At 41.7% G+C, this 144,179-nt stretch overlaps 1 protein-coding gene and 1 long non-coding RNA gene across 3 annotated transcripts; one reads left to right on the top strand and one right to left on the bottom strand.

The window, feature by feature from the left end:
* The first annotated feature begins 3,064 nt into the window (after positions 1-3,064).
* LOC309367557 (cAMP and cAMP-inhibited cGMP 3',5'-cyclic phosphodiesterase 10A-like) lies at positions 3,065-119,740 on the top strand. The gene is made up of 30 exons (XM_081906989.1): positions 3,065-3,263; positions 39,574-39,702; positions 45,179-45,207; positions 50,011-50,131; positions 52,072-52,121; positions 55,261-55,401; positions 55,889-56,044; positions 56,408-56,458; positions 63,099-63,157; positions 64,833-64,884; positions 69,124-69,266; positions 70,528-70,620; positions 71,371-71,557; positions 71,978-72,120; positions 74,269-74,352; positions 77,968-78,118; positions 81,683-81,838; positions 83,615-83,787; positions 84,552-84,663; positions 86,447-86,527; positions 87,434-87,522; positions 99,164-99,860; positions 102,415-102,537; positions 103,356-103,415; positions 104,386-104,510; positions 106,281-106,339; positions 106,628-106,815; positions 108,265-108,318; positions 111,435-111,496; positions 119,588-119,740. Exons 1-30 carry the CDS (start codon positions 3,200-3,202, stop codon positions 119,715-119,717), a joined length of 3,762 nt encoding a protein of 1,253 aa, XP_081763115.1. The 5' UTR covers positions 3,065-3,199; the 3' UTR covers positions 119,718-119,740.
* On the bottom strand, positions 94,699-97,975 carry LOC309367558. Of its 2 annotated transcripts, XR_014167210.1 has the most exons (3): positions 97,961-97,975; positions 96,935-97,091; positions 94,699-94,930 (listed from the first exon to the last, which is right to left on the bottom strand). It is a non-coding gene; the product is annotated as an uncharacterized lncRNA (long non-coding RNA). The 2 variants fall into 2 exon arrangements; XR_014167211.1 differs by lacking the exon at positions 97,961-97,975 and having other exon boundaries at positions 96,935-97,148.
* Positions 119,741-144,179: the final 24,439 nt, after the last annotated feature.

Below are 144,179 nucleotides of genomic sequence, written 5' to 3' on the forward strand. Positions count from 1 at the left end.
TAACCACGTCTGCACTGTTTTACTAATGCCAGCATTAGATTCCAGGAGGCATGTTAAATGAGGCTATTTACCAACATGACAAACGATTATGGAGACAAAAAACTGCCCTCTTGGTAAGTTTGGGTAACCTCCCGTTCTTTATCACAGCTGACTGAATAAGGAAAATAAATGGAAAGGCTTTCCAACGAGACCCTGTGTGTATTTCTACTGAGTGCCAGTGGCCACTGCACAATTTTAAACAGAGCACCAATTACTGATTGAGAAAACAGATGAAATATCTCGTTTTCAAAACGGTTGCAGACATATAACGCAAAGGCAACCTAATGCAATAACAGATCCACCCCCCCACCCGTCAGTAAGGAAAACTTCAGGACTGAAATCAGGTTCATTTGCTTTGAATGTTCCATATCAGATAAAAAAAGAATTCTAACAGTTATCTTCCAGTCATTTATAGAACGCTGTTCTTTTTTCATTTCAAAATGTCTCTTTTGTCCGTATGTACCAGGAAGGATCCAGAAATCAAATAGATGAAACATTACAACTAAGATCGGACCAGTTTTAATGAATACCAAATGGTATTGTTGTTTCCTCTTCTTCTTCACAGAAACTAAGTGATCATTGGGATGTGGAAATGGGGCAACTATTCTCATCAAAGGAATGGGGGATGTAAACCGGTACCATGTGAAGATCGGTGCCTTTTTCCCTTTGGGACAGGCTTTGGCGCCGTTTGTGGGCGAAGTTCTTGCCTTTCAGGAGCCGCCTTAACGCCGGGCACCGTTGACTTCTGCAGACGCGATCGGCTTCGCGATTGGTTTGCTCCCGACGAGCCTCCTTTTAAAGCACCGCTCCGCAAAAGAGTCGGCGAACGTTTTTACGGGGAGCCGTGGGCTCCCTCAGAGAGGAGCCGCCCGCGCAGAGAGGCGGCTTGCCAGGTAATGGCCGTTTGCGTCCCACCCGCGCCCTTCCAGGGTAGCCCTCTCCTAGCGCCCCTCTGGGCGAGAGAGCCGGAGGAGGAAAGAAGGGAGCGGGAGCCAGGCTTTTCAGTCCCCTTTCCTCTCCCGTTGGTGCTGAAACCGGAGCTTGGGCGCGCGAACGAAACATACAGCGCCCCGCGCCCGCCCGGAACTCTTGGCCAGAACTGCGTGGCGAGCCGCTCCCCCTGGACAAGCGCACCTGAGAGACTGCGCCCCGAGAGACTGAGCGCCGAGAGACTGAGCGCTCAGGGGAGGAAGGACTCTGGCTGGGCCTTCGCAGTCACGTTGTGGCCAAGGCGCGTGGCCGCCTCTGGGACCCCCTCAGCCACGAGCAGCGAACCAGACACGTGTTCCCAAGTTGGGAAACGGGAAGGAGAGCAGGTGTCTTCGGCGCGTGGCCTTGTTTCTCGTCGCAGGCGGCAAGTTCGGCGCCAGACTCTCTTCAGGGCAGAGTACCGAAAAGCGCGCCCCTCACCAGTTTGCCTCAGAAGCCAGTTTGGTTCAAGGCGGCTTCCCGCCAAGATAGTGTGCGCACGAAGGCAACCTCGGCCTGAATGCCTTTGGGGACGTGCGGAGTGCTTCCCGCCCCTCACAGCCCGAAGCTGTCGTTGGGAGCTCGCTGGAAGCCCCTTCCCTTCCCAAACTGGACACCGAGCTTATGTCTTTTTAGAAACTGAGCGCTGAAGTCAAAGCGTGACAGAAAGGCGAGCGAGAGAGCGCTCCTGCGCTTACGCTCGGGGGCTTCCCAGGGGGATGTGCCGGGCCTTTGGGTCAGACCCACCCGGGCTCTGCTTAATACGCTCTTCAAGCCCGTGAAGGGGAACTCTGGGTGTTTGTGAACTTGGAAGTGCTGAAAGGGCGCAGAGGCGGCTGAGGGGCAAATCCCTTCGCTTCCCGCGCTTTCTTCAGGCGGCCAGTCCGCTGCTTGCCTTGGCTTCGCTGCGGGGAGGTGAGCAGGGAGGTGGCTCTGAGGCACCAGGCTCCGCCAGTGGGCGGTTTTTCTGGCGGCGAGCCGGGGTTGGAAATTGGAAGCAGCACTGCAGTGAACTATTTTTTTCCACGCTCCTCGCTCTGCCTTTTTTTACAGACGGAAAGAAATGTTTGCATTGGTGAGAAGGAACCAGAGGAAAGGGGTGGGTTGTGTGTGTTTGCGCGCGCGCGCTTTAACGCCAAGGTTTGAGGGGTGGGGGTCGCCAGAAGACTCCTCGTTCTCCTCAAAGGGGAAAAAGCAAGATATGAAGATGATTCTTGACAGGGGATCCTAAAGCCCGAGAAAGGCGGGCGGCCACCCTTCGCGTGCAGGGAAAGGGGCGGAGGAGCAGCAGCAGCAGCAACCGAACCGGCCCCTTCGCTTGCCTCGGCTTCCCTCCCGCCGCCCCGCCGTGTGACTCTCGGCAAAAGTCCTGCCTCAAACTCGCGCGGAAAGGGCAGGAACGGAGCTCGACGGCCAACCCGGAGAAAGCGCGCTTAGCCCGCCCCCAGACCGCCCCCCCCGGCTGCAGGGGCGGGAGGGGAAAACCCGGGCTCCAATCCTAGCCTGCTCCACTCCCTCGGCCAGGAGAGGGGCGGAGGCGGCGGGGGGCTTCCTTCCCCGGGAAGGGACCGGGCTGCCGGCGGCCGCACTCGCATCCTCGCAAGGAGCCGCGGGAGCCGCGGGAACAGGCTCCTGCAGCCTCTTCTCCAACCCAGCAGCAGCAGCAGCAGCAACTCCTCCAGTCCCCTCCGTCCCCTCCCCTTCTCCTTCCTTCCACTCCTTGCCACCACCTCCGTTCCTCCCCTCCTCGCCTCCCTTCCACCTCCCCAGTCCCCGCGGCAGGGAAGGAGAGGGGAAAGCAAGCACGGCGTCGGCAGGAGATGTTGGAGCAGCAGCAGCAGCTGCCTTGATTGCCTTCCCCGGCAGCGGCGGAAGCAGGAGGCGGCGGTGGCGGCGGCTCTGCCTCCCTTTTTCCATCCTGCTCCCAGCTCCCAAGAAGGCGCCGCCGGGCAGCGTCGTCATCGGCAGCAGCGCTCGCCTCCCGGCTCCTCGCTTCTTTTGCCCGGCTTTTTCTCGCTTGTGGTCCTGTAATCGGGTAGCTACAGGAGGAGGAGGAGGAGGAAGAAGAAGAGTGGCCGCCCGCGGCGACGGCCCCAGAGGCAGGAGCCGGGCTTGCAGGCAGCGGCAGCAACAAAGAAGCGCCGTCTCCACTTTCTCCCCGTTCTCCGCCGAGCTCTTGCTAGGGCCAGACATGGAAGATGGATCTTCTTCGGGCAGCTGTTTTAGGCGGTTTACCGAGTGTTTCCTGAGCGCAAGTAGGTGGCTTCGCGTTTTGTTCTCCGGCTGATTGCTTTGAAGGGCGAGGGCGAGGGGGTCTGGATGCGGGAGTGCCCCCCCCCCGTATGTGTGTGTGTGTAAAAGAGACGGGGGGGGGTGCTTCCAGGGAAACTTGGTCTCAGGCGCCGCTCTTTTTAGAAATAAAGCACTGCTGCCCCTGCGATGCGAGGGTGGTACCTATCTATTGATGTGGAATGGGGTAACAAAGGGAGGAGGAACAATTGCTCGTCAGAAGATAGTGCGAGAAATAAATGGGTTTAAATTCCAGGAAGGGAGAGTGAGATCAAACCACCACCAGAAGCAGTGTGCTCACTGTAAATGGATTAGCGAGGGAGGAGGCTTCCTACAGGAAAGTGAAATCTTCCTTCAAGAAAGTGAAATCGTCTTCCTTGGATACTTTCAAGACTCCATAGCCCTCAGCTGAAGATGCTTTAAACATGGGATGTCCTGTTTCAGAGCAAGTTTGCTTATTAACGCTGTGGCAAACAGTGCAGTCTTTACTAGGGCGTGCTGAAAGCAGCACAATAGATTTCAGAATTTTTCTTGTTGGAAACATTACAAGAAGAAGGAAAGCACACCAGAGTACAAATGCCAGAGAATAGTTGGTTATGGGAAGGAATAATGAAAAGAAAAACAATCATTTGTTACTTTCTGTTGCATTCACTTTTCCCCTTTTGTTCTGATTCACATTTCAGTAGAATTGAACACATTTGTGATGTGGTGGTAAATTATTTATTTTTAAAGCTATTTCCACAGTGTCCTTTGCCAAAAATAGCCACAGGTCAGTTTACAAAAAATAACGTACTCTAAAACAATAAGCAAAAACATGATAGTAATTTGCATAATTACATGAATAGCATATTTAAAAACACCATAAGAATTGTTTAACCCATCAGCCACTAAAAAGATGGGTTTTTGCTTGGCACCTGAAAAAAAAAACATCATAGTTGGGGTGAAATGCACCTCAGTGGGGTGGTCATTCCACAGATGTGGAGCCACCACTAAAAAGGCTCTTCTATAGGTCCCATCACTACACTTCTTTTAATGTTTGAATGCCACTTGAATGACATGGAACCCGAAGTAGACAAATGATGTGGAATAGTCTTGTCAAGTGACCAAGATTTACTAGGACTTAGGACAGTCGTAGGTCTTGGAAGTTAGCAAATGAAAAATGGATGAACATGGAATAATATTAACCTGCCACATACTAGCAGAGGCATATATATAAAAAAAATGTGTTCTACCATTTAACACATAATAAATCTTCATTCTTGAGTAATCGGGGTAGTGTATAGTTTCTATTTCTATGGCAACCTGATTTAAAAGTATATTGGTAATTGTGGTGAAAACAGAATTAAGGGGTTGTCATCACTTCACATTAATACAGCACAGGTGCGTGATCTGTTGAATGATCATCTCATTGTGAAGATGTTGATAGTTCATCTTCATTACTGGACCCATAACGTATCCCCCATTTATTTATAGTGACTTGATGGCTATTTAGATAGATCTCCCAACGTTTATATGGAACACAACTTCCCTTACAAACTTCCCATTTTAATGTTTATTTATTTGTAATTGGGAAACCTGTACAAGTGTTCGCTGACCGCTTTAGGGAAAATGTAAATGGGATTATTAGTTTGCTTCTGCCCTCTCAGGCTCTTTGAGTGTGGAACACACTGGAAGGGTTGCAAATAGTTGCATATTTTTTTAAAAAAAGTTTTTTGGGAAAAAGCATGACAGTAGAGCTACCATAAAATGTGATGGGCAGTGGAGTGGGGACTTGTGATTAAAATCATAGGCAGTTTTGAGGGAAGAAGAGCACATGGTGTGACAAAATAGATGAATTAACAAGGTTATGAAGGGTTCCACATGCATTTGGCTGCAAAGCCACGAATGGCCACCACTTCTTGCTTTCCCACCTTCCTTCACCACCTTGGAAATGCTTTGCATGAGGGTTAAAAGGAATGTGTAACTTGAAATGAGTTTCAGGGCCATACTGGACTTTCAGGATTGGGTTATTCCGGATGCAAGTTTATGTGTGAATAACCCTTTCTCCCGTGTTTCCTTCAACTGCTTCTTAAAGCTATTTTCCTCCTACGAGAGGATTGGAAGTTACCCACCACAGGAGAAAAACCTGTTAAAAAGGGGAAGAAGTTGGGAGAAATGTGAGTAAAGGAAAAATTTGGCCTCCCTGCTTCAGTCTCTCATACCCCACAGCTTTGTAGGGATTCAGCACAATAACTTGTGCTGGGTCACAAGGCGTTCTGGCTAATTTGAACCTTTCCTTTTTGCTTCCAAGTATTTGCTTACTTGTGGGGGTTGTGATAACTCGGCAACCATTGGTATATTTTCTACACTGTATCTACACTGTGTCTCTTACTACATTTCTTTTTTCTTTTTTAATGCTTCATGTAATAGCAAACGTTAACATTATAAATACATTCACTGTATTCAAATTAACTTCTTTATATAGAATTATGTTCCTTGAATTCTGTGCTTATAGCTTTATGTTAAATGTGTAATAGAACACTTTAAATAGGTAAAATAATATTTAAACCCTTTTACAAAATCTTTATAAGTAAAATAGATAATTGATTCTAGTCATTTATTAGCAGTGAAAAAGTGTAAAATAATTCCAACTTAAACATTTATTTCACTTTACCAACTGGGGAATCATGTTCGATGTCCATCTTTTAACTTTACCAAATCTGAAAGTTGCTGAATCATTTTCTTTAAGTGAGAATTTTATCAGGTTCCCATTTCATAGCTGACAACATCTTGGTTGCTCTTAATAACTAAAGGAATATGATTTGGTTGAGATATCCCAATAATACTTGGATGGAATTTAATAGTACAGAATAACTTTTCACATTCTACATATCTCATCTCCGGCATACATGCATGTAATCCACACCTTCTTTTACATGTCCAACATCTGTTAACAGGATAGATTTTAGCTATATGCTTCAAGTGTTAGGTATCAGCAACAAAACATCTTGAAATAATCTATTACAGTTTATTTAGTTGCAGTTTGCCTCCCCTTATTCTAATACTAAGTCATTATGTAATATCTACATGCATAAAAATAACAATAATACTTGTCATTCTTTAAATAACAAAATGCTGATTAATGTTGTGAGACTGAGGGATTTGGACAGGAGAAGATACGTGGAACCAGAAATGTAGCTGGAGACTCTTTTAGCAGTTTTGTTAGGGAGATTTCTGGATTATATATGTTGATAATTTGCATTTTCCTTACATTCATATGTTTCCCCTGTGTCCCCATCAGCTAAATATGTCTGTACATATGGGACAGCCTGATGTTTTCAAGTGGTATACAGAGGAAGAGGCAGATATTTGAGGTTTGGGCTCTGTAAGCACGTGGGTGGGTTGTCTGTTGGAGTGTTTAAGGTCTACCTCTACATGTGTCCCTGTTTACTTGCATATAAACTCAAATGTTATAGAACACCACACACCTCAACTGACTTCCTTCCAAAATAGACTAAGTCTGGGTGAGGTCTGGGCCCCTGCAACACACCACCGTCCAGAGAAGCGTGGAGATTGTAGCAATACATTTTAAGTTGGATAACTGTCTTGAATAACTGTTGTTTTTGCATTGTTGGATGTGTTTTTCTGATTGTTTTATTTCATTTTAGATCGGTTGTGAATCCCAGGAGCTCAGCTGTAGGGTGGGCTAGAAATGAAAGAAATGAATGCGTAGACGCAATTTTACCAGTGTACCCCTTTTCACATGCACACATCAAATAATTTGGTGCTTTTCATAAAAACTGAGCAGAATCTTCAGATGCCTCTTTGAGATTATAGTTTTTTGTAATGTTGGAAACATCCCATTTCCTGATTTCTTCTTCTGAAAGACAGTCTGGTTCAAGAGATCCCAACTTTCCCACAATATCCTTTGCTTGTATTTAAATAGATATTTTCCCTTAACCTGACCACTACCATACCTCCCTGCTTTTTTATATTGACTTTAAGGTAAACATATATTCCTTAGACAGCTCTAATTTGTTTCGGTAAAGTGGTGAGGGTTAGTTTAGTGATCAAGATACATTACTTTCAGTGACAGAGCATGTGAAAATGAGTGATGTAGCTATGCTCTTAAAATTACAACATTTTAAGATGTTGTTGCACAGTTTTACTTCTGTTGTGCCATGCTGAGCAAACTATTGATGGTTGTTTTCCCAACAGAGTCACTGTTTTGAAAATTTCTCTGTTTCCTGTGGGCAGTGCATTTGGAACTGCTGATACTAAATGCTCTACAGACAGGGTTCTCACATAATGTTTAACCATAGTTTAATGCTATGTGGACAAGCTGTAGTGAGTCCTATTATTATTATTATTATTATTATTATTATTATTATTATTATTATTATTATTATTTATTAGCTTTATATACTACTCTTCATCATAAGATCTCAGGGTGGTTCACAGAATAAAATACAGGATAAAAAGAAGTAAATAAGTAAATCCAAACTGTAAAACAATAACCCCCCTTTCCACAGATACATTTAAAAGGCCATAGCAGTGGTTTTCAACCACTGTGCCGTGGCACCCTTGGGTGCCTTGAAAGATGGTCAGGGTGCCGCGGGCAACAGTGGCCTCTATCCCTCTTTCCTGTGGTGCTCTGATTCCCTCTCGTGTCTCTGCCTCCCAAAGGCTTGCACAGCTGTTTGTTGCAGCAGCCCTGGCTGCAAGCTCCACAGACAAATGATGCCTCTGGGGCTGGCCAGGGTGTGCTGGTTGCCAGGAGCTTTGGCGGCCTCAGAGTAAGCAAGCAGGCAGTCCACCAGACCTTGCTGTTGGGAATGGATGGACAAGTGGTCAAGGGAGCTGTGGACTCAAAAAAGTTGAAAACCTCTGAGCTATAGAATATTAATAAGCCAGAGGCCTGGTTGAAGAGGAATGTTTTTGCCTGGTGCCTAAAAAAAGAAGATACCAAGCAAACCTCCCTGGGAAGAGCATTCCACAAATGGGGGGGGGCACTAAGGAGAAGGTCCATTATCGTGTTGCCACCCTCTAGAACTCATGTGGAGGTGCACGGAGAAGGGCCTCATATGATGAAGACAGAGTTCAGGATCGGGAGAGGCAGTCCTTCAGGTATTGCGGTCCTAAATTTGGCTTGTTAGCAACTAACCATTGCATATCACACAACTTGCTTCTTGAGTTATTTTGCTGTCCAGGTGGTCTAAGTAAAATGCCCAGTTTCCATTCTTCTGCTGAAAATTAAATCTCTGAGTTAAAACTTGCATAATATAAAGTACTGTTAAGTAAAGTAAAGGTAAAGGGACCCCTGACCATTAGGTCCAGTCGTGGCCGACTCTGGGGTTGCAGCGCTCATCTCGCTTTACTGGCTGAGGGTGCTGGTGTACAGCTTCCAGGTCATGTGGCCAGCATGACTAAGCCGCTTTTGGCAAACCAGAGCAGTGCACAGAAACGCCGTTTACCTTCCCGCTGGAGCGGCAGGAGCAGGGACTGAGCAACGGGAGCTCACCCTGTCACGGGGATTCGAACCACCAACCTTCTGATCAGCAAGCCCTAGGCTCTGTAGTTTAACCCACAGCGCCACCCGCATCCCTAAAGTACTGTTAAATTAAGGCAAATTTGATTGTATTTACAATAACGTTAAAAGATTTCAAGCGAGTTCCATAAACATTTCTGTGTGATTGGCACATGCTCCTTTAAATGTTGTTAAAACAATAGAGTTAAATTTGACACATAGAAGCCATTTCTTTATGAAACATTTATGGGAATCTTAGGAACTGGATTATTGTCAAGCATAACTGCATGGATGTTGAAGCACACAAATTTTCAAAAGATGGCTTCCCCCCCCGGGAATTAAATGCCATTTAACTCTTCCCATATGATTTAATGATGATCTTGCTTTTTAAATAAGGTCGGCATTTACAAAGACAGAAAGAGTGTTTCACTTGTTTTATTCATTTTTAATTTAGGGCGTGTGCAGAAGTCGTCCACCCTGGTATTAACTCCATGCTGTTTCAGTATTTCAAGGTGCTGCTGTTTTCTTATCTAGCAGTGCAAACAGGGCTGTCCCTGGGGACTCTGGGGCCTAAGGCAAATAACACTAGTCCTGCTTAGGTATTTGCCTGAGCACAGGTGGGCTTAAAACTGGTGTCAGGACCGGGGCATATGGAGTGCACCCACTCCAAGGTCTACAGGATTCATTTTAGACCATCATGTGTTTCTAACTGAAACTTTGCCTTATCAGGTTTTTGGTTGCAAATAGATTTCTAAGCCCGTTCAGTTGAATCCACTTAGAAACCATTACTTATAATCCATGCTAAACACAAGGTGGTCTCAAATGGAACCCATATTCCTGGAGACAGGGGTAGGACTTGTGTGCACATCCATGCCCTGTTCACAGTTTTAAGCCCAACCATGCTCAGGACTCCCAAAGGTCAGGTCTGGGGTGGGGGGGTGGAGGCTTCTGATCCGACCCTTCCCAGGGATGACTCCTAATGGCAAACTGTTCACTTGCAGTGCCTGGCAGATTTTACCTTTGTATACTGACATATGAGAAAAACGTGGTGCAGCGTGTTGCTTAGATTCAATCAAGCGTTTGTCTGATTTCTGCTGATTCCTTGTCCTCCTGCCCTGTCCTCAAATGTTGCAACCTTTCAGGGGTCATAGCGAACTGCAACAGGAAGGAGAAGGTTGGATGTCACCATTCCACAAGCCATACTCTGCACACGATGCTTAAGATTCCGAGTAATAAAAAATAAAGACGTATCGGCAAATAACTTGCAAAGTATTTAGAGCAAATAACTGCACACAGACCATTTCATTTATTTATCAAAAATCTTACTTAAAGGGTGTCACTTTTCTGTACATGTTCGGAAAACTGTTTCTGTTTTATTAACAGTGACATAGTGCTTGTAATCTTTATTTGTTTGGGGAAATATTCACTTTGACTTCCAGATACTTCAAAATTGTTCATGCATGTTATAAAACAAAAACAAAGACTGTAGTTCTGTGCACATAAATTTGTTCAAAATCCTATTGAAATGTTGGAATTGTGAATTTCCTTGTGTTTCAATCCTATGCACACTTACATGGGTGTAAGTCCCACTGATTTAAATGTGACTTCTGGAAAATATTGCATTAAACCAAGTTTAATAGGACTTTGAATGTATGCTGGATTATAGATAAGGCATATAATCTGCTAATAGTCCCTGCACGCACACTTTTCCTGGTTCTTCCCCCCCTTCAAAACACCATTTTTTCTTAGAACACTCTCCATACTTTTGTACATTGTGTACAAAACATTCTTATGTTTATTTCAAAATGCCAGTTTAAACAAATAAGTATAATTTAGACTTTTGTACTCCCTCTGCTGGTTGCTGAACTGTAAACAATCCAACCCAATCCTATTCTTATCTCCTACTTCTGATCCGCTTCTGGAATTGCATGATCCTTCCGAATGGTGTAGCTGCTGATGCTATTTGTCATATATCAGAGCAGAAATGTTTTTCCATTTGCACAAGTTGCTTGATGGATCCAATAGCTGGTGTAAAAACAGACCTCACTCACACCCACCCACACCCACCTATTTTGCTGAGAACTAAGCAAATTGTAAATGGGACACAGGTGGCGCTGTGGGTAAAGGCCTCAGCGCCTAGGATTTGCCGATCGAAAGGTTGGCGGTTCGAATCCCCACGGCGGGGTGTGCTCCCGTCGCTCGGTCCCAGCGCCTGCCAACCTAGCAGTTCGAAAGCACCCCCGGGTGCAAGTAGATAAATAGGGACCGCTTACTAGCGGGAAGGTAAACGGCGTTCCGTGTGCTGTGCTGGCTTGCCAGATGCAGCTTGTCACACTGGCCATGTGACCCGGAAGTGTCTGCGGACAGCGCTGGCTCCCAGCCTTTAGAGTGAGATGAGCGCACAACCCTAAAGTCTGTCAAGACTGGCCCGTACGGGCAGGGGTTACCTTTACCTTTACCTTAAGCAAATTGTAGGAAGGAGTGACCACATGCTTTTCTTCTGCCTCTGAGTTAATTCTTTCTCAAATAACTTTTCTTTCAAACTGGTTTTGTAAATCATTTCTGCAGGTGTTTCCTTTAGTATATTTACTCTGTTCTGTGCATTATTTAATGTTGGGTAATCAAATGTGGATTTCTTTAAACCACTAGACTGCTAAGGATTGCTGCTGATAAGGATTTCTTACTCCGTGCCAGATTCTGCCTGGGCCTTGAAACACTGTTTCTAAGTATAGTATCATTAAATCAGAAGAAGAAAAAATGGAGCTAGATTTCTTGTACAGTTCAGCGCCTGCTACACAGTTCTACTCAGAAATAAATCCCTTTGCATAAGGATATATAGGGTTGCAGCTTCAAAGTATTAACAAATTCAATGGTTCTTTAACAATTTGTTAAAAGGGATGTTTTTCCTTGTTTGCTTATTTCCAGGGTATTTTTCCTTTGGTAGGCAGTTTCATTCCTAAAATAAAGCTGCTAGAACTCTACCCATGGATACCAGTGTATTTTCTTCCATGGATGGGAATGCACCTTTTTAGTGGTGAATTTTTACCACAAAAATAGCTTGAGATGAAAGGGGTTATTTTATTTATTCAGAAGTATGGATATTTCACCTTTCCTCCAAGGAGCTTCAGACAGTATATATTGCCTTCCCCCTTTTGTCCTTGTAGCAAACTATGACGTAGGTTTTTCCCCCAATGTCACTATCCCCCAGCCAGAGCAACTCCCCCTGAGTTCACTGTTATGGTCAAATGAGCAGTGCTCCACACTTGCATTCCCTTTAATGAAAACTTACTGGTTTCAAAGGGACTTTGAGGAAGTCAGCTCCAAAGAATTCATTATAGTTCGCCATACTGATTACAGTTGGATTATATTACAAATTACTGAGAAATGTTGGCTGTTTCTGTTCGTTCTTTCATCTAATATTTTCACACTCAGAAAAGGAGGGTAAAACCCACCCTTTACTGTCATTGGCAAAAATCTCTTTTTTTGGGGGGGGGGCGAGGGAAACTTCAAATAAATACAGGTACTTCAGTTCTCCACCAGGAGTTTATACTCACAACTTAACCACTTGTGTTGAGATATTTAGAAGGTACTCTAGGATTGGTGTAATAATACCTTGTTAGCACATGACACTGTTATATCAAAGCACCAGTGTAAAACAAAGATAGAATCATAAATGAAAGGCTGTCCTCTTAAACCAAATACTGTTTTTAAAATGTTAACTTCAATTTCTTTAAAAAAGGCCTTTCCTAATAATACAGTTACAGTTCTGCTATATATTAAGTGTTTATTCAGTGTGCAAAATGGCATACAGAAGCTACTTCCACATCACAGGACTTACATGCAGAAAAAAAATCAAAGTTTTCACATACATGATGCACATGAAAAGATGCCACACAATATTCCAGCGTGCCTGAGTATCAGAAACCCTCATAAAAAATTCAAATAGGAGGAATTGCCTTTGATCTCTAATGCAGAACAGCACTTGTGGAGATGTAATACTATTAGTACTATTAACAAGGAGCTTTGACTGGAAGGTTGAAAAAGGGCCTTTCTAACAACAAGCTATTAGGCTGAACATGCAGTACTACCATAAATAATCATAGTCTGACCTGCCCCACAGGATTGTTGTGAGGATCAAATTAGGAGGGGGAGAACCAGGTATCCCGTGTGTCCTTGAGTTTCAAGGAATAGAAATGTAAATGAATAATACAAATGTTCAATTACATTAATATTGGCACTTGAGGGTTGGATGCAATTATTTGCTCGAACATGCCTTTTCCGTCTGCATATAGTGAAGGACAGGCATTCATTAACAGAAAAATAGAGCATGCAACTGAGTGGGCTGTTACACATATAAGAAAATAGTAGCAAACCACAAAGTATAAAGAATGTACTCCAGGAAAGTTGGAGGCAATTTAACTAACTGAGAACAAAATATTAATTTTAAACCACTGATTTAAACTGAGCTTCCTGTTTTATGATTGTTGCATTTCTTGAGCAAAGAGCGCATACTACTTGGTTGCTGAAACAATTCAAACGTAGAAGGCTGTGCCCACTGCTGTGCAGGTGGAAGCCTGCAACCTTGGCGTACCACACTCTAACCAATTGAGCTATCCATACATACACTGAACTGTAACAGAACTCAGGGACAGTAACTATCTGTCCATATAAAGGTGGTGGTTTGAGGTACCAGTCTTGTCTTAAACGACCTCAGGTTTCCTTTTGTAAGACATGAGTAACATCTTAAGAGTTAAATGTTGTGAAGAAGACAAGGGAGTTTTCAGCTGCTTGGTGAAGGCAGCCGGGGTGGAGATGGGGAAGCAACATCCACCTAGTGGCAGCAAAAAAGTAGAAGGAAGGATAGACAAACACCCACATGGGGGTGGGGTGGGGGGGTGGACCGACTGGCCAACTCTCCCTTCTTCACATGGCCTGAGCTACCACTGGCAAGTTCTGCGAGTAGTGGTCCTCTCTACTGATGTAATTCACTTCCACTTTGGCATTAAACCTTTCCCCCTGGCATGTATTTAAAGACCCCTTAAGAAAATGAGGGTGGACTCCTCATGGTCATCTCTTCCTTATTTAATTGCTGCAGTTCTTTCTATAACCCCATCTCCAAATATAATAAAAATAGTTGGACCTTTTCCATTCTTGCCTGCCCTATTTAGCTGTGACCTGTTTGCCTCTAAAGTGGGTGATGGAGACCTATATTTTATAGCAAAATGAGCATGAGGGCAACTTAATTAATGCTTTCCTCTCCCTTACCCCCCTGTGCTTTGTTGCTGCAGGAATGTCTCCTGGCTTAGTTCTTGAATCATAAATGAAAGTGCTACAGGCAACAGGGTACAAATTTATTTTATTGTATTTATAACACACCTTTTTCTAAAGGAGCTCAAGGTGGCTCCCCCGCATTGAATCTTCACAACAGCCCTGTGAGATAGGCTGAGAGGCAGTGACTGGCCCAAGGTCACCCAGTGAGCATCATGGCTGAATGGGGAGTTGAACCCTAGTCTCCCAGATTCTAGTCTGAGACTCTAACCACTATACCACATTGAGATAAGGAAGGGGAACTCCCTTGCACACACATTTTAATTGTAAAAGTTAAGCCACTCCACTTCGCTTTAGACATGAATGGGTCAGGCATATAAATAAACAAATGTGGCTCCCTTCATCAAGCTCTAGTTGGTTCTTAAATTAAAGCACGATAGGAGGTCTGGTTAAATTGGAACTTTGTTCTTCATAGTGAAATATTTAGTCTTCAAGTTATGAGCACAGTATAAGGGACATAAAAGTTACCTGCAATTTGTATCTAAATTGAGAATTGGTTTCTAACATGCTTTAGTGTCCACTTTTTAGATACTAAAGAAAGCCTGAGAAGAACTTGATAGTTCTTCTTGGCCTGACATTGAGACAATTTTTGGGAAAAGAGAAGAGTATACTACGCTCCACAAATTAACAAAGTATGAAAATAAACAACTATAAAAAGAGGAGATAATGGTGACCAATTTGGCATTCAAGAATGTTATGTTTGTGGTTAAGTGATAATGGCAATAAACACAGTAGAAAAAACCAAAACAAAGGTAATTAACATTCCATAGTACTAAAAGAGCCAATAGCTATAAGTCTGGCTTAATTTGCATTTCTCGCAACAATTATAAGCTTCTGCCAGTTGTAAACAGCCCCCACCCATGCAATTGAAAGATGTAAGGAGCATGCTCAGTTTATTTATTTATTTGTAAATATAAAATAACTGTCCTTGAGCTGGAAACAAGCTATCAATTTGGGTTTCTCAAGCAGTGCTTCCTGCCTAGCTAGGGACAATGCTTATTTTACACTACGTGAGAAAGCAAGTTATTTGCACATTTGAGTTTATGTGTTCAAACAAGTCAAAGCTTACATCTATAGCTGATTGTCAGCATCCATCTATCTCAGTTGACTATGGGAAATTGAGCCTTTGGGGCAAAGTCAAACTGTTGAAGAGTTACAGTGCCTGTTGTGGTTGTAGAGATGGATTATAGGACAGACATGTGCAGGTGAGGCAGATGAAGGTGTCTGGTTTTGCTACTATGGGTGCACCATGGCATTTCTTCTCACTGCACTCCTCCCAGTGGTCATTCCTCCTCTTGTCACTGTTGTGGATACACAACCTGACTGTCTGTCTCCAGGCACTGTGCTCATTTGCAATGGATTTCTATACTGCTGGGTCAATGTTGTCAGACTTCACGTCATGTTTGTAAGCATATTTGCAAAGAGGGTTGGTCTGCCAACAGGTATGGTGCCTGAAGCCAGCTCCCTGTAGAGCATGTCCTTGGGGATCCTGCCATCTTCCATTCTGTGGACATGACCAAGACAGTGTAGATATTGCTGAAATAGGAGTGCGAACATGCTGGGAATGTGGGCTTGGGAGAGCACATCTTTATTTGAGTCTTGGTCCTGCCATGCGAGGCCCAAAATCTTCCTGACACAGCCCACATGGAAGGCATCGAGGGATCACGCCTGGCAGCTATAAGTTGCCCTTGATTCACTTCCATAAAGCAGTGTGCTCAACATGCAAGCCTAGTGGACCTTCATCTTGGTATTGGTCATTAGCATCCCATTCTACCATACACCATATTCTGTATGGCTAATAACATTCAGTAATTGGTTTTGTTGAAAACAAAATTGTAGATCAGTTCAGAGGGCAAAAGATCAGTTCAGAGGGCCGTGAGACTAGAAGCGCTAAAACTCCGAATTGAGAGTGATTCCTTAACCATTTACCCACAGACAGTGTGTTTGCAGCAATATTTATTGTAGAGTCAGACAGGCAATAGACCACAACAGGCTACCTTCTCTGGCTTCCACTATTTTGCAGTCATGCAAAAGTTTTGGGACTTTTGATCATGCTGTCTAACTTGGCAGAGGCTATAGTGAGGGGCCATAACTGTTAGGTTTGAATATTTCTCTATTGGCTGTTTTGTGTGTGTGTACATTTGGAGTCATTTTGTGTGGATGTTTATTTGTATAACTATTATTTTGTGGTAGTGGACTACTTAATGTGGGAATAAGTACAGTGGTACCTCGGGTTACATACGCTTCAGGTTACAGACTCCGCTAACCCAGAAATAGTGCTTGAGGTTAAGAACTTTGCTTCAGGATGAGAACAGAAATCGTGCTCCGGCAGCGCAGCAGTAGCAGGAGGCCCCATTAGCTAAAGTGGTGCTTCAGGTTAAGAACAGTTTCAGGTTAAGTAAGGACCTCCAGAACGAATTAAGTACTTAACCCGAGGTACCGCTGTAGTCTTAAAAACTTTCTGGATTGATTTAGAGTGATATAGTGTTGAGAGAAGATGAGTAATGACTTACTGCATTTAAAGTGATGTCATAGAGATGAAGGGGTGAGAGTTCCACGAGTCACTTTGTCAGTTGAAGGCATCTGCTGATCGTAACTTTATCTGTTATCTGTAATGCAGTGAGATCACAACTTCCTTTAGCCCAAAACTGTTTCTGGGCACTGTTTTGAGGTAGCATGAGAATATTAGATGTCTTGTGCTCTACTAAACTTTTGTAGCCCTGCCAGCATTGTTACTTTTCAGGGTGCTTGTTATGAGAAATATGGATGAATACTTTCAGAACCCAAGTGACGCATCATCTAGAAGAAATTCACCGAAAATACCAGACAACTTAGCAGCAACAGAGAGTAGAGCCAGCCTCAGAGCTAGAATTGAGAACTGTATTTCAGTGGCAGAGAAAAAAATTGGTGAGCATTTTTTAGCTGAAAGCGTGAATGTTCTCTTACAGCAGCAGCAAACTGCTTAGTGAAATAGTAGCTTATTCATTTATTTTAGTTAGTAAATGTATACAACATACCTGATTCTCTCCCAGTTCCATTTTTTGCCTTTCAACAACCCTATAATGTAGGTTATACTGAGAGATGGTGACTTAGCCAAGGTTACCTAATGAGATGGTTGAGTAGGGATTTCAACCTGAGTAGTCCAACACTCTAACTTGTCTTGGTGCTTGTCTTTTAGTAGTTAATCCTTATTTAAGTGGTTGTTATGTAGGTTTTTAGACTTACATTTTAAAATCTTTGTAAATTGCTTTTAGACTTGCTTTGAAAAGGTGTTGACTAAATTTAATAAATCAATACATAATAACTAAGCATAGTTCAGACATTGCACTCTTCTGTGGTATGTGAATTATAAGAAAAGTTGGCTGTGGTGAGTGAAGTCAATGAGATTTATTAAAAGCTGTTCATAGATAAATCCTAGTGCTAGTTTTTCACTTCAGTCCGAGATGGGAGACTGCTGTTAAGGAAAACAAGGACAGAGTGCAGAACTACTTGTCTGTTTATTTGGATTGCAGCCAATACAATGAATATATTTTGAATGCATAAACTTATCAATACAATGTTTATATATTACTATTACTGTTGTTTGTCGTTGTTATTACAGTGGTACCTCGGGTTACATACGCTTCAGGTTACAGACTCCACTAACCCAGAAATATTATCTCGGGTTAAGAACTTTGCTTCAGAATGAGAACAGAAATCGCATGCCGGTGGCACAGCGGCAGCGGGAGGCCCCATTAGCCAAAGTGGTGCTTCAGGTTAAGAACAGTTTCAGGTTAAGAACAGACCTCCAGAACGAATTAAGTTCTTAACCCGAGGTACCACTGTATTGAGTTTATATGCTCCTCATTCAGCCTGTTCTGCACCAATTTCATTGGATACTAATATTTGCTTCTGGGAGCAATTCAAGGTGCTGGTTTAAACCCTTTAAGCTTAAAATGGCCTGGGTTTATCAGTAACAATTTTTCCCTGTATGAGTTCACTTGGCTGTTAAGATCTAGTCAGAGATCAAAGAGTGTGATATTGAAAGTAACCCCCCCCCACCACCTTGCATTTTGTTGGAATAATCCCATTCCATGGACACCGTAAAGACACTCTGCTCACTTGAACCATAGTGAAGTAAGTGGGAGATGTACAATTGTACTGCTGGTAATAGGCAAATGGTAAAAGTAGGTGTAAAGTTTAGGGAGAACATTCTTCATCAACAGCTCTATGCACTTTAGATTTCCAGAGTGGTAATCATGGTAGTCTGTTGCAGGAAAAACAAGAATCCTGTGGCATTTTAAAGCCTTGAAATAAATTATTGCATACTCTTTTATGGACTAGGGCTCACATCATCCATTCATTTAGATTAGAATTAAGTCTAGTAATCCATTCCTTACCTCTTACTTATGTTGAATATTATGTTTTTCTACAACACGCTTGGTGAATTTACTGAATGTGTTGTCATGTAGACATTACAGTTCTATTAAATTAAACAAAATCCTTTGGTATTAAAAGAAGAAGTCAGTATGGTGTTCTGCAATTATGCAATGGTTTTTGGTTCAGAAAATACTTTCCACACCAAACATTTTTTTGCTGTAGAAAATTTGACAAAAATTATTTTGCAATAGGACTTCATTGAATATGGTAACAAAACTTAGAATATGGAAACACAACATAGTCATGATAATTCAAGGACTTGCATAGGCATTTTACCCAGCTCTTCAGTGAAGCTTGAATAAAACAATTCTTTTCATGTGGTATAAATTTGTGGCTAAGTGAACTCTGGTATTCTGATGAGCTGTGCTAAATTTAAAAAGAAATTTCATTTTTAGAGCACAGCCCTGCATCCTCACAATTTCTAACACATACATAGCATATAAAGGAAACTTCTTATTTAGCAGTGTATGGACATTTTCACTAAATTTGCAGTTAGGGTAGCTGCTATACTGGGAATGGATATACTTTTCTTTATTAAACAGAAAAGGCTTTTCTTTGTCATTGTACTTGGTACATATGAAATATAAAGCTGCATTAAAATATTAGTCTGTCTGAGCCAAGTACTACCTATTCTGATCGGCAGCTAAGACCTTGGGAATCACTGGGACTTTGTTGTTGCTGACAAAATAAAACTTCATGAGCGAATGGAATTTTAAGAACCTGCTATTTGAAACGTCATTCTCTATAGCGAAAGATCTGTACTTTACCTTTCTGACAGGCAGTGGCTATTCAAGGTCTTCAAGCCCTCCGACTATAGATCTTTTAAACTGGAGATGCCACTGTTGGATCCAGGAATTTTGTGTTATGCCAGTTCAGTATTTGTGGTCCTCACCAATCCCCTCCCCTGCATTCTCTGGTTTACCTAGAGGGTTTGAGGAGAAGCAGAACCTTTTCTCTCAATTATGTGGTTTATATAGAAGGTAAAAGAGCAGCAGCAACACCAGTGGTAGCCTGCCCTATTTGGAAAGGAATCAAGCTGTTTTGTACCTGCTCAAAAACCACTGTGGAAATGAGACCACTGGGGTAAGAGTGTATATGATGCCTGCGGTTCTGCTTGCCAGGTGTCTGGGGGGTACTCACCTATGGCAAGCAGACTTGTGGATGCCTGATTTACATATGTAAACCTAATGCTCTGTTGCTAAACTATGGCTCCTTGTCACTTTAGGTAAAGGTAAAGGGACCCCTGACCATTAGGTCCAGTCGTGGCCGACTCTGGGGTTGCGGCGCTTATTTTGTTTTATTGGCCGAGGGAGCCAATGTACAGCCTCCGGGTCATGTGGCCAGCATGATTAAGCCCCTCTGGTGAACCAGAGCAGCGCATGGAAACGCCGTTTACCTTCCCGCTGGAGCGGTACCTATTTATCTACTTGCACTCTGATGTACTTTCGAACTGCTAGGTTGGCAGGAGCCTTGTCACTTTAGGTGGGGGCTAAAACTCATAATATTAGTGTGGCCCAGAATATTTACTAGTAGTATTTATGCAATAGTCACAACATAGGTTATAATTATAAGGAGGTATTTCCATTTAGAGTCAAACTCTAATAAGCATTCTTTTTGTCTTTAACAGCATTTCTCTAAACATGCTTTGAAGCAAAGAGATTACGTAACTTCAACAAAATTTACTGAATTCACATTTTTTGTGTAGTATTGGTCTCATAGAACCTGCAGTTGGGAAGGACACCCACCTTTTGGGATGAACTAAAGTTACAAGTGCTGCGTGTGTGAACTTCTGAATTCCTTCGTTTTTCAAGTGTAGGTTTAAGAAGCTAGACTTTTTAAAAAGTGAAGCTATATGACAGATAATGTCAGCCACCTCCTGCCAGTGGCTTCTGAGGGTTCCCTCGCCCTCTGCCACAGATTAATGGAGGGCATAGGTGGCTGCAGGAAGGAGACAAGGAAGGGTAAAGTCTTGTTGTGCAAGCAGAGGTCCTTTCTGCTTGTACACAGGTACCATTCAGTTTCACTCATCATCTGTAAATATTTAAATGGAAGTTAAAGAATTCCAATTGAAGTGAGTGAAATTACTTGGGAAGTAGGTGGTCTGCCTAGTTTGATTGCCAACAGATTCTGACAAGGCAAAATTCATGATAGATTTTGGGAACTTGCTCAGATGACATATCTATAGACATTTCAATGAAAGCTAAAAACAAGATAACAATTTAGTAAATACTTCCATTTTAAAAAATGCAGCAACTTTTTTTTTTTTAATTAAACCAAGCTTTAGGTTGAAAAAACATTTCTGGAAGTAAATTGCTAATGTTTCCCTTCCATCTCCGTGAGTCAGTGGTGCCTATCAGCATGTGTTCTAGGCTGAATCTTGCTTCAGACCTTGATACAGTAGTTGGAGAAGGAACAATTCATACACTTCCATCCTGCCTATGGATTATTCTAGGGTTGCAAACTAAGCTGGCCCTTACATTAGAAACTGGCATGAGGCAGCCTATGAAGAAATTCCACTGAACAAGCTATTTTCTGCAGAAGGCAGAACAGATAAAACACATGCTATTTTTGGTGCTCAGAAGTAAATGCCAGACCTGGCAGAGTATTCACAATGTATGTGAATATTATTGAAATAATGAGGATGCTGTTTAACAGTCCACCTTGTATTCCACATCCCAGGGGTACATACCCTTGTTTCTTTATGAACAATTGATTCTGCAAACAGGGCTCCTCCTCTGCTTTGAACACTTTGTCCTTATGCAATTACTACAGGAGGGAGGTGATAAGAGTCTAAACCAAAGAAGTTGTGTTTATTCATAGTGCTACTTGCTGCAGCACACTTAGCCCGCGATAGCTTGGGAAGCCTTCAAGTCTTCACGTTTATTTAAATCACCTTATTCTCTTGCCCCTCCTTTTCTCCCCGTTCACGCTGCAGTGGCTGAAGTGCAAGGCTTTACAAGCTGATAAGAACCACATGGTCAATTGCCATAACTCAGGAGTCCCCACTGGGCCTTCTGACGCACACAGTCCTCCCCTGATGTCAAACAGCTGATAAGTAGCACCTTGGCTCTCTTCCCAAACATGTGCGCCAGAGAGGAAGAAAGGTTCTTTGTCTGAAAAAGGCAGCTCTGTTGAAGCATTTTTAAAAACATCTTATTGCTTTCCTTGAAACAGAGCCAGAATCCTGTCTGTTCAAACTATTTAGTATTATTCCTAAATTACTTGGCAAGCACGAATGTCCACCAGAAAAGTGTTTAAATCACTGTGTGCAATATTTACTTCATTGTGCTGTTGGAATCAGATACGGAATGCAACATGCAGTGTTTGTAAAATAGGAAGACTCAGCTAAATTCTGCATGGCTTAAGGAAATTGTTCGTAAGTTCTGAAGTTTGTCTTGCAAAATAGTCAGAGCTTTGATCTTCAGTTGCTCTAACACAAACAGAAGGGCTCCGTCTGTTCATGAAAAGCGTATTTGGTATAATGAATGCTCCTACTGGTGAAAGCAGTGTGTGTGTGTGTGTGTGTGTGTGTGTGTGTGTGTGTCTGTGTGTCTGTGAGAGAGAGGGGGGACTATTTTCACTTTCCTTTCCCTGGAGTTTCCAGCACCACCTCCTGCATTGTTCCAGAGCATGGGTAGGCAAACTAAGGCCCGGGGACCAGATCTGGCCCAACCACTTTCTAAATCCGGCCTGTGGACGGTCTGGCAATCAGCATGCTTTTACATGAGTAGAGTGTGCCCTTTTATTTAAAATGCATCTCTGGGTTATTTGTGGGGCATAGTAATTCATTCATCCCCCCCCAATATATAGTCCGGCCCCCCACAAGGTCTGAGGGACCAGTGGACCGGTCCCCTGCTGAAAAAGTTTGCTGACCCCTGTTCCATAATGTCCTCCAATCTTTTAGAGCAGGTTGTTTGGGAGTGGGGTGGGGGCAGGAGAAGTAAATGAAAATTGTGCCTTTGACCAGTTGGAGCATTCCATGAGTGGACTTCTCCCCATAGAAGCTTAGGGTGCAAGTCCCATATATTGTGCCAGAAAAGAGAGAGAGGGTACCAAATGCAAATAACTTCTTAGAATTTGCACATTATTTCAAAACATTACATAGCCCATAGTTTGCCAATAGGTTTTTTTTTTGAAAAGTTCACATACTCCAACTTTTTACTTAGTTGGAGTTCTTGCTGGCCCAAGTATGACATAGTGATTGGAGTGTCAGACTATGATCTGGGAGACCAGGGTTCAAATCCCCATTTGGGCACAAAGCTCACTGGGTGATTTTGGGCCAATCACTGCCTCTTAGGCTAACCTAGCTCACAGGGTTGTTGTGCAGATTAAATGAGGAGGGAGGAACCATGTATGCGCCCTTGAGCTCCTTGCAGAAAGGTGTGGGATGTAAATACAATAATTAAATAAAAATAACAGTTCATGCTGCATTTCAATTTTGGTGGTTGTAAATAGATTTTTAAATACGTTCAGATATACTCCAAGGATGGCTGTATATATATTTCTTTATGTAACTCAGAAATAATTTCTTTACTCAATATATCTCTGTTAAGAAAAAAATAATAATGTTCCTACTCTGTGCATTAATTTTTTAAAGCTGTTTGGACACTCATCATGCCTATAGTTGGTTGTTACTGAAATGTACGTACATTGCAACAAATTGTTACCTAGTTACTACTTTGCCTTTTTTTTCTTCCCTTGAGACTATTTGTTTAATTATGCAACCCAAATAATTCTGTTTCAAACTTAATACAGTTCTGCCTGTACCATGCCTCTGGGTTGTTATGTAGGACAGTTTTGTGTTTTTCTATTTGAGTTTTTCAGATTTGTCAGCTGACAGTGAAAAACAGTTTTCTATGACATGATGACATTTTTGTTAATTTGTCAGGCATTTAAGATTCAGCAACACAGAACGGTTCTTAAAACGTGTACTATAAGACTAAAAGAACCTCATTGGTTCTGACTGAGGTTCCATCTAGTGCAGCATTCGTTCTTTAACAGTCACCTACCAGGTTCTTCTTGGGTTCACAGCACCTGTAACTCTGCCTCTGGACTTGGAGGTTCTGTGTTGCTACCATTGCTAACAACTGTTGATAGATCTGTCCTCCAGTAATTTGTCGTACCTTGGATCCTGAATGCCTTGGTACTCGGACGTTTTGGCTCCCAAACACCGCAAACCTGGAAGTGAGTGTTCTAGTTTGCGAACTTTCTTTGGAACCCGAATGTCTGACAGGGCTTCCATGGCTGTAACTTCATGTCCTTTTATAGAAGTAACTTTACTTCCCTCAATATTTCCCACTCTCAAATAGCTCTTTCAAGATTTCTCATGTGAAATGGAAATTATGAAAACAGATGGATAATGAGCTATGTTTAAATGAGTGTTATTTTTGGTATAATTTTTACATTGCCATTACAAAGTACCTTGAGAACAGTGAATTATGGCTTACTGAAAGAAAGAAAAAAGATACTAGGTAAGACGTGCATAATAATTACTTAGAGAAGAATGGAGAAAATTCTTGGATTCTTCTGGATAAATCAGCAAGCCTTTCTCCCTTTACTGCTGGGGAGAAGCAGTAGGACCAGGCTTGGCAGTCAGGTGAGGCTACCCACGTTTCAATCACCTGATGCCACAGTGATATCAGGTGACCTCTTTTCGTCCTTGTAGTTTGAAATCAGACTGGGGATAAAGGCACAGTGCTTTGCAAGGCATGACATACAACTGGCCATTGGTGCTTGCAGAGCCTGGCGTGTGGTGCTTTGCAAGGCCTGCGGATCATATGATGTCAAGTGCAGGGCAGGTGGATGTGGCTTGGTCGATACTGCCTTGTATGCCAAATGGAGAGGCTTGATGGGATTAATTGGGCCTGAGGGCTGGTCTCCACCCCGTTTTAATGTGCATGGCTGTGGAAAGAAGCAAACTCAAAGGGCATAATGGGTACATGAAGCAGAGCCATGAGAGATCTAACAAGAATGTCATGTACGTTGGAGACAGATGTCACTTTAGGAAGTTAGTAGAAGAAAACAGTATGAGTAATGAGTAATGTTAAGCCTTGGTTTCTGACATGAAAATAGACTTGTACAGTCATACCTCAGGTTGAAGTTGCTTCAGGTTGAGTGTTTTCGGGTGGCGCTCCGCGGCGACCTGGAAGTAACAGAATGTGTTACTTCCGGGTTTCGCCACTCGCACATGTGCAGACGCTCAAAATAACGTCATGCGCATGCACAGAAGCGGTGAGTCGCGCATGCGCAGACGCAGGTTGCGTTCTGCTCTGGATGCGAACGGGGCTTCGGAACAGATCCTGTTCGCATCCAGAGGTACCACTGTATTCACAGCATGCTGAACTTCCTGTATTGTAGTCTATGGATTTAAAACCATTTAAGGAAGATCTGCAGCATTGGAGGGAAACCTGCAGCTCATGGACCTAATTAGACCCATCAGAGGTTGTCCAGCCAGGCTGTTTAATAGCAATGATAACAATAATAACAGTAGCAGCAGCAGCAGCAGCAGCAACAACAACAACAAATTATTTATATGCTGCCCATCTGACTGGTTTTCCCCAGCCACTCTGGGTGGCTTCCAACAAATCAAAACATCAAACATTAAAAACTTTCCTGTACAACTGTTTACGGCAATTGATGCCCAACTTTTCCAGACCTGTTGCCATATATGGCATGAGTTATGGGAAGGCTCAAATTGTGACGTGAGACTTTAAGCCAGGCTTCCTCAACCTTGGCCCTCCAGATGTGTTGAGACTACAATTCCCAGCATCCCTGACCACTGGTCCTGCTAACTAGGGATCATGGGAGTTGTAGGCCAAAAACATCTGGAGGGCCGAGGCTGAGGAAGCCTGCTTTAAGCTGTGACTAAAAAGGAAAGAAGATTTAGGATGGATTGTTCCTGATTTTCTCTTTGAATTCAAGTCAGGGATACAAAGGAACACGTTTCCTTTGCAGGCACAGCTAGAATGGCATGGATTGAACCCACAGCTACCTGCAGGGAAAGCTTGTGAGGGCTGCATGCAGCCCATATGTGCACTGCAGGGAGTTCTGTGCTATGCATTATTACCACACAGTTTCAAGTGTAATGCACACTCATATGACCCTCGTGCAGAAAGCAGTTCTGGATCTAAAAAGCTGTTGACTTACACTCAGTACTCGGGTCAGGTAGCTGCAATGGGTAGTAGGTGCCAGATTCTGCCTATTCCCTCACCTTCCCTCTCTCAATTGGAGATAAAAGCTGCCAACATAGATGCAGCTGTTCTTGTATTGGCGAGGGGAGCCCCTTGTAAGTGCATGAGCAGGTACTGTGCACACACATCTCCAGGTCCATTTTTTATGTTATGTTAGAAATGCTGTGTATCCTCCCCTTTTATGCTGTTCTAAGCAGTCATGATCTGCCAGAATCTAACATTAACATGAATGTTAGCCTGTATCAGTGAGAAAGGTGTCTGTGATATTTCAGCTATTATGTAAGGGAAGAGTGATAATACTGGTTTTATTTGAGTAATGGCTGTCTTTACTGAAAGGTATTAGCTTTAAAATTTAATACAGTGGTACCTCGGGTTACATACACTTCAGGTTACATATGCTTCAGGTTACAGACTCCGCTAACCCAGAAATAGTACCCCGTGTTAAGAACTTTGTTTCAGAATGAGAACAGAAATCGTGCTCCAGCGGCACAGCAACAGCAGGAGGCCCCATTAGCTAAAGTGGTGCTTCAGGTTAAGAACGGTTTCAGGTTAAGAACAGACCTCCAGAACAAATTAAGTTCTTAACCCGAGGTACCACTGTACTGTGATATCTGGCATTACCCATACTCAGAGTTGAGCTACTAAAATGGATGAACTTAAGTAACATAAGCATATTGATTTCAGCAGCTGATTTCAGCAGGTCTACTTGGAGTTTTAAAATCACCCATAATTACTGAGGCTATTCAGCTCTTATGTGCCACATCTAGTGGATGCAGTCATGATTCAATACAAATATGGCCTAATTATGTTTGCAACTGCATAAATATAACTGAGATTTCATGGTATTTGCTGTTTCTTGCCATATTTATATGTGTTCCTCTTTCAGAGTTGCATGGCCATCAGTAATTAAAAAACTTCAACAACCCTTTAAAAGATTCTGTAGTCCATAGCTGAACCATGATTTGAAAGTTTCTACTTATGTGCCCATTTCCTTAAATAATGAATTGAATTAGCATTCATATCTAGCTATTACATACCTAGGCTGGAGTCATTAGCTCAGGGGCGGCTAAACATTCTTTTGGCTCAAAGGCCACATTGAGGATTTGCCACCTCTTTGAGAACCACATGCCAACCTGAGCCCAATTTATATGTGCACATGCACACTCAACCTCAAGGGGGGGACGGATGAACATGGACACACATGCACATACACAGAGCCTGCACATATTGACATACACACAGAATCTCTTCTGCCTCTGGCACATCATCATCACCAAGGTTTTGAGATAGGAAACAGAGGGATGCCCTTCTGCTTCTTAGATCTAAGAATGGTGCTGCAGCAGAAGCAGGGGGGACTCTTTTGCAAATGTAAGAAGCTCTGCTGTCAGGCTGTGGAAGATCTCTCCAAAACAGTGTGAGGACAACAGTGCCACCTGTTGTTAAAAAACAAAACCCTTTTTCTGAAAATGCAGCCAAATTACTGAGAGGCTTTGTTTGCCATCCAGAATCACCTGGGGAATCAAATTCAGCCTGCAGACCATAGGCTAGCCGCCCCTGATTTAGCTCATGTATGAAATCACTAAAGTCAGCTGGGCACTCTTGAATATAACTGATAGCATATGGGATAATATCCTTAATATGGAATCTTTGTGTTGATGGAACAAGTTAGTTGGATACCATTCCTTGGACCTATTTTTCTGCAGTCTGGCAGGCTTAATCTACTGTTGAGGGGCTCCTATGCCTATATGTTTCCTCAGCTCTGTGCCGTGCTTGAAAGTTAAGGATGGTCATGCAAGGGGTTTTTGGCATACAGGTTTTTGTATGTGTGCACCATCCTCGGAATGTACCGTATTTTTTGCTCTATAAGATGCACCAGACCATAAGACGCACCTAGTTTTTGGAGGAGGAAAACAAGAAAAAAAATATTCTGAATCTCAGAAGCCAGAACAGCAAGAGGGATCACTGCGCAGTGAAAGCAGCAATCTCTCTTGCTGTTCTGGCTTCTGGGATAGCTGCACAGCCTGCATTTGCTCCATAAGACGCACACACATTTCCCCTTACTTTTTAGGAGGGAAAAAGTGAGTCTTATAGAGCAAAAAATACAGTAACTCCTGTGCAGGATGCAATCGTACTACATCAGAAGAAATGTAACATCCTTGATGTTCAGTGAGCCCCTTGTATTGGTAAAAAATCTTTGTAAATTGAGCTCATTAATGTAATGCTACGTTGGTTTTTGTTTTTTCCTGGAACGATTAACTTACAAAATATTTTAGTGAAGAATTTAATTAGTGATTTTAAAAGTAGGATTATTTTCCCTTTATCGTCTAGCATGTTAAATAACTTTATTTTGTAACCTAAGTGTTCTATATGTTCCCACAGGGTGCATCAATTTAATGGCCTTGGGTTTCATTTGCTCAGTTTATATGAGCTTAGCAAATGAGACTGCACTAGATCACATAAATAGGAGAGAACATTATGGTTTGAAACTGATTAAAACTGTATTTGGGATGCGAGGGTGGGAAATTAAAATAATTAATCCTGTGCTAACTGATTAAAAAGCCGGTAATGTCCACTGGCGGGAAATGGGTGAATGTCAAAACAGCAAAAATCTTAGATCATGAACTTTTTGAAATAACTAATGTTAATAGAGTGGTACCTCGAGTTACAAATGCCTCAGGTTACAAACGCTTCAGGTTACAAACTCTGATAACCTGGAAGAGTTACCTCGAGTTGAGAACTTTGCCCCAAGATGAGAACGGAAATCGTGTGCCAGTGGCGCAGCGGCAGCAAGAGGCCCCATTAGCAAAAGCATGCCTCTAGTTAAGAACAGTTTGAGGTTAAGAACGGATCTCCGGAACGAATTAAGTTTGTAACTAGAGGTACCACTGTATTTTAGTGTTCTGTGTATGGAGTGCTCATGGGCAAAGAGCAGTAAATGGTGCCTTTGAAAGTTTTTGTGGGCTAATATTTGGATATGCACAATTGAGCATGAAACTTTATTGCATGTGGTTTCCTGTCAATCTTCTTCAGTAATAGCAAACCAATGAATAGAGGGAGCAATATATCTGATTTATAAATCAGAAATTGCTGTCAAATGAATTTAATAAGAAGTTCAAATGATAATTTTGTTGCAATTGTGCTGAAGGAAGTCGCTGCTTTTCTTTAGTTTAAGCAGGGAACAATCCATAAAAACTTGAGGTCTGCTTCTCCTAATGCTTATGCAGAGTGATCATAATTAAGGCTGAACTTTGTAATTTAGCCCACAGATTACATGTAATAACAGTTATCACAGAAAAAAAAATGTTGGTTTTGAAGGCTTAGATTATCATCTAACAGATGAAACATTTTCTTGGGAAGAAGTATCCATCTTCTTTCTAATCATGCCTCTTAATTAAAGGTTTCCCTTGCCTTGCTCTTATTTACTGTACTTCCTTATTTCCCTTTGAAAATAGTGGGAATGCAAAGATTGAAAGCAGGTAAAAGGAAACCTAACAAACGGGAAAAGCAGTTGTGAAATGGTATTGCCTTTTGGGTAGTAGATAAAAGATCTATATCAAGGTAGCATGTGACAAAGCATTATTTTTAAAAGTGGTTTTAAGACTATATGCTGCTCACCCTTCAGAACTTGAGGTCTCTCCAGTCCCTGAATACCCTGTCTGCTATAGGTAACTCACATCTTGGTTCCAGGGGTCCATGTTTGTATGCAAAAATGCATAAAGCCATGAATCCCTGGAACAGGCTCCTGTGCAATGTTCGGGACTATCTGGTTTTGGGAAGGTAGGGCTCTGCCAAGGTCCTAGAGTCCTCCTACCTCCTTGCCCAAAGCCTAGTAGGATTTGCTCAGCTTTGGGAAAGAGAAGGGAGAAGTCTACGACCCTGCCAGAGCCCTTGCGCCTGATGCCCTGTTTACCCAGCTTTGGAAGGGCTGTGTGAGGCCTCTGAAATGCTGACAGAGCCCTTGCAGCATCTTCCCAAAGCCGGGTAAACCGTGATCACAACTTTGTGCATGTGGGTGTTGGAATTCTGGCCCGTCTCAGAGGTTTGTGCCTATCTGTTCAGGCACCGGCTGAATTCCTTAGACCTCCCTCCGGCGACTCCCGGCAGGAAACAACATACTCGAGGTCCGTTCCGGCGATTTTCCTCAGGCTGTGAGGAAAACACACCAACTGCTTCTCCTCCCCTTTGATGTCCCCAGGGAGGGGAAAGAAGCAGACAGAAATCTATTTACATCTTTTATTCCTGTCTTTTACTTCAGTACAGAGAAAACATGTCTGCACTCATCAGCAGTTAGAATAAACTCCACCCACGTACTTCCAGCACAGGTCATATGACAAACCCACTGAGCTAACATCCGGTGCTCAGTACAGAATGGACTGCCCCTTTGTTCCCATGGCAACAGTCACAAACTTCCTGTTTGGCTTTCCAGCCACAAGCAGCAGTCTTGGCTGCTATAGCCTTTGCTTGCTGCCGCATTGCTGCTTCAGAATAACATACTCCCCCTAAAGTATCAATGCGTGCTGCGAGCAAAGCGTCATCCAGAGAAGAAAACAAACAGTTGTTATACTTATAACATTCCCCTGTTGTTTCAGTTCCACCCTTGGAACTACCCGCCACTGGTTTTACCAATGTACCTCTCTGGTCGTGTGACTTCCAAGGAATGAGTGCTTCTGCATTACCTTGGTTAGCAACTCTCTGTTGTGCCTTTGTCTCTGACTCAGACACAGCTTCAATTTGACCTTGGTCGTTTACAACAGCAACAGCTATGTTAGCAAACTCTTGTGAATACCTCTTGGGTGGTACACCCTTCGTTGCTCTCTCAGACCTACGTAAGAGGTGCTGCTCTTCTCTAATTTCTGGTTCAGCCTCTGAACTCTCTGGAGAACCAGTACTAAGCTTAATCAGTGGTTCATCCTCCTCTTCTGAGGGTCTTGTCATTATGTGAGATTTCCTCTCAATGACTGTGACAACTGAGCTGTCTGAGCTATCGCTGTCATCATCAGTACCACTGAACTCAATAAGATCAAACTCATCATCATCATCATCAGAATCATCATCACCTGTGGGAAATGTTTGAACAATCACTTTCTCCTGTTCAGGAGCACTCTCTAGAAATTTTGTGAGAATCACCTGACCAGATTCAGACAAAATTACTCTGTAGAGACCCTTTTCATAACCCACAAAAATGCCTCTGGCATTCTTTACTCCACCTGGAGCTTCCGTTCTCACATGAGACCCAAAAACCTTGAAATGGGCAACAGAAGGTTTTCTGTGGAACAGTTTCTCAAAAGGAGAACTTCCCAACTCTTTTGAAAACTTTCTCAACCACGTGTAACAGAATGACATTAGCGACTCAGCCCAGTACTCATGTGGCAGATGTGAACTTAGCAATTGCGCATGCATTCCCTTTTGCAATTCTTTGTTCACCCTAACACAAACACATTTGTTCCAAGCTTCTTCGGAACTAGCAGTTTTGTGTTTTATCCCTTTCTTCTTCAGGAACCTCTGGAACTCCTGTAAAAGAAAAATTGGCTTCTCATCTGTGCAAAGACAATCTATGTCAGCATCATGCATATTTTTAACCTTGTCACAAAACTCTTTAAACCTTTCTAAGGCTTCTTTCGGTCTCTCCAAAAGATAAATCCAGACAAAACCTGTAAAAGAATCAACACATATTAGGTAATACTTTGCATTGCCTCTAGATGGTGCTAAAGGACCAATCACATCAGCATACACCCGCTGAAATGCCTTGTCGACCCTCGAGGTGACCTGCTTGGTGTTCTTCTCAGCTACACCTGCAAAAGAGATCATGTTAGAATCACAAGAATTACATTTCATGTAATCACTTTGATCAAAAGTCAACAAATACAGTCCATCTTTCTCTTTGGCAGAAAGATACAACTCTCCATCTTTGTAGATCTTGCAGTTCTGATCATCATAGGACAGTTTTAGTCCCTTCTTGGCAATCTGCGAAACGCTGAGCAGATTGAACTTCAACTCTGGAACCAAATAAACATTGTTTATAGTCAAGTTCAGACTTTTAAGATACACAGTCCCAATTCCGGTCGCTTCCAGCTCTTGACCGTTGGCTAGTTGCACAGCGAAGCTTTGCTTCTCAAACGTAGAAAATAGTCCTCTGTGTCCTGTCATGTGAACTATGGCTCCAGTATCTAGGACAAAGAAGTTCCCCGCTTTTGGTGTGGCTTTTAGCGACATCAAAGCTTTTGCAGTCTTTGCCTTTGGCTTGGTGTGACCTTTGTCTGACGCCTCAGACTTTGCGGAGCTTCCCTTGGCTCCTCTGTTCTGACGTGGCTTCTTGCAGTACCGCTGAAGATGCCCAGTCTGGTCACAATTGTAACATCGGACAACGTTTAAAGCTTCGGCGTTTCCTCCAGTAGCAACAGCAGTGGGGGCGTTAGAACTCCGTTCTTGGCTCCCCCTTTCCTTCACTTCCAGGGCGGCAAGTCTGTCCTGTTCATTCAGAACCACGGCAAAGACCCTCTCCGAAGTCAAATCATTCGCTGGGAGAGACCCCAGCTGACTGGCAACCGTTTTGTAAGTCCGATTCAGGCTGTTGATCACCATGAAGCAAAACACTTCCTCCTGCAGACGGAAGTTGCGTTCCACCATCTGTTGACGCAGAAATTTCATTTCCGTCAGGTGCGCTTGAACATCTCCATCAGGCGCAAGCCTCAGGTTGGTCAGCTTCTCAAAATACAGCAACGCTGAAGAACCTGCATCTCTCTGATGTGTCCTTCTCAGCGTGTCCCAAACATCTTTCGCGTGCAGTAAATCTTGTACGTGGATCAACTGCGAATCTGACACGCACAGAATTATAGCAGTTCTGGCCTTCACATCCTGTGACTCCCAAGCACGCGTTGGTGCTGCTGGAATGGGGTTTTCAATCACCTCAAACAGTCTCTGATTCTGCAGCAGGGCCTTCATCTTGATAGACCAAGGTGCATAATTGTCACTGGTCAAAAGGTCTGGAGTAGGCAGGCCTCCCCCCTTCTTGGCATCCATCTTGAGTCCTTGCATTGACTCTCAAACACAAGCCTCTAAAATCCAATAGCTGGCTTGTTTACACTCTGTGCCACCTGGCAGCTCTCAACGCTGGCTGCGTTGGAAATTTCCAAGAGCTCTTCAGACTGTGTAGTCAAAACATTCCATTTTAACTTTCACTTCTCCTCTCTGAGGCATGGCCTTCGTTGCTAAGCAACAGCATTCCTTTTCCTTGAACAGGAAACCACAGGAATGTTTGGAATGCAGAGCTATTGTCTATCGGAGCTGTGTTTCCCAAACGTTGCTCCCTCGAAGCAGAGAATAAATCAATCTGCATTCACACTTCTAAGCCCGAAAAACTCATACCTGGGCTCCGTTGCTTGGCTTTCAGATTCTTCTGGTCAGCTTCTGGCTGCAGAGAATCAGCCTTCTCACCTCAGGCTTCCATGGAGGCCACTTCTTGATGCAGAGGTCGATGAAAACAGCAACCATCCTCTGCTACCAACTGTTGGAATTCTGGCCCGTCTCAGAGGTTTGTGCCTATCTGTTCAGGCACCGGCTGAATTCCTTAGACCTCCCTCCGGTGACTCCCGGCAGGAAACAACATACTCAAGGTCCGTTCTGGCGATTTTCCTCAGGCTGTGAGGAAAACACACCAACTGCTTCTCCTCCCCTTTGATGTCCCCAGGGAGGGGAAAGAAGCAGACAGAAATCTATTTACATCTTTTATTCCTGTCTTTTACTTCAGTACAGAGAAAACATGTCTGCACTCATCAGCAGTTAGAATAAACTCCACCCACGTACTTCCAGCACAGGTCATATGACAAACCCACTGAGCTAACATCCGGTGCTCAGTACAGAATGGACTGCCCCTTTGTTCCCATGGCAACAGTCACAAACTCCCTGTTTGGCTTTCCAGCCACAAGCAGCAGTCTTGGCTGCTATAGCCTTTGCTTGCTGCCGCATTGCTGCTTCAGAATAACAGTGGGATGGGGGAAATAGATAAACGGAGACTGGGTTTCCTCCCTCTCCATTTATTTATTTATTTCCTCCACCAACCACACAATGCTGCAATCGTGTAAATAAAACAAGCGTAAGATGCGAGTTACCTGTACTCCGCATGGGCAGTTGGAGAAGGTATAAGGCAGGCATAGGCAAACTCAGTCCTCCAGATGTTTTGGGACTACAATCCCATCATCCCTAGCAAACAGGACCAGTGGTCAGGGATGATGGGAGTTGTAGTCCCAAAACATCTGGAGGGCCGAGTTTGCCTATGCCTGGTATAAGGGCTTTTTGGTGGGAAAACAAAGCTTGGATTCGATAGGAGAATAAATCAATTATATTCTCTGTAACTGAAAATGATACTTTCAATTTGTTTCCACTAAAACACATTCTGTTTATTAGTGGTTGACAGATTTTGTCCAAGCACAACTGTTAGGTACTGCTTAGGGCTTTTTTTGTGCTGTGCATTCTTCACTTAAATGGATTGTGATTCTTTTTTTTTTTAAAGGTCTGACTTGAAAAGGATATTATAAAATTACTGTTGAATTCTGATGTTTTGAACAAAGAAGGGATTCATTTAATGGGATTAGCTTCTAATCCAAATGAAGCAGTGTACACACATGCCATGGATGCCTTAAAAAATTACTACGAAAAGGGATTTCTTACCTGTGGATTTTGTCTTGATAAGAGGCAGGAAGGTATTCTGTTATGATTCACTCCTCTTGCATGGACCACAAAGGCATGGCTAGTCCTTCTGTCATCCCAATAAACTGCAGAATCCCCCCTTTTGCCTGCTGAAACAGGAATTCACAGGGTAGGAATTTCCTGTTCCCAGGATATGCAGGACATTATTTAGCTCTTTGGGATGTACCATCCTGTCTCATAGTGGACAATTTTTAAAAAAACCGTATTGGAGCCTCATGTGGTTTCCCATTTCACGGTGGGAAAAGCTTTCCAGGAATGTAAAGGCCAATTTAAGGTCACAGCCTTGCAATCAGTCTAGACTCTGAAGTAAGACTTATTAACAGGCAGTGCTTGGGGGTGGGATGTAGGTTAGGATTAGTACAGTTGTGGATATCTGATTCTAACATTGGTTTTTAGAAACTCATATATTCATAGTTCTACAAAATTCATTTTTGTAGTACTCAGGGGTTCTCTGTGAACATAAGAGCTGGGTGAACCTATGGATTGTGTTACTTGCATCTATATGCAATGTAAACAGAACTGTGTTTTATGATGCTGTGCACTTCCAGTTTGTCTCTATTTTTGGGTGGGATCCAACTGGCCAGTTCAGGTTGCATAATTAAAGTTGGTTTGGAGCTCTTGCCCAACCGACCAGTCCTGGCACCAGACTTTTGCAAGAAGGAAAGCGACAGGACATAGAAACTGGAAAGTGGGACAGCATCTGCTTGGTGTAATGTCACCTAACCTCCCTGCGAGCTAATCAGAATGAATGCTCAGTAAACACCCAATGTCCTCTAATCTCCCTGGAAACAATAAAACAAACTCTCTTGAATAAAACAATAAATAAATAAATAAATAAATAAATAAATAAATAAAACTCTCTTGAAGCAATCCTGGGTGTTCTTAGCACTAGATTCCATCATTCAGCAGGAATATTAAACGGTGGTATACACATGCTTTGGCTATAACTTAAAAGCAGAAGAGATTTCACTTACATTTATATTCTGCTCCATAACCAAAGTTTCCCTGGCCATCTGACAATGATCAGTTAAAATATTCTAAAAATACAATTTAGAAATTTTAAAATGCAGAATGTGGCATTGAAAAGTATTAGGCAGCATAAGAATAAAACAATCCAATAGAATTCTCAACCAGTGCAACAGATCTAAAAGCAAAAACATTTGACTGGATTCAACTAACCTGGCGTGTTGGTGAAAGCCAGCAGAAGGACTCCAGCTAGTGCACAAGAGCTCCCCACCCCAATGTTCCCTCCCAGAAGAAAATCTGCTCTGGAGGGTCAGGAGAACCAACAGAACAATGTGGGGGTGGAGAGGAGACATGGTTCTGTCTGACAAGCAGAAATGCATGCATTGATGAAAAAACCCTCTTAGTGCCATGTTGAATTTCATCCATTAAACGCTGCTAAAGAGCCATTAAAAATCTGCTTAGAATTCTGGGGAAATAAGAATGTCCTCATATCAAAAAGGATATGGTGGGCACCAAGGGAGCTTCTCTGAAGAGGACATTCCATCATCAGGGTGTTATAGCCAACAAAGCCTTCTTCCTGGTAGCCAACTGCTTCACCTTATTTGGTGAAGGCACCTGGAGAAGGGCCTTCAGAGGTGACCTCATTGTCTGCGTATATGTGGGAGGAGGTGATCTATCAGCAAATGATGCAGGACTTAACAAGCACCATGAACTGAGCCAAGAAACACTGGGAGGCAACTCTCGGAGGACAGGAGTAATGTCAGATCGCCCAGTCCCAGTTAACAAGCTTGCCACCCTATTTTGGACTGACAAAAAATTCTAGACTGTTTTTGAAGCCAGCTCCACACAAAGCGCATTGTAATAAAATATTAACAAGAAGGTAGCAAGAACATGGATAACTGGCAAGGCTATCTCTACCTAGTTAAGTGTGAAGTTTATGACCCAAAGCTGATAAAAGGCACTGTGAGCTGGTAAGTCTATAATTCAAAGCTCACTAGGTAGGTAGCCTTAGGCAGACCATGTATCCCTGCACACGTGTAACTTGCTTATAGGCCATGTTCACAGACCAGAGTGGGGCCGCACCTTTAGTCTTACTCCTGACTTTGGATTTTTAAAAGTAAACAAACATGCATTGTGAGCAATTGTCTGAACAGAATGGCAGAGTTGCAAGACGCTCCTTGTGCCTAGATGTTACTTCAGGATGGAATCTACACACATATAAACAATGCTGTGAAAATGCTTTTTTAAAAAAAGTTTTGAAAAATACATTGAATTTGGCATAGCTCACTGTCGCCGTCTTGTGTCACATTTGTATATTGCACTTTACAACACATTTAAAACGTTTTATTTGCAGCTGTGTAGCTGAGTCCCCTGACACCCAGTTGTACTACACATGAGCAATGCATAAATAAGGTACATCTCTCAGCCACAATACCCCCATCAGAATAATACTGACTTTACAAGTCAGTTGTTATAAGGATTATGAGTGTATATGAAGTGTTTTGAATGCTTTAGAAGCATTACATAAAAATATTATTATTGTAGAAATAACGATGATGAAGGAATAATTTTTTATTATTTGTGCTAAAACAAATGTTTCTTATCCACGCATTCACAGTGAGAAGCAGTAGTTAAGGAGTTATTCTAATTAGTTCTGTCCCCAGCAGAACTAATTATCACTTTTGTATTCAGTGTGTTTTCTGTTTGTGAAAACATGCAACTTACTCCCTCTAGGCGATTTGCTGCACTTGTTTCCGACACACCTTTGAAAAATATTTGTATCGTATTGCTCTTGCAACGTGAAGATAGGAAATGGATTTTTGCCATGAAAAACTTGTAAGATCAGGAAAACCTTGCATGCTAAACTCAAAGTTATGAGGCGACCAGAGCTGCTTTTTAAAAAAAATATTATTAAATGTAAGCTGTTGTTTTTCTAGTACAGTGTTTTGAAGATACTTGTTTTAGTCTCAGTGACTGTGATACTGCATTATTATGCATAAACAGGACCGTGGACATCAATGGGCTTTAAGTAAGGGTAAGTGAGGACACAGAAATGACTCTGTACTGAATAATGACATTCTGTCATGTATGTTAACATTTTCTGTTTAAAATTCTACTATGTCTGTCAGGCTATTATTATTGCTTTCAGTTTATTTGTGTATTTGATTACTTCGGTACTCTCAGAACTGTGCTATTGTTTGCCGCTGTTACCCGCTTGTTATCTTTAAAGTGAGAGTCTTTATGTTCATGCTGTAGAACAGGGATAGGGAACTTGCAGCTTTCCTGATGCTGTAGGATGCTAACTCACATCTTGGCCAGTATGATGGGAGCAACAGCCTCAAAACATCTAGGGATTTCCCATTCCTGCTGTACAAGTTGCAGACAGACATACTTGCTGGTTTGTCTGTTCAAAGCAGGCAAGAAACATTCCTAGTACAAACTTGTTTAGTACCAATTTTTTTAAGTTTGGTACGCTTCAGATGTTGTTGGGACTACAACTCCCATCAGCCACAGTCATGATGACCAGTAGTCATGGATGATGGGAGCTGTAGTTCAACAATATCAACAATGAAGCAGGGATGAATTGTGACGCACAAAACAGGTGGACCAGCTTTAGGAGGTTTGTCGGTACTCGCATGTGAGATTTTTGCCTTGTGTTTGAAACTTATGATGGGAGCTTTTTGGCCATTTTCCTCTGGGAATAAATACTGTTGGAACTAGCACCTCTGTCTCTGTGTAATGACTAGTAGATGTGTGAGGCTTGAATTATGCTGGCAGAGACTTGTTGCCCTGTTTCATTTTTGGAACTTGTGGGAAAGTCACATTTGAACCACTGAAGAGCAACAATGGTTCAAGCTCAGAATTGGGCCATCTCTGCTTAAGTAGCCAACTACATGTGTACCATTTGCAGGCTTTATTTGTTTTTGCCAGTTGTAATTCCATGGAGTGAATCTGGTGACATTGCAGTGGGATGTGGTATATTTTCATTAAGTACAATTCCTTTCCTTTGAAAAAAATCATCACAATACCTCCTTTATAAGTTTCCACTTTCTCTTTCCTTTCAGTGCAATAACTTGAGGTCTGTGGTTATATCCAAATCTTAACTACTCTGCTTGTATGTGTGTGTGTGTGTTGTCCCTATTCGTATGCTTTTCTTTGGAAGAAGAAATATATTTGGAAATAGCTCCTATTTTGTTTTGTTTTATGAGATCAATAAGGTACTCTCCAGGTCATGACCTTGCACTGTGCTGCTGAGAGGAGTCCTAGTACACGCCATCATTCAGCTGCTATCACACAGTGCTGTCTGGCAATGGCAGTTTCTTCACTCTTCGCTCTTTGCTCCCCCCCCCCCGCCTCCCACTTAGCAGTAGAGACTTGTGTATTGCTTTCAACCCACATGCATCCACTATTGCTTCTTAGATCTATATCAATGGATAGCACACATGCAGGTGGGAGATGGAGTGGGAATAAGGCTGCCACACGTCCAGAATTTCCTGGACATAACTGGAACACAGCAGTCGGAAACAGTGTCCGAGCGGAAATCGCTTAAATGTGTGGGAAAATTCGGCAACCCTTGTTGGAAGCGCAACACCTTGTGTCCTGATTTTCACTTTTTTGAAATATAGCAAATGTCTGGTAATCCTTATTGTTAGACCCCCCCCCCCAATTTTTTTTATGTGCCATCTGAAACTTGTTCAGACACATGTATCTGACATCACTGAAGTGTTGCTTTGTCAACTCAGTGCAATGTTTCCTCAAAAGTCTGTTTCTACTTTAACAAAACACACACTAATTAATGTATGTTTACATTAATTAAAGTTGTTGCTTTAATTAATATTTCTTCTTTTTTATCCATTTAGTTACTTGTCTACTTGGCTCTCTCTCAAGGTCCTCCAGACACTTGGCCCTTCATATTTACACATTGGTTTTCATTTGCCAGTGGCTCAGCAACTGTTACTTTCATGCAATTTCTTACTTGCAGACTGCAGGCCTCCATTATATCTTTCTGTTATCACCTTTTGAATTATTGCAAAGTCTTAGGCCAGGTGATTCTGATGTACATGGCACAACAGAGCTCATTCCTGATTGTCTTTTTTGTTATTTCCATAACATTTCTCATTAAAATAGTCATAGTGTAAACAGCAATGTTCTCTTTTTCAGGTTTGACAGATGAAAAAGTGAAGGCCTATCTTTCTCTCCATCCCCAGGTACTGGATGAATTTGTGTCAGAAAGTGTAAGTGCTGAAACAGTGGAAAAATGGCTGAGAAGGAAACACAACACAGAGGAAGGTAATATCTCAGTAACTTTTGGAATCATTCTCCTGATGATTGGGCTGATTCTGGAATTGTATTTCCATACTTTTTTGAACATGCAGTAGTAGGAATAGAATCATAGAATCATGGAGTTGTAAGGGACCCCAGGAGTCATTTAGTCCAACCCCCTGCAATGCAGGAAACTCAGCTAAAGCACCCATGACAGATGACCATCCAACCTCTGCTTAAAACCTCCAAGGAAGGAGAGTAAGTATGTCTTCTCCTCCTCCTTTCTGAGAAGTTATTTTGACTTACAAGCACAGCCATAAATCAACGGAGTTGGGCTTCCTTGTGCCTCTAGTGGGCAAAGGCAGGAGTAGCTATTACAAGGAGATAGGCTGTCCCCTCTTCAGTTTTTTGCTCTTGCCTCGATGAAGCAGTCGCATTGCCTTTGGCTCTTCTTATTTCATCATCTTGGGTTAGCTTATTCTTCCTCACTTCACTCTTTAACCCTCTTATTATTCTTATTTCTTAAAAAAGAAAATAAATTCTAGATCTCTCTCCCCCCTTTCCTGTTTCCCCTCTTCAGAAGAGGGAGAAGCAGGCAGCTTGCCTGGGGCGTTTACTCCTGGCTACAATTTTTATCTGATTTCACCGATCATGGCTGTGGGCTGAGCTTGGCAGCAGCTAGGATGCTAGAAAGCTTCCTGGAAGCTCTGCAAGTGGCTGTGGCAGTGCTTGCCCCCACCCTGGAAATCAGAGCAGCCCTTTGCAGCTTTGGTTACAGATTGCATCCCTTTGGTATCAGAGGATTCTTACAGGCACAACTATGTTTGTCAAGATTCCCCCAACCCCCCCTGCAATACATGACAGAATGGGTTTCCTGACAAGGCCCAGATGGGCCCAGTGCTCCTGAGCAGGCAAAATCAGGCCCTGATGGGTGATTGTGATTCCCAGCAGCCCCATAAGGCTTTGCGAAACATGAAGAATCTACAGTCTACTGCCAGTGTAGTGCAGAAGCAGTTTAGGTGGGAAAAGCAGGAGAAGTGGACCCATCGTTCTAGAGACAACGTAAGACCAGTTACCCTTGTTCTCCCTGCTGTTTCCTGGCCACTGCATGTCCAGTTCAGTGCCCCAGAGGAAACTAGCTCAGCACAGGTTGTGACATAGGCTTGTCATCCCTCTCCTTCCTGGGCTTTGAGGATTCTGCCCATCCTTCAACACAGGCCCAGAGATCTTCCTCTCTCTACCCCAGTCAAGATTAAAGCTGATGCCAAACTATTGATATTGTCCAAGAGGATGGACATCATGTTGTTAGCCTTTATCCTGGGTCTATGCATGTTGGCCTCACAATTCACTTCACAGGCCCAATTGCACGTGAGACCGCTTCAGTGGTTCCTCTTACCACACCAATGGTTAATTATCCACAGCAATCATCTCTATGTTCCAATCCCTCCACATTTACAAGAGAGCATGCACTGGTGGACCAGGGAGACCAACCTTTGGAAAGGTTTGGCTACCAAAGAACCATAATATCAGATACCAAGCCTACAAGACTGGGGAGCACATTGCGAGGGACAGTTAGTCTCAGTGGACTGGACAGCCACCAAGTTCCAACACAGAGTCAAGTGGCTCAAACTCTCTGTAGCACAACTAGCCATTCAGCACTTCTGTTGCGGGTGCCTGCCCCATGTCTTGATTAGAACAGACAACATGAGTGTGCAATCCTAGATAAACAGAGAAGGAGGGACCAAAACAGATCTGCAGCAAGAGACTACTTTGTTCCTGTTCTGGGCAGAAAAGCATCTCTTTAGCATCTCTCTGAAACACATCTCTGGTACATCCAACACACAGGCCAATTGTCTGAGTTGCACCAGGCTGGATCCAAGGGAATGGATGCTTCACAACTTGGTGTTCAGACACCTTCAGGGAACCCTGGGCCCATTCAATGTGGACCTCTTTGCCTCCCATACTACTACTAGAGGTTCCAGGACCCAGGAGCAGAGGCCTGGGACATTCTGATATCACCATGGCCTCTTGGATTCCATTATGCTTTTCCTCTGGTGGTGATCATACCAAGAATTCTGTACAACATATGGGAACAGGCACAACTAGTCCTAGTGGTGCCCCCCATTGGCCCCAGCGTCTTTGTTTCTTTGAGTTTCTAGTTCTGACAGTGATCACTGCATGGACACTCCCAATCCTCCCAGACCTCATATCCCAGGGACCAGTATTCCACCCAGATCCGGCTTTAGAGTTTACTGGGATACAATAAAAACAATGTGTAATTTAATATATTATTCACCACAGTCAATGTGATCTCTGTACTTGCTTGCCAAGACCGTTGATGTCTGTTTTCATTTTATTGACATTTGCTCTTAAATTTTGATACAAGAACTTCATTACAAAGTGGGGGTGGTGGGAGCCTCTTGGACCTTCAAAGGTGACTCATCCGCCTGCATAAAACAGCCTCCCTTCTTCAAGGCTGCTTTCTCTCTGCAGAGGTGAGCACACCTCTATTGTCATAGAACAAAGCACTGTGATGAAACAGCCTCAGAAGATCCCTTGAGGGAATTCATCACTGAATGTTGAGCTGAGCAGCCTGCAGGAGCAAAGCAGGCACGGCACAAAGTAACAGTTCGGGTTGTCCTGTATATAGAGAGTCTCCTTGCTCCTAAACATTTTAAAGGCTTTTGCCCTTTCTGTGTTACAGTAAAGTGAAAGCTCTTAATTCTGTTTGGAGAGGTTGCTGCTATATAACATTAAATTCAGGGAGTTGTGGCAGGTATAAATTCATTTGGAAGAAAAGATAGGGAGGCTACAGAGAAATGCGTGAAGAGAAAAACATTTTAGAGTTGCATTCTTTTTCTTCTATGTGCAGTATTTCAGAGATGAAATGAACATGTCACATGAAATAATATAATTTTCATGCTTTTTTCTAGTTACATGTTTAATTATTTTCTCCACTGAGTGTTTTTTTATTATGCTGATAGCTCAGTTGGTTAGAGTGCGGTGCTAATAATGCCAAGGTCACAGATTCGATCCCCGTAAGGGACAGCTGCATATTCCTGCATTGCAGGAGGTTGGACTAGATGATCTTCAGGGTCTCTTCCAACTCAGTTATTCTATTCTATTCTGTTCTGTTCTACCATGAATCTTTACCACAGCATTCATCCCATTGTCCCACTCCTTTTCCACTCTTTAGTGCTAAATGAGAGCAAATCTCAATCTGGAGAGAACCTGAATTGCCATTTGCTCTGAATGAGTGCTAAAGAGTGGTTTTCCCTGGGGGGAAAGCAGCAGGACAAGAGGAAGTGCGGATAAGCCCTTAGGAAAAAGGTAGAGTATTATTCAAAACAGATTTGTTCAAATATCCTGAATAAATAAAGGAATGTATGTTCTTGTCATTTTTCCAGTGCTCGTGTTTGTCCAGAGGACATTTGAACATTTGCTCAGTGTCATATTTTCAGTCCCTAGAGTACAGTGCATAAAATACGTCTTTAGTACAAATGTACGTATGTTGTAGTTACAGTAGGGTTCCTTCGGAGAGAATGAAATAGTTCCCTTGACGTAAATCTGTTCTACATTGGATTCCTGCTCTCTCCCATGTGGTAACCTATCATTTCTACTGCTAATGATCCCCTTACCCTTGTTGACGTTAGCAGACAATTCCCAAGGGGTATTTCCTTTTGTTTCTCTTGTCAGCTGGTCTGAAAAGAGGGAACTGTTCAGTCTTGACTTTTCTGCAGATGTTGAGGATTGCATTGCAAAGTTCAGCAAAAGTCTGTTTGTTTTCAATGTACTCAAGAACACAGAAACCAAGTGAGCCAGTGAGCCAATATATTTTATATTCTGTGGCAGATCAACATTAGGAGGAGAGAAGTTACAGGAATTTACTCTCGTTTTTATCATGCAGGATTATTGTTTCATGGTTATTTTGTTTTGGCTTTTTTTGTGTAAAGGAACCTCAACACATACAGGTGAAAAAAAAGATACATCAGTCAGAACATCACATTGATTAGTGAGGAAAAGCAACCATTTGCATTCAGCTTGAAATCTTTCCAAACATTGTACAGTATATCGAAAACAAAACATAGAGACTGTTACAATTTGTTCTTATGTGACTGAGCCAAATCTGTAGACTTTGGCTGGTCTGTAAAACACCAGTTCACAGCAACTTGAAACTCCCCTAGGTATTGCCCCATCCCATAAGCATGTCCTCAATTTTAAAATTCATAATTCCATATATATTAGTGGGTTAGTAATCTGGCAGGCAGGCTCCAAAGAGTGTGCAGCAGAGACAGAGGACCAGGGGAGTGACCCAGGAGAGGGGGGCCAGTGATTTATGGGGTGTCACACCACCTGCAAGGCAGGAGCCAGGGAAGTGAGACTGAGGGCATTTGAAGGTGGAGGAAGGTGCACAGGATGTAGCGGAAGAAGAAGGGATGGATCTGGTGTGGGATGGATTAGTAGATTTTTCAGCTTCCCCCATCCCACTGTCTCCTAGAACCAGGAGGGGCTTGAAAAGGGAAGAGCAGTGATGACTTCCATGCAGGAGAAGTCTCATGCTGTGGGCATGCAACCTGTCAGAGGAAGGTATATAAGGCAGGGGAGGGGAGTGGCCCCACTGTTGCTGCACCTGCTCCTTAGGGCAGAACTGTGGACAGTTGCCTAGAGGCTAAGAGCACTGTGGAAGCTGCTGTAAGTGCTTCTCTTGCCAATAAAGAGTTAATTATTGGACATGTGTCTTCCTTCTCTGGACCAGGCTGTGTCAGCACTCAGTTGGTGCAGTGTTGCTAGAGAAAGCACAAGAAAACTTCTCAGCTCTATTCCACCAATATATTTCATGTGTCTTGTTTAAGGCAGAAGGTTAAAGAGCCAGACCACCCCTAGCCTGGCGCTCATGGTGGCCTAGGCAGAAGGTGGGCAGGGAAGAAAATGCCCCTTCACTGTGCCAGTTCCCAGAATGGGGCAGCAAAGAAGTCTGGATCAGACCCACTGCTGTCATATGATGGCAGCATGTCTTCCCCCAAAATGCCTCATACCGGGAGGTTTCCTATGCCTGCTGCTGGTGGGGCTGCAGCCTCTGGTAACTTCCACTTGCCCATTGTTTGGCTGGGTGCACCAGGGAAGAATGTCATGGAAATTTGCAATTCAGATTTCATACCATCTTACCAGTGCCTTTAGCAGCATTGAGGTGCCATAAGATGGACATGTGCCCAAGGGTCTGGATTGTAGATTCAGGGAGCATAGAAGTGTGACTTTCCCCCCAGTGCAAGCTGCAAATATGAGCCATAGATTAATATGTTGAATAGATTTGAATTCTTAAAACTTGCCAAAATTAAGTATTCTACTGAAAATAAGGATGTGGAATAAAACAATTTGAAATCTATTGTGATGTAATAGACACTGAAAGCAGCAGTAGGATTATTTAACGTTGGAATTTTTTTGAAAATTAAAATTATCCCGAACTTTCCAGGAGCATCTAATTGTTTGCTTCCTTTTCTTACAGATGTTTCCACTCCTAAGCATATCAGCAGGGTAAGTACCGTACAGGTGTGTCTCTGTTCCCCAGAACATAAAACTGTCCAAGCAGCCTTCTGTTGATTTGAAATGAATTTCCTGATGCGTTGCACTTCATTCATTGAATTAGCTCCAGAGAAATTGCTGGTGAGCACACTAACAACTTTCAGACCAATTAAAATACCATTCAGAGCCTTAAGAAGTAAATAAGGACATGGTACATTGCAACCAAATGTATTGAAACTGTGATTAGGGACGTGTGAGCCACCCCCAGCTTGCCCTGGAAATTAAGCGAGTTTGAAAAAACAAAAATCCCCTATTACTTAAGTTTCATCACTCTTTCCATCCTCTTGCCTTGCATTGTGAAAACTTCCTCCTCCCTCCTCCCTCCTTCCAACCTGCAAAAAAGCCTTCCTTTGAGGAAGGGGGAATGGCTAGCAGGTGTGGAGGGCAGAAAAGGCCCCTTGGAGGCTGGATCCTAGTCTATTTGAGTGCGGAGTGTGCATTTCCATCTCTCACCTTTCAGATACTTGTTTTAGCTCTAGCTGTGGCAGCTGGTTCTCTCTTGCTAAGTGTTTTCAAGAGGAAATCATTTGCATTGTAGAAGGAACATGAGGTAAGGGATGGCTTAGGCAGCCACCATTTCTCTAGGGCCTTTTCAGTACTGGCCCTGACTTGGTGGAACGCTCTGTCACAAGGGACTAGGGCCCTGTGGGACTTGACATCTTTCTGCAGGGCCTGCAAGACGGAGCTGTTCTGCCTGGCCTTTGGTTTGAACTCAGTCTGACCCTTATGGTTTTGATCTATGGGCTACTTTTAGAATGAGGCTGCATTTTAAATTGCATTTTATCCTGTATTTTAAATTGGTTTTTCCCCCTATTATCTTTTTACTGTAATTTTACTGGTGTTAGCCGCCCTGAGCCTGGCTCTGGCTGGGGAGGGTGGGGTATAAATAAAATTTATTATTATTTATTTAAACTGCCCTGCTCAAACCGTTGTACTCTGGATCTGTGCATACTTCACAGGCACTAGGTTGGGGCAAAAGCAGCTGGGGGAGTTCCAGGGGTAACATGCCTGGTTAAAAACTTCCTTCCCCCCCCTCCCAATCCCTTGTCAGCAAATCACCCCCTTCCAAGAGCATTTTGCAGTATAGAAGGAATGTCAGGTTAATGTCACACATGGCTGCAATGTAGTGTGCCGTTTCCCCCTAAATAATCCACACTGCTTTTGTTAACTTTGAATGAGGCTATTGTGTGTTCCAGAGTGCTGCTGCGAATACAGAAATCCCAGTGTATAATTCAAGGGCTCTATGAATCACAGCCAGAAGAATTAATATTTCCAGATTTCTCATGCTATTGCATATGGAGCAACATTTGAATCTATTAGGCTTAGCTAAGGAATGAGTGACACCAAATAGGTATCCAATCCTAAGTGATCTTCCTGAACTTTGTAACACAGAATTGTACAAATTGTAACATTGGAAGGGACCTTGAGAGCCATCTAGTCCAACCTCTTGCAATGCAGGAATTCTTTGCCTATTGTTGGGCTCGAACTCAGAACCCTGAGATTAAGCTATCCTGAATTGCTTATAATTGGGTATCTACATTATATATGATTTTATGTATACTTGTGAAGGTAAAATTGGTGCTGATCCTTTACCATGTAAAGGTCTGATTAGTTTCTGAACTGAGACCTGCTCAAGTTATTTTTGGTTGTTGTGATTTACAGAACATATTCCTTTCAAATGCCAACTTGAAACATTGATAAGAAGAAATGGTGTGCTGGAAATGTTGCAACATTGTAAACCATTTCCCAAATTATGCATATTGTGAGCAAATCACTGAATAAAAAGCATCTTACTGTTTTGAAAAGTAGTTCATTGATGGAAATGTCTTAAATTATTAAAAGTTTTAAAATGGAAATGTACTTAAAATTTTCTAGCTAAACCATTTCCCTGTGTGCCATAAAAACCTGACTAACAGTAAAAAGAAAAAACTAGACTCTTACTTCTTATTAAATCAGAGTGTCCTGCCATAATTTCTGGAGTGAGTTTGTCCAAGCAGTCTTTGTTCTACTGGTATGATATCACTGTCAATCTGAGCTGTAGGAGTCCTACTGTACGAATGCGCTTAATCACAATATAAAATGCAGCCCCTCAAAAATGGAAAATACTTTCATGAGATTTTCTTTGCAACACACCTCTGCTCTTTCCAAGTAGAATGTTTTTGCATTTTCTGATTGATGAGTCAGGGAGTGGAAATTGCAGACATTTTCCCTTCCTTTCTTACCATGCTATAATCCCCTCTCTTTATTTATTTCTCCCATCTTAGCACAGAGCTTTCTAGACTACAGGTGGATCTCAGTTCACTGCTAAGGATTAGTTAGGGAAATATCAACATGAGGTGTTATTTTTCTGTAATTTTTGCAGTCATTTTAAGAAATACACATCCCACCTGATGCTGGTAATTTCAGATGCAGCTGTGTTGAAATTCAGCCATTGAATGCTGCATGTATTTTATTTCCTGTAGTTCCAGCTCTTTCCCCCTATGCCAAACTGAAGATAGCACTAGGAAAACTGTTGAAGTACTTCACTGATTGCTGTGGCATGCTTTCAGTAAAACATTGCCATCTGTTGCTAGTAGTTCTCTCATGCGTTGCTGCTGTATCTCTTCAAGAGCACATGGACACTATAAATGTTTACACTTTCTGGCTTCTTCAGGGGATCATGGGAATTGTACTTCTGTGAAGTGAAGTGTTATTGTTTCCTAACCGTTGTGCTATGCTGTGTTGTGCTGGAGGAAATTACAACAGTGAGGCTGAAACATTCACAACAACTGACTGCAATCCTATATACACTGGTAGTAACACCCATTGAAATTTATGCATAGGATAGTTCCATCAAGCAGGCTTAGGTTTTGCCGTCTTTGTGAGAAAATATTGAAGACATATCATGGAGGAGAATGCATATATATTTTGAGAGAGACAAGTTGCTCATTTGGCAGTATGTGCTTGCTCACAGTTCTTCCTTGGCATTCAGCCATATTTAGACTTGGTTACATGTGCCCTGTGGGTGTAGAATCTTCTGCTGTTGTGTATTATACATTAGAAGATGTGCACTTTTAAGTTATACTTGTCATTCAGCTCATCATCCTCAGTAAGTTATCTATAATGCATTTACTTGGGGTTTTCTTCTATAACTTTCAGCTGGCTATTTGTCTAACTCTTAATCTGAAGCTGAAATGTGAGAGCATAAGGCAGGATTGTGTTGCCCTAGGGCTTCATGTGGCCTCAGTCTAATTTCATGCATCCCTTGACATGGCAGGAAGAGAGAGAAAAGGGGATGAAAACAGAGAGGAATGGAATGTCCAGGGATTTGTGTTTGACCCCCACTCCACCAACTGAACTGGGAGGAGAAGGAGTGGTGACTCTATGGCTGGCTGATGGGCAAGTCATAGACAGAAAGACATGGAAATTATACTTTACTAATGTATTGCCTTGGCAATATGGAAATTTAAATTATGGTATTTTATTTCTCAGTACTATATATATATATAAGTTGAAGACCATTTCCTGCTCTATCTGAAAAATTATCCTAAGCTCTAAATTTAGAATTGTAATAACGCTCCCTCTGTCTTGCTCTCATTAGCCTTTAAATGAAAACAGCACCTTTTTAAAACTTAAAAATGTCACTTTTTAAATACTCTTTGTTCTGCTGTCAAGTGTAAAAAGCACGCTTAATTTCATTTTATGATCTAATATTTCAGGTCTTTCACTCCTTTATCTTTGTTAAGAAATGCAAAGAGGAACTTTTTCATGTAGTTATGAACAGCAAAGAAATTACCCTGAAAGTGTGGTTTAAATCATCTAAAAAATGGAAGCTTTTTAAAATATATATATAAATGTTTTAATACACACACACACACACGCACACACACACATTTAGGCTGTTTAAAATTGAACAAGTAGTTTAAAATTTTGTGCTCAGAAAGAATACTGTTCTTTTATTCTTTTACATGGATAGCTGAATTAGTTTAAGAAATTTTCACTTAATTTACAATTAGTTTTGACTATATTTGTTCATGTTAGATGTTAGTTTGCAGTTGAACCATGCACAGTTCAAGGAATTTGTGATCCTTGCTTTTAAAGGATCATAGGTTAATAGTTTTCAATATAAACCTGATATGGAAGTTCTGCCACGTAAGAAATCAATATATTGATTCTTCAGTTAGCATTGCCAAAATGTTTATCTGTGTAGGGCCTACACACTGTAGGCAAACATAATTGGTTGGATCCAGTCTGTGGTCTACACTGAGCTAAATGCAGTTCTGCAGGGTTTTCAGCCTTAGCTGGAGATGCCAGAGATGAATCCTGGAATATTCTGCATGCAAAGCATGGGCCCTGCCACTGAGCTATGAGAGTTCTTTCTTTCTTTCTTTCTTTCTTTCTTTCTTTCTTTCTTTCTTTCTTTCTTTCTTTCTTTCTTTCTTTCTTTCTTTAAATTATTATAATTATTATTATTATTTACTTCTGTTGTGCTAATAGAAAAGGAGAGTATCTTTAGGTTGTTGTGCTTCACCATTCCCTGACTTCCTTCTCCTTAAGCATTGACTTCACTTTCTCTTTTGGGTTTTCTGTTGCTTTAGATTAACCAACTACTACTGCTGCTGCTGTATTAATAATTTTTATTAAAATTTAAACAATAAGAACACCAAACCTATTTCCAAAATAGGAGCTGTAAAAACCAAATCAAATAACATCTGATCATATTGATTTTTCATAAAAGTTTTAATAGTTCTTCAATATGTGCTTGTTTTTCAATAGTACCAGAATCCTGATATCCAAGCAGTGGTATATGACCTGAACGGCTTTATAGAGCAGCGGATGGATATAGGAGGGCACAATCAACTGCTCTTATATGAATTGAGTAGCATCATTCGAATGGGTAAGAAAACATTTATTATGTTTATTATGATGGATCCAAGATTCAAAGGCAGAAATATACAGTAAATGCTTCTGTATTTGACTGAATTACTAAACAAGCAGTGCACTTAAGGCTTAATGTTGGAAAGGTACTTTCAAATGTTTCAGAGTATAGAATATCTTCCAGTATTTGGCCAAGGAGTGCATTCTGGGATTCCCCCTTTTCTTCCTAATGTCTCAACAAATGAAACTGATTTGTAAAAATGTTACATGGAAAAAATGTGTGTGTGAGAGAGAGACATTGCACATACTTTTGTAAATCAAGAAAATATTTAATAAAAATACATTAAAAAAAGAGTACTTAAGAAAACAAACACAGTATTGCATTTTTTCCAGTTTTTCAAAAAAAATCAGTCCCTTACCCACTGAAACCCCTGGAAGAAAACTATTTCCCCCTCATATAATAATAATAATAATAATAATAATAATAATAATAATAATAATTTATTTGTACCCTACCCATCTGGCTGGGTTTCCCCAGCCACTTTGGGCATCTTCCAACAAAGATTAAAAATACATTAAAATGTCACACATTAAAAACTTCCCTGACCGGGGCTGCCTTCAGATGTCTTCTAAATGTCAGGTACTTGTTTATTTCCTTGACATCTGATGGGAGGGCGTTCCACAAGGTGGGCACCACTACCGAGAAGCCTCTCTGCCTGGTTCTCTGTAGCTTTGCTTCTCACAGTAAGAGAACCGCCAGAAGGCCCTCAGCGCTGGACCTCAGTGTCCGGGCTGAACGATGGGGGCGGAGACGCTGCTTCATGGTTTCAAAATTGCAAAAAACAAACAAACAAACAAAACCCCCACATCCACCCACCTCTCTCTCTTAACTGAGGACTACATATCTACAGAGCCTCTTGCCTACAGAGGCTACATGTGCATTTCTCCCTTCTCTCCCAGGTGCTTCTCACCCACCCCCCTCTCACACATGCGTGTCTGCAGGAATTTTCCCAGCAGGAGTATTTTCAGCAGAGGATAAAATAAAACACCGAAAGCATGGATCAGGGTGATTTCCCATGGAAAAATGTGAAGAATGGTGTCTGTGTTTTGCCTTCTATCTCAGGTTCTAAAAATACTAGAAACATATATAAAGGAAATAAAAGAAAGCTTGGCATCTAGGGATTATGGTTTATCCTAGGGTCACCAAAGAAAGGCCTTCACCCACATGCACCAGATCAGCAACCCCTGGTTTTAGAGGGCAGTTGTGAAAAGTAGTTCACTGGGCGAGGTCGAAAATGGTTCATTGCATTGCACTTAGAGGGAAAAAAATGAAATACAAACGACACCAATAAGTATAATTAATAATAGGTGGAGCAAATTATTTTTGCATAACAATTTTGTTCACATTTTCATTTTGCTCTTACCTTTTTTTCGGCAATGCAAAGAAGAATGGGAATCAAGGCAGGTTGAAAAAGATTGCAGGTTGGTAACAGGAGCTGGTGGAATAATTAGTGATAAGACAAGACTGATGGCTTTGATGGTAACTATACAAGACATTAAAAATCTCCCCCCTAGACCCACCCCCCCACTGGAAGCTCTTTCTAGCTTTCAAAGTTTTGTCTTGTATTTTCAGTTTATACTTAGACAGTTATTCACTCACTGAACAAAACAAGACCATTGTATAATTTGTTGTGTCCATAGCTAGGAGCTTAGAAATAGAATGTTTTAACATATATTTTGTGCCAAATTTCATTGAGAATATATTTTATGTAAACAGCATCACAGATTAATGTAATTCCTAAAGTGATTTTGTGTTATTCATAAACTTAGTTTTTAGTGAAGTATAGTTTAGCATAGTTCTTCATATAAGATTAATAAAGAAAGCTAGCTGGGCATGCCCTATATAACCTCAGCAAGTATATCAGTCTTTTCCTTAATGTTTTAATTGTTCTTTGGCAGCTACAAATGCTGATGGATTTGCACTGTATTTCCTGGGTGAATGCAATAATGTAAGTATGTAAAGCTATGTAAAGAACTCCCATCTGCAATGTACTGTAGAAGGTTTAACAGGGGTTAACCAGCTATGCATTGATTATGAGATGTGGTTTTGTAAATGCAGCTAACAATCTGTATTGATGAACAAATTGGTCTCTGCTGACCTACCAAAAGAATCTCCATTAATTAATAGCTTTGTTTAAATTTGTATTACTAAACCAGAAAAGGTCATGGGTTGACTTCTTGCTACTGCCCTAAGTACACATACTAGAGAGTAAGAACTCTGTGGGATAGGCCTCTGAGTTTAGGACTACTGCTGTTTTCCTTTGATTGTGAAAATTCCAAATTTTTCCATTTCTTTTCTTCATTAACATGGTCCATCCCTTATCCTGGGGCTCATAAGTTACCTTAGGGGTATTTTTTGAGAAAAACTATGGATTGTTTTTGTGAAAGACCAAGCACGTGGTTTTCTCTGGATCACTTTGTCTACATCCTTGTTGATATCTTCAGATGATGTTAATAACCTACGTAGCATGGTCTTTTGCAAAAAACATGTTTCCTTTTATATACCCTATTTATCCACAGATCTAACAATTCTGCAATTAAAAGTGCTTGCCTCTAATTAAATTATGCTTCATAGGCCAACATCTTGTAGGAAGGCTTATTTTAATTTTGTTTAATCCCCTCCCCCCATGAATTCACATTTACGGTAAGTCCTTGAAGAACTATTGGGTATATGCCCTCTAGTGACACCAGTCTATTGGAGTTTGATAGTTGATAACTTCTTCCTTTGTAAGAATTATTGTGAGTATTACCTCCCTGACAAACAGATGAGAATAGCAATGTAGCTATGAGATGGGTTCAGTAGTGGCTGGTGGGGTGCTGTAGGCATGACTATGTTGCTGACTTGGCTTCTCAACACCACATGTGGCTGCCATTTGCTGAGATAAGGAGGGGCCAGGCGCCGTGGAGCTTAGCAGAGTCAATCTTAAGCTCCTACTATTACATTCACACTGTGCTGAGCTCCCCACTGCCTTGGTCCTTTTCCTCCTAGTGATGGGCAGCAGTGTGTGGCATTGGGAACCCAGATCAGCAACATGGCCCTGTCAGCCACTGCTGGGTAGGTTTTACCTTTCCATATGTGTTGACATGATACATTTACTCTGAAAATGGTAGTAAGAAGCCAGAGAAACAATACATGCTTATGCTTTAAGGTCAATTTATTATGCTCTTTATTCTAGAATACAAAACATTGAATTCTTACTTAATTCTACACAATGCGCAGTGCCACCTAGTGACTCTGCTAAACATTTTATGCCATGGAATAGCTTATACTGTAGCTGTCCCTTACTGAACCTAGTAATGGGAATTACTGTATTTCTTATGGGTTGAATTCAGAGAGCTGCAAGTGGAACTCTATTCATATAGCAGGACTTTATTGGAACCTCCTCTGCACTGCAACCTTCTTCAGCTCTCCAAAGCCACTCTTGGGGGCTGTGGAGCTTTCCAGGCTGGTGTGGGAAGAGGCATTGGGGATGTACATAATGGAGAAATCACCAGAATTTGGGGGGCTGCCTCGGGCAAGTGAAAGTGTCTTTCCGCTAATTCAAAACACCCTTAGACTCAAGTCAGAGTTACTTACTTTTCATGCATTTTTTGTCGGGGAGAGATTAGATGAGGCAAAACATTATTTGTTTAAGAACATAAGAAGATTCCTACTGGATCAGGCCAACCTGGTGCCCTTCAGTTGCTTTGGAATACAAACCCCACCAGCCAATGATCAGGAATGATGGCATTTTTGCCTGGAAGGTTGGGTAGGCTAAACTATAGTTGGGCATAAAATTGACACATAATAGTTAGGCCATTGCTGCACTTCTGAAATCTAAATCTGAAGCATACAAGTACACTTGCTGGTGGTTTCCTGATCATGCCATTGTCAGTGCGCCAACCTACTCACACCTCACTCCTTGCTGACAGCCCAGCTCTCGCTGATGGTTTCTTTTATAGCAGAGCTTTCAGAGTAACTCACAATAGCCAGATTCATATGTAATACAAAGTTATGGTTTGTGCATGGTTTTTGTTAATAAACCATGTTTAAAGCTCAAGGCGACCCACAGACAAACAGCCCTTAGCTTGTTACATCAAAGGTTGGTTTTTCTCCTCCCTGCCTATTCTGCACTTCCCACTTGATATGTCGTATGCCTTGGCGTTACCCTAGTACTGGCATTGCCTCATTGTGTTGTCATCCCCATCTCCATGTGTTGGCTTTGCAAATGGGCAGGGAAATCCCCTTGGAACTCTTCAGCTGCTCTTGGCAATGGCTGCAGTCCACCAGAATCCCTCCTCTCTCCCCCCCACCCCTTGAAGAAACATCATAAATATTCTCTTTAGCCAAGAAGCTCATTTCCTTCTTCCTTGCATCACACTGGGGTTGAAGTTTCTCCCAGCACAAAATCCAAAGCAGCATTATTCAGTACCATTCCCCACATCCCTCAGTGAAACAGTGCTTTTCTATGCAAGATTCAGCCCTGCATTTCCCCAAAGTCTTCCCACCTCTCTTTTTATGGGTGAAGGGAATTGCTGGGCCCAAGTAGCAGTTTGTGGCAAGAAAGGAATAGGATAGAAGCATATGTGAGTAATAGTGCACTTACCCCCTAAGTATCTTAGTACAGAGGATGATAATCCTCTTCAAAAACAAACAAACACAGAGCAGAGTCCCATTTCTACCATGTTCTCTTACCTGACAGACTGTTTGGGGAGTGGGAGAAGTTCCTTTACAACTCAATCTGATTTTATTATAAAAGCAATGGCTGAGATTCTGAATTTGCTCCCATTGGCAAGAGTATTCCTTAAGCAGAATTCCATTTACATGATGACCTCCATAGCAATTTTCCATCCATGCTTATTTTCATTTGGAGCGTTGCATCATTTAGCAAAATCAGTTGAGTTGGAAAAGTTCCATAAGGACAAAATAGTGAATTAACCTTCCCCTGCTCCGAAATAACAATGCCGTATTTCAGCATTTCAAAAAATGTAAATGAATGTAAAGTACTGATTTCAGGATTGTTCTAGTACCTTATAACATTATGATTGCTATGGAAAGAGTCAAACATTTAAAATGGAGTTTTCTTTTTTTGTACTTCCTCCCATTAGAGCCTCTGTGTGTTCACGCCACCAGGAGTGAAGGATGGACAACCACATCTTGTTCCTGTGGGACCCATTATGCTTGGCACCACAGTATCTGCATATGTAGCCAAATCTAGAAAAACATTATTAGTAGAAGATATTTTGGGGGTAAATTACTGTCTTTTTAAAAATTAATGTCAGGCTGCAAATGTTTTCATACCTATGTGGGAGTGAGTTCTGTTCAGGCAAAGTGGATTCAATTAAATCATCAGTTCAATCAAGAAAAAAGAGGTTTCAAACACGTTTCCCGGTAATAATTCTTCTTGTATTTCCTTAAACAATGGTGCAATTTCTTTCATGAAGTGGACCTATCCTCACACCCTGAGCTGAAACAGACAATCCCCAAAATGCAGGCTGTTTCAGAAAGAACAAAATCTATCCAGTTATAAATCAACATGGCCTAGCATTGATAGTGTGTTTATACACACCTTTGCCAATGTTGAACAGAATCTGTAATACACCTGAAGGCTAGGCTGTGAGTTTGTCCTCAGGATTTCAACAGAGATATCCCAGATTTATAGACAAAACTGACATAACTTTAGCGATAAGGGGAAAACACACACCATTAAGTTTAAAACTGTGCTTGCCTTCCCAGGATGAGCGGTTTCCCAAAGGTACTGGGCTGGAATCAGGAACTCGCATCAAGTCTGTGCTTTGTTTGCCAATAGTTACTACACTTGGTGACTTGATTGGTATCTTGGAGCTTTATCGACACTGGGGCAATGACACCTTCCTCCTCAGTCATCAGGAGGTAAAGCCTAAATGTGATAGTGGGTATTTGAATGTTGCTATGGGGAAGGGATGAAGCCACTTTCATAACTGTGGATCAGATTTTACATTATTAATATCTACTGGGCCAAATCATTGATCTGGCTGACATATCACATCAAGTTGAAAATAAACTATGGTTGAAAGTAAACTGTGGTTGAATGTGAATGAGCAGCATGCTTGCACATGCTGGTTGAAAGTTACAATTCTACGATTCTGTGTAACGTGCAGCCAATTATGGTACTGCCAGCTGTTGCCAGTGGAGGACTCAGAAACGGGGCATTGCAGGAGCAGAGTGGCTGGTCACTAATACAGTTCAGGAAATAAGGATTTTCTTTTGTTTCAGGTTGCAACAGCGAATCTTGCATGGGCTTCTGTAGCAATACATCAAGTAGAGGTAAGACCGTGGAAAAAGTTTTTGTTTCTTTAGGAAAGCAGTAAACAGATTCTAGGAATATAAAACATGATCAATCAGCTTTGTAATATCTGATTGATGTAAACTGTTTGACAACGTAATCAGGTTATATTTCATTATCTGTATTTCAAAAGGGTGTACAGATAACTTGCAACTTATGTGCATTTAATTTATGTACATTCAGCTTTACGCACTTGGCAAATTAGGGGGCAGGTATCCAGGAAAAGGGTTTCAGCAATTCCATCTGCCGTTGAGACCAATTTGTTTTGACTACATGCAATTTTGGCTTTCGGTCCTATCCCTGGAATGTAACCCCAGCATAAATTGAGAGTCATTCAATTACTTAATAATTACTTTTTGACTTGAACCCAGTTCACATCAAGCTCTCACCACACGAGATGCAAGTTTGGATGTGGACAAGTCAAAACATACATTTCTATGAGCATGACATGTGTGTGTCCTAAAGTTCAGTTTGAGCCTCCATTTTCCCAAGACCCACCCAATACTTTTAAAAATATTTTGGGTGATAGCCAATGTTAGCCATACTCAGAGTAGACCCAAGGATTTATGTTATTGCAATCCATTGATGTATGAAATCCTCCAGATTCAGAGTCTTACAATGGGATGGGGAACATTTTCTAGCTGGGCCAGATCTTTATCTGCCAACTGCTTGTGGGGCAACTTAAAACCCCCACAATGTTTTATTGATTTGAAATGAATGGTACAACAGTCAGCATAACAGATGGCAATGTATATATATAGCCAACAGGTACAACCAGGAGAAACTCGCAAAGTCAGTTAAAATGCACCTTTAACATAAAGTTTTTACAGTACTGCAAGAAATAGCCCCTTCATAATGTAAAGTGTGTTGCCAGAATTTGATAGGAAGTATTGTTCCTGTTAATAAAGCTAGGTTCTGGTGGGTCAAAACTGAGATGTGGGCAGGGTCGTTGTCTGTCCGTCAGACAATCTGACATAGTGACATCAGGTGATGCTGTGTTTTGAAGCCCCACTTGTCAGGACTTCAAAGAGCAGCCCTTTGCAAGCAGCCCTGTTCTGTTCCTTAAACCTCCAAAAAATTGGAGGTTTAAAGAGTTTAAATTGTAGGTGGGTAATTCCATAGTAACTAACATAACATTGTAAACTTATTTATATAACATTATTTGGGTTAACATTAAACTCTTTGTGTGCTTACTGGAATGATTTTCCCTACTATAATAATCAAGAAGCCAGGATAATAATGGTAGATGCTGCTGCTAAAAGATTTTCTGGCAAATGAGCTGTGGCCAGCATAGAATCATAGAATCATGGAGTTGAAAGGGATCCAAGGGTCATCTAGTACAACCCCCTGCAATGCAGGAATCTCAGCTAAAGCATCCATGACAGATAGCCATCCAACCTCTGTTTATAAACCTCCAAGGAAGAAGAGTCCACCACCTCTTGTGGGAGTCTGTTCCACTGCAGAACAGCTCTTACTGTCAGAAAGTTTTTTCTGAATGTTTTGTCAGAATCTCCTTTCTTGCAACTTGAAGCCATTGGTTCGCGTCCTATCTTCCAGAGCAGGAGAAAACAAGCATGCTCCATGTGACAGCCCTTAAGATATTTGAAGATGGCTATCATATCTCTTCTCAGTCTCCTCTTTTCCAGGCTAAACATACCCAGCTGCTTCAAGTGTTCCTCATAAGGCTTAGTTTCCAGACCCTTGATCATCTTGGTTGCCCTCCTCTGTACATGTTCTAGCTAGTCAACATCCATCTTAAATTGTGGTGCCCAGAATTGGACATAGTATTCCAAGTATGGTCTGACTAAGGCAGAATAGAGTGGTACTATTACTTCCCTTGATCTGGACACTATACTTCTGTTGATGCAGCCTAGAACAGCATTAGCATTTTTTGCTGCTGCATCACACTGTTGACTCATGTTAAGCTTATGGTCCACCAAGACCACTAGATCCTTTTCACATGTACAGTGGTACTTCGGGTTACATACGCTTCAGGTTACAGACTCTGCTAACCCAGAAATAATACCTCGGGTTAAGAACTTTGCTTCAGGATGAGAACAGAAATCGTGCTCCAGCGGCACGGCAGCAGCAAGAGGCCCCATTAGCTAAAGTGGTGCTTCAGGTTAAGAACAGTTTCAGGTTAAGAATGGACCTCCGGAACGAATTAAGTACTTAACCCGAGGTACCAGTGTACTGCTAGTAAGCCAGGTCTCCTCCATCTTATATTTGTGCATCTGGTTCTTTCTGCCTAAGTGCAGAACCGTACGTTTTGTTGGGATACTGCCAGGGAGACAGAGTCCATCATGACCCCACGTTGTCTCCGTTGCGATCCATCAGCCTCCCGTAGACACGCAGTATCATTCAATTAGCGACACGAGCTCCAGAAATAGCTTGCCACATTCCAGAACTGGTGCACGCTCTATCAGCAGATAATGCACAGCGAAAGATGCACGCAGGAGAGCATTATTTACAACTTTATTCAGCGTTGGTCAGAACAAAGAAAACATGACTGCTTGCTTCAATGTCTCAGGCACAGAGAGAAAACGAAAGCATAGACACAACAGAAACATCCTGTGAACAGGAAATATGCAGGCTGTGTCACAAACATCCTGCTCCCTTTTAAGGTGGAACGGAAATATCCTAACACATTTGTCCCTACTGAAATTTATTTTGTTAGCTTGCACCCAGTTCACCAATCTGTTCAGGTCATTTTGAATTCTGATTCTGTCTTCTGCGGCATTAGCTACCCCTTCCAGTTTGGGGTCTTCTGCAGATTTGATGAGTATCCCCTCAGTTCCTTTATCCAAGTCATTTATAAAGACATTGAACAGCAATGGGCCCAGGACAGAACCCTGTGGCACCCCACTTGTCACATTTTTCCAGGATGACAAAGAACCATTAATTAATACTATTTGGGTTCGGTCAGTCAACCAGCTATGAATCCACCTAACATTTACCTTGTTCAACCCACATTTTACCGGCTTCCTTGCGAGAATATCATGAGGGACTTTGTCAAAAAGCCTTACTGAAATCAATATACACTATGTCCACAGCATTTCCCTCATCCACCAAGTTTGTAATTCCATCGAAAAGAAAGAAAAAGAAAGAAAGAAATCAGATTGGTCTGGCATGACTTATTTTTGAGAAACCCATGCTGGGTCTTAGTAATCACAGCATCCTTTTCTAAATGCTCAGGTATCGATGTCAAGCTCACTGGTCAGTAGTTACCTGGGTATTCCTCCCCCCCCCCTTTGAAGATGGGGACAACATTTGCCTGCCTCCAGTCTGTAGGGACATCACCTGTTCTCCAAGAATTCTCAAAAATAATAGACAAAGCTCCTTTAGTACCCTTGGATGCATCAGGCCCTGGAGATTTGAATTCATTTAAAGTAGCTAGGTGTTCCCTTGCTTCCTCTTTTCCTATCTTGGACTGCAGCTCCCTCCTTACATCATTTATTCTGTTCTCACCAGGTTGGGCATCGCTTTCCTTTTGGGTGAAGACAGAGGCAAAGTAGGTGTTGAGTAGTTCTGCCTTTTCTCTCACCCAACAGCATTTCTCCGTCTTCCCCACACAGAGGACCCACCACTTGCTTGTTCTTCTTACTTTGGACATAGCAGAAGAAACCTTTATAATTATGCTTCTCACTTTTCTTTCTTCTTGGTATTGTCTACATTTGGGCCTTCAATATTTCTCCTTTTAGAAACTCCCATCCTTCCTGGACTCCCTTCTCATTAAGTATTTCTGAGCACAGGATCACACCCAGTAGCTCCTTCAGCTTTTTGAAATTGGCCTTCTAAAAGTCCAGAGTGCGTGTCTGACTACACTCAGTTTCCCCTTGCCTCTGTATCCTGAAACCCAGGAGAACATGATCACTTCCTCCCAAGTTTCCGAGCACTTCCACTTCATTGATCAATTCCCCCCTGTTGGTGAGAACCAGGTCCAATATCTCTTTGTTGGTGACAATTCACTGTCTTACGCACAAATGCCTTATAGCAAGACCCTGTGAAAATGACACTTTATTGTGCATTTGCTGAAGGTCAGCAGCAAGTCCATATGAGAAGTTGTAATGCCCATTGGAATTTAAACTTGGCTGTGGAAACCCTTCGTGATTCCCCCCCCCCCTTCAACCAACTTTTATATTTATTTGTAGGGAAGACAAATGTTAACAAAGTCCTTTTTGTGTTTTAAAGAAGAGGGTTCTATATTCATGAACATAATATTGCCAGCACCTGGTCAACAAATTTTCTTTTCAATTTCCCTCAACCTCAACAACAACAAAGTTGCCCAGCTGGCACCAGTGCTTCAGTGGCTGTTTCTGCTTCAGTGCTTTCCTTCAGAATAATTACATTTACCATAGGGGCATCATCCCCTTTGTCTCTTCAGTTTAAAATATTTGAAAACCCCCCACAAACATTTACACTTCTGTTCAAAACTGCCTCCAGCCTTTTACAGGGTTGTACTGTTAGCCTGAGGCTCATCAAGAGGCCTTTGGTTCCTGAGGAAAATACCTGTATGTATAGATGAGCCTGGTTATTCAGTTCAGTTTAGCTAGGGAGATGAATCAGAATAAGACTGGCTCCTTGATAAATCTGAGAGGAAGCTGGTAGAAGCTTCTTCATGCTTCAAGAAAGTGGGTGAAGTGGGGAGTCTAGTAGAGAAATGCCAGTTCTGCCTTTTTTAAACCACACCCAGGTTGAAGTTACTTAGAAAGTTTAAACATACAATTATATTACCTATCTTCTAAAAGCATTAACATATGTCCACCTTCCCCTTGTCTGACTTGTCTTTCAGAGGGTAAGCTTCTTGAGGGTCGGGACCTGTCTCTTTTTGTAAAACTCTGTAAGGTGCCCTGCATTGATGGTATGGTACAAATAATAAGGCCTAATAATTATTAAACTCTTAGGAAAACAATTATGACAACCCTAAAAAGGGATTTAAGTGACAAAATCACAACACATATATTCTATATAAGTTGTGCACATTGTGGTGTTATGTTGCTTGTAGGAAATGCTGCACATAAAACATCTGATAGGTAACATCTCAGCACATTTTCTTGATGTTAACATCTTAAGGAAGAACATAAAGTTATTTTCATTTGTTGAGGGAGGAGGGAGTATGTGTTCTTCTGACTACATACCCAACCAATATAAGTTTTATTGGTTTAAGTTCATCTGGTTTTATTCAGTGCATGAAGTTTCTTCTCAGTTAAGAGAATGAGAAAGCAAAACTGTCAGTACAATAAAAAGGCCATTAACCTATTGTCTATTTTCTTGGAGAGGTCTTTAACTGAATATTAGGGGAAAAAATGAGAGAAATTCTGAGTCATCTTGCATGTCATGTTTCTGGTTGTTTTACTCACATGTAAAATGCCATTTTGAAAAACTGTTGTCAGATGATGAAATTTTGGAAAACTATCTTTAAAATGATTTAGAACATGTTAACTACATATGAAAATGAAAGATAGGTCTGTAAGTTGACATTGTCATGGAATTACCCAAGTTTAAAGAGCAGGGCAGGCTGTTTGCAAAGGACTTTCAAGCAGCCCCATGCTGCTCTTTGAACCTCTGGCTTTCAGGGTTCAAAGAGCAGTGTTGGAAGAACAAAACAGATTCCGTTGAGCAAGGTGCTTTCCCACTGCACATTGGTTGATGGGCAAGTGGAAGTGTGCCTTGCACCAGCAAAGGAAAAACTGGAAACTCACTTTAAGTTCCTGTTTGTCCTTTAAGCACTGCCCATACTAGCCTCACACCTGATGTCATATATGATTTCAGATGCAGGGCAGATAGGTATGGCTTCTCCAGAATGGCTGCACAAACTAAATGGGGAGATTTGGCAGGTCATGCTATTGTTTCCCCACACCTAGTCTTTGCTTAATCATGAACTTAGCTCTCTGCCACTGAATCAGTGAGATTTAAAAACCCAAATGGTTCTTAACCCTCACAAGTGCTTTCCTCTTAGGGACAATCAAAATCCTTTGCCTGCACCATGAAAACTTCTGTAACTCACTTTTCTTCCCAGCTACTTCCACCAGTTTAGTATATTTTTTTTTATAAAATCTTCCAAACTCAGTTTTTTAAAATCTAACCAAATCTGAGAGAGCTACCATGAACTTGGCAATGGTGGTAAGTGATGTAGGCCTGAGTCTGCCTCTTTCTTTTAAGAACCCAGAACATGTACATACTAGGATTTGGTAGAAAATAATATAGCTTATTTACCTCAGTTATTGCTTGTCTTAGATGTTGTTTATATAAGATGAGTAAATGGGGGGAAAGACAATCTTTCTTAGGCAGAAAATTGAACACTTTACCTGTCTGAGCAGGTTAGTAGAACTGACTGTGAGCTGGTATCCTAGGTTTCTTCATTCAGAGTTTATATGCAGAGGAGGGCACAAACAGTAAAGTCTTCAGGCTCACAGTGTAAGAGCTGCTATTTTAGACAATTAGAAAAATACAAAATACAATAAATCCGAGTTAGCATATCTGTAAACACAATAAATCTAAAGCTAAAGATGTGTATATGTATGTGTATATATATCTAATTTTAGATAGCATATATACTCCATACTTTTGAATGTAACCTTTTGCTTATATAAGCAATAGTATTTCAAATGCTTTGGTCAGGTATCGAAGGGCCTCGCTAAGCAGACTGAATTGAATGACTTCCTGCTTGACGTTTCAAAGTAAGTCACACTTACAACTCATTCTCATGAAATATGTGTGATGGAGAATCATGGAAGGTAGTTAGCAAATGTCATGTCTTGTTACTGCCCTTAGTATATTACCAACTGGTATAGAATGATAAGCACTGAAATCTTATGCACACTTACATGGAAGTAAGTCCCATTGAACTCAGTGGAACTTACTTCTGAGTAGGCATGCATAAGACTACGTGTAAACTATGGCAGAAGAAACATTAATTCTAACTTGTTATTTATCCTGGTTTCAGTATCGGAGTGCATCTATCTGCAAAAGTCTTAGCAATAAATAAATAAATTGTACATAAACAGCAGGAAAATATAAATTCTTCATAAGAATGATTTTGTGCACTATGTTACTCTTGTGGAAAGCAAATGTATGCATTTGGCATTGACCTCAGGATGTTTTCTACAAGGTTTAGGAATGGATGTTAAATGATGACAGTTCTTACCCAGACAGAAACACTGTCTTACATTTCTTCTTTCTTATCAGTCTGAATGTCACACAAAAAGGTACACAATTTTTGGAAAAATATCTGCCTTTTGGAAATATTGAATTCTAATGGCCAGTGATGCTTGAGAATGTGGAACATTCAAAGCATCTTTTGTTAATACATCTGGTGCTTATCTGTTAGTGACTTTGGGTGCCTGGGACAGCTACTATATATTAATCAGGGAGAGAGAGCTGCTGTAGTAGCTTGTGGAAGCAAGGTCAGCTTGTTTTTCCAGTCATGCTGCACCTGGTTTTAGGAGGGAATATTTGCTGGTGTGCTCACAAAACCAGGTATAGAGAAGCCTGCTGTCAGTGTCCTGCTGCCAGTGCAAAGAGGAAGAGGATATTAAAAATGAAATAAACATTGCCTATATTATTGTACTAAAAAAAAAGTCATTTAGAGGTGGTGTAATTTGGGGAAAAATAATGTTATAATTATGGAAATTGCTGAAGGCAGCTGAATCAGTTTCTTTAGCAAGATGAAAGAAGATGGATAGCTTGGTCAAGTGTAGCTTATATGGGTGAAATGTTAAAAAGAATCACATGTTTGACTATCATCTTATCTACTGGATTGTATGATTATACATCTGCTCTGAACCTTTGCTTAATTGAAGGACCCCCCATCTAGTCTGGTACAGATGTTGGAATTTGCAGCTTAGGCAAGAGTGATCTGGGTTCAATTCCCTGTTCACTTAGTTACCTCTTTATCTTTTAGTTTACATCATAGGATTGTTGTAGGGGCAACATTTTTGCTGCTGTGAGCTTCTCGGAGGAAGAATATGATACATATGTGATAGATAAGTACCCCCATGTAGAACAAACAGATGTGGGTTGTTTGGCTTTGTCAGCACTGGCCAATTCTATAGCACTGCCAAAGATGACAAATCAAGTTTTCTGTTAGTTTTGTGTGCATGGATCCAATCCATTTTAGAATCTACCAGTAAAGCTCCAGTTGCCATATGTGGTCCTTGAAGGTGCACATAGGGCACAGTCGAGCAAGATGATCAATGCATACAAGCCTATGCAGGGAGAAGATTTATGTGGTATGGTTTCATAAATAGATGATAACCTATTGTTTTATCAGTAAATGGAAACCAGCATGGGTCATTGTGGTAGTGAAATCTATAAATGATGTTATTAATAAGAACTTCACCTATTATCCTGCAGAACCTATTTTGATAACATTGTGGCAATAGATGCTCTACTTGAAAATATCATGGTAATGTATCTTTTCTCTAATGTCAACATTACATCTTACTTTTCAAGTCTTCCTCTTTAAAATCTAGTTTATATACTGTGCCTGATTGTGTGTCTGTTTCAAATCAGTGCATGTTCAAAGTATTACTTTTTAGAAGAATTACATATAAATTATTTAAAAATTTGTGTAGTGCTATCATAAAATAATTTGATTTGCTAATTGATATTTTTTTACTGCCTTTACAAGAGAATGTCAAGCAAGCAATCTTGGTGCTAATTTACAGTTGTTTAGCATGAATGTGTGAACATGCAGGTTCCTGGGAAGGAGGTTGCAGATGGCTTGCTCCAGTACTACTGCTGCTGTGAGCTAAACCATGGTTCATGGTTTGTCTGGCAGAGACAAACTACGAACCACCAGGGGTTTATACACTGCACCAAGCCAAACTATGGCTTAGCTTCCAGTAGCAGGAAGACAAGAGGAAGAGCAAAGCAGCCACAATCTCCTCTCCAGGAGCCTGCACCTTTATGCTCTGCCATGGTTTGGCTTTATGTTAAGTGTGAACTGAGCTGGTGGCTTGTCAAATACCACTTAAAGAGCTTTGGTAAACTTTATAGCTCACATTCTCAGTGCCAAATTACTTATGGTGCTTAATACATAACTTATAGTTGCAGGGATCTTTTAAAAATAGTAAATAGGTGCAGACTGTGGGGAGGGGTGTTAACTCTAGTTCTCCGCCACAATCTCCATGAAAATTCTCCCTCTGCCACCCAAATGCTACTAGCACCAGGAGGAAAACTTGGTTTCATTTCGAAAGGTTTTTGTGTAGAGCAAAACAGTTCCATTCTGTGTTCTGTCAAAACTCTGAATGTAGTCTACCATCTGCTCTGGGCATGCCACATTTCTTTGCATAGGCTCTGAGTTTTCAATAGCAGGTGTGGAGAAAATTGTCACTGCCACATCCCTGCACCAGAGGCATTGCCCATGAAAAGCCCTGGCCAGCCTGGGTATGTTTTTCCAAGGTAATATTTTAAAACCACAAGTCAAAGAGCCAATCCTTAGGGAATACCTTACTGAAAACTGAGTGTTCATGCCTACAGCTTGTTTCAGATTGCACGTAGCACCCCACCCCCTTCCAGGCTGCTAAAGTCAAAAACACCACATTGTCATGTCAGAGGCCTCAGGTCATGCAAGTCACCAGCCTCATACAGCTCAGGATGTCCACCTCAGATGCTCCAGAAGGCATTAGTGATTTGTCATGGCAACAGTGACGGGTGGAAAATAGTGTTTGTGGATGAGATAAAGGGGCATAAATCAGATTGATAACATGTTGGCTCAGTTTAGTGTGTGTTTATTTGTCATATTGAGTGATATAGTTCTGTCCATGCCAGCTACCACAATGCACCAAGTCATTAACAGTAGTTCCTTGAAAAATCAATTTTTCTTTTTTTTAATCGGAAGGCATTATTAATGATTATTTCATCTTAATATGCTAAATCTCAGCAATCCATAGTTATTTTAGGTTTTGTTGTTTGTCAAGGAAATAAGTCATTTATTTTGAAGGGACGCTATACATGGAGCACAGCTGTGTTGCCTCACTGAGTAGCTGTAAGTGTAAGTTAGAAACAAGGTTGAAATCCATTCCTTTAGAAGATAGGGAAGAAAACTGGTTCACAAGTCGTTTGAGCAGATTTGTCTGGGACGGCAAGCCTGTGTGCACTTGAGAACTCACAACTGGGTAAACATAGACTTGAGCTGCATGGGTGATCTAGAAGTTCTAGAATTTTTGCAAAGTGAGGTCCTCAGCTAATAGCAATTAGAAGGTTAATCTTCAGCAGCAACTCACTAATTGCCGTTGGCTACTCTTTAGCTCCAAGGGAGGAGAGGAAAGGAAAGATATCTTAGCCTCACCTCTCTGCCAGGACTGTGTGTGCCTTCATACAAACAAAATATTCTATCGTAGTTGAATTGTACGAAGCCTGCACATCACATGGGAGATCCGTGACTGGAATGGCTTACACTTTTTATACTGAATTGCACCTAGCAGGGTTTATAACTTTTCTTGAAGCAGTAGAGTTGGGGGAGAGGAGTTGTTCAACATTTTTCCTCTGTGCCATTTCCCCAGTTGTCCCATGGTGTTCCAGAGAGTACCCTTCTTGGCCCCTGAGCTGTTTTAACATCTTCATGAGATTGCTAGGTGAGGTTGTCCAAAGTTTTGGAGTGAAGTGTTAACAGCATACACTGAGGAAACTCAGTTCTGTTCCTTTTAAGGCTTGGCCGTGTATCTTATTTTTGCAGAACCGTTAATATGCTGTGAAAGTGGGGTCAGGCATATTCAGTGGCTTTCAGGGGGTGGGAGAATTATAAGAACTTTTGGTTGGAGTGGGCCTACCTTTTAAAGACAAGGTGCCCGAGGGTTTTTTCTTTTTTCTCAGAAAAAATGCTTTGTTGCCGCTTCACGCGGTGGCTTGGCTGCCCTCAGCAGCCTAGTGGCGTTCCTTTTGTAATTTGGGACATAGTGTCCCATGGGAACGACGTGTCCTGGTGCTTTTGACTGGAAAGAGGGCCTTTTCAGTGATGGTCCCCTAGTTGTGGAATGTCCTTCCTCTTCAGGTAAGGAAGGCACCAAAGTTATTACTATTCAGAAGACAAAGCAAAACCATGGGTTTTAGTGAGTGGCCATTTATATTTTGACTGCCTTTATGAAATCTTTTGCTGCTGTTCTGGTTTTATCTAATTGAATGGCTACACAGCATTTTCCTTGTTCTCCTATTTATTCATTGTTTTTATGCTTCTTTTGATTGTTGTACTTTTTTGTAAACTGTTTTGGACAGGAATTAATACGAAAGTGGCCCAAAACAGTTTTAAATAAATAAAGGCAGAGAAACAGCAGCTAGGCATAAAAACCTCACTTTCAACATAGACCTTCCCTGAGGATCTGCTTTCTGACTTGTGTTTTATATATTACTTGGGGAAACAATGGCATAATTCACTAGTACTACAAAATCTGGAGATGAGATATATAGTTAGATAGTGTTTCTCTCTGAAAAAATGCTCTTATGCTCTTCAAATTGACACTCATAACTGAGTAGCCTACAAGTATATTCAGGTTCATGACACAGTGGCCTGAATCAAAAGATCTGTAAGCAAAGTTCTGCTCATGGAAACCTGCTGCTTCCTGAAGGAAGAGACAATTTTCACGAATCTCCTCCCCCCCCCCGCAAACAGTTCCTTGTGCTCTCCCCCCAATCTTCTGTGGGGAGATAGGAATCCCTACAAAATAGCATGGGAAGTGGCACAGAAGTGTGAAGAAGAATCAACAAAAAATGCCTCCCCCAAATTCCATGAATGAAAGCCTTTGCTTGATATGCACTCCATCTATTCACAGAAATTGTTCTCCATATTGAACCCAATATATTTACTATTCTCTAGATAGTAATGTTAGAACTTTCCTGCGTTTTTGTCCAAATAAGCTGCCTAATGTAATAGGAAAAAAACCTTTTAAAAATAAATAAAGCTTTCTACTAAAGCAGACTAAAATGACCAGAAGCTAGGATATCATACAGACCCATAACTGCTACTTTTGAGTAGTTCAAGCTTCTGGAAAATGTACCAGTTTTGTTCTCCACAAATAAACTATAGAAGAGTCTTTATTTACCTCTAAATTCATCCCAGATTTTTAAATTTGTTTTGTGCTTCCTAAAGCACCTATCTTTTCCTCTTGGAACCTTCCTTTCCCATTCTCCACAAACTTGAATATTCCAGGGGGTGCTTAAGGAAGAAGTTACTCGACCTCTATTGTCAGAAGAAGAAATAAATATATTTTAATTATTTTTATATAACAATATTTATATACCACTTAATGATAATAATTCTTAAGTGGTTTCATAAAATAATATAAAGTATTTATAGGAAAATTCAACAGACTTTAAAAGCAAGTAGACACAATAAATTATGATTATTTAAGTAAAATCAAAATTTCATATCTGGATAGGCTTGCATAAAGGATTTTTTTTAAATAGCAGACATCAATGACAATACAGTGAAGCATCAGGCTATTTTTAATGAGTAGAGATAAATTATTACAATCAATGTACGAAAAGAAATAATACTGTTACAAATTACTTAACTTTATAATTAAAGTAGCAACAACTATGCATTTTTATAGGGTTTATTAAAGTATAGTTAGCTAACTTGTGAAATATAATACAGACTTTGTCCAAGCCCACTGTGATTAATTTTAGTTTTGTCCTTTATCTGTAGATATATGCAAAAAATTTGGTGAATGCAGATCGCTGTGCACTTTTCCAGGTAGACCACAAGAACAATGAATTATATTCAGATTTATTTGATATTGGGGAGGAACATGATGGAAAACCTGTCTTCAAGAAGACCAAAGAAATAAGGTAAGTGAGTTGACTATTCTTACATGCCAATATTAATATGTTCCATTTCTGTGTATATTTACAGATACTTTTAACAATTTTTGCCACACGGATATTATTCTCATGAGGATTTGCCTCTCCAGAGGTAGTTCTTCTGCAGGTGGCAACTGCAGTGCCATCAGAACAACATCTCTGATGCTATAATGTCATCATGAGTTTTGAGTGACCACCTACCAACGAGGAGAGGAAATTCTGTGGTGAATTCCTGCGCTTTGGCCTATGCCGACTTGTGCAGTCACACAAATCCAGAGTAGCTCAAGTTTTTCTTCTTCACCAAAAGTCAGTCTCCTTCGCTGCTCTTCTGCAGTATAATTAGAGATTAGGCCTAATTATAGCTAGATTTTAACTGTGTTGTAGCTATGTTTTGTGGCTGCTATATACCTGAAAGTTAAGAGGCAGTCCACTTTCCCAGGAAATGGCTTTAGCCATGTATTTTGGTCCCTGTTTAGGAGATGATATCCAGTGCTGAATTAACTCTTTAGAGAAGGATGCATGGAGTGTTAGGGGAGGGGTAGTACCTCTAGAAGGGGACACATTGTGCTCCTTCTGGGGTAGTTTGCCCACCTTTGGTCCCTACCCTGCACTCAGCTCTCACCTGTAGCTCCTTGAAGCTGTCATCATGTGACAGTGGCCACACCCCTGGAACAGCTTTGACTGGCCAGCTAAACCAGGTGAGGGCAGCTGATGGGTCTGAAACCCTGGGTGAGATAGGGACTTGAGTGGACAAGACTAATAGTTGGTCCTGTTGTCAAGAAAGTAGTTTGTGTATGTGTTGTAGAGGGAAATCAGGGGCAGTTGGGGCCACTGAGAAAGTACCTGGGAAAGTAGCCTATCTAGAAGGAAAACTCTGGTCCTAAACCTCCACTGCCTTGCGATATACCTTTGGGAGATGAAAAGGCTATGGAGTAAACCCTACACAAATCCAGAGTGCAGTCCCTACCTATTGCCCTGCTTTTCTTGGACCACATCAGCGAGGCTGAGAGTGGGGTCTTGTCGTCTTGGTAACCCAGGACCTCCATACACACTGCCAGGCTTGTGCCCTGGAGAGGTCACTCCAGTGCTGCTAACGCAGCAGTTTGACTTCACCCCCAGAGGCGCACTCCATTGTCTCTTGAGACAAGACAGATGCCAATAACGGGAAGAGAAATTTAGCTGCTCAAATGTCATTTTCCTTATAAGCCTATTGTCTTAAGATGTGCATATCTCTTTATGTCCCATGCAGATTTTCTATTGAAAAAGGAATAGCTGGTCAGGTAGCAAGAACAGGTGAAATTCTCAACATTCCTGATGCCTATGCAGATCCACGTTTTAACAGGTAGGAATTTAATATGTTTACCACTCAAAAGAACTTGGCTGGTTAGCAGAGTGGCAGCCCCTGCAAGTCCTGCAGCTAAGGTGTTGTGCTGGCAGTAGTTTGCTCCCCAAAGCAACCCTAGCTGATGTATTCTGCACCAGCTGCAACTTCCAGACCAACCTCATGGGTAGCCACACACAGAACAGATTTCAGTAGTCCCAGGTTACCTGTCCATTGTCAATTGTGCTCTAGCTGTCCTGATTCAGGAATGGCCATACCTCTCTTACTGGTGAAAGCTGGTTAAAGACATTCACTCTTACCCACCAAAGAGACCTGCACCTCCACTGATAGAGCTGGATTGATGAGCACCCCGAAACTACATACCTGCTCCATCAGGGAGAGTGCATCCCCTCTGCCCTACCATAAAGTCCACTATTAACTCCAACTAGCACTTCATGCACACTTGGCATCCCTTGCATATGGAGGTTTGAATTGGCTGGAATGCTTGTTGGGAATAGTGGCTAAATTATTTATCAGATCATTTATTTATCTATCAGAAAGTTCCTGGCTTCAGCCTCACATGTGTTATGAATTTACCAGGTTCTTCTAGCCTTTATCCTGTATTTGCAACATGGAGATGATAATATTAACACTACAGGCTTGTTGTAAGGATTGCAACTAGATAACGCACATGAAATGACTTTGAACATTATTGTTAGATGATGTCATGTTAAGAAAGTGAATGTTCACCCTTTTCCTTTTTTCCTTCAGGGAGGTAGATCTCTACACAGGCTACACCACCAGGAATATTTTATGCATGCCTATTGTGAGCCGAGGAAGTGTAATAGGCGTCGTGCAGATGGTGAACAAACTAAGTGGATGTGCCTTCTCTAAAACTGATGAGAACAACTTTAAAATGTTTGCAGTCTTTTGTGCTTTAGCCTTACACTGTGCTAATGTAAGTTTTGTTCCACAAAGATAGCCAAGTGCACAAAAAATGAAATTATTTAATTTTATAAATTTTTATTATTCATTTTGGATTATAGCAAAGTCAGTTGTACTAATTTGATTGTTAAGGGAGGTGTCAAAGATTAAACTGATTCAGTTTTAAAGTTCCGGGATAAGATTTGATTGTTAATAAAATGGTTACAATTAAGCTGATTCTATCATTTACAGCTTTGTTTAATTTTTTAAAAAAGTCTTCAAATTCACATGATAGTGACCATATCAATTTATTCTCTTTTAAAAGTATTCCTAATTATCCATCAGAAATATCACCTCTGTGAAGCTAGACACAGATCTAAGTATTTGGCTTGAGAAAGAAAGTTTAGACTCTGTGCAAACAGCCATATCTTATATAATAAAATGCTTTATTTAGATGTACCACAAAGTTCGCCATTCAGAGTGTATCTACCGTGTTACTATGGAGAAGCTTTCCTATCACAGTGTTTGTACAGCAGAAGAATGGAAAAACCTCATGGACTGCAGACTCCCACCACAACTCTGCAAAGAAGTAGAACTGTATGTTTTTAATGTGATCTTTTTGATACAGAAGTAGGGTATTCCCCATGAACACTGGCAGCTTAGCAGCTGTTGCTGTTGCGATTATCAAAGAGCCACACTAGACATGGCAAATGCATCTTTTCAATGAATATTCAGGTTTTTCAAAATACAAATAGCATCAGCGTAAGGATTAACTGGATTTGAGTAGGTGTGGAAGGTTAATAAATTCACCCCTTTCTGCCCCCTGCTTATAATAATGAGGAAAACCTGAAGCTAGTATATACATTGGGAGGAAATCCCCCATTGGCCCAGTTTAGATCTACACCTGACCAGGGAGTTGATGAGAAAGGTTCTGTGGATAACACCAGCAACCTCACATTATTATGGCCAGCAGAGAACACCCAATGAAGTGTATGACCTCACATGGGTATAGGGTCTGAAACACTCTGGGACAATCCTGTGGTTGTCATGGTGGCCATGCTTCATTAATCATTTATATAAACAGAGTGGTTACTTTCAGATCTAGCGTATCTGCTGTGCAATACTGTGTTTCCAATGCACCCAAGTATTTTACTGAAGTCAGTGACAGGGAAATAAAACACCTGCTGCATTCAGCTATGAGGCAGGGCTAATTGATAATAAAACAACTAGGAGTTCTGTCGTTATGAGCCTCAACATGAGATTATGAATATTGACTTCAGAAGAATATAACTTTAAGTAACATGATAAAGTGGATTTTTAAATGTTTGGATTGCATTATTTCGTTTTAGAATATTCACTACCACTCAGGTAGCATACAAATTTGTCATAATCAAAAATCCATTATCAGCAACATTATCATTTCCTTTCATTATTCTAATTAAACATTCATGTACCCAAAGGCTTATCTGTTACATCTAACAATCATAGTATTTTTTTCCAGACACTTGAGACCTATTTTTCCTTGTGAATATTCTTTCTCAGGGTACTCCCTAATGGGCTCTTCTTGGTCTAGGTAGTACAGCATCAAAGTTCTGGCAGCTGGTGCAGTGGTAAACCCAGTTGAGAACTGCAAAACCTGCAGGAAAGAACTTGCATGTTAAATAGATCTTGACCCCACCCTTCAAATGAAATTGAACCAGTGTAACTTACATTATACTTTATTGTGTTAATTATATGTAAGACCATAAAACTGTATTCAAGGGAAATTAACAACAAAATGCCTATCAAACATTTTAATAATGAATACCTCAGGTAACAAAACTCCCAGGCATTCACCTGGACACAAATGGCATCCTCTAGTAAAATTCATAAATGATTGACACAAAAAATGCCTGTATCCTTTATAAGGATGGCAGAAAAGGAGGGGACCACACAAACTGCTGAGAAATTAAAGAAATGAAAGTCATAAACTGCAGCACGACCCAGCAACTGACTGTCATTCTTAACTCAGCTACCAAGAGTTCTCAAGTTAATTCTGTCTTCTACCAGGCCTGAGGCAAAATCTACCCATAACTCCACACCTCATTTGCAGGTAGAGAACTGAGAAGAGTCATTCTAGTGTCATTTCAACTGCCAAGATTCAACACTCCCCCTCAATAATTTGAGAGGTGGGGACTTACCATACATAGGGGTGGCAAGGCTTCATCCTCTTTTGTTTTTTTTAAAAGGTTAAAAGCCACTGCTTATAGTGGCAGTTTTGGCAGCAAAGCAGCAGAAGTGGAACTATGGCTGTTACAGCAACTAGATCTCCACTACTACTGCTGCAAATATTTTGAACCTATTTTAAAAAGGGGGAGGGAAGCCTGCTGCTGCCATGATAAGTACTCCCCATAAACAGCACACAGTAATTCATGCCACCCTGGGCTCCTTTGGCCCATTTCAAGGCTCACATATTCGTATTGAACAAAGCCTGAAGTGAGCAAAAGGAGCCCATCCCTGCTTTTTACGGGAAACCACTCAGAAAGCTGTTTGTGAAGTGATGTCAGGCACTGTCTTAAAAAGGATAGAGCCTTGAATTATTATACCAGATGCTAGTGAGAATAAATCAGCACTTTTTGATTTTGATTTTGAAGTTAATGTTCAACAGAAGAGATTCTGGTGCAGAAAGCTTTTATCTGAAATAATAAGCATAATGTACATCCAAGAGTCTTTGGTTCTCTTAACTGTAAATTTCCTTCATAACAGATTCCACTTTGATATCACTCCTTATGAAGATTTCTGGGCATCCATCTTTATCTATATGATCCATCAGTGTTGTGGGTCAGGCTGGTATGAATTCATTTTTTTAACCTTTAATTTTACAACTATTCACACTGGTTTTTATATAGTAAATGTTTTATTTGATTACCGTGAAATGATCTGGCTGTGTAGGATATAGGATTATGTAAAATACTGTATTTGAAAATACTGAAGCAGGAAAGAGGATTTGAGATCTGTACATGTCTATACTATACAGAAATAGTAATTGCCTCATACAGCAAATTGGGTTATTACAACATTATTAGAAACAATTTTGAGGTAGTAAAGTGCAGCTAAAACAGTTTTTAGGGGGGGGGAGCTTTGCCTTTGATAGCATTTACTTACAACATAAAATATTTGCCAAAACTTTTTGAAATTTCTCCAGAATTTACAGAAAATAAATAGATCCACCCCCTGCGAGTTTTATTTATTTATTTCCCTAGAGCCTTCACATCTCTAAGTGTGAGCAAGGGCTGTTTCCTTATTTAAATCTCTAGAAGACTAAAGTGAAAGGGGCAGTTTTGGCTTGTGTAGATCTCCATGTGTGCCTCAGAGCCCTGCAGAGCTTTTGACTGGGAGAGTTGTCGTATCTTGTTCAGTTCTTCCCCCTCCCATGAAAAGTATTTATAGTCTTAATTTCATTATGTTTTGTGTTGTATCCTGTGTGTGTGCGCGCACACACAGATATGCACGCACCTGGTTATATTTTAAACCAACATAAATATACTCACACTGAATTCTACTCACACTGGAGGAAGGGAGTGGGGAGGCCATATTCTCTGATTCCCCCTTCCCTCTGCAATGCCCTGCAAAGCACATCTGGAAGGGGAGAGGGCCCTCCAGATCGGCATGGTAGCTGGCAGAAGAAAGGTAAAATCCTCTCTGCTACATCCATCCTTCAGTAGAGAGCCTCTGTTCCATCTTGATTCCCTGAGAGAACTGAAAAGACAATGGAGTGGGAATTGTAGGTTCAACCCACAATTGTTTTTATAATGGAAAATCATGTTTATGCTTCTGAGTTGGGGCTGCATTTCCCTCGGGATGTGTCAGTCATGCTTCTGGCATTGAATGCAGCAGTTAGGTGGGAAAGGGAGCTTATTATGAGTTGGATATCCTGTTATATTTTTGGAATACTTCTACCTTGAATAATGTTATCAGAAGTTTCTGATGTTAGGCTAAACATTCTGCAAGCAGTATAATATTTACCTGTATTTCTAGCTTCACTTTTGATTATTTATATTTTACAACTTCAGCTTGTCTTGTATCACAAGTACATCACAAGTTCTCGGAAGAATTGGACCTACAGCTAATGGCTTGGTTCGCATGCCACACTAAGACAAACCATGGCTTGGCTTAGTTCAAGTGTGTAGTTAGACTGGAGAGAGCTAAATCAGGAGCCGAGGTTGGAATGGCATGCTAAGCCAAGCCATGGCTTAATGCAGTGTAGCTGCAAAATTATCAGGAGAGAATGAAGATGCCACAATCTCCTCCCTGGAACTCAACCCATGGTATGGTTTAGGATGATGTTTGAGTCAGGCCAATGCCATATTAAAAGTTTTCCTTGGACCTCTTTAACAGTTTTTCTGGAGGGAGCAGGGTGCTTACGTATGTAGTGGGGAGTTGGTGAAAAACCATGTACTATAATTTCGGCAATTGGAAGCACTTACTAGTAGGGCAAATCCACCATTGGAAATAGTCCACCTTATAAACGTATAAAAGTTCACCTTTCACTTACAAGTTTTCTTAAAGCCTGCATGGAAAGTTGTGCCTTTTTCAATGCAGGCATTTTTTTTAATGCATCAGTTAATCAACCTGTATATCAGGACAATGTGCATTTTTTCATGAATCCTGGTACAGGTTGTGATTATTGTCAGAAGGCCCTGTAATTTGAGTAGATGTATTTAAAGGTACAACTCAGTGTGGTTGTTTCTTTAAATAGTGACTCGGCTTGTGATCACAAGCATGCCTTCTTGGAAGTAAGTACCCCTGACACCAGTGGGGCTTCTCAATAAACATGCATATGGTTGAGGTGTAAGCCATAGATAGTGGCACTGTTTTAATGCTCTTAAAGCAGATTTTTTCAGTTTTGAATTTTAAAATGTCTTAGTCAGATGTATTGTAACCATAGAGGCAAGGTAGTTCTCTTTCCTGCCTTGTAAGTCTGCCCCATTTTGCACATGCAGGCACAGAAATGCAGTCAGAAAGGAAGACAGGTTGAAAAAAGAAGATTCCAGTGTTTTGCTGTCAGCCTTGAGCCTTTATGTGGAATCTGATGTTTTGGAGGAAGGGTAATTAGAGCTTTTAGCCTAGACACCAACTTTGAACAGGTGGAGTGTGGGGGTGCAGGGGATATGTACATATGATTTGCAATATGAGCCAAACTGTTATAACTTAACTTGAATGTACAGGCGGCATTAGCAGTGGTGCTCTTGAACCACTAGAAGTGTGTTTTTCTCAAAATAATTACTAAATGAATGAATGAATGAATGAATGCAGTAGGCTGCTGAGAAATTACTTGCAGATTTTTTTTTAGCTCATGTTCCAGGGTCATAGTTGGAAGCTCTGTGGGACTCTGATGTGGACATGCAACTCTGCATGTGCAGAAGCTGTCCCACCTTCTGTGAGTTGGGAAGTGCATCCCAAGAACTCTGCAGGGAATAAGTGAAATCTTGCCCTTCTTTGTATGTGTGTCAGCTTCTACACGTGTGCTCTGGAGCTGCATTATTACATTGTAAACAATTTCTCTTGGAAGTGGAAATTTGTACTGCAATTCTGCACCCAGGGCAAAATGTTAACAAAACATTCACATATACACTTCCAGCGAGTAAGGGTGACAAAGTAAAGGGGTCAGGAGTGCTGCTTGAAGCCTGTGTCTTCCCTACCAGGATATGAGGCAGTAGTAAAAATGGACCTGTCACTGTAGAGGACCAGCAGCAGCAGAAGAAAGCAGTGAGAACTGAGGAAGGAATGAGAGTATAATCAGTTTCTTTAGTGGTATTTCTGTACTAAGACACTGAAGGGAACCTACATTTGATATCCAAGCAGAGGTGCATCTGCTTTCCTCTTTTCAGCTTGGCCTCCATTTAGATGTGAACTCAACTTGTGTGTGGAATTGTAGGCTAGATGTTGTTTGACCAACATTCTTCATTCCCTGCAAAAGCCAACGGCATTGAATCTGCCATTGACCTTTTTTCTTTAACCAGAATGTTTTGAAGAGCTGGAAAACTTTCAGTGGCCTTCAGTTAGCTAACTTATTATTACTTTATTTTTTTTGGGAGGGGGGGGTGGACGTGAAAATGTATTATTTCTCTGCAGTATACAGATTTATTTACTGTGGCTTGTTAGGGCAGAGAGAAGAGAGGAACTTCTGAGCTTGCATGGCAAAGCATAACTTCTTGTTGAATAGATTTTTTCTTACATCATTATAAGCTCTGGTTTTGCATTTGCAATAGATTTTAAGTAAATAAGGCCAGTAATTTTGAGGAGAATTAAAATAAACTAAAATGCTTCTGCTAATTTTTGCAACATTATCAGTAGAGCATTACATAAAGTTTAGTGTAAAATCTCTTTTTATTCTGTTTGGTTAAAATAACTTACGTTTTTTTCTTTCACTTGCTTTATCTCACCATTCTATTTTTTTAAAAGTTTTGAACTAGAAAAACTATGTCGATTCACGCTGTCTGTAAAGAAGAATTACCGCCGTGTGCCCTATCACAACTGGAAGCATGCAGTTACAGTTGCGCATTGCATGTATGCTGTTCTTAAGAATAACTACAGGCTTTTCACAGACGTAGAAGTAAGTTTAGATTTTTTCCAGTATCAACAGTCATATCTCAGACACGACGTGTAATCTCATGTTTGGATCAGTGTAAAATTATATTCAGCATGGAAAGGGATTTTAAATTTAAGAATTTTTTCATTTATAGTGCAATGCTATACACTATATACCACTGAGTTCAATGTGACTAAGGGCCAGGCAAATGTGTATAGTATTGCATCCTTAATCGTACATCTGCATCTTGAATTCTGTATACAATTGCAAACAGAGCATGAAGGCAGGACATGATGTGGTTCAGAAAAAGAACATTACTGGTTTGAAATAAGGAATGTCTGCACTATTTTAAAAAGCCCAGGACCTTGGCCTTACTTAGATATAGCTAGGTATAATAGTGATACATAAAATCAGAAATAGTTTGAGGAAAACCCAAAAGGGCACAGCAGGGTCAGCTAACCTGGTGCCTTCCTGATATTGCCAGACTGCAACTCCCATAATCCCTGATCATTACTAGCTAAGGCAGATCAGGGGGATGTTGCACTGGCTACCTCTGGGGTACAACTTTGGATAACAAAGGACATCTGGTTAACACACAGCCTTTGGACATCTCCATACAGATTGTACTATAGTAAGCCTGCAACTTATGCACATTTAATTTGTGCGCATTCAGCTTTACACACAAGGCAAAAATTAAAAGGGGCAGAAAGGGGGCAGTTTCCCAGGGGAAATGATTTTGGCAATCCTACCCATCCTTGAACCCAATGGGTTTTGACTACACACAATTTTGGCTTTAACCACGATCCCTGGAATAGAACCCCCATGTAAGTAGCGGGCTTACTGTACACTGACCTTTATTTTAGAAAACTTTATTTTAGAACATAAAACTGCATTTTAGAACATGGTAATTAGACTCATTGTGAAAATGAATTAAAATAAGTAGTAGAAATCCTGGGAAGTTGCTAGTAACTAAGAAGGGCATAACTCTCTCTCTGGAATCATCCCAAAATTAGAAGGTGGCCAGATGGAACTTAAATATTCTTCTGTGAAGGATCACCCATTGGTGTCCAGAGGCTGGGCTTAGCTTTATTCCTATAATAACTATGATCAGTAAGAGAACACAACCCAGTCCTCATTCTGCTTCTGCCGCGACAGCAGGGTTTTCTTTTCTAAATGCCATGTAATACATGATGACCCTTAGCCTACTCTTTCTCTAGATTCTCTTTCCACCTCCTCTGTCTCCCTCCCACATCAGGAAGGAAAGGGAAAGGTGGGGGAAGAGAGAGAGACAATTGTACAGTGGCAAGACCAGAAAGCATTTAAATGTAAAAATAGTAGGAATGGTGCAACCAGATATTCTGCCCATTGGAGTATGGAAAGGCTTACTGTTCTCATTTTGCCCATCCTGCTCCTATGAACAAGCTTCTGAACCCTGAGGCTCACACTCTGGTTGTGCCTGAGTCCAAAGGAGAGTCTGTCCCTTTCCAAGCAGTTTTCATCCTCTCTCGTAGCAATTATCTAGTTAACAGTTCAGTTTTCATTTGATATCTTAGTTGGGTCCTGGTGGCTTGGGGACTCCTCCCAGTGGAGATGGGGAATTCAGCAAAGCCGGTCAGCACTGTGTTGCGTTTTTGTGGCGCCCCATACTATTATTTGTTTCCTCTGTGTCACACAGTACTGACCACAGCCTGATACAATATATGCGGGTGCCACTAAATGTTTGTAAAATTCATGGCAGATATAGAAAGGTTCTCTTCTGTTGTTTGGAAAAATAGTTGAATGTTGAAAAATCAATGCAAGTACTATTTAAGGCACTGTACAGAACGTAGCAGTGACACGCTCTCTGCCTAAAGGACTTATAATCTATTAAGGCGGATGTCAGGTGTCTGGAACAGAGTAGCTGAATATTTGCACACAGGTGACGTGCAGTTTGCTCTGGTAAACAGTACATACAGCATACATGAAAATGCCTCCGTTGTAGTTATCGTGTGATTTATTATCTATATAGGAATATATAAAAACAAAAAAGAATCTTGTGGCACTTTAAAGATTAAAAATATATATTGTGGCATGGCCTTTTGTAGACTATAATCCAAATATACAGATGCATGAAGCATTATTCAGTGTGGGCAGGCATATACACATAGGGGTAGAGGAGGGGTAGCTCCCAGAAGGTGCTGAACTACAACTTCTGTCAGCCTCAGCTAATGGTCAGGGATGATGGGAGCTGTAGTTTGGTGACATCTGGAGGACCACAGGTTAGCCACCTTTGGCACTGAGAAAAGCAAACAAACCAGTGAGGTCAGAGGGAAATAAAATTCAAGAAATATAAGCCATGGGAATTACACTGCATCTTAAATTTAGGTAAAATTATAACATTGATCATTCACAAAGCACTATTGATTGTACACACTTCCTTACATAGGTAAAATAACATCTGTGGAACAAACCTTCTCGCTTCAGGCCACATGTTAGAGCTGAACCTCTTTTCAAAGTTTTAAATCAGCGGTTTCCTCATGAAAGTTTGCCTTAGAGTTGCTTTGCTCAAGAATGGTTACTTAGATTTGCAAAACATCAAGTTTGAAAGCAAACAGAAAAACCTAATTAGCATTAAGAACTAATACTGAAGTCATTTTTGCCAATGTATGATTTCCTAAATTTATTCATTGCACTTTGTACCGTAGTGTGAAGCAGTGCCTTGCAGATTCATTAGGCAGGAAAGATGATGAGATCCTAAACAGCTGCCGCCAGAAATTTGATATTAAACAAATGTTCTGTCATGTATGAGTTCAACATGGGGCTGCTGTTTTCAGTGTCAGCCAGGTGTTTCTCATAATGCATTGGCTTTCTGTTTCAAGCCCAAGTCAAGATAAAACCCTAAATGGCTTAGATTAGGTTATCTGAAGAATGGTCTCCTCCCTCTTGGGACAGGCCTTTTTTAGTGGTAGCTCCCTGGTTGTGGAACTCTCTTCTGAGGAAAGTTCTGTGGTTTGAAGCAGGCAACCAAGACATATATTTATTCTGCTGAACTTTTAATGGCTTTTAAATAGCTATTCAATTTTAACCTGAAGATTGCCACTTGTCCAGTTTTAATTTTAATTCTAATTTATTTGAATTAATTGTGGGATGTATCTTAATTTATTGATCGCTTGTTTTTATGCATTGTCTTACTGGTATGATATTAGACTCTCTGAGCCCAGCTTTGCCCGGGGAGAGCGAGATGATGATGATGATGATATTATTATTATTAATAATAATAATAATAATAATAATAATAAATGCACTAAATAGTTATTCCATTTTTGTATGCTTGCTTTAAAGAAGCGATAAAACCATAGCATAAAAATGGAATTAATTGCATCTAATTTTTAGTATATTAAGTTATATGCTTTGTGGTTGCAAACCACCTTGAGGGTCTTTTGAGGGCCAAAGGGTGGAATATAAATATTTTTTAAAATATAAATAAGGCTTGAGGGTGTTTTACCTGTTAATGGAATTGTTGGAATGTTTGGAGGGAATAGAGTGACATCTAGTGGTACAAAATTAATCGGAACACTGATTAAATATTCTGTCTGCTTACTTATCTAGCGAAGAGGACTTATGGTTGCATGCTTATGTCATGACCTGGATCACAGGGGTTATAGCAACAGCTATCTTCAGAAGTTTGATCACCCATTGGCAGCTCTTTATTCTACTTCAACAATGGAGCAGCACCATTTTTCACAGACAGTATCAATATTGCAGGTAAATTGCATTCCCAGTATGTTCTCTTTTTGAGCAAAAGGTAAAGGATAGCTCCATGCATAGCTCAGGCTGGAGATTTCATAACAGCAGACCTCAAATGTTGTTTCAGCAGCAGTCATCCTTATTCTAAAACATGGGTAGGCAAACTAAGGCTAGGGGGCTGGATTCAGCCCAATTGCCTTCTAAATCCAGCCCGTGGGCGGTCCGGGAATCAGCGTGTTTTTACATGTGTAGAATGTGTGCTTTTATTTAAAATGCATCTCTGGTTATTTGTGGGCCATAGGAATTCGTTCATTTTTCCCCCTTCAATAGTCCAGCTGCCCACAAGGTCTGAAGGACAGTGGACCGGCCCCCTGCTGAAAAAGTTTGCTGACCCCTGACTAAGCCTTAGGCAGGAGTTTCAGCTCGATCTCAGTAGCCTTTTGTGATAGGAGCCATTTCATTTAAATGGGCCCAGCCTGCTTGAACAAGACTGGCTGCAAGCTCTTCACCTTTCTACAGGTTTGCAAAGAGTTCTTGGAAATACAATCTTTCCACTACAATTTTTATATTTTCCCTTTATTTCATGGTTTATTGTAGAATATTTATTTATGCTTTATACCTATCAGTCCTCTTGTGATGAAGCCCTACATGCTACATTAAATAACTGTATAATTAATATTTGTGAAACAATGCTTGAAACCAAAAAGGAAACATAATTAGATTTAAGGAGAAATATTGGCATTACTTGTGTTTATTTATGATTTCTTAAATTTGCATTGTAGTTCTAAACAGTGTTTCAAATCCATGCGTCCCAGAAATTTACCTAGAGATGATATGAAGTAATGTGGTGCAGTTAAAGTATTTTCATAGAGCCACCCAATCCAAACTTCAATCTAACTATTTGTTACAAACAACGCAGAGATGTTGCTAAAATTAGCAACCCTGTATTGAATTCTTCCCCTCACCTGGTATGTGTACAGGCACCCCATCATCATATTGTGCACTTGTCTGCCCCATAAACACCAGCCAATGATGTGGAGCAAGAAAACACAGCATCCTGATGTTACAGCATGAGTTATTTGGTGGCATCTCTGTTTCTTGTAATTCATAGTTTCAACTTGGACAAGGTGTGGTTTGCACATAAGGCTCAGCCAAACGATATATTAGCATGAACAAGCAAGTACAGTATGTCAGTACAAAGAGTGGAAATCACAGTCTTTTTGCTCCTCTCTGGTCCAGCCATGCTACCTGGAAGTGAGCCATGATTTGACTTAGTGTTATATGTATGCCCAGGCTTGTAGTTTGTCTTGCTCCAAACAAGCCACAAGCTTCTTCTCAGCTTATTTTGGGGAGACAAGCCATGTCTTAGCTCTGGGTAGCACAGATATAGTAGAACTAGGGAGGAGCAAAGTGGCCCTGATTTTCATTCTGTGCACCTGACCTCTTGCTCATTTACATTTAGCCATAGTTTGGCTTAGCATTACATGTAAACTAGGTTGGTTTCTGTTGGTTTCTCTTCCACGAGATTGATTTTGAAAAGTTAGTGTGCCTAAGCAAGCTCTGAAATGCTGTATCCAACTTCATAATGCTTAGATTGTTAGTAATACTTTAAGCATGGCGAGGTTTGGATCCAGTCCAGTACCTTTCGGGGATGTTGTCAGAATTTTGTGTTACGTACAGCAGTGCTGTATGTTTGAATGTGAATTGAATTTAAAAGACAGTTCTAAAACAATGGTTTAAAATAGTTCAAAATAATATATTAGCTTGTTCATTTCAAAAATTCTGTTTTCATAGCTGGAAGGCCACAATATCTTCTCTAACTTGAGCTCTAGTGAGTATGAGCAGGTGCTGGAAATAATCCGCAAAGCCATCATTGCTACAGACCTTGCGCTGTACTTTGGAAACAGGAAACATTTGGAAGAGTTGCACCAGTCAAGATCACTAAATCTTAAAAATCAAGCACATAGGTAAAGAGCAAATGAGTATTTATAATTCACTTTTAAGTCATGTTGTTTTAGCAGTGTCCATCGTTTTAATTTGCTTTAAAGGTTTGGTTTACTGTGTATTGATGTCCATATAAATCTTCAAAAATAAAGGAATCATTAGAAGAGTCAAACTGTTAGCATATGTTGTGCAGTGCCTTTAAGCATGAAATCTTATATAAACTTGTTTATAGAGGTATAGTTGCAGAAACAAAACCTGAGCTACTCTTACATGCCTTACACAGAGAAATAGACAATCAAAACTTGAATGCATAACTCTGCCACTTTTCTTAAGAAAGTTTTAAAAATGAGATCTCTGAAAGGTTACAGCAGGTTTTGGGAACATGTGTATTTCCATTTGTTTCTGGACTACAACTCCCATCGTTTTGACTAGGCATAGGCAAACTTGGCCCTCCAGATGTTTTGGGACTACAACTCCCATCGTCCCTAGCTAGCAGGACCAGTGGTCAGGGATGATGGGAATTGAAGTCCCAAAACATCTGGAGGGCGAGTTTGCCAATGCCTGATTTTGACCATTAGCCAGACTGGCTGAGGCTGCTGCTGCTGGGATTTAGAGTCCTGCAACGTCTGAATATTAATCAGATTAATATTAATCTGAGCATCCAACTTAATTTATTTCCGTAGCAATCTTAACTGCTGCTACATAAATATAAGAATATATTTTTAAACAAAATAGGAAATGTTACCTCTTTAAACTGCACAATAGCTTTCCAGTTGTTATATTCTAGGGATCGTGTGATTGGGCTGATGATGACAGCTTGTGACTTATGTTCTGTGACAAAATTGTGGCATGTTACCAGAACGACAGCCAGCGATATATATGCAGAATTTTGGGCGGAGGTACGTGCATTTTATTGTTTATATGTTGGCATATGCACCGGTAGGCATGTGCATCATTAAACCTAATTTTATGGGAGGCATCAAGCACTTCTGTTTCACAGAGCAATTCTACCAAGTTGTGGAAGGGAGGAGTTGAAGTGGACAAACCATGGAATCCAAAGCATTACTGAGCTCACATTGGGGGTTTTATTCTCTCCTCCACCCTTTTCCCAGCTTAAAAAAAATGCAGTGGATTATTATTTATTTAGAATATATATATATAAACTCACTTTAATAATACTATTTTTTTAAAAAACAACAACAACAACCCCAAAGAGAAGTGCATTAAATAATATAAAACAATTATAATTAAAAGCATTCAAATTTATAGAGAAAAATGGGGCTAAGATTGTATGTCATGATGGAATTCCTTGAACAGAAAGGTTTTTAGCAGGGGTATGGAACAGTATAAGGGTACATGTCTACTGTTATAGACAGGAAGCTGCAAAGCACAGGAGCTCTCACACCGAAATACTTATTACATATGTGGTGCAAGTTCCATAGAGTGGAGTGTTCGAAGAGACACATAGGATGCAAAGCAACCTTATGGCTTTATATATTATATAGTAAAACTTTGAATCTGGCTTACTAGTGAATTAGCAATCAGTGTAGATCTTTGAGTAAAGGTATAATGCTGACTTAATCCCACTCCTGCCAGTAATCATGCTGCAGCATACTGCACTAACGGCAGCTTCCAAACCAACAGCAAGGGAAGCTCCCCACAGAGTTTATTTCAGTAATCCAGTCTTGAAGTTACCACTCCCTGGACTACTGTGGTCAAGTTACCTTGGTCCAGGGACAGCCTCAGCTGTTGCACCAGCTGAAGCTGAGGAAAGGTATTTCTTGCGACAGAGGTCACCTGGGCCTTTAGTGAGAAAGCCGAATCCAAGGGAACACCCAGACTGCTGTTCTTTTTGGCCTCACCCACACACAGCTATTTGGAAAGAATTAAAGCAGCTGTTTTAAGCCTAGTTCTTGCAAACAAAGAGCCTGTATGTACCACTGCAGATTGCAGGTGGAGGCACACGTTTGAATGCTTCTCCTCACAGAAAAGCTTCCTTCATACACAATACTCGCAGCTCAGGGACAAGATGAGACTAGTACCTTCCTCACTGAGATCTAGAGTTTGTAGAATATGGAAGATCACTCATCCATATCAGCCACCACTGGCAATTTGTGAGAATCTGTGAGAACTATGTCTTTGCATTGGGACATCAACATTTTTCTTCCTGTTTGATTTTTGTGGGACATGGGAGTTGCAGAGACTCTGTTTCTCACACAAAAATACCCTCCCCCACCACCCCAGTGCTGTCAAGGTACATTTGAGCCCATCTATCAGGTTCAACACATTCATGAAGGAAAGGACTGTCAGCAGATATTGGCCACAGTAGCTGTTTGATATTGGAAACGTCAAATTTAGGGTCAATATGGCCCTGAATAAAAACTCCAGGGTGTGACTGGACTGGGTGGTGGGCGGGATGATAACATAGGAGGGGCTATTGCTTCTTGCCTTGCTTGTGGGCTTTCTGGAGATAACCTAACTGGCTGGACTAGATTTCTCCTTGGTCTGATCCAGCTGGGATTTTCTGTGCTGAAAAATCATTTCCTTCAGTTGTTTTTCTTAATCCCAAGCCACTGATATTAATATATTGAGTTCTAAATACCTGTTTGTATATACATGAGAAACATTTTTGGACCAAATAACCTGGAATAACCTATTCTTTGGTCTTGCACTTTATTTTAGGGTGATGAAATGAAGAAGTTAGGTATTCAACCTATTCCTATGATGGACAGAGACAAGAAAGATGAAATTCCTCAGGGCCAAGTAGGTGTCAAAATGTTTGACCTCTCAAAAAGCTGCTTCTGGGACTTGAGGGATCCTCTGGCATGGTGTGGAATGAGGAAATCGGAGAATCTGGCAATGTTAGAGCAAAGCCAACAAAACTAGAAGGGGCTGCCAAAGATTATTGTAATAAGCAGGTACTTAAAGATGGCTGGAATTCTATGGAAGTCTGGTCATTAGTTCGTGGGTGAGTCATCTCCCCTCTCCCCCAAAATCCAGAACATAAAACCCAAGGAAATTACTTACTTGCTTATCTTCTGTTGACTTTGTGACAAACCCTAGTAGGAAATATAAAGATGGTTTTAAGCTGGAAGCTGGAAATACTGAAAAAAATAGGTCTGGTGCCAACCTATGAGAATAGGGAAGGGTAGGCCAAACTGAGGGCTCTTCTTTTGCATTCAGAAGGTCACTGATTCAGTCCCCAGCCTCTTTTGTTAAAATTATATCAGGTAAGAGTGCTAGGAATGACCTCTCTGTATCCAAAAGCCTAGAGAAATCACTGTCAGTAAGAGGAGAAAATACTGGGTTAGATGGACAGAGTCAATACATGGACAGATAACCATATACAAGGCTAAAAGAGTGTTAGAACACTGGGCATTCTCTTTTCAGATTTTTGAATCACTACCATAACTTTCAGTTCAGGCTTCAGAAGTTCTATAACGGCTGTACTTACTTGAGTTCTGTTTTTCCACTAATCTTAGTAGCAAGCTTGTTAACATACCCATGAGTAGTTACTCTAGGGGTCCCCCCCATTTATAAGACTGGTATTGCTAATAACAAATATCCAGACAATTTTCCTGCCAAGTAAATTTGTTACAACACCTTTCCAATTTGCTTAATACAGCTTATGTTGATTTTTATTCTGTTCTATTTGATTTTTTTTTCCAGATTGGGTTCTTCAATGCTGTAGCCTTGCCCTGCTATAACACCCTCTCACAGATCCTCCCTTCCACTCTGCCACTACTTCGAGCTTGCAAGTAAGCTATAAAAGTTTGCACAGAATCCTTTTTCCAGCTGCAGACCACTGCACATGCTATCTAGATATTTTTTCTGAAGTATAAAAGTTGACTGGGGGAGAGGTAGCCAGTCCTCCCTGGTGTTAACTAGATACGGTCTAGAACTGAGTAATTGTAGTGCATGTGCAGATCCTTGACTTAATGCAGAAGCAGCTCAGTAGATGAGATGGGCCCTCAACACAAGCTTCCTGGCAGGTACGTCACAGCTGCTTACTGGGAGGGAGAGGTGCAGTCGTGGGGAAGTCAGTGTGGGTGCTTCTGCAGGAATACCAGATTGGCTCTGCCAGTTTGCCTGCACAACACTGACCATCCCTCTACCTTACCCTCCCTTTTCCCTCCTGAGAAGTTAGTGTTGCCATTCTGCCCCACCATGGAAACCACTTCTGACTTTATTAATGCTTTGTCCTATGCCTCGTGGTGGTTTTATCCTTCAAACCCTAATAGACAAACTATAGGCATATTAAGAATGATTTGCTACTTAAAGGGAATATGGAATCGATGGAGGCACAAGAGAACTGGCTAGCAGTATCAACCACCATGTTTTATTTACCGTATTTTTCGCCCCATAGGACGCACTTTTCCCCCTCCAAAAATGAAGGGGAAATGTGTGTGCGTCCTATGGGGTGAATACAGGCTTTCGCTGAAGCCTGGAGAGTGAGAGGGGTCGGTGCGCACCGATGCCTCTAGCTCTCCAGGCTTCAGGAAGCTATCCGCAACCCTTGCAAGCCTGGCAGGAGTTCCCGCGGGCTCACAAGGCTTGCGGGCAGCAGCCTGCCGCCCGAAGCACGGGGAGCCCTCTGGAGGGTTCCCCGTGCTTCGGGCGGGTGTGTGCAAGGCTTGGGGCTGCAGCCGCGGCTGGGGGGAAAAATAATTTTGTTTTATTCATTCCCCCCCTCAAAAAACGAGGTGCGTCCTATGGGCCGGTGTGCCCTATAGGATGAAAAATACGGTACAAGTTTACTTGTACACCACTCTTTGGGCAAATAGTTTATAAATCTTCTAACTAAACAAACACAGAACCCATCAAATGTGGCGAGCATATCCATGTTTTAAGCAGAAAAATAAGCATGGAGGTTTTCTTGTGTGTCCCACCAGCATCTAAAGATGGAACTAGGGAGATGGCCTGATCTGCTTAGGTCTAGTCTCCGGAACACACTGCCTAGGGCAAGAGGCTCCCTTGCCCCCTCCCTGATGGTCTTGTGTGAGTGTTAAGACCTTTTTGTTTTAGAAAGCTTTTGGGCTATAACAAGTCACTGTGACCCTCTTGGATTTAGATTTTGAAGTTGTTTGTGGAAAATTCCTTTTTACTTTTTGCTGGTATGTTTTAATTGATTTTTTAAAAAGAATGTTTTAGTGATTTGTGCTTCTGCATTGATATCCTTATTGCTGTATTGTTTCATTGGTTTTGGGTGTGGTTCGCTGCCTCAGACATGGAAAGGTGGAGTAAAAAAATAAGCTTAATAAAAAAAATTGTCATCACTGCCATCTCAGCCCAGCCGTTACTCAGTTAATGTCAGACTTTTCCATATTTTTGGCAGGTGTACTGATTGCATGTCTTAAGTTAAATGCCTTCACCAGACAAGTCACGCTTCTCAGCCTAACTTGCCTTTCAAAAATAAAGAGGATTTGGAGATGCTCCATAGTTGACTTTTTGTTCTTTTTTTTCTTGCATTTCCCTGTAACTTCTTTATTTTTGTGTGTGTTTGGATTATACAGTTCATTAAATTACAATAATATAATTGTACTTGGGGCTGTAAGACCTGCTTACTCCTCTCACCAACCCTGTCTACCTGCCAAAGTCTTTGCCAATTCCCCTCACTCAAACTTGGCCAGCCCCCTCACTTGACACACACACACACACACACACACACACACTCACTTACAGCTCACTCCAATCCTGCCCTCTTTTAAAGGAGGAAGCTGCTTCAGAGGGTGATTTTCCAAAGAGCCTCCCCTTTCTCTTAAACCTCGCTGCAGCTGCATTTAATGGAGGGGCATAGGTGTTTCACAGAACAGTTTGCCAACATACACCTCATGACCCTCTGATCTATCCTGGTGTAGTACCGAGCACCCAGGTCAGGCCCAACCACCTCATCCATCTAAGTTTTGGTAATATATATGTCAGGTCAGCCTCTTCATTCATGAACAAGTTGTGGATGTGCATGATCTTATTGTGCATTGATCTGGCATTCAGTAGCAGCAGCACCAAACCAGAGGACTCAACGCATAAGCTGCCAGTAACTTCTAGAAGAGTGGCAGGGCTGAAATGCTTCCACCCCAGCAGGAAGAATATGCTAATTTCACTATGACAGGCAGCGGCAGTTTAAGGCGTGTCCAATATGTGCATGACCATGCATATGTGCATCACACCAAAGACAGAAGTGACACGAAAATATAACAAAAAGAGGCAGGGCAAGGGCGGAACAGGGTTTTTGCAGGTTTTTTCAATTGTGCTTCAAATGTGCATGATTTCACTTAAACGTGCCTCCCTAAACTAGCAACCTAAAGGTAAATACCCTTTAGTGACAACACCACCACATGTGCCAGAGTTGCTGTTACAGTGATTCATGCTCTGAGTCATATTCCAGCTGTATGCTCTCAGCCAGCAATCAAGCAGTATCACTCAGTGCAATCAGCAAAAACACTCACTTTTCTGCAGGCAGCTATCTAACATGACAAACAAACTGATAGCTAAATTCCAACTTGATTCCCCAGTTAAATTGCAGTTTGATTTCCCAGCATGTGATAGCTTACTCATTAATTTGATTAGCAGGACTCTCTGTACGTGGTGTCGGGGGAAAAACATATTTAAGAAAGATGGAAAATAAAACATTTAAATTAATTATTCTTGGAAAATAAGGTGAGTGAAAGGCAATGATGGGTTCTGTTCAGTCTTAGGGACTTCACTCTGGATTTGTGTAGTGTTTGCTCTTTAGCCTTTTCTTCTCCTGAAAGTTTTCCCAAAAGCAGTGTAGGTTTAAGATCAGAGTTTTCCTTCTCCTAGATGGGCTACCTTCCTACATTGTTGAGTCCTATCTACCCCTCATTTCCCTCTAGAGCACTGCCTTCTTAACCACTGGACCCACTATTGGTCTCATCCGTTCAATCAGCCAGAGCCTGCCTTTGCATGCAGGGGAAGTCCCTAACTCATCGGCCACCCTTACCTGGTTTAGCTGGCCAGTTGAAGCCATTCCTGGGGTGTGGCCACTGTTTCATGCTGATGGCTTCTAGAAGCCACAAGTGAGAGCTGAGTGTTGGGTGGGGAGCAAAGGTGGACAAACTACCCCAGAAGGAGCACAACATGTTCCCCACCAGAGGTACTACCCCTCCCCTAACACCCCATATACCCAGGTATTAGTAACCTAATTAGTACTTAGAATGAGACAGAAACCCATTCAGGCCAAAGGTGACAGATTTGAAGTTCTCAGTTAATTGTAACTGAGTGGTTTCATTCCAGAGTCTCCTTCTGAAGTTTGAAAAAAATCAAAGGGCCTACTAGAGATCAAGCCCTATAAAATATTATTGTTGCTGACTTTTGTATTCCATAGATATCTTATTTTGGAAATAAAGTAATTTTATGTTGTATGTTGGCTCTTTTTGCCTCTCCAGGGAAAATCTTAAACAATGGGAAAAAGTGATACGAGGAGAAGAAGCATATGGATGGATACCAGCACAGACAAATAGCCCTTCGACAGATGCGCTACCTGTGGAAATTACAGACTGATTGACATTTTAAAATTTCTTTGAGACTCCCACCACCTTTTAAGGCTTTTAAAAGGATAAATACTGCAAATTCAAACTGGGAAGACTTGTGAACCTTTCTTTTCTTTGCTGATCCAGTGTGTACAGAGAGACTGACGGACAACTCAACTATTGCAGAATCAGCTATCAAAGCAAATGCTTGGCTTGTAAATATAAGACAGCCTTTTTCTCATGGGCTACTTTGCTGAGGCCTTAATTTAAAATTGTTGGGCAAGGAAGGCAAATCTTGGGTGTTGCTTTTGCATTTTGTCTTTGTAGCAGAGATTTTCAGTGGTACTTACAACACTATACTGTGGCTGGCTTTAATGCCAGTTTCACTTGGGGAGTTCTTGGCTATACATAGGACATTTCCACATTGTTATTGTAAATGTTTATGTTTGATCTCTGTGCAATCAGCTCAGACGCTACAAGAAAATATCTGGGACTAAAACTATTTTTGAGTTTACAGTACTTGAATTAATCTTGCTGCAAATGTGGGGGGGGGGGAGGAGGAATTTAACATCCAGATAGAAGACTCCAGAAATTATTCTGTTTACATCACTGCTCTACTGCAAACATGTTAAACATTTGAAAGGTATAACCAGTGCTATTTTTCTAGAAAAAGAGGTGCCAGAGCTTACCATGGACACCTCCTATGTTCTCTTATGATGGCAGTGGTGCCCACCTGAGAGGTGCTGGAACTGGGTTCCTGTGCATTCCCTGAAAAAAAGCCCTGGGTATGACCTATGTTTCTTCAAAGTGATTTCATCAGCTACAATATGTGCCCATTTTTACACTGGAAATAATAGAACATGTGCCTCTGATAAGTAGAGATGTAGTTGTCCTGTAAGGTACCAAGAGGCCTTCCTGTCAACGTTAATAAGAGTAATGGGCTTAAATTTCAAATTTGGCAACAGAAATCTGCCAGGTATTTAAACTTATATTTTAGCAAGTATTGGAGGCAAGTCTCCAAATCCCAACTAATCCACAAAAAACAGGACCTTCCAGACAAAAGTCGTATTTATCACTGTAAATGAAACTAGGTTTTGCGTTGCTCACTAGTACTGTGTGCGTTCTGTTCTGCCCTTCCATTTGAATTCCCAAACAACTGAGAGCTTTTAAAAAACAAAAACAAAAAAACCACCTTCCTTAGTATTGTAAGCAGGTTGCCTTCTTAACCAGAGAGTGATTTGGAAACCATTGCACTTGAATACTGTGAATGAAGGTCTATACTAATTTGGGCCCCTATTCTGCAAATAATTACATTGTGCGAAGTCAGTGTATACTTCTTTGCGGAATTGAGTTTCAGACCTAGTGCAAACATTTTAACCTTAATAGGCATGTAGGATGTATAAATAAGCCATTGAGTTTAATCCTCACTCCTCTGACCTCAGCAAGTTCTGTTGTTAACTTGAATGAATTTTGAGCTAGTATATCCTTTTCTTTTCCCTTTATCTTACACTGTTCTCTCAAATCTCCCAGGTGTGTAAAGTCTATGAGTGGCGAGGGAGCAAGATTGCACTTTCCTATGGGCCTGGCTGCCATTTATGTACTGTATGTAACATTTTAATGACTGTACATAAAATGTCCACCACGTATAGGCCTGATCTGCACAAATCACATGCTGTGTGTGATGTGTGTGTGGTGCGTGTGTGACTGTGGAATGGCCATGTCCATGTTGGCCTGCTTACTTTTGTGGCCATGTGCACTACTGCAATGCAACCCTTGTAGGCATGGCCAACAGGAAATGCAGCTCTCAAGAGTCACTGTCCCTGATTTAAGACATGCATGTGAAGAAGCTGTAGGGGACACTTTACTAGTGCTTTTTCTATTGCTGCTTAGATGTATCCTCAACAGTGTGACAATGAAATGAAAGGTACTGTGAGAATATCTTTATGCAGGTTGATATTTGTGAGATGGTCTAATAACCCTTAAAAGAACTGGTGTGCCAAGTTCATTACTTGACAATAGAATCACATGCTATAATTCTCGAAGTACTTTTTTGTTGCTGCTGTTGCTGCTGCAAAACTTTAAATATAGCACAATCATTAAGAGTGAACCCTTGCCATTATGGAGGACTGTTAGAAGCAGACTTTCGTTCTCGCTAATGCCCTGTGCAGAATAAACTACTCTTTTTACAGTTCACATACATAGATCCTATGGTAGATTTGAGGCAATGTTGCTTTAGCATAATATCTGTTAGTTTTTATCTGACTAATAGACAGTGCTGACTTTTTCATTGTTGTTTAACATTTTGTACAGACTGTACTGTCAGTACATTGCTCACAATGCTGCATTAGCCCAAAAATATTTATCTCTCCCCCCCCCCCAATCAAATGGGTCTCCAAAAAGATTTGCTTTAACAGCAAATACTGTTACAAGTTTGTATGTAAATGTGCACTATCTGGTCAGAAATATAATTGCAGAAATATGTTTGAGCCTTTGTCTTACACAAAACATTTAGATTTAAATCTGTGCTTTGGCAGATCTTTTTAAAGACCCAGTTTGTTGAATGGATCCAGTTGACTTCACTGCCCTAAGGGTAAAGGTCTTCTGCTGATTCACTTTAATCATTCTTATCGTCATATATGGGCATTGCTGCCCAGCAGAACCGAGTCTCTATTAAAGAAAGAACATAACCTAGTATGATCAGATTTTGTTCATTCGGACAACTGCATGTATGTGTCTATGTATGTCTTATATATTTTTTCTGATTAATGCAAAGCATTCCTATGCACAGTATGCACGCACACACCCTAGAAAAATGACAGAGTTAGTAATGCAAGAAACAGTTCCAGATATGTGATATTTTAATTTTTTTTAATTGCCAAATATTCAGACTTCAGGCTGGTTCACACTGTAGTGGCAATGGTACATATGGTGCAGCTTGATGCCTATGCAGCCGATGACCATGTTAGGAGTTGTTTGGTATGTGTGGGCACTACACAAACCATCTGCAAGTGAGGGCAACCTATTTTCATAATGGTGACTCACATTTGAAAGGGGGGGTTATTCGTTTGCTTTTGTTCATGTCTATTATGTATTTTGTGTTTTTTTCCTTTATTTTTAAGTTGTGAACTGCCCTGAGATCTACGGATGAAGAGCAGTATACAAATTTAATAAATTATTATTATTATTATTATGGAAATAGGTTGCACTCACATATGCAGTGATTCCACGGATGGCAGAATTACAGGCTGCCTGCAGATGATCAGCAGATGCACTTTACTCTTGTCTGCCATTGGCACTGACATTTTTTAATTTATGGTTTAGGTGTATGTATATATATATATATATATATATATCCTTTTATGTTCTATCCCTTCCTCCACAGCAACTTTTAACCAGAATGAGTTGTATTCCTTTTTACAATATAAAAGAGTCTCAGAAGTTAGGTAGATTGAAGTCATTTAATGTTCTTGGCAGTATTACGTAACTGCTATCTTTTTACAGTGTAAAATTTACATGCTTATATTAAGTACATGCATAGCCTTCCATCTCCTGGGATTTTGTTGCAAGTAGGCATGTTTTTGGGCCACATGGCATTGTCCCAGTCCAAACTTCAGCCTACGAGTAGATGCTTGCTCGTCATCAGTGTCACATTTGGAACCACCTTGAATCATTTCGCCTAAATAAAAGTTGAAAGAGGCCACAAGCTGTAAACATTTGTGGAAGAAGTTAGAGAAAAAAAGGTTACAGAGGCCACAAATGCAAATGGATCTTGCAGTGGATGACATAATGGGGCAAGGCTGAGGAGCTGCCCCTCTCCCCACACCAATGTCACTGCAGCTTACATGGTTAACGCTGGGGGAGCACAGCGTTTGTACCAATGGAGTCGATTGTGAAGCACATAATTTGACAAGATTCTGTATTCTCTGGTTTGTGTTAACAGGTCGGTGAGTCACTTGCTCAGTCAGTGCTAAAGCTACATAAGCTATATAGAATATGTAAGGCATTTGTTTTCATAAAAGAAGTAGATGACCTGTAAGTCTCTACGTGGTTCTGGCAAGTTTTAAAAGCACTGTGATGCAGTCCCCATGTTGTGCAATGTGTAAGGCAAGTACATTTGTTCTGAGGACAACAGGTCATTCTCCCTAAATTGGCATTAGGAGACTCAGAATATAGGTCTAATATAACAACCGATCAAAGGCACACCAGAGTAATTTTCATTGTTTGCTGACCAAAAAACTGTGCTTGATTATATGGGAGTGTATTCCATACATTGGGTACACGTGGCGCTGTGGGTTAAACCACAGAGCCTAGGGCTTGCCGATCAGAAGGTCGGTGGTTCAAATCCCCACGATGGGGTGAGCTCCCATTGCTCGGTCCCTGCTCCTGCCCACCTAGCAGTTCGAAAACATGTCAAAGTGCAAGTAGATAAATAGGTACCGCTCAGGAGGGAAGGTAAACGGCATTTCCGTGTGCTGCTCTGGTTCGCCATGCTGGCCACATGACCCGGCCAATAAAGCGAGATGAGCGCCGCAACCCCAGAGTCATCCGTGACTGGACCATATGGTCAGCGGTACCTTTACTTTTACCTTTTACTCCATACATTAATAACGTAACTGGTTTGTAGATTTAAATCCATGTATTTCCAGGTTCTGGTGGGTTGTTCTGGGAAGAAAAAAACTTCAGAGGCAACACTATCCAGTTTTATTATATCTAAGGAGTTCAGGTGGGAAGTTATGTATAATGCTGAGGAAACTTTGTAAAAAATATGCAAGTGCAATAATTTAAATAGGTCTTTGCATCTATGAATTATAAATACTGTATATGGTATGTAATATTTTCATGTATTCATTTGCAGTCTTTGTATTTAAAGGATCTCAAATCTTTACAATTATGTTTGTACAATAGAACACAAATGGTTTATTATGGTCTAGATAAGTTGTAAATAAGTCTGCAAAACCAAACAGCCAGAACATATGCATATCTGGAGTCCTATAGTGAATCCTATTTCTGCTTTAACAGCTGGCTGTAATGCAGCAAGGCATCTTCTGTGGATATGTAATTATACATATAAATATATGTATGATACATTAAATATTTAGAATTGTTCATAATTTTAATTGAATTATACAGACATATACATATATACATGTTGTGAATATTACTGAATACAGAGATTTTTTTAAAAAAGCATCTTGTGTTCATTTTTATTACAATTTCTGGGGAGAAGTGGGAACAGAAACCTCTGCTCAGTGTGTGTAGTCTATGTGTCTATAGGGGGAGCTGTATAAATAGTTCAATAAGGGTGCATAATCAAACTCATTTTTCTTGCTAATTTGAGAGGACTGCTGTATGATGTTAAGCACACGGAAGCATTTTTGTGTTTTCAAAAAATCCAGCATTAGTTTTGTTCTGATTGTTGATCGTAACAATATAAGCAGCTTGGAAACCCTTCTTTCTGCTGCTGTGGCATTTTTTGGCTCTTTTGACCACCGTCCTGCTTCTCATTCATCTCTACCTTACTTTGCACCACACCTTAAAGTTACTGTGTTTGATGCACACATATTGTATATTATGAATTCAGAACTTGAAAAAACTACTGCAGGCAATCCTATCTTGGAAAGTTTGCTATGTTCAACACTTTTCAACCAGCTATCCTTTCAAACAAAGAAGTTGGACTCACCATTAAGAAGTTAAAATATCCTCTGTTGCAAATAAAGATTATCTCGTGGACTATCCAGGAACTGGGATTTTGCTTCTGATCAGGCCTGGTCACGCATGCATTGTTGTTTAACAAGCACAGGCAGTTTAAATAGAACTTGGAATGTTTGACTGGTTTCCTTGGGAACGAACCAGCATAAAAGCAGCAGTTAACGTCTTATACTTTGTGGAGTTTGTGAAATGTAAGTTAGTGCGCAGTTTAAATGCATTTTAGTAATCGGGTTTGTTAGAGTAATTGTTGGGAGTTTTTTTTTCTTGTTTTGAACAAGTAAGGAATTGTGTTGAATGAGTAAACAGTAAAAGCAAGACGCCACAAAAAAACAACACATATCTTGCTTACTTGAAGCTGGAATTTCTTGAAAGACTGCTACTTGTTAATTTCTTTTTCTTCCATTATATTTAAATTAAAAAATAAGTTTCTTGCACTTAGCCATGCTAGTGTATTTATAGGTAATTTCTTATAAGATGACCCAAGCAACAAAATGTGTAGTGTTTTGCTATGTTTTGAACCTCTGCTGTTTTCTAAGTGATTGAAAAGTGTTTCTTGGTAGGAAAATCAGAAATCATGTTGAAGCTCAGAATTCCAACATAACATGTGGTGGCCACATGGACCAAAAGAGAGCGGGTGGCGCTGTGGTCTAAACCACTGAGCCTCTTGGGCTTGCCAATCGGAAGGTTGACGGTTCAAATTTGTGTGACAGGGTGAGCTCTCATTGCTCTGTCCTGGCTCCTACCAACCTAGGAGTTCAAAAGCATATCAATGCGAGTAGATAAATACAGTAGGTACCGTTGTGGCGGGAAGGTAAATGGCGTTTCCGTGCGCTCTAGTTTCCATCACAGTGCTCCGTTGTGCCAGAAGCGGTTTAGTCATGCTGGCCACATGACCCGCAAAGCTGTCTGTGGACAATCGCCGGCTCCCTCAGCCTGAAGTGAGATGAGCGCTGCATTCCATAGTTAACCATCCAGAGGTCGTTTTTTTTTTTTTAACCTTTGCACATGGACCATTTCTCAACCAATCCTTGGCCAGGAGGGAAAGGATCATCTATGCAGTGTCTGGAGGCAATGGAGATCATGATCTAAGCAGAAAAGGAACTTTGGTCTTTACACTGTGTAACACTTCAAGCCACAACACACAGGATGGGCAGGCAGCCCTGTACCAGACAGCGGGTGCTATTTAGGGATATAGCAGACTGACTAAAGGATATGATGGGTACACATTCCCACCCTTCCGCTTAGAATAATTAATAATAATTTTATTATTTATACCCCACTGATTTGGCTGGCTTTAAAGACTTTTAGAAGACATCTGAAGGCAGCCCTGCATCAGGGAAGATTTTAATGTTTGACATTTTATTATGCTTTTATATGTGCTGGAAACTGTCCAGAGTGGCTGGGAAAACCCAGCCAGATGTGTGGGGTCTAAATAATAAAGTTGTTCTTGTTGTTGTCATCATTTCCATTAAATCCTATAACTTGATCCATTCATTTGTCTTTGCTTTTTTCAAGTAGCCCTTCTTGAATAATAACAACAATCTAGCTTTACCACCTGAAAGTGCATTTGGATGCATGTCAGCCTACTGGTCCCTAGTAAAATAGCCATCTTAGCAGGATAGGCTTAAGGACATATACGAAATATCCATGCGGTTCTTATGACATATATTCACTGAACGTAATAGCTCGCTGCAGATGACAATATAGATAGAATAAACACATGGAGAGTGGGGCAACCATTGGCCATATCCCAAACGTCTGTGTTCATACAAAGCTGTATACGGATCCTATGTGTACAACAGATCCTATGGGTACAACTTATATGCAAGCAACCTGTACTCTGCATTTTTGTTTTTATGTACATAGACTCTGTGCACAGGTTTGGCCAGTGAGCGAAAACCTTTCTTCTCACACTCATTCTGATGCATTTCTGCCTATATAGTCCAGTGTGACAAACAGTCCTCTGGAGAATGAATTGGGGAAGAGAGGTGCAAAATAAAGGGAGCGTTTGTTTTGGCTGGGAGCGGTGCTGTTTTCCTAAAGAAGAGGCATTATAATGTGGTGGGGTTAGGTCAACTACATCCAGATATCCAGTGTGAACCAAAATACTTCCAGAACTCTTGACAGAAAACAAGAGACACCGAGATGAGTGTTTCTTTTGCTTGACCTGACCATTCTGTTTCTATGCACAGCGGTGAACATTCCTCATGGCAGGCGAGAACCAAAAAAGCAGCCTCAAGGACCTCCTAGACAGAATGGAAAAGGCCCACAAAGCTGACATTCAGCTTTACACCTCTGGCCACCTGAACCACGACAAGCTTTATAAGCCCCAGCAATGGATCAAGAACAACTTTTGGGAAAGTGCCAAAAAATCTGCACTAATCCTCACAAAAAGAACCAATTTCACAACACCCAGTGTGGTATCCAGAAAGACACAAGCTACCTTGAGCAGCTGTGTGGACTCAACACCCACACCCACCCGTGCCAAATCTGCTTCTCAGTCATGTTTTCAACCTCGGGCATTCAAGGCCAGCTACAGATCTCCAGTGAGCACTTCCCTCAATTCCACATCTTTCAAACAGCAAAGAAGGAAGGATGCTGAGGAGGCAAAGGAGGAACTGGGCATTTTTCAAGAGCAACTTATCAGGGAAGAGCTGGAGGTTCCAGAGATGAGAACGTTGAAATACAAACCGACAATCAACAGTCGGCTTTGTGCCATGGAGGAGACGAAAGATGAATACCAATTCTTTCCTTCTTACTTGGCCGGTGTGACCAGAACGGACCAGTATCGCAAGTTCATGCAGTTTCAGAAGGATGTGATCGCAAAGCAAGATTTGCTGAAGAACGACTTTATTGGGAGCGATTCAGCAGAGCACCATGAAAGGACGTTGGCTCAGGTAAGTAAAGGGTAGTGTGGAATGAGAGAGCAACACAGGCTCCCAACACATGTAAAACTCTGGAAAAATGATAAGTGGGGGGGGGGATCAGTGTTGTGGGCAAGCCATGTATTCATCTTGAGATGATAATTGGTTGTCTATTAGAAGAGTGAGAAATATCACTAGGCCTCAGCTGGGTATTCAAGCTCTCAAACCTGTCATCTGTTAGAATGGGTTCAATTAACCAGCAGTGGTTGGTGGAGCAGGGTGGAGTGGGTTGGCGCTGCTCACCTGGCTTCCAAATGTGGAGGTTGCTGAGGGTAACCAAGAGGACAAAGGTGAAGGATAGACCCCATTGCTGTTTCCACACTACACTGACCCCACCACTTCCTCTACTCTCCCCCTCCCGGTTACTAGCAGTGATCTCCACATTGGGAAGCCAGTCTTGAGCAGTGCCACCACACCCCACTCTGCACCACCAACCACTACTGCAGCCCACTGTCCCCACAAATTCTGAATTAACCCTTCAGCAGCTTTGTAGGAACCCAGTTTAATTAGATTGTCTGGAAATGCCAAAACTGTCATGAAATTCTGCTCAATATTGATCCAGAGCAGATTCCAACATATAGTTAGCACAGTAAAAACTTACAGGTTTCCCCCCAAAATAGACCAGAGGCAATTGTATTTCATAGGACTAATTTAGCCAGCTAGCCCTGGTGATCATCTAATTTTTATTGGATGGATTTTCCCCTAAATTGATTTTTGAATTTATTGTTATTCACACTTTTATACTGTATTTTATGCTGTTTTTTGTTGTATCACAATTAAGTGTTTTAAATTTGTTGTTAGCCACTCTGAGCCCGGTTTTCTGAACCGGGAAGGGTGGGGTATAAATAAAAATATATTATTTATTATTATTACTATCCAGCAGAGTTTTACTGCTACCAAAGGCAAATGAGCATAATGGTCACAAATCCAATACATTCCGGATCGGCACTGTCCATAAGAAGTCCAATTGCAGCAGACTTGACTTAAACTTACAATAACTTATAATAAGACTAAACTTTAACACTGTTTACAGCGCACCACACCAGAAGGTGAGACAGAAAGAGAAAGTGAAACCTAGGCTCCTTCTGGCCTTACTATTATAACAATCATGACCTTAACAGAAGAGATAACAGAACCAGTTTAAGCCAGCTGTACTTGTCTTCTCGGAAGGAGTAACCCAAACATCCTGAACCTTTTGCTTGTTTCTTTCACATGGAGAAGCTTCCAGAACTCTCTTGAATTAATTAGAATAGGAAAGATCTCTACACATCAGATCAATACTTTCTGTACCAAGAAATGTAAACTGACAAAAACTGCCACAGACTGTGGATTAGGGCTTTAAGGGCCAAAAACAACACTTTAAATTGCACCCAGAAGCTAATACGTAGCCAACACAACCGGTATAGTATCAATGAATTATGTTCTAATTCCCACAAGCATTCTAGTAGCTGCTTTCTAGCTCTTGTGGCAATCTGTCCTGACTCTCACCCAAAACACGAGGACAGAGTGAAGTGTTCCGGGCCCAGGCAAGAAGTTCAGAACAGAAAAGAAGCAATGAAGATGTCCCAATAAGTTTCCAATCCCCTCCTGCAAAACTTTCAAAGATGAGGCATGGTACACTTAGCCGCAAGAGTATCTCACCTTATGAGAAGGCTGAGTTAGTAAACATGCACTCCACCTGGGTAGGTGAGTCTGTTCCTACCTACAGAGGTGGAGTCTGGTCCTTGGTGGTGAGGCTCCATCTTCCCCTCTTGTTCAGTCTCTGCTGCCTCTGGCTCAGCCATCCTTGGTGGGTGATCAATACTGTCCTCAGCCCCAGTGAGGCTCTCCACTGAGCAGGAGGGCTAGAAGGGGAAGAACCTCTACCCCCAGTTCCCATGATTCACCCCTCCATTTGCTTTCTTTTCTACAGCCTGAGCCTGCCAATTCATGCCTGATCCTGACAGGGCTATGGGGCTTATGAACACATTCACTGTCTGCTAACATCTAAGGAGTCAGAATAGGTGGTTGAATGAGATGTTTAGTGTTGTTACTGATGTTCCAGAAACTTTGTCCCTTGATTCCCAAAACATGAATAAAGTTTGCAAAAACTGAGAAATTATACAAAGAAACAGTTTGCATAATTTAGGCAGCAGAATCCAGCCCTTCTTGGCCTTGAATATGTATTGCCCAGGGCATGAAGGACTTTATTGGTTGTATTTTTTTTTTTAAGAAAACAACAAGAACAACAAGAACAACAACAACCATGGAGTATACACAGCAAAGGAGAAGTTGGGTTCCTGGACGAAGTAACATGATATTTGGATACTACAGGATATAAATTGTACAAATGTTCTCTTCAGGAACTTGCTTACCTTTTTATGAACCAAAACACCATCTGTGATGGGGCTTACAGCTCTTCCCTATTTGGAAGAGAAATTGGTTTGGAAGTGCTTGGGATCTGACTGTCTGAAATTTATATTTGGCCTGCATGCCAAAGGGATCAGATCTGAATAAACCTTGTGAATTTCCTTCTCTTCCTTTCCAGGCGCTTCGGAATATCTGCGACTGCAGCCGGCCTCATTTCAACCGGTTGCAGGCTGTTGGTGACGTTTTTGAAGATATCTGCAACAGTTCTTTGATATTTGGTGACATACTGAAGGAAGTGAAAGTATGTGCTGTTCCTAACATTTAAGGCGGTATATCCCGAGCCCCTGGCGGCTTGCTTTGGCACCTGTGATGCCTTTAACACCGAATTCATTTTCAACTAACAGTTGCTTAGTTAACAACATCATTGTGGCTCTATGTAGCTCACACAACCTCTCAATATCACACAGGATACAAAGGGATATTTGTACAAAGTTATGCTATGAAGGATGTGCATGTTTTCTCTAGTAAATGTGCTGGAAATCACCTCCCTTCTCAAAAAGAAAAGAAAAGAAAGCCCAATTTTGGACAATTTATGAAAGAAGAAACTGCATTTATGAATTATCAGAGGAAAGGGAAAATTTCAGTGAAATTCTCATTGGTGGCTGCAGGTTTTTTTTTATTGTGTTTAACCTGCTTTCAATGTGGCCAGTGAGTTTCATGAGTGCCCTTTCATTCTATAAATAATATTTTGGGTGGTCTGCCTTCTGCAGCCTCCCTGAATTCTCACACTTCCTGATAACAGCATGACCTCATCAGCTGGGCTTTTCTTGAAGTGCAGGAAGGCAAGGAGGGCTGCCTAACATACTAAAAGTCATTGTTACATAGAATAAGTTCTCAAATAAAATGTACAAATTAAAACTCTGGGTATCCTTTGCAGTTGACCACCAGCTTATCAAGTTCTTTCGCACCTTATAGGAAATTTTAAATGTATTTGAAGATCAGGAAGGAGTGAGATGTCCCGCCTTTCCAAAATCACTGTGTGGGAACAAAGAACACCTAAGTGCCGTCTCTAAGCTATGTAGATATCTGATTGTCTAACTTTCTTGTTTGGCTTTACAGACTGAATATGAACTCTACATGCTGATCCTGCTGGAATCTCTCCCTACAATGCAGTACAGAGTAAAAAAGAAAATCATTGTTTGTTTTTCAATATAATGCAATGTATGAATCTGTCTGGGCCTGTCCCAGTGCTCCTTTGTTGTAAATGTAATGGATGGCACTTTCTGCCATCCACACTTCACATAACGTGTCCCCAGTTTCAGGCAGCACAGAACTCAAGCATCCCTTATGTCTAATGGTCTAGCTGGGTTAGCCTTCTGTGTGTGCTCTATTAGCCCTCCTTAGCACTTGCAGTAGAATGAACTTAATTTATTTTATTTATTAAACTTGTATACCACCCTGTACCCATAGATCTCAGAGTGGTTCACAACGTTAACTTCAGTGTGTGTGTGTGTGTGTATAATACATAATAAAAATAAGAACAGAAACAAACCAATAATTTCCCCTTTCCGCAGCATATTTGAAAGGGCATTGGATGTCAATCAGCCCAAGTCCTGCTTGAGGAGGAAAGTTTTTGCCTGGTGCTTAAAGGTGTATAAAAAGCAGGCAAAGAACTGAGTTAGATTTTTCTTCTTCTAGGATGTTTCTAGCACAGGGAAGTATTCTATCCCTCACCTGTAGTTCAGATTACAGACTACTCATCCTGCTGTAAGTTTGGATCTGGCCTGTGTACTGTTGTCCCGTACTGAATGTTGCTCAGTATTTGTAATTGGCCTTTATGCAGCGACATGAATCATAGGCAGTGTACACACCACACATTTAAAGTAGCCCTCTCCCCGAATTCTTGTAACCGTAATTGTAAAAGGGCTGCTGGGAATTGTAGCTTGGAATTGTAGCAGTTCCCAGGATTCAATGGTGTGTGTGTGTGTTAAATCTATGGTGTGTTAAATGTATGCACATAAACACAAACTCAAGATATGTTCTGTCACCCCAGTTAAGAATAATAGAGCAAACCGGCTTTGCTCACAGCTATGCTTCCCTCCTGCTGGAATGTCCTAATGGTTATCTTTGTCGTTCCACCACAATATAGACCTTGCAGAATGAAGTCAAAGGCATGGAGAAGAGGGCAGCGATGACTCATGAAATAGAAGAGAATAGGCAGGAGGTACAGGATCTTGTGCAGAAATCCAGACTGGCTTTAGCAAGAAACGAAGAGTAAGTTGTGTAAGTGTGAAATGTTTATACAACACACACACACACAGAGCCTTAACCAGCGTAGCCAATATTCTTGTGGGTTTGGTAGGCACAGCACCAAGGCCTAGACATAGATTTTGCCAAATGAATTGGCCTGCAGGGATGTGGGCAGGGAATTCAATTGGCACTTACAGGTGAACCTACCCAACCTGCAGTTTCTGAAACAGGATGTGAAGAAAACTCAGCCAACTTTTGAAATTTGCACTTCTCTGAATTTTGCGATGTGGTTCTTCAGCCATACAATGTGTTAAAATATGCATATACCAGGGTAAACGGATTGGTGAAACTAGCATATAAAAATACATGTAATAAGGGGCCATGGCTAGGCAAAAATACATAGAGTTGTGTATGTGAGGAGACAGTTGCATGAAAATGCTGCTTAATTTTCAAGAGGACCTTTTTATTATTAAAAATAATCAGAAACTGATGTGGAAATGTGCAGAACTGAAATTAAGGGTGGAAAAATGAAAAACAGAGAAACAAAAAATGGACAGATTTGCTTATTTCCAGAGTTCCACACCTTCTGAATGTTCCACTATTGTCCAATAATGCTATTAATGGGGCAGAAATAAGTAACTGGTACAGACAGAGAGGTGTTCTTGGTGGTTGCTCCTGTTTCTGTCTTTCTTCAGTGGCTCAAAAAGTCTCACCCGTTTTACCTTCTTACTTATCACATCATAATCCACTTGGCACAGACCAAAATTTTTCGGCTGTGAATATATGTGGTGTCTTAGGCTCCAAGCCTCCACACAGTCAGGCAGCTTAACCCCTATTCATGCCAATGGGATCTAAGTACATTTGTGCAGTGCAGTTCCAAAATTACTTACTCCCAGTTGCATTCAGTTCAACAGGACCTGTTCTCTAATAACAATGTTATGGACTTGCAGGCTTAATCTCTTGCCAAAAGTCCTGGAACTTATTTGCCGTTTTCCCAGTAAAAGCAGGATGTGAACAAAGTCTGTCATGCTTTCTGCTTCTCTGTTATATCCATGAATATTCATGCCCTCAGAATGATATCAACAGTATATTATTAAAAGTAACTTTGAAACCTTGAAGGAGACTTCTTGGTTGCCTGCAGTAAAATCTCGTAGGGCTCTTAAAATGATTGTGTAGACACATCCCTGATGAATCAAGGAACTCACTTTACTGTCTGGCCTTGACAAATGTTCAGAGCTGTACATGTGGATTTACAAATTGTCCCATACGATAGAACTGGGGGGAAACTATGTATGTTGCTAACCCCAAAAATTAGCACCTGCAATTTGTAGGGCTGAGTGAAGCCAACCTAGTTAGATGTGCACTTATAATAACGTCAGCCTTTGCAAGGAGTGCTTTCCCCCCTTTGTTTTGTTTGTCATTCACTGATATCCTGCCTTATGGCTTACGCCTGACACCCACAAAATAAAATACCCACAAAAGGTAAACATGGAAATGACTGGAGAATATGGCCGTTGTTGTTTATATTTGAGAAAAGGGCAATCAGGAGAATCTGATTGCTATCCAAGGGCTTCTGCCTTTCATTCATGCAGCTAATAAACTGGTGGATGAGCAAACACACAGTGCACATTTGGAGTCATTTTGGATTTGGAGTAATCCTCATGTAAACACATTCAACAGGATCAGCTCTTCCACTTTTGCTTGGGTCTGGCGTATATTGTGCAAGTCTTAAAACACTGCCGCTGCCAGACTGGAATGAATTAGAGGCTTCGTTTTCCTTCTTTTACATTTCAGATTAAGAAATGAATTGGAAATGGAGCTGTGGATGAGCCAGTCTTATGAAAGAATGACAGGTGAGTGGTAGCTGTGCTTTGAACAATGGGACTGATGTGTTGGATGCTTTATGGATCGTACAGAAGAACTGTAAAATCAGTGGGCATTGTCCAATGTTGCACTCTGAGCTTGACTAATATTGTGCCATAGTTCTCTACAGTGTCAGACTGCTGAGAGAGACATCCTGCTGAGGGAAAAGCTACTTCACTCCTTTTCTCTCTTCAACCTGTTTGGCTTCTGCCTTTGGATTGCAAGGTTGCAGCTGCAATGCTCCATTCCAAATCACCATCATGTTTTTGCACCTGCAGAAAAGGAACGGGAGGAGGCGTCCAAAGCACAGACTCCTGTCCTTTCCAACGCTGAGCTACTTGCATCCTTGCGGTGCCAAGTTATCACGACATGGGAGGAAATCCAAACAATGCAAAAAGAAATTAAAGAAACAATGGCGGTTGCTGGCATCGCCAACATCCGAGAAAAGACCGTTAAAGAATTAGAGGTAAGATCCAAGGGTATAATGAAAAGGTAGGTGGGGATATCACCATGTTCCATTCTGTTGAAGGTGGTATGCCTTAGTTTTATGTTTTTGGGCTCTGTGATTCCGTGCAAGGTTGTGATCTTGCAAGTTTTGCCTGAAAACATGTGTTTGGGGGCTCTGTGAGCTCACACAGGTCACATGACTCACACAGGAGCACAGCTGGGAAGACACACATCCTGATTTCCAGCAGCAACAAGTTGGAGAGTGTTAAGTTGTGGGCGAACATATCAGACGACACAGCAATTCTTCCAAAGCAGCTCTTTATTTATAAGCTGGAACAGAACTGAACTGAGGAGCTCGGTCAGCCTGCTTATATAGAGCTCCACTAGAATGCAACAGTAACCATTTTCTGTAACTAGCCAATCACTGAACGTCACTTTCGATCCTTCATTTGCATACAAACTATCCAATCACTGAAAGTCACTTTCGATCCTTCATTTGCATAACTATCTACAGTATCCCCCTGCTGGCCCAGGGTGAGAACTTCAGTACATAACAGAGAGTATGCAATTAAACACACACACATCCACTAAAACATGCAGATTGTTAAAATAAGAACACCACAGCACCAGTCCTTTCTTTAAGAAACAGCCACTTCCCAAAAGCCTGTTTGAACAAGAAAGTCTTCACCTGCCAGAAAATAACAAGGAGAGAGCCAGTATAACTTTTCTTGGAAGGGAGTGCCAAAGTCTGGGAGCAGCCACCAAGAAGGCCCTCTCTCGTGGCCCTACCAAGCGTACTTTGGTTAAGGCTAACCACAGCTTAGGGTATGGATGTACTGCTAAACTGTGGCTAGCTGAAATCAGAATCAAAAGTGAAGCAAAAGTTTACAATCTTCCCATTGGAGGGAGAAACTCACAAACAAAATGAACTGTGTCAATATTTCAGGGCATTCTAGAAAAGGAACAATGGCTAGGAACAGTGAATGAATCCATGACAAAGGAAAGCGGATGATCATCTCTTCTTATTGTTTTTTTTTCTTTCACATTTTACATATATCTGAGCACATAGCAATGTATGTAGGTGGAAAACATGAGCTTCCTGTTATGTTATTTGAACAGTGACAAACTGCCCTTCAACATTTTATTTGCCTCTTGTGAAATACCAAGCAAGATGGTAATATCAGCTCAGACAGAGCTTAGCAGCGCCTCCCCACAATCCGGAAGGTGATTTAAAAAACAACAACGTGTAAGGGATTCTGGACAAACTGGACAAGTATAAAAATGGTTTGAAAGTATTAAAAATGTGTGTGTGTGTGTGTGTCCAATATTGAATTTGTAGTGCTGCTCTTTACTTTTTGACATTCTTATGATTCTATAGGATTATGACTTTAGCAAAATATTACAGTCTTTACTGATCAAAAAAGATGGCAAGACATTTAAGAAGGTGCATATTTATGATTTTTTACAGGGTGAAGCATCAAAGCTCCAGGCATCTAACAAGTTTCTTAAAAAACAAATAGGAGTAAGTTTGTTTCATTTTTAGTCAAATACATCCATTCAATACATCAAAAACTGCATCATTAGAAAAGGTACTTGCCCTACGGCTACTAAATGTTTTGGGAAATGGTTTATCTGTCTGTCTGTTCTTTATGGGTTCAGATACCTCATGAGATATCATTGTTTGATGTGACTGATCCCAAGATGGAGGAGTGGGTTTTGGCCCATGTTTGGACACTACTGTCCAAACTACTGGGTGCTACTACTGGATGCCATTTTGAATCAGGATGGTGGACTGAAATATTCCAGACCACACTGCAGAAATCTGGGGTTTTGTCAGGGGGTGAGGCATCGGACAGGAAGAAGGAGAGGCAGGCAGACTCTACAAAGAGCAGTGTGGGACTTTTTGCAAAAGGGCTTTCAATCAAACTAGCCCCAGGGAATGACTACATCCCTGCCGAACTTCTGAAGTCCAACATTGGCTGGTGGGCCCCCCTGCTGGCGTCTCTATTTTCTTGGATCGACTCAACGGGTTTACTCCCAGATGGTTGGACTGAGGCAATAGTTATTCCAATCTATAAAAAAGGACCTATGCCAGACCCGGCGAGTTATAGACCAATCAGCCTTCTGCCCATACCCAGCCAACTATATGCCAAACATCTTTATATTAAGCTAACTAGCTGGCTGGAAACTGAAGCTATTCTAGCGGAAGAGCAAGCGGGTTTCAGGCAAGGCAGATCCACCATAGACCATTGCTTCACTCTAGCCTATTTAATTGACAAATATGCCAAAAAATCCCGTGGGGTGCTATACGCAGCCTTTATCGATCTAAAGGCTGCTTTCGATTCAATTCCACGTGCAAGACTCTGGGATAAATTGAGCACATCAAGTATAGACAAAAGACTATTATTTCTGATCAGCTGTTTATATAAAGACACGGTGCTGTATGTAAGAACTTCGTTAAATGGCCATCTTATAGGACCAGTTCCTGTCAGCAAGGGGGTCAAGCAAGGTTGCATCCTGGCCCCAGTTCTATTCAACTTTTACATCAATGATATGGTTAACTGTTTGTCATCTCCGGACTTCCATGCCCCCAAACTGGCTGACAAATCAATATCAGTGCTTTTGTATGCTGATGATGCGATACTCCTATCTCGAACAAGAATAGGCTTAAATAGGCTCATAGGTGAATTTTCAGCATACTGTAGGAGAGAGCAACTGGCAATAAACTATCAGAAAACCAAAATCATGGTTTTTGCAAGGAAATACAGACAGTACAGCTGGAGGATGGATAACCAGACAATTGAACAGGTTAAAGCCTTCAAATATCTGGGTATCGTTTTCCAGTCGACCGGGTCCTGGGATGTCCATCAAAAATGTGCCAAAGAAAAAGCAGCTCAAAGTATTAAGATGCTGTCCCGCTTCTTTTACACGAAGGGGGGCAGATACATCCCAGCAGCCTTTGAAGTTTTTCAAGCAAAACCTCTGGCGCAGTTACTGTATGGGGCACAAATCTGGACGGGGAACCACTGCTCCAGTCTTGAAACTGTTCAGTCTAAATTCCTAAGGCAGATATTCGGCGTCCCCTCCTGTGTTCCAAACGCAGCATTACGACTCGAGGCCTGTCTTCCATCTGTAGAAACTCAGACCTGGCAAAGAACACTCAACTATTGGCTTCGTCTTAACCTAAATCCACCCGGTCTACTGCCTCTAGTAATGCAAGACCCTCACAAAAGCAAGTGGTTCAAAACTGTGCATCAAAAACTCCTTACATGTGGTCTGCATTCGCAGTCCCTACTATCAATGGGCCTCATTAAAGCAAAGAGTCTAATAGGCCAGCGCCTGAAAGACATTGAACGGCAAAACAACCTGACTATCTTAAAGAAACTGTGCCCATGGTATACCTACTTTCCCCCTTCCCATTTTGACTCTCCAGCTTCATATTTGTTTAAATTAACCATCCCAAAATATAGACGTGCCTTTACATTGGCTAGATGGGATGTTCTTCCTTCTGCTGTACTCGAAGGTCGTTACCAAAAGACTCCATTTGAAAAACGACTCTGCCCATGTGGAGATGGTAACACGGAAACAGTGTCCCACGTCCTCCTATCCTGCCCCCTTTACAAAGACCTAAGGAATGAGATTATTACTCCACTCATTCTCTCCAACCCCGGCCGTTCACAAGACACTACACTGTATTTTCTCTTATCTGATACGGACAGTCAGATAACAGAGAAGGTCGCGAGGTACATCGAGAGAGATGTGAAATTGAGGGCCACCATCTGAGTGACAGACTTGTTCATCTGACGGACCTCCTTCTGCTTGTTCTTTTCTTCCTTTTATTCTTACTTTATTTTTAATTCTTGTATAGCTGTGGCCTGTTGGCTTTGCTAATAAAGTTTTGATTGATTGACTGTCCAAACTACTGGGTGCTACTACTGGATGCCATTTTGAATCAGGATGGTGGACTGAAATATTCCAGACCACACTGCAGAAATCTGGGGTTTTGTCAGGGGGTGAGGCATCGGACAGGAAGAAGGAGAGGCAGGCAGACTCTACAAAGAGCAGTGTGGGACTTTTTGCAAAAGGGCTTTCAATCAGCCCATGCTGCGCTTTCTCACTAGGATAATTACATTATCCACTTATAAATTTCAGGCTGGGTACTTTTCACAAGTCTACTATATATTTTCTGCCTACTATGCATTTGGACAACACTTAACTAGCATTATAGTTCCTGAAACAAAAAACAAACAAACAAAACAGTTTTCTATCTATGTTTAGATACAGTTGGGTGCCATTTTGAATCAAGATGGCAAACTGAACTTTCCAATACTGCACTGATTTTAACCATTGAGTTCAAAACTTTTTTGGTTTCTTAGAATTCCCGAGCTGTGCCATGTGCAGAGCTGATACCACCAACATTTACATATATAGACCTATATATATGGCACTTATTTCATCAGTATATGTACGTCAGCATCATTAAGTCACATATATAAATATCTATAAGTTCTATATGTAAACAAATAGCTATGAATAGGCATTACATATCTTTATCAGTCATCTGTGAATCGTGTGGATGTATATTATATCAACCAATTTGTTTCGAGTAAAGAATCTGTCTCATTTTGTGTTTCTCAGGATGCTGAACAGACAATCACAAGTGCATTACAGAGGCAGAAGCTTAGTGAGAAAAGCCAGCGGTGAGTTGAACCTTTTAATAATAAATTAGTAAAGGTAAAGGGACCCCTGATCATTAGGTCCAGTCATGGCCGACTCTGGGGTTGCGGCACTCATCTCGCTTTATTGGCCGAGGGAGCCAGTGCACAGCTTCCGGGTCATGTGGCCAGCATGACAAAGCTGCTTCTGGCAAACCACAGCAGTGCACAGAAATACCGTTTACCTTCTCGCCAGAGCGCTACCCATTTATCTACTTACACTTTGACATGCTTTCAAACTGCTAGGTTGGCAGGAGCAGGGACCAAACAACGGGAGCTCACCCCGTTGCGGGGATACGAACTGCCGACCTTCTGATCGGCAAGTCCTAGGCTCTGTGGTTTAACCCACAGCGCCAGCCGCGTCCCTCAATAATAAACTAGGCGAGGCTTAAATTGTGCCTGAGCTCACTCAGAGTAACCTAGGGCTTAACTATGGAGTGCATTCAGCAAGAGCAGATGAGAGTGACCCTGAACAACAGCATTTCTCTCATTACCGAGTAAATGTAGAGTCCCCACACATCAGGCATTGGAAAAAAGGTCCCCGGATCAGAAGGCGGTGCTTCCACATAAATCCGAGTTCCATAATTTTTTATTTTTTAACATATCTTGAGGACTGAAGCCAGATATGGCTCTGTTCTTTATACTACCTGCCACAGATTGGTTATGGAATCCCCCTTACATCTTTTTACATCGTGCACATGCACACAAAAACATTAAGCAAAGCTGCAGTCTTCTGGACACTTATCTGGAAATAAGTCCCCTTGAACTCTGTGGAGTTTACTTTGAGTTACACCTACATAGGGACATGTGCCATGTTAGGGATTGTGAGGAGAGCACACACGATGTATTCAGTCAAGGGACTTGTGCCAGCCACCCAAACTGCAGCAAACAATCACTTTTTGTGACAATCTGTGGTGATGACCCTTTGAAAGGCCTTATACCAACATGACTGATTGCTCTACAGTTGTGAGGTGAACAAACCGTAGCTCTCTCTGGGACAACTGGTGTGAGAGCTTTCGGTAAGTGCAGAAAACCGAAAAAAGCCATCAGAGGGTGGTCACCAAAAGATTATTTCTAGCCAAACTTCCATTCATCCATTTGTTAGTCGCTAACAGTCAGTGAAGGGATTTTGTAAAGATGGAGAAAAACATGTGCTGTTATTCAGCACCATGAAGAGAAAAGCTAAGCTTGCTCTGCCTTGATGACATCGGAAAAGAAAAATACAGAAGGATATGAACAGCTCATTTTCCTGCAAGAATAATGGAATTTGTTATGTCAGAAGTTAAAAAACCCAAACCAAACCACAGTGGTGTTATTTTAAAATCATTGAAATATGGCTATCCTAGAGGTTATTGGCAATAAAATATTAAGGCAATTAGCAGCAGATAATAGTGGGATACAAGGTTAATTAGTCTCTTTTATAGGCTGTTAATTATTAAAAGTAATTAGCCGGGAGACAGTTAAAGAAATGCCCTTACTAAATATTTTTTAATGTGTTAAACTTTTAAGACGATTTCCAATTTTGCTTCCAGTGAAAGTGCGCATTCAGATTCCTTTAAATTGTACCATGCCTTGGAGATATTTGCATAATAAGACAGTTTATAAATGAGGGTGCTCCCAAATTTTGCCCTCCTTTTATTATGATTCTCATTTTGGGAGCTGGCGTCAGTCTCCTTCATTATAGATTAGGGAATTTGAAAGGCTGTGAGGAGCCTGAGAATCAAAGTCTGTCTGGGAGGCATAATTGAAGGAGGGTGTCTAATTGCGTGAAGTCAGAACTGGATCATCTCCCCCCCACCTTGCCCTTAGTGCTCAGAAGCTTATTTAAATGGCATTAATTAGCGGCAAGGCACAGATTAATAACGAGACTATTCAGTCCCCAAAGGAGCAACTTCTTGGGTGCTGTGTGATGTTATCTGCTGAACTGAAGGAAAAATGTGTGACTAAGTCAATATTTACCTGCACACAATATACTCAGCTGGCTTAACTCTTGTTACCAACTCTCCGTAATATAGAATCACACACAGCCCAACCCACCCATGAACCTAAGCAAGAACTAGAGGAACGAATCAGATGCATATCCAGATGTGCATTGGAATGAATGTGCTTGCATGTATGGATACTCCCTGTCCACACTGAATTGCTTTCAGTAGCCCACACATTTGAAACACACATCTCCAGCCATATTTTGGTGCAATGGGTTATGCATAAATCCTGTATCTTCATTGAAACTGGGACTAGATTAGGATATTAGAGTTGGAATGGACTACAGAGGAATATTCTTATATTTCTATTCACTCCCTAAATCAACATATGTAAGCTCGAATGTTGTCATTATTGCTGCTGCTGCTACTGTTAAATTTCTTTATCCTCCACTCTACCTTTGAGATGTCCAAAGGAGTTTTCATTGGGGTCACATGCAACCCCCCATCCAGTGGCTCAGGGGACATACTAGATAAAGAGGTGCATTGCAGAAAAGTCCCGATTAACAAAAAAGCTCCTGAAGACTTTGTCAGCTTCAACCCAGGTAGAAGATGAACACCCTTGGCCTCATTCAGGCTTCCCTTTGTGCCATGTTTCTAAGCACAGCCTGTGCTTTAAAGCTCTGTGTCTAAACACTTTTTTGTTTTGTTTTTTTGCCCCAGCGCTTTCCCCATTGAAACCCACTCTTACCTACTCTTACCACTGAATCAGAGCAAATGACAACCCACAGAAAACCCAATTTTGCTGTTTGTTCCGATTCAGCTGTGGAAATCAGCGGGGGCAGGGGAGCTGTCCAACCCAGAGCTTGAAAGTGCAGATCTTTGCCTAGAAAGCAGAGACACTGAGCTCCGCCCATTATTGGGGGGGACGACGCTCGGCGTGTGACATCACACATGTGATGCACACGTGTGACGTCATGTGTGTGAGGAGCAGCCTGCGAGTCCTGATGAGGCCCACCACCACTGTGAGGGGGGACAATGAGGCCCACCACTGCTATGGAGAGGCCCGGCAAGCCCACCACCATTGCAGGAAGGCCAGGCAAGACCAAGCCCCTCAAGATGGGGGTGGGGGCTCAACTCCACCCAACATACTTTGGGGGGATACAGTTGGTGCGGGGCAAAAGGTAAGTGTGGAGGAGCCCTAAGAGCCCATCTCCCAAACATGCTCGCACTATAAGGAGGACTTTCTGTATAGATGGCATCATGACAGGAACATTCTGGAACAGTCTTGGAGACCACAAAAGACACAGAACATTGCTTCTCCACGGAACATTGCTTCATATCCTATGAAATAAATGAATGAAAGAAATGATTTCTTATGAACACAGACCAGAAATACAGACATATACGGCAATAGAGAACAGGTAAATAGGTTAAAATTAAACTCTATAAGCTAGAACACGGTAAATAGTACAGATATAAAACAATCGAAATATGTATGATAAAATCTTAACCGCCAATTTAAAATATGTGTGCTAAGACATTGACCTTTGGATTCATTCAGGGCTTTTCACCTTAATTGTATAGCAACAGCAGCAGCAGCAAAGAATTTAGCCACTTTTGAGGTAATCTCTGTTTCCCTGTTCTCTATTAGATATTTTAAGTTCTAGTCATCAGATCTGCTTGGGATTCGCTGCATGACCGGAGTGATAAATACTGAAAGTGTATCTCTGTAATAATGGCAGTATAGTAGGACATGAATAACAGTTTCAACTTCCTTCCAACTGCATGGGCATATTCGCTCTGAATATGGGAGGGCATTGAATCTGGCAAGGGTAAAAGATCTTCTAAATTTGAGTCTTTCTAGCTTAGATAAATGAACAGTTGACAATTTTTCCCTTGTAGATTGTCTAGTGCTAAATCAAGATGGAATAGTGAGAAGATGGGAGAGCAAATTACTCTTTCCCCACAACATTTGAGGCTACTCTTTAATAAAAAAAGTAGAGAACAGTTTGGTGGGGTGCTTCAGCCAAATACTTGCCACAGTGGGTTTTAGCCACAAGTGTGTTGTTGTTTTCATTTGTTTTTAGGCATCTGTGGGGGATGGTGGAGGACTTCTTGACACCTGAAGGAACAGAAAGATGCTTTGTGCCACTAGAACAATCATCTTCTGATGATTCTTTGTGATAAGAATGAAACAGTACTGTGAAAAATGAATGATGAGAGATATTTGAACTTGTGCATTGTATGCTACTTGAAAAAACAAACATACCAGAAATATGTCTCTATTCTTTAGCATATGTGAACATGTATTATGACTCTATAAAATGCTAATTCGGTTTCCCATAGGTTGCTTCTTGTTCTGACAGAAAATTTTCCACCATACTTGAAGTTTGCTGTGGCAAATCTGGGTTCTGTTGCCATAAACAACTGAAAACAGATTAATTACTTTCCTTTACCCAAGAAGTAAAGTGAATGGCAGGCAGACGATACAGCAGTTACAAAATATGTACTATTTTCTACTTCAAAATTAAGTCTAGAGTAATCTTTCAAACTTTTCAGTGGAGTACTTGGATGGTTTGACTGTAAGGATATTTTCCACTGTGACTTTGATTTATTCCCCTGAATTCCATTAAATGGCACATATAAAATCAATCCACTGACTGTGTCATTAAAATCACACACTAGCCCATCTTCGTCCAATACATGTTCTCAATCTTCCATACAATTAGGTTTACGTGTGATTTGATTTTGGAAATATTTATGTGCCCTCCTCCCCAACCACTGTACAATTATGTTTATGCAACTGCCATTGTTGTTGTTTTTTAAAAAAACCAGCTGATGCAAAGGACCAATTTACTAATTCATGTGGTATAAGTCTCAAAGTAGTTTGTGCAATTTTTTGTTTACTGGAGAGTCTATCAGAAAAAAAGACTAGCTCACATCCATTACAATTTCTTTGATAACCTCCCAAATCCTTTGTACCATTATAGGATTCAATGTTTATTAGCTTCTTGGAGCAAATCATCCAAGACACTGCAATAGAGATGAACAATTCCTTTTCCTGATAGACCCCTCACAAAGAGCTGATTGCTTGAAATGCATTGTGATTTATTTGAACCACATTAATAAACTGGTCTCTCTTCCCTGTTGCCATTCTCTTTGTTTCTGCTTTGTAGTGCTCTCCTTTTGATACATTTTACTGTTTTGGTTACCTAGTCATAGCCTGTATACCAGCAATGGATATATAAAGATGAAGGCATTTTCTGCATTTGCAGTCTGATCAGAATTATTTGTGACATGCACCTCTTTGGCTTCAAATGAGGTGTAAGGCTTGCCTTAGTTAATTCCGCTTCCAATGTGGAAATTTTAACAGAAAAAGAGCTTTTTGCTGTGCCCATAGGAATGGCGGGGAAAAAAAATCATCAGGTCCAAAGCCCATATGGGAACTCATATTTGGGGGATGAAGGGCTCTGGGTGGGAGCAGGGAGAAGATGCTGATATCAGTCAGTGAGTTGGTGTAAGACAGTGTCGGACAGCCCACCTTGATCATGTCCAAAGCCCTGCCTACTGGGCCCAGCTAGGATTCAAATCAACAAATGGCAGGAAAGCCCCTGACTGTCCTGGGAATTCCCCAATGGCCGACCGCCTAGCCCTGGCAATGCACCTGAGGGGAAGGAGCTTGGTGTGATGGGCCACAACAGCTGTCCACTCTGTGACCAGGTAAGTAGTCATTATCAGTCAGTGAGTTGCTGTAAGAGTGTGTAGTATTAGCTACCACAGACTTAACTCTAATGATGCCATCGTAGACGGAGGTGTACCTAAAAATGTAAGAGCCCTGCTGGATCACCTAGCCCACATTCACACCATACATTTAAAGCCCTACGATAGCACTTTAAACAGTCATGTCTTCACCCAAAGAATTCTGGGAGCTGCAGTTTGCAAAGGGTACAAAAAGCAGTTAGGGGACCCCTCTCCCTCTCCTAGAGCTACATTTTGCAGTTCCTTGTGAAGAGGGGTTGATTATTAAACCACATATATATGATTTCATCTAAAATTGCTAGGCACTTTTCAAGAATTAGAAAACATGGGCTTGCTATCGAAATATAGATACTGTAGCCATCCGTTACATGCCACGTCGATGGTACTGGCTTTCCCCAGAGATCCTGTAATTGCAATTTAGTGAGGCAGGCTTTTAAAAACTCCAGATCCTAGAGTTCTCTGGGAAGAGGAATCGACTATCAAACCCAGTCCGAGGCCACAATCCAACAGGGTATTATGTGCACTGAAATCTGCGGCTTTGAAGTTTGCAATGTAGATCTACCCAAAGATAATCCCCCACCAACATTTGTGGACCAGAGTCTAAATTTATCTAACTGCATTGCTGGATCCACTACTTCACATCAAACTCACAGAGAGAGTTTGATGCAACTCTGCACTCCTATACACTTTCAAGTGAGTCAGAGCTCCCTCTCCCACCTATTCCCTCCCTCCCTCCCTCTCTTGGTGCTCTCTCTCTCTCTCTCTCTCTCTCTCTCTCTCTCTCTCTCTCTCTCTCTCTCTCTCTCTCTCTCTCCATGCTGCTGACAGCTACCTGTCAAGACAGATCTCCAGGTATCTCTTAACCATTATCTCCCTTCAAGACACATCAAAGAGCATTCTGGACTATCAACCTGCAATCTGTCTGACAAAGAAATGCCTCACAATATTACAACATCTGAAGGCACAGTCCAAAGTACAGCACTTGTAAGTCCATTGAGTCCAGTGGGGAAGAGATTTTAGAGAACATTAACTTGCCCACTGAAATCAAGCAGATTTTAAAAATGCTATATATTGGATCATATCCAGAACGATGCATTGGTGTGCCTGTGATATATGCTTAGAAATAAACAGCCAGGACTGATAAAAGATATTAACACCACAATGTGTAATCCCTATATTCTGCAACCAAAATAGCACCAGATTTGTAATAAACTATGCAAATCAGATTAATACCTATAAATTTAATAAAGTGATTTGTTTCCATTATATATGCTTCTACTTGGCTCACCACAGCCACGGCTTACTTGAAAGTATGGAGCAAAGGGCTGGATACTGGGACATGTGAGCAGCCACAAAGTTGGGCAAAGTGGTGTTCATGTGCTGTTCCCATCCGTAACTGATAAAGGCCGCCTGAGGGAAATCTAAGAAATGTGGAGCAGCTCCTGTCAGATGCTGAGGAAGGTGAGTGGATGGGTGGTGAGGACTGGAGAAACCACCACACCCTCCTTTCTTCACTTCTTGTCTGGATTAAGCCTCAGCTTTTTTTCTACATCCAGGCCTTGGTTGATTTCAGAGACAGGTTTTGGACTTCAAGTACTTTCCCAAGTATGATGGAAGGGAACTGGGGGCTTCATCAGCGTATCAATGGCACCCAGCATCCAACCTGTCAGACAAGCTCTGTCTGTGGTTTCGTGTAGATGTTGAATAACATGGGGAAAGGCAAGATAAAGCTTTGCATAGCCAGTGTTTACTGTTGTTTTATTTTTATTTTTATGTAGTTGTTGCATATCATATGCTCTAACGTAAACAAAGATATATGCAACTGCGTTATACAGTTCAAAGAGGAAAATGTGTGCATTATTAACATAATTATCCCTGGCACATGGGCCCCTGCTGTGTCCCAAAAGTGTGGCCTGGGTGATTTTGTTAGTTGCTGCTGTGTGCAGGCTCCTTGGCCAAATCAGGAAGAAAGTTTGTTTAACCACTAACTCAGCTTATGGTGAGTTTCTACCGGAACAGCTGAAGACAATTCAAAGGCAAAAGCAAAATTCCTCTGTTGGGTTCCTTTAATGAGATATATGCACTCTTACTTTTAACAGACACAATCCTACTTTTGATTCTCCTGCGCTGGATTCTGTGATGCACCATGTATAACAAATGCATTTCAATTGCATTTCATCCTACTTAGGCATTACAACAGCTCTGGCTATGCTCGTTTTTTTTTCAGAAACAGCTCATTTATTTTCAAATATCCACTAGATGGCAGTGGAATCCAAGTGATTGCAGAATACACAAATAGGAAAAAAGATGTTAAATATATAAAGAAACTTTTTAAAAAGGCCGTAGCTCTCATGAAATTTGAACTGATATGTTGTTACTTCCTTACTTGTAGTACTTGGATGACCTCTGAGTGTATAATAAGAGAAGACTGTGTAAACATTATGATTGTTCTAATGCGGTGCATTTTCATGGGACTGACTGCTGTACCAACTGAGGATGTGGATGGAGGTGGCCATATTTGAATATTCCTTGCATTCCTGGCAGATTGCAGAGAAGGTTAGGCGGCAACTCCTAGGTCTTGGTTATGCTTTTTACATAGGCAACATTCAAAAATGCAGTCTGTGCTGCCTGCATCGTGAAGTGATACAGTCCAGCTGTCACTAAAGTGACAGAAGAATGCACTGCAGTGTCACTTTGTCCCATTAGAAATGCAGAACGGAAGAGCTATATCGTTTTGTGAGCTCGAGTAGTCATTCCACTTCTGGGAGAGCTCATGTGCCTTCAGTTGCTTTAGGGCTGGCAGGAAAAGCTTCTCCCACCTCTTTTTATTTTTATTGCATTTATATCCCATGGTGGCATCCATGGTCTCTCCCTCTCTCCATTTTATTCTCACCACAATCCTGTGAGGCAGGTTAGGCAGCAACTGGCTTCATGGCTGAGTGGGGATTTGAACTCTGGCCTCTCAGGTCTAACACTCCACCCACTATGCCACCCTGCCTCTCTCGACACCTGGCTTCTAGCTTCAGGGTGGCTCAGCAGTTTACTTGAGCCAGAACCCAACAGATCAAGGATTTATTTGTTTTTTTTTTAAAAAAAGAAAAGAACTGAAAGGATGTTTGCAGCTAGGCTTACCTGACTTTCAGATATTCTCTTATAAGCCTTGAAATTAACTGATGGATATATATACCTCAGCCTAACCTATCTCATAGGGTTGTTGTGGTGATTAAATAAGGAGGGGGGGGACCATTCACTCCACAGTGAGCTCCCTGAAGAAAAAGGTTGTTTTCCATCCATCAATATCTGCTGAGGTTTGAGTTGGGAACCTTTGGATATGTCTGCTGCACCACTGAACTGTGTATTCAGTAACCATCCATGCAACTTGACACCCTCAGGGGGGTGGGTGGGAATCACTTCACAAAATTGGCTATCAAGCATTTAGGGGTGGTGGATCAGGAATACCTTGGGAGTAGGGGTTAGAATTTTTTTTTTACAAAGCCATTACTAGATCAATCTAGTGAGCGTTAGTCTCCTAGAATAGCTTTGTCAATGAGGTTTGCTTGCAGTCCTTGTTCCTCCCACATCATAACCTAGAACATTACTTAGAAACCTAGAACATTACAGTGCTTTGAAAGCTGAGGTAACTTTGGTATGTTTTATGGTTTTGATTTTACCTTTTTGTAAAATGCTTTGAGGGTTTTTTCTTTTTCTTTTTTATAATCAAAAAGGAAATAAAATAAATAAATAAATAAATAGGCTTTGCCCTTTCCTTACCCAAATGAAGTCAGGCACGAAGAAGAGCTCGCCTGCTGCTATTTTCTTTGGCCTTTTCCTCTTTTCTCACCTGTGGGGCAGGGCTGCATCTCCATAGCAGAGCATCTGCTTGACCTGAAGAAGGCCGCAGGTTCAATCTCTGGCATTTCCAGGTAGGGCTGTGAGAGAACCGCAACTGACTGGAATCCTGCTGCTCTTCAGTGTGGACAATACCAAGCTGAAAGGATTGACTAGACCAATGGTCTCTGACTCAGAATAAGGCCCCCTCCCATGTTCCCTGGGGCTCCCGCTCTGGATGAGAACTTGAAAAACTTATCCAGATCACAGCTCTGTAAGCTCTTTGTCCGCTGGTCACCATTTCCCACCTGCAAGCAGCCGTTTCCGCTCTAACTTCTGGCTTTTCCGAGACTGCTGAGCTCTCGTCAGCAAACTTTTTGCTCTGCTAGGCACCGAGTCAGCTCATATTGAGTGAGCAGTCAATAAGAGGCCTTTTCTTTCATGATATTAACTGGTGAGTTGGGTCTGCCAGGCTTAAAGGCAAGTTCATCAAAGCGAGACCGAAAAAATAAAATTAAAAAGCGTCCGCATTTAGTTATTCTGTACATGCTGGTTGCCCACACAACTAGGAAATGTAGAATAATGTATTTGATGCAGGAAACAGGCAAAGAGCCTTATAACTCCCCAATCAGACTTTAAAGAGATCTAAACAGCCTGCTACTTGGTATAGTAAAATAAATTATAACAACAAAGCTTTAATGGAAATGATTAATCTCTATAACATTCTTCAAGAAACATAGCATTTTTTTTTCAAAGGGCTTCTCTTCTTTTGCTGTCTAAATGTTCAGCACACCATTTAATTATTAAACATCAATGGCAAGGAAAAAATATATTAATTATGCATTTGCTAGACCACAAAAGCTATTTTAACTGGCTACAAAATGATTTAGTATGCATAAAAGTTAACATTTAATAATACCACCAAGAACATTTGTTTTAAACATTTCCATGTCCTGTTCTGGTCTAATTAATATTTAACTGTTCAAGAGATTAGTTATGCTCTTTCAGTTTCTTACTGTGTTCATCTGAAGTTTTTATTTAGCAGTCCTTGGACTGGGGTTGTGTAATACCTGCAAGGAGAAATTCCTTTATTTCATGGTACTGAAATGTTGTTAGGTATGGAAATGTTTGCAAAGAATTGTGGAATTTCTCCATATACTCAATAAACCAGGATGCTACAGTTTCCAGTTCCTTGTTGATAGGAAAACATCATGCTTAGAACTGGTGCTGCCAACCAATGCCTAAAGAATATGGATGTGATGGAGACTCTCACAGGTATCATAGGCACCCTCCCAATGGAATGAGAACAGGAGAGGACCATGATTGCAGAAGAACCAGTAGAAGCCCATTACCTTTGGCCAATGGGCATCCACAGACACTGGTTGGATTCAGTGTCCCATCTATGAAAAAAGGGGTCCTTCCATTTGTGGAAGGGAATGCGACCCAATGGAGGCTTCCTCTGGAGGAAGGTGGGAGAACATAGGCGCTGGCTCCAGGGGACCAAAGCCCTGTGGGTTTAGGACCAGGAAATGGTCTCATGCAACTTCCAACAGGGCATCTGCGTTTTGTTGGGAAAGGATGAAATATCCTTCTTTCATGTCCCTCTGGGTTCACTTTTATTTCTGTAGGCTGCTATCAAGTTCAGTGAACTCAGATCCCATTTCTTGTGTTGACACTGTTTTCTCAGCAGACAGCCAAGCTGAACTTCGTGAGATCCTGAAACGGTTTTCAATAAATGTGTAAAGGCGAGAAATGAGTGTCTCTTAATAAAATACATGTTAACAAGTGCTTCTCACCCACCCAAGACACACTCATGCGCAAACCTGACAGTAGCAGTGAGCTTCTCCTTTCCCTAATGCAAAGTTTTTCTTTCCTGGAAATACATGCTGCATTCCTGTAACAAAACAAATACATGTTGCACACTGTTTGTATGTCTTTCTTCCTAGACGAAGATGATCAGGCTGAATATCCATTCTTGAAGACTAGCTGTATCCTGAGTATAATATGTTGCCTAATCCTCCTGAACACTAGGGTTCAGCCTTTGATAAGATTTCACATACAGCTGAACATCATCTTCATCTTGCTAATCCAGAATTTAGGGCCCTGCAAACGAGGTGTTACCCTTCCTAGAATTAACACATTTAAAAGTCTGAAACGATGGTGTTGGCGTGAGGCAAGGAGTATAAGCATTGACCTAACTGAAAGCGTGGAATGCAGTTGGATTTAATAAAGGCTCTGAGCAAAGGGACAGGACTTGATCAAGAAGAAAGCCTTGACGGCTTTGACAAGCCTTTTCTTTAGTCTCTTGAGCTAATTGTGTCAGTTGACAGGTTTGCATCAGGGTACGTTGAAATTCTGACAGGCTAATTTGAGCTTGCGGTTCCAATGAAACACACATACGGCACTCGTTATATTTAGTGACAATCAGTGTCATTTTCTGCTTAAATGCAAGCGGCTCAGTACAAATGTTCAGCTAGCTGCCTATCAGCAAATGTGAACCTAGTTTTTCAATGGAGCTGAAGCAAAAGTGTGTGTGTGTGAGAGAGAGAGAGAGAGAGAGTCAGACACAGAGAGAGAAGGTTTGTAAAAGGAGACTGGGAAAAGAAATGAATATTAAGCTGCTCTGATTCTGCATAGAAAATAATTCCTTTATTTCAGCTATTTCTAAGGCAACTTTCAAGACTATAGCATTTCCCAAGGCAGTTTATATTTATAACAAATATGCAACAGGTTAACAGTTTCCTTTGGGTTGAACTACTGGCTAACTTTGCAAAATCCTGAAAAGAAAGTGTCAAGGATAAAGAATAGAAATAAAATATGAAAGTGATGCAGTCAGGACTTAGTAAACCTAAGGATAAAGTTTAAAGGTATAGACATTAAAATGCCTTCCAAAATAACTTTAAAAAATACAATAATGAAGATTGTGATAATGTCCTTTGCATTGGTCTACCCTTGGGGACAACTCAGAAGCTGAAGCTAGTGAGGAATGTTATATATTGAGTGGCATGTAGTCAGAGCCATATTACTCCTGTATTGGCTGCCTGCCAATTTGCTTCTGGGTCCATTTTAAAGTATTGATATTGGCTTATAAGGCCCTCAATACTTGGTGGAGTGTCTCTTTCCTGGTATGTGCCAGTTTAGCTACTAAGATTATTACATTACCCCAGCATTGGAATGATGATCCGAGCCAGAGTTTTCTTGGTTGTGGAACTCCTGGCCTCTGGAGGTACATCAACCATCTTCAGTTTTTTTAGTTTCTCATTTTGCCCAAAACATCTCTTTGTGTCTGCATCAAGTCCTCTTGACACTATAGTTCTAATCTGGATTCTTGGACCTTCTGATTTGTTGAGCAGTCTATTCAATGGGTACTCAGTTTTTAGTTTAAGGGGTGGTTTGAGGAGCCTGAAAGCATAGTTTCAACTTTAGATGTTGAGGAGGTTTTACTTTTTTAAAAAGAATATTTATGCTGCTTTAAAATGGTGTTCCTGTTACAGACCAAACCAGCAGCTCCTGTAGGCTAGTATTAATATGACACCTCCTGCTCATGACTATCACGTCCTGTATGTATTAATGTTTTTGCTGGAGATGTAGGGCAGCACGTATGAATTTTACCTTTGTAGGTTAGTTCCAAACACCCACCCACACCCCTGTCTGTCCTCCATCCAGACAAACAAGAGCTATTATCAGAGTTCAAAGACGCCTTCCAGTCATGCAAAAACAGGGAAACCAAGTAGGGCCAGTGAGAGGTGTGGCTTAGAGAGAGGAGGTGTAACCTGGTAAGAGTTCATATTTGGCCTCTGAGCCTAAGGTTCCCCACCTTTGCCTTACTGTTGGAGAAGTAAATCTCATTCCTACCATTCGCCTGGTAATAGATGTTTTAAAAGATTGCCTTTGCTTTGGAGCAAAGCAATGAGAATAGGAGATGACGGGATTAAAATGCTCCCCAAGGGTACATAGAAAACCATCTTTTCCAAGTAAAGCTGCCCTTTATATATTTAGTATTTAGCTTCAGTCATTCAGTTTTAAAGCTTGGTTCTCCACTTAGTTAAGTCAGTTTTATGCCTGATTAGCCCCTAGCTCCAGATTTATGCTAGAACAAAACTGGTGAAAGTGTGTGGAGAATCATGGCTTTGTTTCCTTAGGTTTGCTGCCATTTTCTTGTACACACCCGAAAACATAGGAACCCATTTTTAAGGTGGGGGGGGCAGATCCACCCACCCACCCATCGTTTTATTTGTAGGCTGCTTTTCCACAGTTCGAACCATGCTCAAGGCAGCTTGCAAACAAACTTCACTACAACGGAACAAAAGTAGGCATAAACAATAAAACATTTTTAAAAATACACAACCAAATGAAACAAATTCTGCATAAATCACACAAAATATAAAATAAAGATAGAAAAACCAGCAGCAACAATGCTCCCAACAAACCCCCACAAACAACACCCTAGCCCAAGCATCTGTTCAGCAGCCTCAGCTGCAGGCCAGGTGGAAAAGGCCTGTAAGGCAGGGTGCAGGTGTACTAGGACTCACAAAACCAAGATGGCAACTTTGAGACCTGGTTTTATGCTTTTGATAGTGTGTAGAAGAGGGAATTGCAGTGAGCACAGCTAAGCTCACTGTGGCTGTACCTGCCCTTAAAAGAGATGAGCAAAAGTGTGCCTGCGGTCTTTTTAAAGCTCATCTCATGAAATCTGGCCTGTAGCATACCAATCTGGATTAATACCTCATTTCTGTATAATTGATTCTTTAAAAACATACCCAACTGCCTAAATAATTAATTGTGTTACACACTCTGGTGATGGTGATGATTTTGGCATGCTGCTTTGACTTTATTTTAGACAAAAAAGCGAGAAAACTATCCTGGCAAGTTTAGCAGGAAACTTTGCACACCCCCCCCCACCCACTCGCCACCCCATTCAGAAAGCATCAGTGTAATTTATGCCAATCAGCATGTACTTTGATAAGTCTGCTGAATGGTCTGCAGCTGTTGGAGCAAACTCTTCCCCCTCCTCCGCATCCTTTTCAGGTTCTTCCAGATGCTGCCTTCATCTCTGGAGTGACAGAGCACTTCTCAAGTAGACGAGGAGGCAGCTCAGCCAATGATGATTACCAGGCTATGTGGGTGAGTGGCAGAGAGGAGCACCCCCATCGCACTCATCACAGGAAAGAAGCAAACAAAAGGGTTTGATTAGGACTGGAGGGGGAGAGAGGATGCTTCTCTGCCAGTGATAAGACATTTCGCTAGGGTGGCAGGATTTCCATGCTGCTTACTCAGGAAGCTTCAATGGAACTACTCAGAAGTAAGTGGTTTGAAGACGGATTAGATTCCTGCTTATGTTGCATTTGATGGATGCATTTAATTTTTTTATTTTTAAGAGTGGGTAGATTTATCAGGGGGATGCGGGTGGCGCTGTGGTCTAAACCACAGAGCCTAGGACTTGCCGATCAGAAGGTCGGCAGTTTGAATCATGAGCTCCCGTTGCTCGGTCCCTGCTCCTGCCAACCTAGCAGTTCGAAAGCACGTCAAAGTGCAAGTAGATAAATAGGTACCGCTCCGGCAGGAAGGTAAATGGTATTTCTGTGCACTGCTCTGGTTTCGCCAGAAGTGGCTTAGTCATGCTGGCCACATGACCCAGAGGCTGTCTGCTGGCTCCCTTGGCCAGTAAAGCAAGATGAGTGCAGCAACCCTAGAGTGGTCCGTGACTGGACTTAACAGTTAGGGGTCCCTTTACCTTTTTAGATTTATCAGGAGAAGGGAATGAGATGGCTACATACATATCTAGACTCCTAAGGCCAGGCTGAGGAACCTTTGGGACATCAGATGCTTCTGGGCTCTACCAGAGCCAGAATGAAAAGGCAAAAAGAGTTTGGCATGTCACTTATAGGCCAAACCCATGTAGTTCAGCACATAGCATGGTGCGTTATAAGCAAAGAGTCTGTGCACTGTAGAAATATGGCTTAAAAACATGTAGTGCCTCTAATACCCCATGAATTCCACCCTACAAGGGGTGATTTTGTTTGTTCTTAGTGGGGAACCTGTGGTCATCTGGATGATGCTAGATTCCAGCTCCCATCAGCCCTGCCCAGCATGGCCTCTAGTCACATCAGAAGGAATACTCACTAAGTAGCCGATGTTCTGTAAGCTCTCCACAGACAAATCAGGATGAATGTTAAACAACCAGGCCGTCTGGAATAGACTTGGTTGTGGTGGGAGTAAGGATGCTGATTCCCTCAATAATCAAGCTTGCACTTGAGCTTAGCCCCATCGCCACCTCGCAATCATTATGAGTCAGTCAGGTATCCTGTGTGTTAGCGATATTTAGCAGAACAAACGTCATGGAAAAAACAACACATCAAAAGACAACTTATCAAACGCAACCCATTTCAGTGTCTGCTTTGTCATGCTGCTGAAATGTGTATCCCCTTGAATTCTGCTTAACTGGGGGGCCACAAGGGGGCGCATTGGAAGATGGCCGACAATAACATCTCTCTGACCCACACGAGGTAATTAAGAGGCTGATATGGGAGTATGCAGCCTCCCTTGCCCCCCAAGGGAATGGGGGGCACTGCCTTGCCTGCTGTGCCCATAATTCACCCCCGGATTCGAAAGAAGGGGGTGAGGGCACTAGGCACGAAGCCCTCAGGTGGGGTCGGCTCTCCCGGATGCTGTCTCTAATCGCGCACTGGTTTGCATCAGCTCGAAATATATAATTGGAAAAAGAAGCAAATGCACATACTTCAAGTGAAGATTGGGAGTAAAGACTACTGATTAATGTGATCTCTGTGATGCGGAGCGACGGGCTGGACAATAAATTAAGTGAAGACTCATCATTAAAAGATTGGTATGTCGGAGCGAAACGGAAAGGGGGGGAGTAAAAAAACTTCTTTTTTTGTCTTATGTGAGTACCCAACAACTCTCCCCCCCAGCGAGAAAGAATCGTTGCAAATTACTAATCACAAGCAGGAGATTAAGAACTGTGTGGAAATGAATTACTGATCAAAGAGAGGACTGGTGCGAATCATCGGGAATGGAAGAAAGCTTTGTGACGCAGTTACAAATGGAGATTCGTTAAGACAGGCCTGCCCACAGGAGGATGAGGGGGAGGAGGACCATGGTCATCGGAATGTGAATGTATGGTTATCGGAATGTGAATTTGACCTGGCAGGGCCCCCTGAGATACAGATTGGCAGGCCTGTGGAAATCAACGGTCAGACTGTGGGAATGTTCTTTACGGAGGTGTGGAAATGGCACCTGTCCTTTATGAGATATGGCTCTTGGAGAGTGTAAAATCCACACAGGACATGTTTGTTTTCAACCTGCTTGTGAAGATTATCAGAGATCACAAAGAAAGGAATAGATGATAACAACAAGAAGATGAGGAAAATAACAAAGAGACTATCTGGACAGAACTGGACAGAACTGTGTAATTAAAGCAGCAGCAAGAGTGATGTTTGGATCCCTTTCGGAACTCAAAGTATGGGTACCCCCAACAAAATTTTAAAAATTTGGCTGTATAATTTGGAACTAATGTGATTTGGAATTAATGTGATTTGATTGGCCTGTTAATAAAAAATATTTTTTAAAAAATGAATTCTGCTTAACTGGGGTCACTGGCAGAGGAACGGGAGTGCGGAGGGAGCAGACCGCTCACCGGCACCACTATTCTGGTAGGGTGCCATTGCAGCACCCCCCCAACACACGCTGCACACCCCCCGCACGCCGGGCACCACACCCTCACAGGTGGCGCACTACGCCATCGCGGGTGGCATACCATGCCCACAGGATGCGTGTCACACCCCTGGGGGGCGCCAGCCACGCCCCCACTTGTTCTCCGGTAGTGGAGCTTTGCAACTGATTGGGGTGATGGCAGGAGCCATTAACATTCATTGTTATGCTCCTATTCCTGTTGCCTACCATGATTGTGTGGGGTGGTGGGGAAGGTAGTAATGCTGGATGGGATGGGCTTTGATGGAGTGGGTAGTAGTAGTAGTTGTAGTAATAATAATTTATACCCTGCCCATCTGGCTGGGTTCCCCCAGCCACTCTGGGCGGTTTCCAACAAAATATTAAAATACAATAGTCTATTAAATATTAAAAGCTTCCCTAAACAGCGCTGTCTTTAGATGTCTTCTAAAAGTCTGGTACTTGTTTTTCTCTTTGACATCTGGTGGGAGGGCGTTCCATAGGGTGGGTGCCACTACTGAGAAGGCCCTCTGTCTGGTTCCCTGTAACTTGGCTTCTCACAGCGAGGGAAACACCAGAAGGCCCTCGGTGCTGGACCTCAGTGTCCAGGCAGAATGATGGGGGTGGAGACGCTCCTTCAGGTATACTGGACCGAGGCCATTGAGTACTTGAGTTAATCCTACCATCTGCAAAATCAAGTTTGCTTAAGTCTGTGGCCTGGTGAAGAAAAACTATCCAGGCCAGTGCGGAGAAGGTTGATGGAAAGAAAAATAAAGAGAACGCAGGGCTACCATGATTAAACCGCAGACATGAGAAAATGTACAAACTTCAGGCATGATGTGACACTTGTGCCATCCCTCCCACCATACAAAAACAGGCCCAACAACACAGTTGAGGATCAATGAATGAATAAACTTTAAATAGTGGTGATTTTTTTTTTAAAATAACACCTAGCTCACCGTTCCATCCACTTTCTTTGGGGTTCCGCTTCTTCAAAGAACTCACAAGTCATTGTCAACTTCTTTTGTTGACAAAATAAGTATTTGCAGCTTGATTTAGAAGGGTTGGGACAGTCTGAAGCACAAACTGCTTTGTCGGCATTGCAAGAAGGTGAGAGCAAAAACACCCTCAGACATGCAAATTACAATACCCCTGGGGGCGATCAAATGGATACTTGGTGAAGGTCAACAATGATTAGCAGTAGCAGAACTGCAAATAGCCAAATCCATTGTGTGAGGAGTTCTTACAACACAATCTGGAGGAATGAAGTCAATTACTTCATTTTTCAGAATGTGGGAGCTGGTTAAGCTGACATGTGTTCTACAAGCCATGGACTGAAATAAGAAGAGTTCATGTAAGGACACTGTGAGAACTGCCCCCCTGACCCCCTGTCCTGAACAGGTACATGATTGTGAACCCTAGGTAGGAGGTACAGTGACTGTCTCCTCTCGCTATCATGGGACATTTAAAGATATGCAGATAGTCTCCAAGCTACAACCTGAGAAGATTATGCCCTGCCATAACAGCATATTCAGGCCTGTTCTGCCTTTCTTGTGGATCAGCTAGGCTGTACAGAATGAACATTTCCCAGGTAGTTTCAAAGGTTAATTCAGTAAGAGGTCCCTGGCATAGCCTGGCTCACTGCCTCATCCTTTGTAAATGTGTGTCTTCCTAGATAGGGATATAATGACTCTCAAACAATCTTTCTTTCCCTGGTGGATTTTTGGTGGCTGCCTTTCTATTTCTTTCGCAGCTAAGAAGGACTGTTAACATGTAGGTTAAAGGCAAACGTCTTCTGTCAGTCAGGTGTAAATGAAGAAAAACGGATCTGGGAGATGGTGGCTGTAAACGGTGGAGACAAATGAAATTAGAAATTGAGCTATAAGGTATTATACAGAGTACTTCCTCCTACCATGAGACAGGTTGCGGAATCTTCTCAGAGTCCCCTAGTAATTCACTGGGAACCAATCCTACACCCATGCATATAGTCCCATTCTGGGTCCTGTTTCTTGGTCACACTAGAGTGTGACAGACCCTGGGGGTGCACCTGACACCAAGATCTCAAATGCATACTGCTTTAGCCTTTTTAAAATATTTTATTCTGTTCTGTTCTGCTATTCAACAATAAAATGGACTCCCTCTGAAGGTGGTGGACTCTCTATCCTTGGAGGTTTTCAAGGAGAGCTTGGATGGGCATCTGTCAGGAATGCTTTAGCTGAGATTCCGCATTGCAGGGGGCTGGACTAGATGACCCTCAGGGCCCTTTCTACAATTCTATGATTCTACATCACATTATACTATTTATTTTAAAAGATAAAATAGAGCCGCTTTTATTTTTTTCTAAATAAAATAATCCCCTCATTATGAAGGCTTACCACCTTATATAAATTTAATGAATGTACCTATTTTTATCATGGAGAAAAAATGTGCTTAGGGTCACCTTGACACTGACACAGGCATATCTGATTACCACTGCACTGAGCAATGCTTAGATAGTACTCACTAACCAGGCAGGCTGCGTTTTGTACATGGTTGATTTGGGCTTACTTCCTGCGGCATCCCAATCATTTGGAATATCCCTGCCAACGCTGCTGTTCCTTGGCAGTGGCTTGCAGTGATATGGAGGTGATCCACTCAACTGAGATGCTTCACACAGCCATCCCTGTGCAAAATGATACTTCCCACTAGGTGGAGTACTGCCATGCCAAAGCATTTGTGAGCGAGGACCACCACATGGGGTAGAATAATATGCCAAGATTGGCAATGGCCTGGATCCCCTTGTTTCGTATGAATTTTTGAACACTCAGTTGTAATACGGGCCACTACTGAGCTCTGTGCTGGTGTGGCCCACAAATCAATTGTACACTTCAAGGAAACAATTTTCCCCTTCTCTCCCTCTCTTTTTAAAAGACCTACATCGTATATCCTCTGGCTCCATCGTAGTGGAAATGTTAAAGCTGATAAGACTGCGGCTATGTGGAATCCTTCCAGCACAGAGCAACACATGCTGAGGATCGTCACCGATTCATCTCTATGTCCCAGACACACGTTGAAGCCCCTCTAGAGGGTGGCATGTGACTGGTAAACACAAATAGCATGCAAATAGGCAACAGTAGTAGGAAAATAGCTTGGGAGTAACTCTTGGAATGTTAGGAAAGATCTCCAGGGTTTGGCCTTGGAAGATGCTCCTCTCCTAATAATGCCACTGAGAGAGCTTTGCAAGGGATAGGAGGTAAACTTGCAACGTTATAACCATGCACGGGAATGTCTCTCTTGCATTCCAGTGACATGCGCTTCAAATGGGTTGTGTGATATGCAGGAGGAGTTCGATTAAGGCCACCAATGCCACATAATTTAAGAAAAACATAAGCCCCAGAAGATGGTAATGTTAAATGACACCTCCTTTGAGCTAGATTTCGGCACGTGGTCCAGGGCAAACCTATGAGCCATCTAGCCTCTCATGACCTTGGCCTCATATTCCCGGCAACTGTGTCTTGGGGGCAGATGCCCATGTCATCTTGAAACATTGTTAGATTTCCCCATCACCTGAGAAATAACCACTCTGCTCATTTTTTAATGTTTTTTCTTGACAAGCCTCTAAGATGTTGTTCATCCTTCATGATATCCCCATTCTCCTTCTTCTCACACTTCACTGACTCTTTTCTCCTTGCTGCCATCAGAAAACCTCGACGAATCCTTATGTAAGCAGCACAATATGGTACAAAACTATCACTTCAGAAGTAGCAGCAAAGGAGAGTCTGGCTGGAGTTTCAGCTCCCAAATTAAACACCATTTCCATGGTATGGATTTCAGCCCCGCCGATGATCTTACAAAGCAGAATGCCCCTTTGCACAATTTTCTTTTTTTAAAAGCTTCAGATAAATGCGCTGCTTTCAGATCAACAGCCAATCGATATCACATTCTTTTGTTACTGTTGCCTGCAAGGAAGATGTTAAGGGTTGTGCTCGCTTATGGCTGTGACCCCACAAGATCCTTTATCAGGATAACTAGCTTGTGTTTGCCGCAATCCATCTTGATTTCTCCTATGTAGTACCCATTCCTGAAAAATGAAGTGTCTGTATGAGTTAGGTTTTCAGGGTGGCAGGAGCTGAAATGAAATTGTTTGCTGCTCATTTTATTTCAAGAAAAGCTGTGCTCTGAATCTTAGGATCAAGGATGAACTCTGTTTGGAGAGGCTGCCTATTGTGCTTAAAGCTAGCAGACACAGAGGCCACATCTGTGTACAGAGCTGCATGTCAGGGGTGGGAAACCTCAGGCCCAGGCGTTGTATGCCATCCCACGCCTCTGTATCTGGCCCTCAGGACTCTCCCAAGGTCACACACCCAGTGTCATAGTGTGTGGAGGGCCACAGGGGCGATTGCCCCAGGCGCAAAATGGTAAGGGGTGCAAAATTTCAACACCCGGTGCGGCCTCAATACAGCTGCGGACATGTGTCACTGGACTTTATTGGAAACATGTGAACCAAGAAGTGACCTTTCCAGATAATAGAGCAACTCTTCTTTTCTTATCCCTGTGGCTGCGATCTCCTGGGTGACGCGGATGCTGTTAGGCAGTTGAATGTGCATGTGTACTCTGTCCGTTTCTCTCCCTCCCACCCCTCCACGTGGCCCCAGGTGCTGGCAACCCACGCTACACCACTGAACACTCCCTCCCGAACCATGCCACTTAGTGGCCCTGGTCTGCAGTTTCCACCCTCCTTGAGTGCTAAATATTTCCACAAACTCTGATCATGCTTCTTGCTTGTCTAGATGGAGGATAGAGAGGGATGTGTGTGTCTGTGTGTATGATAGAGCCTTCTGTGTAAAGGTAAAATTCAAATGTGTAGTGTCCCCTCTCCTACATTTGCTTCTGATCTTGCCCACCACTAGCCTGTGGTCCCTGGAAGGTTGCTTTAGAAATATGTGTGGCCCTTTGGCTGAAAAAGGTTTCCCATCCCTGCTGTATGTTATGAAAACTAAGACAGTAGGCAGGTCTGCCTTAGACCAAGCTTGGGCTCTCAGTACATAGCCACATTCCTTGTCAAATAGTGTTGCATCAGTGGCTAGAAGACAGCTCCAAGCAGGATGCTACAGTTAATGATTCTCCTCCCTCCACTTTTCTTTATGCATCCGTGCCTAATTTAGTGAAATTTTGATCCAAATTAACTGGTATTGTGTTGAAGTATGTGTCTTAAATCCCAAGACACATTGAGCGAGATGAAATGAATGTTTATTCCCCAACATATCATTTCTTAACATGAGGTTGAGCTACAAAGTGGTAGCTAATATTACTATTCTTTACGCAAAAATGACACAAGGTTGCTTAAGAAAAAAAACTGCTGTTTGCTCAGTTCGGAGGTTTCCAGCACATACTAAAGCACGCTGTGTTTTTTAAAAATGTAATATGCCATAAGATCATGAATACAAAGGTTTTCACTTCCCTTTGGCTCTTTATCGAAACACAAAACCTTGAGATATGCTCATACACCAGCACAGCATAACTTTGTCAATAGTGCAAGAGTTGATCTGAATAACTTGCTCATTCATCATCCATCATCCTGATTTGCTGACACAAAGCTTACAGGGAGATTAGACTATCTGATCTTTATTGAGCATTTGTTCTGATTTGTTCACAGTATTGTTTACAGTATTAATTCTGCACTCATCCTGATTTGCTTGCAGGGTGTCTACAAATCTTCCTGTTCATAATTTGCTTAACTATCCCACACTTTTTGATGCATTTCCCCAACACTTTGCAAACGGCAAAAAGTTTATTGTGCTTGGACTGGGGTGAGGAACCTCCAGCTGGCAGGCTAATCTTGGCCCACCAGGAGGCTCCAATATGGTCCACAGGGCCATTCCCCTCAAACTATACCAACCTGCTATAGTTACTCCTGAAGTTAGTTGGCTGAGTATGCCTGTTCTCAGTAGGGAACCGCAGGAAACAAATACTGCCAAAGCAGCAGGATTTAACCCTCTGCTTTGCAGCTGATGCTCATTTCAGTAGGATTCCATTCAAACCCCATGGTGACTCTCTAAGGGGAAGAAAATCTTCATTTTATCAGCACATTGAAAATGACATTATTGTTACATCTGGTGATGGGCCTGTGAGGCCACTCCTGATTAGAATCTGTCTCGCAAAGCTGATAGGTTTCCCACCCCTGTGCTGAGGCAACACGGCATTTTAAATCACTTTAAAACTGAGCAAGCCTGAAGTCCTCATATGTGTTTTAATCCCTTCTGCAAAATGTTGGCAACCTGGAGGCATCCTGAATATGGCAGAAGAACCCACCCTTTCCTTCTAGTGTAGGGGACAGATGGAGAGGGAAAGGAATAAAGTTTCCATACTGAGCCCTCTTATGCTGGTTTATTGAGCAGTGCCTCAGCCAAAATAAGGCATCTTCTGTACAAGTTCAATTCGCATGGTCTCTTAGGGCGCCAGTAGCCATTAAGACTATCCATGGTCTTCGGTGAATGACAGATATCAACTACCAGCTGGTTCACAAATCTGTAAACCCTTTTGTTTATGGCTCCCTGCGGTCTTTTCGCTTCAGATAATTCATTACTCGTCTGCCATGGAGCTGCTCATAAGCTGCAAAACACCCTACTCAGAGAAGCTTGAGACTGCACGATGGATTTTACACAATGTATCATGTCAATCAGTTATATGGAGATGTTAATAAGCGGATCTTGCAGACAAAGTATCTTGTCATTCCATAGCTTGGAGATTTGCATAAGTCGAGCTTTTGATGTGATGCTTCGGAGTGGCTTTACAGAAGCTATTTTACTGTGCCGTGTTAATCTGCTTGAAGACCTTTGTGGTGAATGATTCTGTGTATGGCCCAACGGAGATCAGTGAGTGCAATATAGTTTTTCTGCTTGCAAAAAAGGCAGTTGTTCACTGGAAGGACAGATCCTGAAGCTGAGGCTCCAATACTTTGGCCACCTCATGAGAAGAGAAGATTCCCTGGAAAAGACCCTGATGCTGGGAAAGATGGAGGGCACAAGGAGAAGGGGATGACAGAGGACGAGATGGTTGGACAGTGTTCTCGAAGCTACCAACATGAGTTTGACCAAACTGCGGGAGGCAGTGGAAGACAGGAGTGCCTGGTGTGCTCTGGTCCATGGGGTCACGAAGAGTCAGACATGACTAAACAACTAAATAACAACAACAACCGGCTTTCATCTATAGTTTCTTTCCATTTAAGTTGACCAGAAACATCATACAAAATCCAGCAAATGTGCAGCTGATGAAGATGCACATTGCAAAGCTTTTCTAGTCTCAATTGAACCTAATGACATGATGAAGGACATCCATATTCAGTGACTCCAATCACACACACCAAAGGACGGAGAAAAACTATTGCTGTGGTGCCAATATGTTATTAGTTGATACTGCCTTGGAGTTAGGAATATTGTGCTCAAGATCATTCTTAGGCCATTATTTCTAAAAAGGTCACAACAAATTATTCTTGGATGTTTACAGCAATACTAAACATTCCTATTCCCACTAGTGATATTTTTCAGCTACCAAGGAGGTCACATTTTATCACCCCACTAGTTTTGGAATCCCCTTTTGAAACATATAAAACATTACTCCTTATTTTCCAGTTATTTTTCAGGTTGCACAGGAGTTATGTCCACTTAATTGAGGGTACAGATTGTTTCTCAAAATCCAACCAAAATGGGTCAGAATAACTCCCATACAAATTTAGAGATATTTTCTTGTCTCCTGAAGAATTGTAAATGGAATTTCTGTCAAGTGACAGAAAATATGGGCTGCATTTCTGTAGTTATTTTCTCGGGCCGAAGTTAATATCTAGTAAGAGATGTGAGGAAAGTTAAATATGATCAGTGCAGGTTTTGTTAGAGATAGGGTGAAACTTTATTTTGGATCAACATTTCAGATTTAGACTTCTACCCCTTTTGAGAATTTCATTTTGATATCAGCAGAGTATACAACCAGCAGTTCAAGCCAGCTTCCACTATGCCAAGTTTGTTTGGGATAGGATTATTTTGTGGGTTTTCTTTGACAAACAAGACCTGCAGCACAGACTACTTGGTGCACATGTACTTCCAGTTGTTGGCTTTATCTGATGGTCCTCCTCAATCACATGCCAATTTTAATCATAGAATCACAATTCCTTCAGGAGCCAGTACTGAGAAACCAAAACAAGTGGGAAGAGTCCTGTTGTGATCACGTTCTGCTCGTGAATTTTCCATAGAAATCTGGTTGGCCACTGTGAAAAAAAAATTCTGGGCCAGATAGACATTTAGTCTCAGCTCGCAGGGCTCTTCCTATGTTTATGTCTTTGGTAGCTGAGTTAATTCTGAAGCCTGCTTTAATTCAACATGCATACAGAGTGTAGCATCTGCAAGCCTGTGATTTGTAGCCCTGAAGTAAAAAATGCTGGTCTCAGAACACATGCATGGGTTTTTCATCCAACAGTATTTTATTTAAATCAGGCTTCAATCAATGTAGTTTTATTTCTGAAACAATTCTGATCCAATTGCACAGTTATACGATGCCAGATTTAAAATAAGGCAAATTAGAACGATTTGATTAGTGGAGACTTTCAAAGATTTGCCTCCCTTCAAGAAGCTAAACCCATTATAGAAGTTGGGCCATTTCATTCTCTGCATGTCCTTGTTCTCTGCCTTCAATCATGTTATATCAGAATCTTTTTAATTGGATTAAGCTGACAGCTTATTATCCAAATTAAGTGGACATCAGCCATCTCAACTAAATAGCTCTGTTGATTAATAAAGGGCCATTTAAAAGAAAGCCAACTTGGAAAAAAAATATCAAAATGACAAAATACTAAGTAAAATTGATAGTCACTCTACTTCAGTTTATTCTTGATGTTTTGAGGAAAAAAATCAGAGCTGGGCAGAAACTCACTAATTAAAATGGTCCCAATTAAATGGTTAGGAATATCTAGCAGATGCCAACTTTGTTAAAGTAATTCACATTGCTTTCAGCCTATTTGAAAAACAAAACAAATAAATAGTTATTACAAAGTAATCAAGTCAGATTTGGAACATTGTGGCTCTGCTGTACCACAGTGTGTGTGCGTGCGCGCACGTGCATATAATCAGAGGCGGAGCTAGCTGCTCTGGCGCCCATGGGGTGAGGCCATGGGGGCAGGGCGAGCATCCCAGGGGGCAAGACATCTATGGGGGCAGAGTGAGCCGCCCATGGAGAGTGGAGCGAGCTGCCCCTGGTGAGCTGCTTCTTGGGGGGGGGGGAGCCATGCTGCTTTGCTAGCAGGCTTCTTCCCTTCATTCTTCCTTTTGACAGCTCAGGGGAGGCTCCCCCCCAGGAAGCAGCCCGGGAGTGGGGGGCATTGGTGTGCCACCCGCCCACGACTCCCCAGCCTCCCCCGAGCTGCCAAAACAAAGGGGGAAGGCCGCTGGCAAGGCGGCGCAGCTCCGCCCATTCCCCTGAAGGCTTGGGGTAGGCTGGGGAGTTGCGGGCAGGCAGCACGCCAAATGTCACCCCCTCAATGATGACACCCATGGTGGGCCACCCCCACCACCTCCCTTCCTTCCCCCCTGCATATAATCCCAGGGGCTATAGGATGTTTGGGTGGAGAGGGAGGTTACATAATGTAGTTTGGCAAATCAATGAATTTGAGAAATCCTCTTTGAAAGTCGTCCAAGATGGTGGCCAACTTATCATTGCCACTCAGCTGTGTATTCTTGATAGGTTTCTGTTTGGTAACAACAACAACAACAATTTTATTATTTATACCCCATCCACCTGGCTGGGTTTTCCCAGTCACTCTGGGTGGCTCCAACAGAAAAGTAACATTAAAAGTAACATTAAAAGTAACGACTGCCTTCAGATGCCTTCTAAAAGTCAGATAGCTGTTTATTTCCTTGACATCTGAAGAAATGGTGTTGCACAGGGTGGGCGCCACTACCAAGAAGGCCCTCTGCCCGATTCCTTGTAACTTTGCTTCTTGCAATGAAGGAACCAGAGGAAGAGCCTTGGAGGAGGACCTCAGGGTCTGGACTGAGCGATGGGGGGTGGAGATGCTCCTTCAGATATACTGGGCTGAGGCTAAGGTAGGTGGTCATATCTTTCTTTAGAAATCACTTGTAGCTGAGTAAGATTGTCTTCCATGAACACAGTCTTAACCGTGAGTCCGTAAGTGACTGTGGAGGCCAATTCTGGATCCACACGTCCTTCCACTGCAGGGACATAGGTTTCTGGATGGGAGTTGATCACAGTGAGGATTTGCCAAACGTGCCTTCTTCTTAGCACGTTTCTCCCTTTCGTCTTGGGTTTGTGATTCTTCAAAGGCTATTCTCCAGTTGGAGTGCTTGCAGGCCAGTGTTTCCCAATTATCTGTGCTTGAGAGTGTCTTTAAACCCCTTTTGTTGACCATCGGTATTTCGCTTTCCATTCTGAAGTTGGGAATAGAATAGCTGCTTTGGAAGACCAAAATCAGGCATCATTTGTACACACACACACGGAAAGAGAGGGAGAGAGCAGGGCAATATAGTACAGTGTACCTGCTTAAAGTTTACTTTTTTGTGTGTGTGTGTGAGAGAGAGACAGAGAGCCTAAGGGGTAGTGAGATGTGGCGATTAATTTTTGGAGGGAGGGGAGCAGTATTCAGCCAGAATCATGTTCTCTCTGCTAGGTCTGCTGAGTAGCACTGCAGAGGCCCAGACACTCCACATCCAGCATTTATTTGAAATGTCGCTTCTCTGCTTAATGACGGGTTGTCTCCAGCTTTCTGTGTCCCACATTTTCCTTTTCCCCTATCTTCAATAACTGCATAATGTTCTGCTCTTCTCTCTATTTTCCTTTTTTGCCTTTTTGTAGTATCCCCCGCCTAAATGATTGTAATGGAACAAGTCGTTCCTGATGCTATCTGGCAAGGATCGAAACAAAAAATTTTGATTGCATTTTGTACCACTTCAGGGAGAAAGTGAGCCAGGATGATGCCTCTGAAGCATTACCTATTGAAGAAACAAAAGGCCCTCGTTTCTACAGCACTCATGTGTCATTCTTGATGACTAGGTGTGATTATTAGCTCACCTACAAAAATTGCTGCTGCTTCCATTTTTTTTTTTTTAAAAAAAGAGCTGGCATTTTAAACACACCACCTAAATACAAACAGCATGATTACAGGGCAACATCTTCTTCCTGCAAATGTACCATTGAATGACTAGGGAAACTGTGCATGAGCACCAATGTGCTGTTGCACATATCCCATGAATTGTACTGGTGTTTAGGCAGATGTGTCCCTTTGTCTGTTCTCTGTTTCTGTTTTCACTATAGTTAATAGACGATCAATAGATTGTCACAACTTATAGTTGGAGTAATTTAGATGGTGTCTGAAAGGTTATTTACCATAGCTCCATTCTCTTTCCCGTTATGGATTGATCTTTTGCCCCCCCCAAAAGGGGGGGGGACTGCCCTGTGACATTCCTCTTTAATTAAAGAAGAATGAAACGCTCCATAGAACCTCTCTTTCATTTTTTAAAGAGGCATTGCCGAGCACATGTTAATGAGCAAATATTCTTGCCATTTCAGCAAAGGCAGAGGTGCATGTCATTACAGAGCTTAAAGGTATGGCATCTGTTATACTAATAAAACCAGAATACAAAGTACTTTCTTTACTTTCCCTCTTCCTCAACCCTGACTCCTTTGGAATATGGCAGATTCTCCTTCCTTGGAGGCTTTTAAGCAGAGGTTGGATGGCCATCTGTCATGGATGCTTTAGCTGAGATTCCAGCTTTGCCGGGTTGAACTAGATGACCCTTGGGGTCCCTTCCAACTGTACAGTTCTATGATGCATGGCTAAAATTTGAAGAAAAGGGAAAATGTCAGAAAGCAAATAAGTGCCATCAAGTCCCTCTGTGACCTGCTTCATTTCTTCCGCGTTTGCTTGATTGGTAGCAAAGCTGCACATTTGCTCTCATAATAGAAAGTTAGCCTCACGCTCAGGGCCATGCCTTTCTTTACTGAAGATTCTGTGTTGGGCAAGGCCTGCAGCACAGAGACTGAAATCTGTTTTGTACACAGAAGGTCCCAGTTTCAATTCCTGGTCTCTGCAGGTGGTGCTGGAAGAGACCCCAGTCTTACCAGCAGTAAGAAGGTGGTGCTGGAAGAGACCCCAGCAGTCAGAGTGGTCAAGGAGAAACAATCAGGGATGGCTGCTGCCTCCTCCATATCACAGCAACCACTGCCTGAAGCAGTTGCCTCACTCTGCCTAATGGCAGAGCCGGTGCTGGAAATTGAAATGAAATAAAGAAACAATCCCAGGGTCAAGCTGTGTCAGAGGAATATATTCAGTTCCTATAGCCAGGGGTGGATCTACTATGAAACTAATGTAACTTAAGCTTCAGGGCCCCTAATCCCAAAAGGGCCTCACATGCAACCTTAGTTAACATTGTTTTAAAAAATTGGGTCTAGTAGATCTGATCTGAGTCACATGACTCAAATGGATTATTTTCTTGTTGCACATATTTCAACAAGCCCAACGTCTGCGAGTCAGTAGCACAGATGCTGTAAAGGTGTGGCGATCTGTCGTGGAACAACCCCATTGAAGAAGATAATTGTGGTTACCCAGAGCTTGTTGCTGGTTGCAAAGGAGCCCCTATGACAGAGCTCCCAAACTGTAGGTCCCTCACTGCCTGTAGCACTCAGTATCAGCTAGGTGACAATGCTTCTTATAGTGTGGGTAAGTGCTGAACATATTAAGAACAAAGGTAGCTGCCTCAGGGCTTATCCACACTTTTATTTTGTCCTGCTCTTTCCAGTCACAGGTCCTCACTTAAAAGCTCTGTGTTCAAGTGGGTTTATTTTTTGCTACCAGATTTCCCTGCAAAAACTCACTCTTTAAAGCTCAATTGGAGGAAATAACCATTCAGGTTTTCTGCTGCTTGCTATTTGCTCTGATTGAGCTTTAAAGAGTGGGTTTTTTTATAAGGAATGCTAAAAAAACCAGACACTCAGAAATGGGGCTTTTACGTATAGGCCATGCCTAGAAAGAGTGAAGGAAAGGTAAGTGTGGATAAGCTCCCAAGCTATTTATGCATCTAAGCTCAGCACTGTCTACAATGAATGGCCAAAGATCTCCAGGTTTTCAGGCAGGATTTGTTCCCAGCCCTACTTGGAGATGCCCGAGATGGAAACTGCACATAAAGCATACAAAGCAGATGCCAAAACATGTCAACAAGGCAGTAATGATTCTAACAAACAAGGAGATAAAAAGGAAGAAAACTCAAACTCCTAACATAAACAAAAACAAAGAACTTCATTCTGTTCCTAACTCTGCACCATATTTCTTCTTACAAACTTTATTTTATGTAGGCTTTGTACAATTTAAAAAATGCCCAACAAATTCAACATTCTGCATGAAAGCAGTTGTCGATCAGAAGGTCGGCGGTTCGAATCCCCACGATGGGGTGAGCTCCCGTTGTTCGGTCCCAGCTCCTGCCTACCTAGCAGTTCGAAAGCACGTCAAAGTGCAAGTAGATAAATAGGTACTGCTCCGGCAGGAAGGTAAATGGCATTTCCATGCTCTGCTCTGGTTTCGCCAAAAGCGGCTTAGTCATGCTGGCCACATGACCCGGAAAAAACTGTCTGCGGACAAACGGCGGCTCCCTTGGCCAGTAAAGTGAGATGAGAGCCGCAACCCCAGAGTCGGCCACGACTGGACTTACGGTAACTGTCAGGGTGTCCTTCACCTTTTTACTGTTCAGGATTTGGGAGAATCCAGGTCAGGAGTCCTGCCTTTCTTGGGGCATTGTAATGCACCTCCAACCCTTTCCACACCACTATTTTAAAAACAATGCAGGAGTGACTTGCCGTTGTCCCATGTCACTAAAATCTAATGCTAGATGCTAAGTAATGTGACTGCTGGCCAAAGGATATAATTGTTAGAGATGTGTCTCCTGACCTTGGACAACATGACCACATTCTTCCTGGAATGCAGATAATAAGGACATGATCTATGCAGTGTTTAGAAGGTTGAATGGTGTAACTGAATTGTCATCATGAAGATAAAGTATCTTGTTCTGGTAAATTGGAAGGGCCTTCGGTACTGGTGGGCAGTAAACTCAGACAAGCACTTTTAAAGGCTGTGAATCTTCCTTAATTTCTCTGGTTATTGCTTTGTATATTCTCAGCAGAAGAGCAGAGCTGGAGGACGAGGAGAAGGTACCTTCCATATTAATACCACCGGGGATATTTCTCACGCACACTAACACAAACAAAGCAAGTCGCTGAAAGGGGCGACTTCCAATTGATGATTCATTCACAAACAGACCATCCAAGACATTTACTCTGCTGCAGCCCTGCATCTCAATACATCTCTCAGCCATTCGTAACACTGAACGCAAAGAAGCAGTTGCTTCTTAGAATATCTCTAAGAAAACAAAAGTATTAGCTTTAGTGCAATATGGAATTGGCCTGCATCATCTTTAATACACCATCTACTGTTTGCTCTGTGTTGAAAGCTTACATAAAAATAAATAAATCTTTGAAATGTGCCTTATACTTTTAACTCAGCCTTGTATTATTCTGTGGTTCCTAAGCTATAAACTCTCTTCCATAAAGTGTGAAGAATATCGAGTGTATGAAAGAAGTTGGACACAGGAGGGTTGGATATATGAGACTGCATAATATTCTGCTCAAACGCCCATGGATCACAGGAATGTTCACTATCAGATTAAACTTTTGTTGTTGCTGTTGCAGCTTCCAGGGAAATGGGAATGATGAGATGAACGCTTGCTTCTCCAAAGTGCTGTTAAAGAAATGAAGGGTCTTACTGTCTAATTTGAACAGCATAAACCATCAATCTAACACAAAGTAGTGGGATTTTAGGATGACCTACCCAGTTTCATTAAAGTGAATGTGGAGATGCTCATTGCCTTTCTGAATGTCACTCTGCACATAGGTGGTGCTGTGGTCTAAACCACTGAGCCTCTTGGGCTTGCTGATTGGAAGGTTGGCGGTTCAAATCCCAGTAACGGAGTGAGCTCCCACTGTTCTGTCCTGGTTTCTGCCAACCTAGCAGTTTGAAAGCATGCCAGTGCAAGTAGATAAATAGGTAGTGTTGTGGCGGGAAGGTAAATGGTGTTTCCATGCACTCTGGCACTCATCACGGCCCTCTGTGTGACAGAGGCGGTTTAGTCATGCTGGCCACATGACCCGGAAAGCTGCCTGTGGACAAATGCCGGCTCCCTTGGCCTAAAAAGCGGGATGAGCGCCACACCCCATAGTCACCTTTGACTGGACTTAATGGTCCAGGGGTCCTTTACTTTTACATGTAGGCAGATACTGCACAGAGATGGTGCACTTTGAGATGCACCTGCAGTGCTCATGATAGATTTGAAGTCACACAAAGAGCATGCTTGGTGGAATGCAGTCTAAGAAGGACAAGATCTGTGCAGTGTTGAGAAGGCAGAATTGCACTGTCTAGTGTGAGGTGAAGAATCCTGTCTGTT

Source organism: Podarcis melisellensis, assembly GCF_964234715.1.
Source record: "Podarcis melisellensis genome assembly, chromosome: 3".
Taxonomy (NCBI): domain Eukaryota; kingdom Metazoa; phylum Chordata; class Lepidosauria; order Squamata; family Lacertidae; genus Podarcis; species Podarcis melisellensis.

Excerpts from the sequence above, each read along its gene's own strand:
- LOC309367557 (XM_081906989.1), top strand. The coding sequence starts at position 3,200 with ATGGAAGATGGATCTTCTTCGGGCAGCTGTTTTAGGCGGTTTACCGAG. Across the intron at positions 78,119-81,682 it reads GGCTTTTCACAGACGTAGAA|CGAAGAGGACTTATGGTTGC; the intron begins GTAAGTTTAGAT and ends TTACTTATCTAG. Across the intron at positions 108,319-111,434 it reads TTCTTAAAAAACAAATAGGA|GATGCTGAACAGACAATCAC; the intron begins GTAAGTTTGTTT and ends TGTGTTTCTCAG.